Below are 122,983 nucleotides of genomic sequence, written 5' to 3' on the forward strand. Positions count from 1 at the left end.
ATAGAACCGAATTACGAAAGGCGTGTAAAATGTTTATACGACATAATTAAGAAAATAATGGAAGTTCCACTTCGCTATGCTCATACGAACATAAAAAATCTAGTTGATAATTAATGAACAAAGTAAATAGCAACATGGGGTGAGAAATCGCACTGATCAGTTCAAAAAAGCGAAGTAGCTTCTGATATACAAAAGAAATAGTTTTGAGACACGAAGTTTATTTTTAAATTGCCTTTTATGTAACCGTCTTTAGCATGGTATACCGTGAGCTTTTAGTAGCTCATCTTGTGTTACATTTGTAAGATTGTTTTTGATATAGATGCTCTACGCGTGCCTTCAAATTGTAAGAAGATTAATCTGCACAAATGACTGAAATTGTGTTTTATTTTTTTCCACAGTACATCAATGAATATGATAGAACAGATCAGGAGAAAATAACGAAATACATATGTAGGACTCTAAAGTACGATGGTACTCTAAAAGTACGATGTTCGCGCTAAAGTGCGATGGTGTCAGACGCTAAAGTGCGATGGTTGTTTGTTTTTTATATTCAATCAGATGACACGCTAAAGTGCGATGGTATGACACGCTAAAGTGCGATGGTATGACACGCTAAAGTGCGATGGTATGACACGCTAAAGTGCGATGGTATGACACGCTAAAGTGCGGTGGTATATGACACGTTAAAGGACGTTGGTTTACACGCCAAAGTGCGATGGTTTAACAGGAATGGTGTTCAGGCAATGTCTTTTGATTTTTGCTGTGTTAATATTAGTTTTTGTATATTGTTTATAAATTATGCCGTTGTTTTTCTCTTTTGAATAGTTGTACACGAGTTATTGTGTGGTTTATATAACCAGCTATTCGACTATAGCCGATACTCAACGCCTTGGGTAATAAGTTATTAAGTGCGCACTTCAGCAACACGTACCAATTGTTTTGCAATGGTTGTTCTGATAACCTGAAGTCATAAAACTACTATTTATCTGCTGAGTTAGCCATATGCAATCACAGGCACTTGTCTCAGGAATTTTATAAAAGTATATAGGAAAACAATTCTGAAACATATGCCAGTGTATACAATGTATTGATTACTTTATCCAAGCGATGGTGTATAGTTATTTCATTTATATATAAATGTACCAGATATTTTTATTTTTTAATGTAGAATATTTGTTTGCTACCAGGACAGTATCATTTTGGTAAATCAAACTTTAAATTCATAGATTTGTTATTCTTCCGAATGACAGAACCCTGCTTGACAGTATACCGACAAAACATTATAAACTGTTTCATTCCCTTACTGTTTCGTTCCTCGATGTATGAATCTGTTCAATCGGCATCTCAAGATATTGTGTCTATCTCCTAAAGCTTTTCTTTTTTATGCTTTTGAATGTCAAGTCTCTCAACAGCTCTTGCTTTACAGCGCTCTGGACATTTTCAGGTAAAAATTCACGTTCTTCACTCATGATAAGAATACGTGTCGAATCTGATCAGTGATTTTCTTCCTCGACGAAGTTAAGGCGCGAAAACTGAATAACTCTAAGCGTGTAAAATATCAATACGGTAAAATTCAGAAATGCATTTAAGTAGTTTCTTGAACTTGATATAAAGAACCTGAGAACTTGGTATAACCTTTTGAAATTTACCATATGAAATAATCCATTAATGCTCATTAATTAGTTCTGACTGATTGTAAAATGCTCTGGATGTTTGAGATAAATACGTGCGTTCGCTTCGTTTTTTTTTGTTTTTTTTAAGTTATTTTTGTTTGACACTACACTTCTACACCTCGAAGCATTTTTTAATTAGATGACTGTTCCTTGGAAAAAATATGATAAAGATTTGTTTGCTGTAGTTCATTGAAAATCCTCTTCTGTAAATGCTATACATTACTTATAGAACGGTGGTTAAATGGTTAAAACTAAATGTTCTCCATTACAACATGGATGGACGTTTATCAACAGGTATTCCTATTGGAACACATAGCGACACTTTTATAGTTCCTGTATTGCTATAGAACATAGATCTTAAACAAAGTAAATAAAGATTCTATGTTGTTCCAAATTTAGAAATACTCACCGTTACCTTGATGATGTTTTTACTCTAAATAATCTAGAATTATCTACAAAGAATTATCCTGCCAAAATTTACCATTGGGAACTTGTTTTAAATAAATGTAAAATTAACAGATATGTATGCTCTTTTCTAGATCTGGATTTTGGGTTTTCAACGCGAAATTCAAACTCAAAACAAAAAATTTAGACAAAAGAGAAGATTATTTTGTTCTATATTGCTTATTTTCCATTTTTTTACTATAATTTTCCTTCGCCTTTCCTTACGGTATGTTTTTTTCCCAATCTCATTTTCTATGATCGTGTTTGTTATGGCGTTTTAGATTAGAATAAGGTTATCTATGTTTAATTTGTAAATTAAGGTAATTCGTTACAATTTTTACTGAACAAAAACATCTAAAACAAACATTTGGTTTAAAAGTTTGACATAACCTGTTGAATTCTAATTCAAACAAGAGCATACAGAGATTCTTATTGAGTAGTCTGTATATTTTGTTTTTGATCAATTAAAAATAAATATGTATTGGTACACTTTAATGAATACGTATGGTATAAACTGCAAATATTCAGACGGTGATGTATGTTTTTTGTCGTTAGTTCAATTGGTTCTGTGCTTCGTGTCGATTAGATGAGTCAAACAGTTTTCTATTGATTTTTACAGTTTTTTCTTACAATCTGATGGTACACCACTGTCAGAGGCAATAAAGGTTGAGCGTTCTCAAACGTTTTTAACCCCGCCACATTCTTTATATGCATGTTCTAAGTCAAGTGTCTGAAATCAGTGGTTTTCGATGGTTTTTATTTGTCATATTTTTCGTTTCATGTGTTGTGTTACTAGTATTAATCAGGTTGTTCTATCTTCGTTTTAATTATTAATCATTTTGTCTTATTGGTGCCTTTTATAACCTAAATATACAGTAGGAGGGTTGTCTATTGTGAAAGATCACACGGTGACATACAATAGTAGTAGCTTGAAACCTCTTCTTTTATAGACTAATTTACCTCAGAACTCATTGGCAATCTTTTCTTGCCTCATTAAATTAAATGAAAACCACGTCCGATTTAATTTGAATGACACTGATAGATTTGTAACAGATCCAATATATTATTTTATAAAATCTTTCATTTTCTCTCAATAAAGGTATTGATATCGAACACTTTCTTCAGTTGGAAGCATTCGAATGATTTTTCTTTGGGAATATTATAAGATCATTTTTTTCAGTTTTGCTTATCACAAATCTTCATGTAGTTAAGTTTTTTTTAATGGAAGTTTCTTTGAAATAAATAAAAGTACATATATAAGGCAATCAATACATTTAAAAAACATATTGTTCATCGATGAGCGTGTCAAAAAAAATCTATTTTAACTGCGTCACGTGGTACAATTTTTATATTATTTTTTTAAAAATATTTTTTTCAATTAATAATATATACCCTATAACATCCTTGTCTAAGAATAGGATCTTGAGGGTAAACTTTTTTTTCTAATAGACACAATACTATTTTCAACCTGATCTGCTGATCAAAGAAATCAATACGAGAGAGGTATGGCCAATTTCTCCTGAATTTGATCTAAAAGTTTGTATTAAAGGACGTCTACAACCAGAACAAATTGTTTGTTTCGCAAAACAGCACACATCTCTACTTTCATCAAAATGTGGGTTTGGTTAAGAATGTCCTTATTATTATTTTTTGATAAATTTAGGGGAAATTAACTCTTCGAGTTTTCCTTGGAGGACGACCACTTGATTGTCTTGGGGGCAGGGCGGTTTTATCACACGGACTATTAATTTTCAACTGTTTCTTTATCCTTCACACGGCAGTGCCATTATATTTTTTTTTCAATTTCGCAAAAAACTGTTTGTGTGCGGCAGAATATTCATTTTCTTTATGCCCTTTGCATGATAAATAAATCTGTCAGCATATTCGTTACCAAAGTACCACTGCCCATACCCGACTTCCCACCTAAAATTCAAGTGGTCGCCCCCTTACCTCTCTTAACCTATATTCTATTTGATTTATACAATAGGTGATAAAACATGTCCAGACTGCACTGTAAAGAAAAGCGTAAACATATTCAACGGCAATCAAGTGTTATGGATTATCTAAAAAGTTAAATGAAAACAGAACATGATGCAACGGTTTCCGTATTGTCTTTCACCATGATGATATAATATAGATCACATCAACTATATCCTTATGATGTCTCTTGTGCAGATTCAAATTACTGGAGGTAAACGTGAAAGATGGTGATCCATTACTATCCAAACTTTTTCATGGTAGAGCTTACAGGAATTGCAAATAGTCTTTTTGCAGTTGTTACACCAATAAACTGCCCCATTGCGTTCAATACACAACTGACATAAAACATTTTTCGGAAAAGTAGGAAATTTCAGTTTGCGATCAGTGTATTCCTTCGTTACTATCTTCATTGCCTAAAAAAATAATAAATAACACATTTAGAATTATCAAGGCTGACAATTTCGAATAAAAAGAACTCGTATAAGCACATATATTATCCAAATTCACTGTAACATATACACTGCCAAACTATGTTTGTTATATAGATTTAATTGTAGTGACAACTTTTGTTTGTTCTATTTGATTCAAGAACGTAAATATTAAATTTGAAATGATATGGACCTAAAAAGAATTTAAGAAATTGCATTGTTTTTCTTAAAAATATAGACCAACACTGACTGTATTTTTCTTTTATTGAAAGATAGATATTTCCTCATCTGCGTCATCTAGGGTTATAATAAAGTTCATAATATATTACAGCTTGAATGTTGAATACCTTGAAAATCAGTTGTTTTTGTGCAATAAAATGATAATACCTATTATGCAGTCATATAAATGCATCTTTTCTTTTTCGTCTTTCTGATATATTATATATATATATTATATTCGGATAACATAGTATTGTACTGAACTAACACCGCATATTGAAAATACGTATTGTATACCTCTTTGGAAAAATGTACGCCTTACAATTTGGTACACACAATTAAAAAGGAATTTTTGAACCCATGTTGCGTTGACATCGTGACAAGTTTGTCTACACCATATTTTGACCCTTCTCTAACTTAACCTTGATATTCCGAATTAGCCAAAAGAGACCGTTCAGCACATTGAAACGGATTTTGGGACGTTTTTGATACATGTTTGTGTGACTGTTTCCCATATGATCCGTACACGTACTACGAATACCTTTCAGGGTCCTCTCAAACTATATTTGAATTCGAAACACAAATATCCGTGATAACTTATTCCACAGATCACGGGTTAAAATGTGTTATATCAATTTTACTACGAAACAATATATTTCATGACAACGATATTTTAGATTTGTGACAACGTATAAAATCCGCTTTTCCTAAAATTCAAACCGTTTGAATGACCTTAATGGACAAAATGAACTAAAAGACACAAGAGAAGCGTATAAATCAGAGCTGTAGAAGTTCTTAACGATGATATTTTAAAACAAAGCCATTACTGATCACTTAGTATTAGTAAGAACAACTATTGAAACCCAAGACCGCTTTAGCACTATGTATACAGCAACAAGCATGAAATAGACTTACCTTACCAATACTGTGCTCTTTAAAATCCACAGTTTTGAACTGGCGGAGAATTACAAAATTCCTAATATTATACACTTGTCTGTTTCGGTTTTTAATGGGAATTTCCTGTTAATAGTATGACATATATCTAAATATAGTATCATACATTATAGATTATAATGTGCATTGCAAAATTCTAAATATAAATCTATATTGGTAAATTCCCACGCAAATTTTCATTAATAGGCAATATAAATAGCAAAAGTTTAAAAATATACCAAAAAAATCCAATTCCGGTATATATCAATTGGATTGCATTTTCATAGTTAATCCGAAAGTCAGATAGAAAGGTAAGTTATACTTATAATCGTTGAAATATGATTCGAAATATTGAAAACAATAATTTACTTTAATAACAAATCAACAATTAAAATCACTGTTGTTGCATTAGATGCTTCTATCTATAGGCATCTTATTTTTCTTTATTAATAATATAGGGTTATTGCACTAAATACTGAGAGATTTTGTCCCTAATTTTATTATATACAAATATAGGACATATTTATAAGCATCCTCTATGGTTATAGATATGATCAATTCCAGCTGCAGTTTTTATGCCTGCTATGAGGTAAAGCTCATTTTCGCCATCAATTTTTTTTTTAATATTTCTTTTGTTTGCATGCAAATATCTTGCCCGACAAGGGCCCATGATTGGTTTAATAAAATAATGTCTAATGTCTATCATTTTACTCGGAACTTCTCTAGTGGATGGGGTTTAAATGGTTTTATTTGATCCAACGCAACATAACCATTTCATGAAAAGAAATGAATATATATAGCTGGTCTTTAATAAACTAAAATGATTTTTCTTCACCAATAGAATTTTAATTATTTTATGGGAAATCACATGAACTGATTTCACACAATATTTAAATATCGAGGTTTACATATCGAGGTGAAATTGAATATCACCTGAGATAGGTTTGAATTTAAATACACGTGAAGAAGATGTGAGACCAAAATGACACAGACAACTATAGGTCACCGTGCGGCTATCAACAATGAGCAAAGCCCATTTCGCATAGTCAGTTATAAACTGACAATTGTATAAAATAATTCATACGAGAAAACTAACAGCCTTATCTATGTACAAAGAAATATAACGAAAACCAAATGTGTAACACATCAACAAACGACAACCAATGAATTACAGGCTCCTGACTTGAAACAGACACATACATACAGACTGTGGCGGGGTTAAACATGTAAGCGGGATCCCAACAACCCCCTCGTATTAACCCCTGAAAGCGTGAAATTGTTCTCAAAAGAACATGCACTAAATTCTATCTATGTCTGTGTGTACATTTCTAATTTCAATTTTTATTTCTCAGTGGTTACTAAAAAGAAAATCAACAACTTTTTACTGATTAAAACGTGGCAATGGCTTCTAGGAAACATTTGACGAAGACAAAATTCTCAAAACAATAATGTATGCGCTTCTAATTTCGCTTCAAGACATTCGTGCGACGTCCAAATTCTGAGATGTTTGATTGTCTGAGGAAAATCAGGTATTATTTTTTCTATTCAAAAAGCAGTACAGGAAGCATAAAAGACAATGAAATTAATATAAGTCATAATTTGATGGGAAAAAAATAAACACAAGATGTGTTGTGTCTTTTAAGTCCGTCAGTTTATGTAAATTATCACGTTTTAGTAACTGTGTATGGAATGAATGGAGAAGTTAAATGCGTTTTGTCATATAACGTCTTTTATAAAGGCACAGTGTATAGACCCGAATAGTAATCAGGAATTTACCGTCAATATTGGGTTGAAGAAATGGGCTTCATGTATTAAAAAGCATGCCATACATTGCGATACGTGTAAAGAACAGGGACCAGCTATAGGTTATTGTAGGGACTGCAAAGGATTCATCGATGAATCGTGTTATCATTATCATCAAACAATAAATACCTGGCTTAACCATGACATTGCCAGGTTTGGAAACACGTTTAGAATTAGCGATTTTATGCCAAGATTTGTATGTAAAGGTCACACCAGACTTGCCGAATCGTATTGTGTTAATTGCAAATATATAGTTTGCCAGAAGTACATCAAACATCACCAAAAAAAAAACCATTGTCTGAATTCGTTACAATATCTATGTTTGGTGATAGAAGCCTTCCATTGTTCGAAGAGTATAGCTAAGGATTTGATCAAGCAGATTCCCAAAAATAGTGCTACAGAAAGTCTGAAAACGTATCTATGTACAATCATCCGTTTGGTTGACGTAACGCTTGGAATTGTTCCTGAATCTTCAAGGATCCCAGAATTGACAAAAGTTCATAGAATAATAGAACGAAACACCGGTTCCTCTAACAGAACTTACGCAGAATGTAAAGATGTTTTGGGGAAGTTACTGGAGCTGAATGAAGATCTTCTGAAAAACTCACAATATTCACTTTCACCAGAAACAGTAAATGAACGACAAGAAATTTTTGAGAAAATAAAAGGAGATGAATACCAAGGAGAAGGTAAGATTTCAATTCTTGCGTGATGTATATCAGCCATTTTGAGTATCTTTTTCATCACGCGCGTCTTGACTTTTAAGGCTTTAGGTACAAATGGCCCAAAATTAAACTTTGTTTGATTTTAACCAAAAAAATGGTCTAAATTTAATTCCAAAACTGATCTTTGTTTCATTTTGTAAGGACATGAATAAATGGCGTTATTTGGCTATGTTTTAAATATTTGTTTTAGGGCTTGATTCTTAAAATTGGTCCAATAGGGGTCTTAATTCAAACTTTGTTTGATTTGATAAAAAAAAAAAAGATTATTACTGGTGTTCTTGAATGTTTAACAAGCAAACAGTATTTTAACTGGTTCACATTAAAATCCAAAGGCTCCAAAATAAGTTTGATTTAAAAAAAAAAAGGGGGGGGATTCTGTTGTTAGAATTTAAGGATTTAATAATTGTTTTACATAGTTTTCATGTTGGTTCTAATGAGGGTCCAAATTGAAACTTTGTTTGATTTTAACAAAAATTAAATAGATAGGATTCTTTGATGTGCTGAATTTAATCATGTTTTAAGATTTGGATTTATGGTCCTCATATTAAATTGGTTGTCACAGGGGTTCAGAGGGTCCCAAAATAAACTTTGTTAGATTGCATTCTTGTGTTTGAAATGCTGATTCAAAACCATATATTTATGATTCGGAGAAGGAACCATAATTGGTCATGTTGGTAATGGTCAAATTTTAAAGTAAGTTCTTACACCACATTTGTCGTCCTGAATATCCATGAAATATTTGCCACTGGACGTTAAGCAACCAACAATCAATACACCACATTTATTCTGGGTCAGAAACTATGGTCCATCAAATATCAAATCCGAATCTAATTAAGAGATGTATTGCATAACTAATCGAAATTTTAAGTTACGTTATAGTTAGAAATAAGGTACAACATAAAATCTAATCTTCGAGAAAAAATTATGTATAGAGATCGTTTGAAATGAACTTCTCATTATAAACTCATCATAGATACCAGGATTGAAATTTCATATACTGTAAATTGAGAAATTATTGCGTGCTTTATTACAGCGATTTTGATAATTTAGACTTAAATGCAATTTTAATTTTACAATTTTGAGGAAAATCCTGATTAATTCATAGAAAATGCTTCAAATTGCGTTTACAACTTTCGTCTTTAAAAGACTCATCAGTGACGCTTGAATCAAACAATGTTGAAAAGGCAAAATAAAGAACGAAGTTGAAGAGAATTGAGGACCAAACATTCCTAAAAGTTTTGCCAAATACACCTAAGGTAATCTATTCCTGAATAAGAAAAGACTTAGTATTTCAAAAATTCTAAATTTTGTCAACAGTAAATTTATAATTATGAACATATCAATGATAAATTAAGTCAACACAGAAGTGCTGACTACTTGGCTGGTGATACCCTTGGGGAAATAAATTTACACCAGCAGTGGCATCGACTCAGTGGGTGTTAATAAACTCATCATAGATACCAGGATTTAAATTTCATATTTACGCCAGACGTGCGTTTCGTCTTTAAAAGACTCATCAGTGACGCTCGTATCAAAATATGTTGAATAAGCCAAATAAAGTACGAAGTTGAAGAGCCTTGAGGACCAAAAATTCCTAAAAGTTTTTGCAAATACAGCTAAGGTTATCTTTTCCTGAAGTAGAAAAGCCTTAGTGTTTCAAAAATTAAAAATTTTGTTAACAGTTAATTTATAATGATAACTCAATTCAACACAGAAGTGCTGACTACTGGGCTGATGATACCCTCGGGGAAATAAATCTCTACCAGCAGTGGCATCGACCCAGTGGTTGTAAATAAGCTCACCATAGATAACAGGATTGAAATTTCATATATACATATTTATAAGATATTTTGAATGATATTCACCATCGTTATAATCTAACCATAGAAATCGAATAGGAAAAAGAATGAAGGTAAGTTTGTATTGACATTCACCTACACGTAACAATTTTTTTATTCTATTAATTAACCAAATAGACACATTTTCACATTTGAATTAGTACAATTATCAAACTTTGTTTAATTTTAACAATAAAATGACTATGTGGCGTACTTTGAAATGCTGAATCCAACCATGTATTTAGATTTTGAATTACAGGCTCCGTTTTCAAATTTTGATTCGAGCGTCACTGATAAGTTTTTGTAGACGAAACGAGCGTTTGGCGTAAATATAAAAAAATCCTGGTATTTATGATGAGTTTATTCATGATAAGGTCAACAAGGGTCCTTACTTAAAATTTTGTTTGATTTCATCAAAATTTGTTTTTCGTGTGGTTCTTTTATATGCTGATACTAATAATGTACTAAGATTTTAGATATTTGACCATAAAAGGAAAATGTCCAATTTCAATTGTTTTAGTTCTTTTACCACATTCATTTTGTGTTAGTAATCAGATGGCAATGAAACTTTCGTATGGCGATTGCAATCAATGTCACTAAAAATCTTCATTGCACATGTACCTTAGTTTATTATTATCTTTACAATGTCACTTAAATCTTACTGGTAAAATTAGTTTATTCTTATCTTTACTGTCAGAAGTCATTATTATTCATTTAACTGTACATTTTTTTTCAGCTTGTGCAGGACCAACTTACAAAGTTACTTTTCTAGAAGCTGAAAACATTGAAGATGATTGGAATTCGTTTTCCACTACAGACAGCTCAATGTAGGTATTTTACAAATCTAAATGTACAATGTAGTATATAAAGTAAATGATACTGATTTCAGTGGTCATGTCGTATGTATCCGGAATAAACTTGATCAGGTATGATTGATGAGATAAAGATGTCATTTTTATGAGAGAGAAAAAAACTGAATTAGAAATCCCTCGTAAAAAAAAGAAAAGCGGATCGAGAAATTAATACTTTTAAAACTATGAGTCTGGAGAGAAAATGTTTAAATGGATAAAATAGATAAAGTGAAATAACAAATATAACGTAAATGTTTGTTCTGACCTTTCCGTGTATAACGCGATACAAATATAAACTTTATCTTCCACTTTCCCAACAATCTCTTTCCGCACTGTGCCTCTGGTATCTTTCGATCGTCCCTCTTTAATTGCCCTCTCCCTTTATAAACCAAGTTCTTGTATTAAATAATCATGATTTCTGAAATATTCTGATAATTTTCGTGCGCATAATTAATTATATACTAGAGTAGAGGGATTATATACAAAATGTCCGAAAGGTGTATCCAAATTATCGTGGTGAGAATTTCTCACTGGCATGTTAGTTTTTATTTGTTGTTCATGATTAATCGATTAATTGGGGTTGGGTTGTGTAGAAAAAACTTCACTAAAATATCAAGCGATTAATCATTCTTTTTAAACGACCACAATTTTTTTTTACGTTGCATATTGCTATGATGTCGTCGTCGTCGGTGTTGTCTGCGTCGGCGTCGTCCGAAGACTTTGGTTTCCAGATAATAACTTTAGGTTGAGTGAATGGATCTCTTAAGTTCTGCATTTTGTCGGAAGGTTCAATATCACTAAATGAAGGTGGGGATTGATTTTGGGAGTAATGGTACTATGGCAGCAACCATTTGATTTTCTGGGGGGGAAGAACAATCTTTTTTTTTAGCAACAAACCGAAAACAATTTTTTTCTTTCAATTTTAGCATTACATATAGTGGCAGCTGAGGGTGAAACAAACATTTTTTTACTTTCTCAGGGTCCAAAACAAATTATTTTTTTCACCAAAACCTGGAAACAAACTTTTTTTCCAAAAAAAACCATAGCCCCCCCCCCCAGAAAATCAAATGGTTGCTGCCTAACAGTTCAGATATTAAGGATAAAAAAGGGGTCAAAAACATGCATTTTTTACTTGCTGGACAATAAATTGGGTGTAAATAGATCTTTCTCAAATTTTACCACAAGGTTCTAAATCACAAAGGGAAGGCTCGGATTTATTTAGAGGTAATAGCCACAAACGTTCAGGAATAAGTAGACAAAAAGTTACCAAAAACAAGGATTTTCCATATTTCCAGACAATATCTTGTGTTAAAGTGTATGGAACTCTCTCTTAAATTTTACTGCAAGTGCCATACCACTTAGGGAAGGCTGGGATTGAGTTTTGGGGTACGTACGTAAAGAAGGGTAAAAAATGGATTTATTTTCTTAAAATTTTTCAATTTGAAATTGATTCTTTCTTATTTTTATATAAAAGCAAATAATACTGATATGGACAGGAGATACACACAAAACACGATGTGTAAATTATATGAAGTATTGCGCAAAAGCAAAGTATTGCGAAACAACAGTAAATCTTCAATTGCTTAACATTGCGCTATTACACATTACTGCACTATAGCACAATACTGCGCAATAGCAAGAAATATCCAATTGCACAGTATTGCCCAATTACAAGAAATCTTCAATTGAAAATTACAACAAATATTTTAACCCATTTCAAATTTTTAAGATCTTTTACTATATTCATTTTGTGTCAGAAACCTATATTATGTAAAACATTTTCATCTAATCCAAATTCAAACAGTATCAAGCTTGAATATTGTGTCCAAACTTGCATCAACTATTCAGGGTTTGATCTTTTCGTATCAGGCTTTGCTCGTCAAAGCATTTATTTTTCTATTTCAACAGAAAACTGGAACAAAATCCAATTGTTTTTGGTTCCCTTCAACATGTTCAAAGCACAGAATTCGGACCTTATATGATGGATCACACTAGTTTATCATCAGGAGATCTGTTTCCAAGCCAAATACAGGAGGTATGTTAGTTGAATATTGACTTAAATTTTACTGTTTTACAATTCCCATATAAATGGTTTGATACTCCTTTTTCGTATTCATGAGTTTTATTTTCTGTTGATGTTAAATCGAATGGATGAACTCTGTAGCTATATGATACAGGCTTACGTGAAGAGTAGATGGACGGGTCATAAACTATGTTTAGCGAAAATCAGACTAAACGTTATTTGACTATTGTTGAGGGGATTTAAATTACTATAACTGATAATATTCATAAAAAGATTTTTTTTTTAAAGTACTGTCAAATGGCAATGGTAAAAAGGCGACTAAAAAGATAGGCCTTTTCAATAGTTATCATAAATAAATGTTTTAACGACAGCACAAAAATGCGCTCGTTTAATATGGGAATCACGTCGTCATCGGATGCAGCGCGTTGGCGTCAGCGTCGTACGAAGACATACTGTTTCCGAACAAGATATTTAGTATAAGTAAATAGACATCTATGGTCGGGTTGTTGTCTCTTTGACACATTCCCCATTTCCATTCTCAATTTTATCTATGATATTTAACACAAGGTTTTTAAACCACAAAAGGGATTGATTTTTGGAATTATGGTCACAACAGTTTTGGAATTAGGGGATAAAAAGGGGCCCAAAATAAGAATGTTCTAGTTTCTAGACAAGTACTGAAAGAACAGTGTATGGATCTTTTTGAAATTGTACCACAAATTTTCAAACCACAAAGGGTTGGTAAGGATTGGCTATGGTGGGTTATGGCTCAAACAGTTTAGAGTTAGATTTAGAGGCAAAAAGATGAAAAACAAGGGTTTCCTGGTTATATTTGAATTATCCCCCCTTACATTGCTTTTAAGTTAAGGTAATTTGTCTGCTAGTACTGATATGAATTATTTTTTAGTTGTTTCTAACAACATAAAATACTGTGAAGGAAGTATATATATAGAGAATAATACATGGCAAAATCCGTATCATATGTCGTATCATCCCGAGACATCAATATCAGCCCAAGGGCCTTTATTTCGTGACGTCACATACAATATGAAAACTCGACGTTCGTGACGTCACATACCAAACAATGACGTCATTCAAAAAATTTACCTATTTTGAGGAAAATTTTTCTTAAGCAAAAAAAAAACCAAAACTGATTTATGTAAAAAAAAAAAAAAAAAAAAAAAAAAGTAGGGGTGTGATAAAGGGTATGCGATAAAGGGTAGGGGTGTGATAAAGGGTATAAGATAAAGGGTGCGCATCAAAGTTGCGCGATATGGATTAAACAGCAGGCTATTTATCACATATGCAAAACTACTGTATTTACTACTAAACATATGATAAAATATAATAATAGTGTTTATCATATATTTAGTACAAAATACAGCAATTTTGTATATCTAATAAAGGTTTTTTTTCCAGTCTGTATCACCTAACCTGTATCGCATACCCCGTATCGCATAGCTAAACCCGTATCGCATACCCCGTATCGCATAGCAAAATCCGTATCGCATAGCAAAATCCGTATCGCATACCTGGCGTGACGTCATAATTAAAATGACGTCAACGTTTGACCTATGACGTCCAGTTGCTGCATTTTCAGGCTTAGGGAAAAAATTATTTCTATTAAAAAAAACGTCCTATCATTTCAACTAAAATCGATTTTTTTTCCAAATAATTATTACCCAGCAACTTGACGAGAGATTTGTATTTAAAATAGTACAATAAGATGTAGAAATATCTGAAGTTTTATTGTTTATTTGGTCATAATTTTCGTGAAATTTGTTTCTGCACAAATGCATTTTTTTTAAATTTTAATTTGGTTTTAAAAAATATATGATAAACAGAATAATACATGGCAAAATCCGTATCACACGCCGTATCACCTTCGAGCAATATCAGCCCTCGGGCCTAAAGGCCCTCGTGCTGATATTGGTATCTCGGGATGATACGGCATATGATACGGATATTGCCATGTATTATTCTCTATATATCAAAAGGTTCAGTGGTAATATATGTGTTTATTTGTGATTAATATCATTTATTTGGAGCTTTTTTGTATTAAGAGTTACCTCCCTTACAATGGTTTTGCTATAAACAAATGTTGTATTGTCTTGAGGTGATTAGCTGACAATTTATTTCAAAAAGTAACCATTAAATGCTGATGAAGGTATATTAAATAAAGGCAACAATAGTATACCGCTGTTCGAAATTCATAAATCTATTGAGGAAAAACAAATCCGGGTTACAAACTAAATCTGAGGGAAACACATCAAATAGAAAAAAAAAGAAAAGCGAAACAACAGAAACAATTGTAGCACACAGAAACGAATATTAATTTTAGTTATGATTATGTCATTTTCTATTTCAAGACTTTTATGATGTTATTAGATCGGTTATTATGGTTGCAAACTCCATTGGAAATTTGAATGAGAGCATGACCATATCTTGAGGGAAATAAAAAATTGGGAGTAAAAAATTGGGGGGGGGGGGGGGGGACAAATATTTTCCTCAAGATTTTAGAAATTAGAATAAAATTTCTTCAATTTTTTTTATTTTTTTTTTTTTGCCAAAAAAGATGGGAGAATTTGCAACAGCATAGTGTATTGCACAAAAGCAAAAAAATTGAATATAAGTTAATATCATATTTCCCAATCTAAGTTCTTTGACTACAGTTAGTTTGTGTCAGAAACCTATTATGTGTCAGATATTTAATTACAATTCAAATTCAGACCTCTATCAAGCGCGAATATTGTGTCTTAAATTTGTATGATCGTGACATTTTGTCCCTTTCTGCTGAAGAACCAGCAATCAAGAAATCGTTTTGTATAGCAATATATCGATACATGGAGAAGCTATCTGTTGAAAAATGCTGTAAAAGAGGGACGAAAGATACCAGAGGGACAGTCAAACTCGAAAATAAACTGACAAAGCCATGGCTAAAAATGAAAAGGACAAATAGACAAACAATAGTACACATGACACAACATAGAAAACTAAAGAATAAACAACACGAACTCCACCTAAAACTAGGAGTGATCTCAGGTGCTCCGGAAGGGTAACCAGATCCTGCTTCAAATGTGGCACCCGTCGGCTGCTTATGAGATAACAAATCCGGTAAATAGTCTAATTCGGAAGGTCACATTTATGAGAGGGAAGGGGATTGTAGTTACGACGTAAGGAACATATCCGATATCAATTGTGAAACGGTTATACCATAACAGTCAACCAACTCGTGAGGGCGTCCGTAAAATTTACGAAGAGATGATTTCAACTTCATCATTTGGAACTCTTGATTTAATACCTTCCTTGTGAGCAACATCCCTCTATTAGTACGGCGGCTTTGTGAAAAATTGTGCACATCCTGCTACAAGCATGAAATTTGGCATAGACCTTCCTAAACTATTTCTCTTTCATTTCAGATAGGAAGGCATTTGAAAAAAATGTCTCACTGACGGTAAAATTCAAAATGGGGGACATCATACTTAAATTAGCCCAATATCGAAGGCTAGTATGTGAAAAGGTGTTATTATCATGCTACTATCATAATATTTGGTACAAACCTTTGTGTTGTACTACTTTTGGATATATGATATAGATAAGATGTCTTCAAAAACCCTACTTCCGGTAAAATCCAACATGGCGGATATAGTACTAGAATAAGCTTATTTTTAGGGAGTGAAATTGAAATGTGTTTCAAAGTATTGCTACTATCATTATATTGTGCAGGAACCTTTCTTTGGTGCTTCTCATGGATACAATGTATAAGACATATGTCTTTAAAACCCTCACTTCCGGTGATTTCCAATATGGTGGACATAAAAATATTGACAATTTTTCATTTTGATATTTAACTTTTTTCAAAATATAAATAAAATGGGTTTTTTTAGCTGGTCATTAAACTTTTGGCAAGTCATCCTCAAAACCACTAATTCTATTCTGCTTTATATGTTTAAATACAAAATAAACATTCCGGTAAAAGAAACCAACAATATGGCGTAAATTACAAAGATGAGTCCATATCTTTGATGTAGAGTTTTGGATAGATTGATTAAGACAAAATAAAATCACTAAAGTTCTTAAACATCTTTAGAATGACTTATTTATGGCCGAAAATACATGTTTATTCACAATCGGAAATTTTATTTTCCAAATTTACAGAGTTCGTGGTATTGTTTCGTATATGTATAATGTACAAGCTCCTATAAGAGATTTCCAATAAAATGACATTACTCGACATAACCGACCTATCTGACCGTATCTCGGCCTATTGCAGTGAAGGTCGACGGAGGGGACCATAAACTGTATGAAGTTTTGACTCGTTGAATACACATACTTTGTTGGAATAAATATTATCTAAAAACTAGCACAGTTTATTATTTTTATTTGTTTTACATATTTTGTTATTAAATTTGCAGTGATTTCATCGAAAGCAACCTTAAAGGGAATAATTTGTTCAGTTTGAGGTAATCAAACACACCGATCATTACTTTGTCATTTCAATTGACCCATATATTTATCTCTTAAACTGTGAATTCTTATAGCTCATAAATCAAAATTAAGTTTGAATAAATAAAAATAATGAAATATGAAGCGTGATCATATTCACATTTTTTAAGTTATAAGATTGAGAAAAGAGTTTCAAACACGTCGGAATGTAAAAGGTGTACACGACTTGCCTCTTCTTCTTTTTAGCATAATTCTATAATCATTTCAAGCTACTTTGGTAAAAGAAAAATCAGATCACTGATGCATCTGTGTCACCTTTCCGTATAATTTTAACAAATGAATTTATGAGGACGCATCTATAGAACAATTATGATTACACTTTACTGAATCAGATAATTCTAATAATATATATTGTCTTTAATTATTATGATGCATGGATTCTAGGAAGAGTCCGTACAAACGTAGGTGTAATATAACGTCAATGTTCTTAAATTATTATTTTTTTTCTAAAATAGTTGGCGTTTAATATAAACTGTCTCTTTGATCGCAACTTCTCGACAGTAACCTCTCAAAGATATCAAGGGAATAGAAATATGGTCACCATTGGTCTTGTTCCGTTTAGCAGTTTAACCAATGCCAAAGTTGGAAGTCCGTTAGATGTGCGGGTTGAACATGTACGCAGTCCCGTCCGGTCAGAATACGGAAGTTGAATCCGATGCCTCTTTTATATATAATGTCACGCTCTCTACACGTTAATGATGCATAAAATAATTGCCACTGGACGTTAAGCAACCAACTGTCGACTAACTTGAATTTTATTTCTGGTGATGCAAATGATTTGAATCCTGGCAGATAAAGTCCCACCTTTGTTTAAACAATGGCAAAAACATACTGCCTATGAAAATTCAGATTTGTGGAATTCTATCATTAAAATATATTTTTAGTGCGCATTTAATCAAAATATTTTAATTACACTTCTGGTGAAAGGCCTAATTCTCAGTATTCGATCAGGTATTAGAATTAAGATAGGTTCCTGATCGACAAAATTATATGTATGACCTCCTCTAAAATGTTGGGTTGTTTTTTTTACAAATATGGCGATACTAAGTTTAAGATCTACTATGTCTCTTAACTTTATAAATTTAATTTTTGTCAGCATGTATGGATGATACATGTACAGTAATAACATGGAGAACTATATTAAGTCTTGCTATATTAAATAGGGTAGAAGAGTACTCCATAAAAAGTAGGAATGCTGTGTGTCTTCAAAACTTTGCTCACCAAAAGTAAGTTCGTTTAAAAAAAAAACCCGCAGCTATGACTCCTTGTTCGGATCAGTTGTTTGCAATTTACACTTTGTATGTTACTTAAATAAATATCCGTATCTAGCTTATCCATTTTATGATGCATCTTGGATTCGCATCCGATAACAAAATCTTATTATGTTATGTTGTTTAATGTTACTTCCCTTACATGTGCACATTTCCGTTAATATAATGATTATTTACACATTAAATTGAATTCGGTAACCCCTCTTAGTTCTTTATCAATAAAATGTAAAATATAAAAATAAATAATTCTCTTAATTAGTTCACATCAAGAGATATTAAAAAATATTCCCTGAAAATAAATTTTGTATTTGGACTCCGATAGCATATACGTTAAAAAAATACATATAACAATCCATAATCGAATACACCTTAATTCTTAAAAAAACTAACATATAGCGCGATTTCTTTTTCAATGCATTGTATAATAAATGAAAAATACTTTTGTTTATAATGTAAATGGAAGCGATAGTTATATGAATTTTCAACCTTTATAAGGATAGATTCTGAAAAAAATCTGCTTTCGATATTTCCGAAATTGTCAGAAACATATCCTTTTAAATATTTTCCCCGAAACAAATGTAATAAAAAGATCGGTACGCTATAAAGAAAGACAGAACATGTATAATTGGGCGTCCATCTGCAAAGTATATTGAAAAATAATTTTAATAATCAAAACCAAGAAAGTTAACTTATAATAGGTACGGGATATGTTTGTTACGTGATTTTATGTCAGAAAAATAAAATTGGGAATCCGGAAAACCACGTGATCAATAAAAATGCAATATTTCTATCATGTTTCGTCATAATGAAAAAAATATCATATGAACGATTATGCAAGTGTGGGATTATTTAAGTCTTGGAATACTTTTTTTAAACTTAAGAGACGTATTCAATCAAATTTGATGGTTGGCAATAACCCGTCCCATTACGTCCGTACGTCGAGTTAAGTGCGTATGTCGTTTTATTGGAAATCTCTGATAAGATGAAGAGGCCTCACAAAGAGTTGTCCAAAAGAGTTCCCATGGATCATATTTCCCCCTTCGCCATTCATAAGAGATGGACTAGTTAGCATAGGAACCAATACCAAACTTGTTACTCATTCGTACCCGCCATGGTATATTGCACGTTTTACTTGCTGAAAAAGACTAGTCCGACTCGTGGGAATAGCCTCAATAAGTATTTCCTCTTCCAAAAACACATTTTTCTTGCTTCGTTAACCCCATCTGATAAGTTTGTTCGATCTTACAACAAAACCACGTATCGTTCTATCAATAACATTGTCAAATCCATGTCTAGTGATATTGGCTGATCAATCATAATTTTAAATGATAGAGTCACATCTTTAAACACCATCCATATCACCAACGCAGTTCCGTTTCCAGCAAACGTGTAATCTCTCAATGCCTAGTGTATTTGAAAGGTCATGGATAGATATATATCTGAAGCTTTTCCCACTTCCAAATGCAAGCCAAAGTTTGTCTGCCCCTATGTGAAACAGCAATGAGAGCAACATAAGTATCGACTGTTCGAGTTATGACTCAGTTATGTCTGTGTTTCACTGCATCAGACACATGCATCTTGATTCAAGTGTCAGCCTCTTCATGTGAACATGATGCTAAGCTTGAGACATCACCATGTGGTGGATAACATAGAACATCCTGAGCAATTGTTGCCACAACTACCTTTTCCTTAAAATTTATTGAGCAAGCTGTTGCGAATGAAAACTTAAAAGTTCTTTCTTATTGTCGTAATCTTGTTTTGACTCTGGATTCGTCTGTGTATTCCCTTTCCCCTAAATGTAGCTCTTGCTTCTTATAACAAATGCTCATGATATTCTATCTTACTTACCGCGAGATGAATTTCAAGTTTATCAAAATATTGACATTATGAGACGACAATAGAATCATGGTGCATGTGTCTGATGCAATGAAACACGAACTTGCACGAGTTATGATTCGAATAGTCGTTACTGTTTCGCTAACAAATGCTCATGATATTCTATCTTACTTACCTCGAGATGAATTTCAAGTTTATCCCAATATTGACATTATGAGACGACAATAGAATCATGGTGCATGTGTCTGATGCAATGAAACACGAACTTGCACGAGTCATGATTCGAATAGTCGTTACTGTTTTGCTATTCCGTGACAGGGGTAGACGAACTATGGATTGTGTTTGGGAGGGCAAAAAGCTTTGGATAAATATATATCGATGACCTTTCAAATGCACCTGGCAATGAGTGATTACACACACTTATTGTGATCCATGTCTTTACCAGTTGATATATGGTTCTCTGATTGCTTGAAAAGGAAAAAAAGACTGCGCGGGAGACATTGATGGCAGTTGAAGATGTGACTTTGGCATAATGAATGATGATTGATCAGCCTAAATCACCGAGGTTTAACTGGAATCTCACACAAACTTATCAGAAGGGGTAAACACGGGTAACGAATCAAGAAAATAACTATTTGCGCAAAAGGGAAGACTAATTGAGGGTATTCTCTCTACTTGGTCTATTTTTTTCCAGCATGTAACACGTGCAATATAATAAAGGCAGGTGTTTAGGGGGACGAGCTTGGAACTGACTCTTATGCAATCCAGTTCAGGCGCTAATGGATGGCGAAGGGACAAAGAGGATAACTTTTGAATAACTCTTTCTGAGGCCTCATTATTTTGTCAGAAGCTTGTACATTTTGGATGTACTTGGGAATGCGGTTCAATGCTAAAAAATGCTACATCCTAAGCATCAGAAACAAAAGCCATAAAAACTACAGTTTAAATGGACACATACTACAACAAGTCAAGCATAACCCGTACCTAAGCCTATAAGTTTCGGAAGACCTCAAATGGACCATCCACATATTAAACGTGGCAAAGAAAGCAAATTCAACACTAGGCTTTCAAAGTAGAAACATGAAATACTGCCCACAAGATTGCAAAGAAACAGCTTACATCTCAGAATAAAATTAGTGGTTTTGAGGATAACTAGAAGCCAATATTTTAATGACAAGCAAAAAAAAAGAACAAACAAAAAACATTTTCTTTACATTTTGAAAAAAAGTTAAATATTGAAATAGAAAATTGATATTTCTATGTCCGCCATTCTGGATATTACTGGAAGTAAGGTTTTTAAAGAGATATGTCTTATACATTGTATCCGTTAGAAGCACAAAAGAAAGGTTCCTGTCCAATGTAATGATAGTACCAATACATTAAAACACATTTCAATTACCCTCCCTAAAAATAAGCTTATTCTAGTACTATATCCGCCATGTTGGATTTTACCGGAAGTAGGGTTTTGAAGACATCTTATCTATATCATATATTCAAAAGTAGTATATAACAAAGGGTGGTACCAAATATTATGTTAGTAGCATGATAATAACACCTTTTCACATACTAGCGTTCGATATAGGACTGATTTAAGTATGGTGTCCGCCATTTTGGATTTTACCGGAAGTGAGACATTTTTTTCAAATGCCTCCCTATCTGAAATAAAATAGTAATAGTTGAGGAAGGTCTATGCCAAATTTCATGCTTGTAGCAGTATGTGCACAATTTGTCTGAAACATGCTTGTAACCGCCGGACTATATCAAGAAAATCAGGATAGGAAATGCAAGCACGGGAATATCGTATCAATTGGGAGATATATACACCGTATGCAGGTGCTGCTGGAATGTTGCTACTTTGAAATGGAAAGTTCACAATTGGAAAGCTGAAATCATCTCTTTTGTCGTAAAGTTTTGATTTCAATCGACTCTCATTGTCAATTTCTGGATGAAAGTCAAGATAGCCTAAGCATCTACTTTTGCTCATTTGAATTGAAAGCGATTTTCAAATCAATTAATATTTGGCCTTTTTAATCTTTTCATTCTGGCGTTTTTTGTAGACTTTTTGTGTGGCGCAAATACAAAATTCAAATCTCAGTATCTATAATGAGTAAATTAAAGATGTTATAAATGTAATTCTGCTAAATGCCTTCTATTGTAAAATCATTTTGAAACCAATCATCGATACATGGCGAAAATATGTTTACCGTAAACTCATTCTGATTTTGTGCTGTTTCCTTCAATTGGCCACCTCCGTACTCATTTCAAATATATTGGTTAGGTTATTCAATACCATTTCCTGTTCAAGAAGATATATCATTTGCTGAAACTTTTGTGTCTCCATCTTTCATTAATGAGGACAAAGTTTGTTTCCAGGTGCTCTGTCTCAGTTCAATAGCTGCTTGTTATGACTATATCACTCCAGATCATTCCCTCCGAAAGAAAAAAGTAAAACACACTCAAACTATTCTAAAAGTATTGCATTTCTTATCAAAATGAATTTTTAAAATGTTAAGTCGTATTTTGTTTTTCAATTCGTCACTCATATCCTACTTTCTGTGATTGTCCATCAACCCGTATTTATTTATTTCAGCCAGATGAAGAAACCGCCGAGAAACAATTAGAAGGAGATATCACTGTCTTGCAAACTGCGACTCAGTCATTATACTTCCAAGACTTACACCCTGTGTAAATCCAGGTCAAAATAAAGCAATAAGGCTTAAAGCAATTTTTAAAGATTTTAGAGCGAAGGACTGAATTTGCCATGCAGTATTTCCTTTTGATGTGATGTATCAAATTGACTTTGGTATAGTATTTGATTTTTTAACATATCATAAAAACTTACCATTATAGAAAATGATGCCAGATCATGAATCTAGTAATACAAATGAATGTGGTAACATAGACTCTAACAATCCAGACTTAAAATTGATGTTGCTTTTAAGCAATACGTTACACACGTTAAGAGTTTGTCTTCGGCAAGGGTATTTCCAATAATCTTGTACAATAATACGTTTTGTCAACATATAGAATGAATGAACGAATGAATTAAACCGCAAATGTAAATGTTTTTAATATTCGACAACTATGTATCGCATACCAGACAAATGCTAAAATTGCTATGTTTTCTAGAGGAAGCGGTTGTCATCGTCTAAATAAATGCGAACACTACAAATACTATGCATTTGTAGCGAGAGAAATTCCAGTGTAGAAACATTCATGTGCATGCGGAGTAATTGAATACACAGACTCACAGACTGCGTTTGTAGTCAGTGATTAAAAGTGAATACATATCTTCGCCGAACAGCATGTTTTAAGAAATCCGTTTTCTTTTGAAATGCTATACTAAGTACATAAATGTTGTACGGTAATGTTCTATGTATTCCAAAACAATTATAACATTAAAGGACACACCGTTTTATCACGGTGCTAAGTCGCCACGTTGTTCTCGAAAGGGAGAATGAGACTTGTCATCGACATCACCACAATATTAGAGCGAAACTTTTGTGAAAGTCTGTGAAAGAACTGATATTCATATTCTTAACACGAGATCGCTTGACAGATGATGATGGAAGATGTTAACGACCTTGACTGACTATACAATCCTTGCACGGTCGGCTAGCTTGACAGAAAGTTTTATCACAACCATGTTGTTGGGTGTTATTCAGGCCAATAACATACAGGCCCAAAAGATATACTTTCTGCCATTTCAGTATTTAATCGACTCAACGCTATGTTACGCTGTGCTCACTTGCCAACACAGATCATATTGGGACTTGAAGATGTTATTTCAGATGCAATATATCAACGTGCCGTAAAGCCGATATGATATAGCTATAGTGTTATTTTATTCTATAAAGGAAACTAAAAGTATTTATGTAAAAGAGGTTTTATTTAAATATGTGGAAAACCACTAAACTGAGAAAAATATGCTTTTCAAATTGTTGTTTAAGTTGATTCTACCTATAGAAATACGAATTTTGGCTTTCTACTTATAGACAGACTGGTTAATACATGAATCGGAATCACCCATACTTGATTGTTCAAGACACTATAAATGTGATGGACAATGTTTATCTTATTTTAAAATAGTTTTTGACTTTTTCATTCTAGAACTTTATAATCAATAGTTTTTTTACTTTTTATTACATAACTTTATTAATAGTTTTTTTTACTTTTTATTCTAGAACTTAGTTAATAGTTTTTGACTTGTCATTCTGTGCGTTTTCTTCCAATTGTAAGCAATGTCAAGTGATATCGACAGCAGAAGATATACTCTCAACACTTTAAGCATAGAAGTTTTTATACGTCCTCAAAATTTACTATCTTTTAACCTATAATGTTATGAAGTCGTCGAAGACATTTGATTTCCAGACAAGAACTTTGGAATAAGTATATCAATCTCTATAAGATTGTTCTATAAGGTTCAATACCAGAAAAGAAAAGTTGGGATTCATTTAGAAATTGTATGTGAATAAGGGGTTAAAATCGGCGTTTTCCTGGTTTCAGAAGGAGTACTTGTGTATAAGTGTAAGGATCTCTATGAAAATGTACCATTGATTTTTGAGGCCGACACTGTTTATGAATTCGTAGCTAAAAAGGGACAAACAAACTAGGATTTTCTGGTCTACGTACAATAATTTAAGTGTAAGATTATAGATCTCTATGAAATTGTACTACAAGATTCCATATCAAGAAAGACAGGTTGGGATTGATTTTGGAGGTTACGGGTCTAACCGTTTAGGAAAGGGACCAGAAACCATAATTTTCTTATATTGTGTATAAATTGCTTATTTCTTCATGGTTTAGTTTAAAGTCTTGAATTCTAAGGGTTCTTTTATGTACTGAATGTTACAGTGTTATATCTATTATTTTCGGCCCTTTTTTCAAATTAGTCTAAATTAAGGTCAGGCTGGTTTAACATTAAACTAGGTTTGATTCTAACAAGCATTGAATTCTTGTGATTCTTTTATATGCTGAATCTATACTTGTATTCAGATTTATATTTTTGTTTTCAATCGGGGTCCAAATTAAACTTTGTTTGATTAAAACAAAAACAATTATTAAGGGTTCTTTGATGCGTTGAATCTAATCGTGAATTAAAATTTTGGACTATGGGTTTCTTTATTAAATGGATCTACATTAAGTTCCAAAGGATTCATCTTCAATGTGTAGAATCTAACCGTGTATATAATTTTTGATTCTAAAGCCTGTTTTTAAACCGGTTCACAACAAAATAAAATCTTTGTTTGATTTAGAAAAAATAAAATTCTTTGGGTTCTTTGATTTGTGGAATCTAACCGTGCATTTAGATTTTTCAATTTGGGACCTGTGCTCAAAAAGGTCAACGTTACAGTTCAATGAATCAAAAATTGAACTTTTTTGTGTTGGTAAATTGCTTTCTTTACGACATACACGATTACAACATTTGACTTTTATGAGTTCCGTGATATGTAGCATCTAACCATATAACTAGATTTGCTGTAATGAACCATTATTGGTTAATGTTGCTCCAAATCGGGGTTTAAAATTGAATTTTCAAAAACACTTTCAAATTGAATATATGGGGTTCTTACATATGCTGAATCTAACCGTGTACTTATATTTTGGATTTTGGACCCCGTTATCGAATTGGTTCACGGGATCAAAATTAACATATTTTACTTTCATTAAAAATTGACTTCTATTGGTTCTTTGATATGCGGATCCTAAGAATGTATTTAGATGAGGGACATTGGATCAAAATAGGTAAGTGTCCAATATTAAAATGCTAAATTCTTAGACCGCATTCATTCTGTGTCAGAAACTATGCTATAAAAAATTAAATCAGAATGCAAATTCAGAGCTGAAAGATTGTCAGAATTTGCTAGTAAGATCATAACTAAATTCAACATGAAAGGAAATACAGCATCACTTCATCTCTCTGTCTCTATATTTGTTTTTATTCATCTTTAAATAACGATAGTCATTGCACCTTCGTAATAATGTTTCATTTACAGGTGAAATGAATGGTTTTATCAAGGTATTGTCAAAAACCTACTGAATTTTCAGTAGTTTGACGATTAAGGCATAGACTATTTCGATATGTTGAACATGGATTGAATTAATGGCTGCAGAAGCTTCTGGCGAACTGTGATCAGTCTAAATGGGACGATAAAGGAAACCGATACCGTTTTGACTGTGCTTTTTAACGAAAATTTTACTGCAAGTTATTTTTCACTTAATCAAAGCATCAAAAAGAATAAGGATTGTCATGATTTTAGATGAAGAAAATAAAACAGTATTTTTTCTGCATATTCAAATAAAAAAATCTATTGGTGATTTTTGATACAAGTAAGAACAATTAATCGTCTTACGTAAAGTATTAGACAAATTTTATTTAAACTTTTAAGAGGTTTTACGCGTTAAAAAAATGTACAAATGCAAATGATACATGAAGTGCGAATAGGAAATGGTGTACTGTCCTAATCTTGTTTATTGTGTTTTAACAGTAATATAAAAAAAAGTATCTGTATTTATCTAAAAGATGCACATGATTTGCCCTTGAATTCTGCAATTTGATAGTTCAACTCGAATCGTTCAACATGTAGCTATCATGTACTTAGTTAGGAATATAAGCGCTAAATCTACTTAATTCTTAATAATCAGTCATATTTTTATTTTGTTTTGTTTCATTTAATTGCACTGTTCAATTCTGATTATTATAATTATTGTTGTATTGATTGCTGAAATGTGAAATGTTTTATATCTTATGTTACATAATTTTATTTTTATATTTTTCATAATATTTGCCATATAACGGGAATAACTCATGAAATGTACCTTTTATACATATGTTATAAATTTACCTACTTTGTTTTGTATCACGAAACCGAGTCCCTATACCCCATTCTTTCTGACAGCTAATAATGAGCTATATATTTTTTTCTCTAATTCTTCGTCATTTTATCCCTTTCTGCACCCATTGTATAAAAAAGATTTAATCAACGTGTGATTCGTTTGATCTCAGTACTTCATTGGTTAAAATCCGATTATGACGTCGAATATTCTTGCTTTCCTCTGAATTTCATATTGTGACGGCATGAAAAAAGGCGACCATGTCTGATGAAGTCACATAGAAAGAACACATCTTTTTGCAGATCAGTCGACAAGAAGGAATAAGTTTGCCTGTGTCGAATGCTTTTCTATGTACACACAGGATATATATAGTTGTTTGCATCACGGTAAGTTATTCAAGAAGAGTATTGAACATAAGCGAAAAAGGTAAACGATCAACATGTTTATATAACCAGAATATTTTGTTAATTTGTAGTTATAAAAGACTGCTGTGGACATTTCCAAAAGCATCAGTAAGTGTTTTTGACCTGTATTACCATAATTCTGGTAAATGAAATCAATTAAAGATTCATATTTGGAGTTAAATTAGATAACATTTGTATATTTGTGCATTTTAGTCTAATAATAAAGTTTATATATATCAATAACATGTTTTATTTTACCTAGTATACACTAGAATCCTTACAGAATACTCAATATGAATGAAGAAATGAAGCAGAAAACAATAAAAAATCTTTAAATAAAACCCTACTCTCAAAATCACAACAAAACATGATCCTCACTTTTTTTATGAGTCCTATAGTACTTAGGGTTTATAGTTTATTTATTGCTATGTGTTGAGTTATGTTTTAGGGTTACGACAACTACGGTCAATTTAAAACACTCACAAACTCAAACGGACGTGGATTTAAAGAAAAAATACAGATTAATCTACCGCTTCGAAAAATTCGCCAAACCTAAAATGTATAATAAGGTTTAAATGGTCCCAGCAAGACAACTGAATGGGAAACACTTCAAACAAGAAACCAAACGCACTGATTTATGCTAAAGCAAAAAAATTGAAAAACGGATATAGCAAAAAAAAGTAAAATCACAAAAAATACTCAACTCCGAGGAAAATTCAAAGGCAAGAATTGATATTTGGTCTGGAACTGTCAACTGTATAAAGTTCAGTAGTAAAAAGTAAAATCACAAAAATACTGAACTCTGAGGAAGATTCAGAACAAAAAGTCCATAATCAAATGGCAAAATCAAAAACTCAAACACATCAAACGAATGGATAACAACTGTCATATTCCTGACTTGGTTTAGGCATTTTCTTATGTAGCAAATGGTGATTTGAACCTGGTTTTAAAGCTAGCTAAACCTCTGACAATTACTGACAACCAATGATTCACAAGATTCTGCCTTAATTATGACAAACACATATAAATAATGAGTCGGATTGATTAATTTATTGAGTGGTCAACCATCCTCCTAACCCGGGACACAAGTGCGTTGACGCCTGAGCTAAAAGCCAATAAAAGAAGTACTAGTAACTGTTATAGGAAAAGGCCCGATTTATTTGATTGACAAAAAGAAAAAATATAACATAAAAAAGACGCACAGACTGATCTACGAGTGCTTGCAGTTACTGATCGCTAGTTCATAGCCAATTCCAACTAATAGTAAGGTGAACTATGTTCTCCTTAAAACTAAAGTATTACCGGAATTATACAAATTCAAAAAAACGTTAAAAACAGTCTCAGAAAAGGATGACATATATAAGTACATGTATATGGTTTCCACCTGTTGTAGGACCATAATTTGTATTACTGTGTTGTAATGTGCAATACTAATAAGGTTATGTTTTAAATCATCAAAAACAAAATTAATGTCAGTGACCAACGAAAATAACATAGAATCTTCGGTGCAATTATCTAGAAAATCTGACTTAATCATCCAGAATGTAAATCGAATCGGTGTTTAATATTTTTACAAATAAAATTGAGAATGGAAATGGGGAATGTGTCAAAGAGACAACAACCCGACCATAGAAAAGACAACAGCAGAAGGTCACCAACAGTTCTTCGATGCAGCGAGAAATTCCTGCACCCGGAGACGTCCTTCAGCTGGCCCATAAACAAATATATATATACTAGTTCAGTGAAAATGAACGCCATACTAAACTGCAGATAGTAAATGTCTTATTTCAAGCTTCAGTTGATGATAGGCCTCCTATAAAAACTGAGCAAACGGTAGTTGTAACATTTACAATCAAACTACACGGCTTTTAGCTCACCTGAAACAAAAGGGCCAAGTGAGCTTTTCTCATCACTTGGCGTCCGTCGTCTGTTCCAAAAATGTTCTCCTCTGAAACTATTGGACTAAATTAAACCAAATTTGGCCTAAATCATCCTTTATGTATCCGGTAAAAGAAATGTACCTGGTGACCCTGCTTATCAGCAAAGGTGGCCACCATGGCTAAAATAGAACATGGGGTTAAATGCAGTTTATGCTTATATCTTTGAAACTAACGCATTTAAAGCATATATGACATGAAATAAAAATGGTCATCATGTCAAGATCTATCTGTCCTGTGTTTTTCACACGCATCAGACAACCTGTTGATGGATTGCCCTGTATTTGTAATTTAAAGGAAATTTTGCCGTTTTGGGTTAAATTATTATATTGAATATCATGATGTACGTAATTTTTTGTAATCTTTAAGTAAAGCAAGATCTACAATTAATTCATCATCACCAAAACAGAGAATTTTGTCATGAACTATATTCTTGTCTTTGATGTTGTAGAGTTTCCTCTGTTTAATATGCACTGCAGCACATAGACAAAGGTCAGCGACATAGTGCACAATTTTTAACATTCTTAGTTTCAGTTACAATCCCTGTTTCTGCTACTGATTGGTAAAGAACATGTTAAAGCAACTGCTATTGGACAAGTAGTCAGCATTTTTGTGTTGACAAGAAATATCATTGATATGTTTATTTTCTGTAAAAGTATTGTTAATTAAAGGTTGAATTATTCGAGTACTTAAGTTTGTCTACCCCCAGAAAAAGATTGCCTTAGTCGTTATTTACACAAATGTTAAGAGTTTTCGGTTTAAAAACTCTTCAACTTCGTATTTTATTCAGCCAGCCTTCTTTCTGTTTCTTTATTCAAGCTGAGGCCATTGACAAGTCTTAATTAGCTCATCATACATACCAGAATTTAAATTTTGTATTTGTCCTAGACGCGTCCGTCTACAACAGAGTCATCAGTGACGCTCGAATCAAAAGAAAAGTTAAAAGGGCCAAATAAAGTACAGGGTTGACGAGCATTGAGGACCAAAAATTCCTAAAAGTTTTGTCAAATACAGCTATGGTAATCTATTCCTGAGGTAGAAAATCCTCAGTATTTCAAAAATACAAAGTGTTGTTAACAGTTAATTTATAAGTATGACCATACCAACGATAATTCATGTCAATGCAGAAGTGTGGACTACTTGGATGGTAATATCCTCAGGGAATTAAAACTCCACCAGCAGTGGGATTAACCAAGTGGATGTAAATAAAATAATCATAGATACCAGGATTCCACTTTTATATTTGCGCCAGACGCGCGTTCAGTCTACAAAAGACTCATCAGTGATGCTCGAATAAATTAATAATTAAAAAGGCCAATTAAGTACGAGGTTGAAGAGCATTGAGGACCCAAAATTTCAAAAAAAGTTTTGCCAAATACAGCTATGGTAATCTATTCCTGAGGTAGAAAATCCTCAGTATTTCAAAAATTCATAGTTTTGTAAACAGTTAATTTATAAGTATGACCATACCAATGATAATTCATGTCAACACAGAATTGCTGACTACTGGGCTGGAGATACCCTCTGTGAATTAAAACTACATCAGCAATGGCATCGATCCAGTGGATGTAAATAAACTAATCATAGATACCAGGATTTTATATTTTATATTTGCGTCAGACACACGTTTCGCTCGAATAAAAAAAATGCCCTAAAAAAAGTGGAAAATGCCAAATTAAGTACGAAATTGAAGAGCATTGAGGACCCAAAATGCCTAATAGTTTAGAAGAAACGCGCACGTTATTGCATATGAAACAAATAATAAATCTGGTATATTTAATGAGTTTTGATGACGAATAGATCGATTCAAAAGGATAATTATTGTTGGTTATGTTTTATTTGTTTAAAGTAACTTCAAGTTCCCTTTTGGTACATTAACACAATATAATAAGGGAATAATAGTAGAATTCTCAATTATCTAAAGCAAACCCGTCATCAAGGAATCAAATTTGTCAATATAATTGGTTTTTATCCTGTCCCAAGTCAGGAGCCTATAGTTAACTGGTTGTCTTTTTTTCTTCTCTTTTTTCAAGTGTTGCTTCTCTGTCGTATTTAGGTATTCCAACACTTTCTATAGTCATATATTCGGTCAAAATAAGAAGAAGGGAAAAAACATACCTCTCCTCCCGCCTTTTGTAGTTCAATAGTCATTACCTAAACATATTACATCTGAACTTACTTTGTTTTAGACAAAAACTATATGTAGGACATAGTCTTGGTATAAACCTGGCATTTAAGGTAGCGCTTTCCTCATATTAAAATATGAATCAGATATGTTCTATGTCAGTCAGTCTGATTTCAGTAATCAGGGACCGTTCTTTTCTTTGTGTCAGGGTGTAATTTAGGATTCTTTAAGTCGATATGAAAATGTGTTCGTGTCTACAGTCAAATGTATAAGATTGTCAGCTGAGGGGCAGCGACAAATATACTCAGTAGATTTACTATTTTTGCTGGTATGACTCCCACTCTGCTCCTGTCGATTTTTAGCAGTGTAACTTACATTTCCTGTGTGTGTTTTGGGGCTTATTTCTAATAAAGCCATAAAAAAGACAATTTTAGTTTTGAAATCAGTATTGAAAAACCCTGCATATCACACATATTATAATGTAGTATTATTTTATCATTAAAATCAAATTGGGTTACCGGTATAAAACTAGGGTTCTCGATACTGTGTCATGATTGTTTGCCGGAATATAACCATGATTGCACCGTCGTAGATGGAAATTATAGACCACATGACACTTCCTGTAATAAAAAAGACATTTCGAAGCAAAACAGGAGTCTGAAAACACTGGAACACTTAAAATAAGTAAGGAGTTCGACAATTTATGATTAAAATATCTTATACACGCGTCAAATGTACCAGATGTATCAAGTTAGGAGTCCTCTTTGTCCATGCTTTTTGCTTCTTTTTTCATTTTGCAACAGTTAATTACTCACTACAGTGACTACACTGTCACTTTACACTTGCTATATAATTTTAGCTCTTTAGGTTAGACCTTAGGGTTCATTTATGTGTATGGTTAGGACTTAGCATATCTCTATATGAGTTGGTACCCCTGAAGTGAAAGAAGACACGGTGCTGCCTGTCAGGAATTTTCTGGTGAGCTCTTGGAGATTAAATACTTTATTCCAAATTTCATTTGACTTGTATAGTGTTGACTATAGTGTCAGCTATTAACAGGTGCTCTAATTGAAGTGTATTCTGACTTCAAATGGCACCATCATGTCTGAAAAAGTCTTAATTTTTGGAGTAGTCTTGGACTATTGTTTATTGTATCTACATGTACATGTACATTGATTTGCAACAAAATTGTCTGCATAGTTTTGGCTTCACTTTCAAATACATGCAATCAGTCAGACAGTAAAGATATTAATATGGATATACTATCAATATCAATATTGCTTGATTGACTCTTAAATTCAAGAAAGGCTTTGGAATAGTCCTTCCAGTTAAAATGAGGGGCCTCAGTGGCCGAGTGGTCTAAGTAGTTACTACTGTAATCACTTGCCAGTCAACACTAAGGTTGTGAATTTGAACCCCGCTTGTGCAGGTGCACTCAACTCCAATCTTAATTGACTAGGATTGTCAGTTTTCCAATGGAAGGTCCTGGTTTTCTCCAGGCACTCTGGCTTCCTCCACCAATAAAAACTGGCCGTCTTGAAATAGCCTAAATGAGGTGCTTAAAAGACTCACCACTTAAAGTGGCGTTAAAACACTAAAAATCAAAAATCAAATCCAGTTAAAATGTTAAGTGTTGCATAGTGCTTTATCAAATACTGGTGAGTATTCCTGTCATGTTGCAATTGGAGTGCTCAGTAGAATGTGAGAATCTTCAACACCAAAAAATGGATAAGTGTTTTTTTTTCAGTCAGTTAAAAATTTTCCAAATGTCAGTATATTATGCACTGTAATCATGATTTAGTGACCAAACCTATAAATTAATGAAAAAAATGGCTAAATTAAAACCCCAGCATGTTAGCAGTATAACTTATGTATCTGCTCAATGGAATTTAACTTTAGTCTTGCTTCTGTTTTGACTCTTATGAAATTTTTGGTACAACACATGTTGACAGTAAATTAAAAAAAGATAACTGTGTAAGTGCACCACTTCAGAAGTAGTCCTACATGTAGGCTCTGATGTCCAGTAGCCTATTCACAGGACGGTTATGTGAAGACAAACAGAAATACATACTGATAATCATGATAATAATTAAGTTCTATATTAAAAGGGGGTACCGTATAATGATGATCATATAGGACCATTATGACTGACATAGATTTTATGGACACCTGATTTATTCAGAAAATGTCACAAGCATTGACAGGTAGTACACTACAATAAGTTAAATCAACACAAGGAAATGTAATATAAAACATACATGTATATATAAATTTTAAGCTGTAAGATAGAATATAGTTGATATTACTAATGATTTTTTTCTTCATTTATTTTAGGTATAAAGAATCATGTTTGATTGGGACTGGCGAGAGACATTAGTTGACATTTTAAAGTATGCTGCAAAAAATCCTTGGGACTTTGTGTTCTATGTTCTGCTGTGTTTGTCTCCATTGTTTTTGATAAGTGCAATTTTAGCCTACAATCTTGCAAAACAGATAGAGGCAAAAGAGAAAGAACAAAAAAGGAAAGCCAGAAGAGATAAAAATATTGCAAAGGCTAAAAAGAAATCTGAAAAGGCAGATTAAGACTAACTGTTATTTTATCAGGGACATTTTATATCATTGCTTCATTTTATATTGTACATTTTGTATGTATATTTATATTATCAATAAATTATCATGATTTTGTTCACAAAGTGATTGATATCTCTTGTATAGTCAAATGAATTAGAAGATTTTATTCAATGCACATAACCACAAAAATTCACATTCAAATGCGGGTGCTTTAACTTTCTATAAAAATCTGCTTGTTATAAAATACATTATGTTTAGCTCACCCTGCTCAAAGGGCTTTGTGAACTTTTCTCATCATTTGGTGTCCATTGTTGTCATCCATTAACTTTTACAAAAAAAAATTCTGAAACTACAGGGCCATTACCATCATTGGGATATCTAGTTTATATAAATTGTGTTCAGGGACCATACCTGTCAATCAAAATGGCTAATATAGTTAAAAATAGAACATAGGCCTTAGGGGGTAAAATGCAAGTTTATTCTTTTATCCTGGAAGTTGTCTGCTATAAATTAAGCAAATCTGACAGGGAGGTTAATGTATTGTTTACAATGTTGAGCTGTACCTATTGTTCTTTAATCAAAACCATCATACAACTCCTTATTGCAGTTATTGTCCTTTCACAACCAATTTTGGTTGAGTCTGCATCTTCTGCTGCAGATGGTAATGGTGTTTACTAACTACTTAGAATGAAATTCAAAACAGTGTGGCTGTCGCCATTGATTGACACATTAAATTCATCCATTGACTGGGACAATTTACGTGAACGTTTGTCAGTAACGACCACTGTTCACGACGTACCTACGATAGACATTTAAACTGTGGGGTCACCAAAGGTTTCTTAACGCCTTTAATTATAAAATAATTCGAAAAAATAATCAGGAATTACCTTTATGCTTTGATTTATATAATTGATATAAATCAAAACATCGAGTTATTTCTGATTAATTTTTTAAAACTTTATTAAGGTGTTGACAACCTTTGGTGCAGGCCTGGGGCCATTACATTGCAATGTAATGCATTACATTACAATTACTTTGTGATTCTTCCATTACAATTACAATTACATTTTTTATACGACCGCAAAATTTGAAAAATTTTTCGTCGTATATTGCTATCACATTGGCGTCGTCGTCGTCGTCCGAATACTTTTAGTTTTCGCACTCTAACTTTAGTAAAAGTGAATGGAAATCTATGAAATTTTAACACAAGGTTTATGACCACAAAAGGAAGGTTGGTATTGATTTTGAGAGTTTTGGTCCCAACATTTTAGGAATTAGGTGCCAAAAAGGGCCCAAATAAGCATTTTCTTGGTTTTCGCACTATAACTTTAGTTTAAGTTAATAGAAATCTATGAAATTTTGACACAAGGTTTATGACCACAAAAGAACGGTTGGGATTGATTTTGGGAGTTTTGGTTTCAACAGTTTAGGAATTGGGGGCCAAAAAAGGGCCCAAATAAGCACTATTCTTGGTTTAGCACAATAACTTTAGTTTAAGTAAATAGAAATCAATGAAATTTAAACACAATGTTAATGACTACAAAAGGAAGGTTGGTATTGATTTTGGGAGTTTAGGTCCCAACAGTTTAGGAATTAGGGGCCAAAAAGGGACCCAAATAAGCATTTTTCTTGGTTTTCGCACCATAACGTTAGTATGAGTAAATAGAAATCTATGAAATTTAAACACAAGGTTTATGACCATAAAAGGAAGGTTGGTATTGATTTTGGGAGTGTTGGTCCCAACAGAATAAGGGGCCCAAAGGGTCCAAAATTAAACTTTGTTTGATTTCATCCAAATTGAATAATTGGGGTTCTTTGATATGCCGAATCTAACTGTTATGACTGTGTATGTAGATTCTTAACTTTTGGTCCCGTTTTCAAATTGGTCTACATTAAGGTCCAAAGGGTCCAAAATTAAACTTAGTTTGATTTTGACAAAAAATGAATCAGTTAGGTTCTTTGATATGCTGAATCTAAAAATGTACTTAGATTCTTGATTATTGGCCCAGTTTTCAAGTTGGTCCAAATCGGGGTCCAAAATTAAACTTTGTTTGATTTCATCAAAAATTGAATAAATGGGGTTCTTTGATATACCAAATCTAACTGTGTATGTAGATTCTTCATTTTTGGTCCTGTTTTCAAATTGGTCTACACTAAAGTCCAAAGGGTCCAAAATTAAACTTAGTCTGATTTTAACAAAAATTGAAATCTTGGGGTTCTTTGATATGCTGAATCCAAAAATGTACTTAGATTTTTTATTATGGGCCCAGTTTTCAAGTTGGTCCAAATCAGGATCTAAAATTATTATATTAAGTATTGTGCAAAAGCAAGTCTTTTCAATTGCACAGTATTGCGCAATGGCAAGAAATATCTAATTGCACAATATTGTGAAATAGCAAATTTTTTTTTAATTAGAGTTATCTTTCTTTGTCCAGAATAGTAAGCAAGAAATATCTAATTGCAAAATATTGTGCAATAGCAAGATTTGTTTTTAATTGGAGTTATCTTTCTTTGTCCAGAATCAACTTAAATCTTTGTTATATACAATATACAATGTATATTCACTTTTTACTACCAACTGATAAATTAAAATAATCTTTACCATTCAGTGATAACAAGCAGTTTTTTTACATCTTAATATTTTATGATGTATTTAAATGAGTAGTTATTGTTGCAAACTCCATTAGAAATTTTAATTGAGATTAGTTTTGGAATAAGGGAAAGGGGGATGTGATTAAAAAATTTGGGTTCAATTTTTCTCATTTGAAATTTCATAAATAAAAAAGAAAATTTCTTCAAACATTTTTTTGAGAGGATTAATATTCAACAGCATAGTGAATTGCTCTAAGAGAAAACAAAAATTTTAAGTTCATTAGAACACATTCATTCTGTGTCAGACACCTATGCTGTGTCAACTATTTAATCACAATCCAAATTTAGTGCTGAATCCAGCTTGAATGTTGTGTCCATACTTGCCCCAACCGTTCAGGGTTCAACCTCTGCGGTCGTATAAAGCTACGCCCTGCGGAGCATCTGGTTCTCACATGTAATGCATTACATTACAATTACTTTGCCTATGTAATGCATTACATTACACATTACTTTTTCAATATAAAAACTAAAATCATTTCAAAAAACAGATTTTTATAAGAAATTGATAAATAATACAGGGGTATATGAAGATATATATACAGTGTTAGTGACATAGACTTCAAATACTGGTTAATCAATATGTCCATTGAACTTTATTATCATAAGAGATTCAAAAGTGATGTCATTAAGAGAACAGCGAGCAGTTCTGTACACCTTTCTGGCAATACCAAATAGCCTTTCTACAGCAGCTGATGTGTGTGAAATGGCTAAATACTTGATAGCTGTATTAGCCAAAGAAGAAAGGCGATAGCTGTATTAGCCAAAGAAGAAAGGCACACTGAATTTGACTTCCATCACAGTGCATTGATTGAAATTTCTTCACATGGCTCAGACAAGTAGATGTCAACATCATGTACTGCACCATACCTGTGTCTATACTCTTTGATGGAGTAGTAGGAGGCATGAAACTGGAAAAGTCACTTTTAAGATTCTTAGGTGGTGGTAAAAAATAAATAAATTATCATATAATTTTGTTTCTTACATTGATCACTTAATCATTAAGACATCATTAAGGGATTTCAAAGGAATATGATAAATGTGTCATTAAGGGATTATCTTTTGAAATGCTTAAGGGCTCTGTGAGGACAAACATAAGTTGAGAAGATTTGATTGCAATAAAAACATTTTGATATTAATTAGGTGAAATAACAACACAGACAGGACCCAAACCACAGCTTGGTTTAAAAATGTTGTTTGACACATTCAATCTTTCACTGAAATACATGTAAGGTGTGTATAGAATTATGAAAATTTCATCTCCATATTTTTTCCATTCATCTAAATATTTTTGTTTGATAAATTTTTATAAGATTTTTCATTGAACACCAAACCACCAAACACCAAAATATTCCTAATATTGTTTTAAACAAATATCAGAAACCAAAATCAATACTTGATAATTTTTACCATTTTATATTTATTACCTTAATGTGTGTTTTAAAGATTGATGTAATTTATTTTTTACAGTAATTAACTGTGACAAAAAATTTATTCCATACTTTCTTTTGTTTTTGTTAATATTTTATTTTTATTTTACAATATTCTTCAATTTTATGTATTTTACCAATTTGTAATGAAAAGTAATGTACTGTAATGGAGGCATTACATCAATTTTTAACTAAAGTAATCATTACATTACATGTAGTTGTAATGCAGAAAATGTGCATTACAAGTTACTTTGCATTACATCCAAAAAATGTAATATTACAGTGCATTACAATTACAAATTACCATTACCCCAGGCCTGCTTTGGTGACCCCATAGTTTAAGTGTCTTTAAAAAGTACATAGTGAGCAGTGGTCGTTACATACAAACGTTCACCTAAATTGTCCCAGCCAATGAATGAATTTAATGTGTCAATCAATGGCCACAGCCACACTGTTTTGAATTTCATTCTTAAAGCTTCATAATTAAGAAGGTGCAAAACCTGGATGCTTCATACTTTAAGTTATAAATGCCTTATTTGTAATTTGTGCATGTCCCAAGTCAGGAGCCTCTGGCCTTTGTTAGTCTTGTATCATTTTAATTTTAGTTTCTTGTGTACAATTTGGAAATTAGTATGGCGTTCATTATCACTGGACTAGTATATATTTGTTTAGGGGCCAGCTGAAGGACGCCTCCGGGTGCGGGAATTTCTCGCTACATTGAAGACCTGTTGGTGACCCTCTGCTGTTGTTTTTTATTTGGTCGGGTTGTTGTCTCTTTGACACATTCCCCATTTCCATTCTCAATTTTATAAATGCCTTATGTTATAAAGTTTCTGTGTCATATTTCCATTGTTCTTGACCTCATTTTCGTGATTCAGTGCACGTGACTATTTGAAAAAAAGTTAATATTTTTTCTAATGTTATTTTCTCTATAATTATCAGTAATAGGAACCTATACTTAGTATGGTGAATTTTTTATAAGAAGATGTGGCATGAGTTCCAATGAGATAACCTCTCCATCCAAGTCACAATTTAAAAAGTAAACCATTATAGATCAAAGTAAGGCCTTCAACACAGAGCCTTGGCTCACACCAAACAGCTAGCTATAAAGAGCCCCAAAAATGACTAGTGTAAAACTATTCAAACAGGAAAACCAAAAGTCAAATCTGTATAAAATGAGCAACACCCATGAACAACAAACAACAAAAACTGAACATCAGGTTTGCCTACCTTGTGAGGTCCTCTTGTCTGTCAGACAGTTTTTATCTGACCTCGATCTCAATTCATGGATCAGTGAACAAGGTTAAGTTTTTTTGGGCAAGTCCATATCTCAGATACTGTATGCAAAAGAGCGACTATATTTGGTGTATGGAATGATTGTAAAGTGCACATGTCCAACTGGCAGGCAGCAGGTGTCATCTGACCGTGACCTCATTTTCATGGTTCAGTGGTGACAGTGAAGCTTTTATGTTTTTTCTTCTTTCTAAAAGTATATGCAATAGGTCAAATATATTTGGTGTACGGATATCTTTTACAATGAACATGTCAGTTTGGCCAGTTTCATTTGTCCTTGATCTAATTTTCATTGCTCAGTGTTAAGTTTTTAAGTTTTGGTCTGTTTTTCTTAAATTATAAGCAATAAATGAATTTATTTGGTGTATGAAATGATTGTAAGGTGTATATGACTGTCTGGCAAGTATCATATAACCTCAACCTTATTTTCATGGATCATTAGACAATTTTAAGTTTTCATGGTAAAGTTTGTTTCATAGATACCAGCATTATTTGTCAAAGACCGAATTATTTTAATATTTCATTTACTGTTATCTGTTTTTGTCCATTTTAATTCCTTGTTATCTGTTATGAGCCAAATCAATTTGCTGTTTTGCTGTTATTCAAATGAACCATGCCAGATAGAAATGTACACCTTACAAACAATATATGTATTAAATATAGTTGACATTCATATCAACTATATTTAATACATATATTGTTTGTAAGGTGTACATTTCTATCTGGCATGGTTCATTTGAACTAATGACCTCATTTTCATGGTTCATTGATAAATGTTAAGTTTTCCTGGTTGTGTTCTTTACTAAGAAACTAAATGCAATAGGTGAACTATATTTGGTGTATGGAATGATTGTATGGTGTACAAGTATTTCCGGTTAGGGTTGTAGTTTAGCTTTATATTTAATATTATCAACATTAAATCAATGAGGGGGGCAAGGGGGGTCCCAATAACAGCAAAACATCAAATTGATTTGGCTCATAACAGATAACAAGGAATTAAAATGGACAAAAACAGATAACAGTAAAACCACTCCCCTCATCAATGGTCAGTAAAGTAGCAGATACATTTCAGTATGTGCACTCTTATACGATCTTATACCAATTTAGGCAGCAACCATTTGATTTTCGGGGGGGGGGGGGGGGGGGGGGGGGGGGGGGGGGGCTATGGTTTTTATGGAAAAAAAAGTTTGTTTTCAGTTTTTGGAGAAAAAAATAATTTGTTTTTGATTCTGAGAAAAAAAAATTGTTTGTTTCACCCTCAGCTGCCACTATATGTAATGCTAAAATTGAAAGAAAAAAAATTGTTTTCGACTTGTCGCGAAAAAAAAAGTTTGTACAGAAAAAAAAAAACCATAGCCCCCCCCCCCCCCCCCAGAAAATCAAATGGTTGCTGCCTTATTAGATTTTTGTCTAATATCTTATAAACAATTATACATGTAGATACATGTAAATAGAAACTTATATACACAAAAATTATCAGGACGACATGTATCTACAAAGAATGGTTGATATCATCAGACAAATTCTTATAGGAGTAATTGCCCTTTCATGACAGTTTTTGCCTAATATGTTCAAAATTATAATTATGAGATAGAAACTTAAAAAGAAAAAAACTAAAGGTCAAAGTCATCAGCTGACCCCTTATTATAGTAATTGCTCTTTAATGGTGATTTTAAGTGCGTTTTTTTTTCCTGTTATTTTTTATAAATTCATACCTAGTAGATAGAACTTTTAACAAGAATGTGTCCCCAGTACATGGATGCCCCGCTCACACTATCATTTTCTATGTTCAGTGGAGCGTGAAATTGGGGTCAAAACTCTTATTTGGCATTAAAATTAGAAAGATCATATCATAAGGAACATGTGTACTAAGTTTCAAAAACTACCTTGACCAAAAACTTTACAACCACAACACTTTCTATTACAAAAAAGATAGTACATTTTCAATAGAATGTACTGTGCCGAGCACACATCTATTCAAAATATATTGTATGGAAATTTATATGAACTGCTGAAAACATTATGATACCAAATCAACATGGAATTTATTAAAAATTTCAAGCAAATTCCATAATTGAAAATAATTCATTATAGACTTTTTTATACTCTATATGAAAAGGACATGGTTCACTTATGACACAAAATCGCCTAAGTAATCAACTTTAACATAGAACACTAAAAAGGTCACACTTTGGTACGCAAATGGGTCTATTTCAAAAGACTTAAAGCTAAATAAATCAGTTCTTTTCATGAAAGTACATAATATTCTCCAAAGTAAGCCCAATTAAGACATTTTGTCAAAATATTATGATTTTGTGCAATTTTCAGACCTAAAATCTTTAGAAACACCGCCTACGATTCAAAATGTGATGTAATCAAAAGAATTCAATTTTGATATAATTCATTAATATAAAACTTTTTGGATCGTGGATGGTGACCAAAGTTAATTATGCCATTTTTTTATTTTTTAACAAAATAAAGTTCATTCAAGGCAGTGGCGTAGCTTGCATGTATGCTCAGATGCTCAAGCATCCACATCATTTTGATAAACAAAAATAGCAGCAGTTTAACTCAGAAGTGTCCAAATGTAACAAGGCTGAGGATATGGGGATAACGTCCACTCATTTTCGAAGCATCATGTCCGGTCTTTCATTTAGGATAATTTAGTTTATGTAAACAAGATAGTTGAATCGCAATATAGTGTTTCAAGTTAGCTTTTGTTCGTAAATAAAGTCATTGGCTAAGGCAAGCAGAGAGGACTGATACGCAGACCCGTGGACATGTTTCATCTGAAATTGAACCTATTGGAGAGATGGCTTCTCATTTGACTATAGCAACTAACAACTAAAACACCATATCCTGATATCGTTTCTTGCGATATGGTAAACGACGTGATAAAAAAATCAATTTGTAATAGATCGTGATAAGTCCTAGGCTTATGAAATCTCGTTTCTATCTGGGTTCAAATACTAATTTTATTTTCAACAACGATCAAATGTTCCCCGCCATGCACAATTACGTGTCATATTTTATCTATCAAAGGGCAAGGAACAAGTGAATCACTTTTTTCTTTATCTTTTTTATTTTCAATATCTTAAGAGAAATAAATGCATCACAGGAAATGAAATGGGATTTTCATCACAATTTATATTTCAAAGGGTTATAACTGGTTGAAAATATTTGATTACGACTTATTTTCCAAATTGTCAAAGACATTGCTTATTATATGAGTTTCACTTAATCTGACAAGAATTGTACACATGAGAGTGCTACAATGTAACAAGACCGGACGATCGGATGCCCGGTATTTTTATGTCTCCTGCAACGCGTTTAGCTCAGTAATCGAAAATCAAAAACCCAAGGTTGTACACTCAAATTCCTGGAAAGAGAAAGCACTTCAGTTACTATATTCCGAAGTTCCTAAATTATACAGAAGTGCCGCTGTAATGGGGTCCGTTTTTGATATGTCAAATATGAAATTGGGTGGGAAACTTTACATCAAATGTTTATGAATTGAATGATGGTAGTTTTGAGGAAACAATAAAATTTGGTTAACAATAAAAATATATGAACTGGTGCCCGTGGGTATTTTGAATTTAAACAAAAATCTAACTAGTGTCGGAATCTGGAGAATTACATGTGCTTAAATAAAAAATAGTTTTCTGCATAAAAAGGTCCAAAATAATTTTCACATCCACATCATTTCAATCCTGGCTACGCCACTGCGAAGGGGTCATATTTTATAAGAAGTGCCAAAAAAGATGTTTGTCTTAAAAGAGGGGGTAGGAGGGGTCCTGATTCAGAAATCCCGGGCTTAAAAACACCCGATCCCGGAGTCCCCATAAAGGTCCTATCCATCCTCTAGTTTTAGTACAAGTATTACTATGTGAAATTTGTAATACTGCGGATTCATTTATTTTCCTGGGTACCAATTTCATGGATTAAAGAAAACTAACATGTTGGTCGATATTTAATTTCGTGGTTTTGCGGAAGTCTGCATACAAGCGTATAGGAAATTTGACATTCATTGCACATTTAATTTTGTGGTTCACCTAACCATGAAATCAACGAAAATTGGTATCCAACGAGTAATAATGAATCTACAGTATATGGCCCGATTAAAAAAATATCAAAAATTTAGGGCCAATTTCAACCCTTCCTCAACCTTCTCCTTTCCATCCTTGGTGAATGAGAAGACATGAATTCAAGGTTATTTGAAAATTGTTTACAATGCTGCTGCTGCCACTGAAAATATTTATACCAAAAACTACCAAACATAATGAAAACTATATTCTCTCAAGATATTTGCAGAAACAAAATATACCATTAATGCTTCAAAAATCACATTATGTGCACATAAAAAGAGGTGCGAATCTTCAATTTTTCTAGTAAGCTTTAGTGTTTTTGAGTTGAAAACAATAGGAGCACATATATTATCAAGAATGCTGCTAAAAATACCTTAAATGTTTGCCATCAGGAAATTCCTGACATTTACAATTGTGTACAAAATCAAGGGTTCACATTCATATGTATACAAAATCAAGGGTTCATATTCATTTGTATATAAAATAAAGGTACTTTGCTGTGGAATGTATGAAGGTTAAAACATATTCCTTTTATTTAAAACCATGTTAAACAATTGTTTAAGATTCTATGGCAAAATATTTGATAATCAGAATGATATAAAGATTGTTTAACAGAAGCTTGGTCAGCAATTATAAACAGTTTTATTCTTAATCATATGTACATCATAACTAAAACAAGAGAATGCATTTAGTCTAATCATATTTGTCCTTCGTCATCTCTTCATACGTCCTGGCTGGGTGTCATATTCTTCATAAACAGGAAACTTATCTGGAAGAAGATAGGTTTATATTATTTAATTCTGAAATGTAGAATAGTTGTATTGGTTTTATTTCATTGATGTTCAAATCACATCTCTATTTATTGCCAACTCTTTCAAGCTTTTATTTTAAAACTTTCATAAACAGAGTGATCTCTACTTAAAAACAAGAATGTGTCCATAGTACACGGATGCCCCACTCCCACTATCATTTTCTATGTTCAGTGGACCGTGAAATTGGGGTCAAAACTTTAATTTGGAATTCAAATTAGAAAGATCATATCATAGGGAACATGTGTACTAAGTTTCAAGTTGATGTAACTTTAACTTCATAAAAACTACCTTGACCAAAAACTTTAACCTGAACTTTGCACTATCATTTTCTATGTTCAGTGGACCATGAAATTGGGGTCAAAACTATAATTTGGCATTAAAATTAGAAAGTTCATATCATGGGGAACATGTGTATTAAGTTTCAAGATGATTGGACTTCAGCTTCATCAAAAACTACCTCGACCAAAAACCTTAACAGGACGGACGAACGGAGGCACAGACCAGAAAACATAATGCCCCTCTACTACTGTAGGTGGGGCATTAAAATACTCTTTCTTCTGACAAAAATTTTATTTTTTCATGAGCTCGGACTATATTAATTCTTGCATCACAATGACAATATATGGGACACATTGATGCATCATCATTTTAACTGTTATCCAAACAAATATTTGTACACAGCTGAAATCAAATAAATTACTTATGATAAAATGATTTATAAGTTTACATAGGAAAAACATTCAATTTTTATCTTTAAGTCTGCAACTTTTTCAATTTCTTTCTTAGAACTTGGAGACATTGGCAAATAATTAATTTGGCATCCATGGGACCTTAACTTTGTCTTGACTTGGCCAATATTTCAAATACACTGAGTGTTACTAATCAGAGATTTGGAAATTAGTATGGCGTTCATTATCACTGGACTAGTATATATTTGTTTAGGGGCTAGCTGAAGGACGCCTCCGGGTGCGGGAATTTCTCGCTACATTGAAGACCTGTTGGTGACCCTCTGCTGTTGTTTTTTATTTGGGCGGGTTGTTGTCTCTTTGACACATTCCCCATTTCCATTCTCAATTTTATTAAAACACATTTATCAAACATGAATTTTACCAGGACTGAAAATTGTTTCGACTAATCTGAGTTTACTACATAAACCAATATTTAGACTGCAATATATAGCAGTAATCAATCTGTCTATTCCTTTTATTGTTTGATATTGTTTCAATCAATTCCAATTGTTTGTGCCAATTGGGAATGGTAACAAATATTGTATATGTATTGAACTAGATTTAAGATGGAAGAATCTAACAATCATTTCATTTAGAAGAAATGTTTGAGTTTTTCAAAGAATTTATCAAGAGAGTGTTGTTTAAGTTATAATAAAGATAAACTAATAAAATTTGAATATTTGTTGTTTTGTATGAAGATTATTTTCTTTCATGAATTATCAAATGGAAGTGCTTGACCAATTTGGATAAAATGAGAGGATTCAATTAATTTGTTGAAATCTTCATCTTGGATGATCGCAGAAAAATAGGGTACATTTTAAGCTATTCATCACTACAATGTCAGTTTTAAAATGTTGGACATCCTTTTCTCCAATCTATAAGCCAAACGCAAATGAGGCAAAAATAAAAAGTTGACAACAGATTTCACTATAGTATATATGTTCCAGACCATATGAATATTTGTATACTCGTACGGTCCGACCGTATGAGTATACGCCAATGGTCCAGTACGAGATAACAATTTATCACAATCTTTATTTTTAGTTTTATAAATTGTTATCATTACAATTACTTTTAGATGGATAAAATGAACAATTGAACAATTGACATTAAATATTTGTTTAATTGTACATCTGAATACTATTTGGTACTCTCGCTTAAGGTGACACTTACTACCACAATTAATGATATATTTTTTACATTTACATGTTTGCAGTTCATTCATGTTCCTTTGCATTTGCATTTTTTTGTAAAGTTTCTAATATTCTAAAATTGTCGTCCCACATCATGTTAACTTTCGATATCATAAATTTCTATGATCAAAATGTAATTAATGTATTACTGATCGACATACTAAATACAAGATATTAATAGATTTAAAGAGCGTGAATTTTTTTATTAGTTAAAATAAAGCTTTTATTCCAATTACAATTGAACTTTTCCATATTAATTTGAGAGTTAAGTTATGTTTATCTGTACATGAACTTTACATACATTTGTAACTTATAAACTTAGGCAACTTCTTAAGGTAGCACAATACAAAGATTTGTTCACTCCCAATCGGACAACTTTAAATTGATGTAATTCATTTAATCCTGCTTTATATATTATAAATGAGGTACCAAAAGAAAGAAGAAAGATTCATCTTTCAAATTGTGATAATTTCATTATGACATAATTATTACATAATTAATTATTATGTAATAAGTTGCTATATTGTGATGTCCACACTTGAATGAATTTAGCGTCTTTGTTCTTCATACCATCCCAAAATATTTAATAGATTCTGGTACAACACAGCTTGACCTCCAAAACTGTGTCTCAGATTTCCAAAAACATCAATAGAACAAATTTTATACCCAATTAAATTTAGTGGTCTCTTATGAATTATTGTTGCAAATTTCATTGTATATTTATGAGAGAATGAAATACAATAGGAAAAATCTGAGACACAGTTTTGGAGGTCAAACTGTGTTGTGCAAGAATCTATAAAATATTTTGGGATGCTATGAATAACAAAGAAGCTAAATTCATTCAAGTATGGACATCACAATATGGCAACTAATTACATAACAATTAATTATGTAATAATTATGTCATAATGAAATTATCACAATTTGGAAGATTAATCCTTCTTCTTTCTTTTGGTACCTCATTTATAAAATTTAAAGAAAGATGAGTGGAATTACATCAGTTTAAAGATGTCTGGTTGGGAATGAAAAATCTTTGTATTGTGCTACCTTAATGATATTAATCAGACCGTACGCGTACGGCCCGACCATATGAGTATTTTGAAAAAGTACGCATACAGTCCAGACCGTACGCGTACGATCCAAATACTCATGCCGTCCGGAACATATATACATATGTATAAATAAATTCATTTAAATTTGCCTATTCCAAAAGAATCTTACTTGATTTTCCTTGTATTGACTTTGTTACACCATCCCCTTCTGGATTTTCTGATTCCTGAAAAGAAATACACTTGTAATGACTATGAATTATGAATTTCCATCAATCCATTCATTGCACTGCTTGCAGTATATCTAAATATATTAAAATCTATTACGGTGAGGTAATAAGTCAATTAAATAGCAATTCAAACTAAAAAAAACAAAAAAAGCAGTTGACGTTGTGAATGTTTACAGTTGTTAAGCTGAAATTTAATGTAAGTTTGAAATTTTCTATTGATATGTATTTCAATCTAAGAAAAATGTATAGAAAATAGTACTAGCGGTAAGCAGTAGAATAGACTAATTGATTACCTTTTGCAATTGATCTTTCCTTTCAATTTCTTTAGCTCTGTGTTGGGTTCTCATCATCAGTACATAATTTCTATCAATTTCCTTTTAAATAATCAAAAGGTAAAAATTAAGCTAATATCATATCGAATGTTTAAAACAAAAATAAACATCTAAATATGATGTAATGGAATGCAGACTATATAGATAGTTGAACTTTCTGATTAAATTCATTTAGAATGAATTTTAATAATCTTTAGATAATATTCATAGATCATGTAGATTGTAACACCAAGAACTTATTATGATGATGTCATGAAAAGACATGTTTATTAATTCCTACATACTGATCTATAAGCATCAGCTTCATGAGACTGTCACAGTACCAATAAGTCAAGATTTAATCAAGTATAGATCTTTAATATTATCATGATTATATTCATTTGAGGATTTTTTTTTAATTTTCCAACATTATCAATCTAGAAGTGACAGCTAGTGTTGAAATCACTATGCCTTATTTAAAAAAAATGGATAAACAGTCATCTTTTAATGACTTCTATTAAGGAGGCTCGAGAGTATAAAAAATTTCTGAAAAAAATAAACATTTATTTTTCATTACAAATTTTATTTATTACCTTTAGTAGTTGTTACTTTATTATATGGTACAAAAATAATTAAAAAAAATCAATTTGTGTTGGCCCCAGATGAATTTTAAAATGTAGATATTATTGAAAACGCTCCAAATTATCTCCCTTTGGTACAAAAATGCCATTTTTTGGCATTAGAATTGAAATATCTTTTTTAACTCATCAGTGACCTATATTTTTTTATTATTTTTTTTAATTAAGCTGTACTAAAACTAATCTATTGTAAAATTTGAGCAATTTCTGTAATAAAGTTCTTTTTTTATTTCGATATAACCTCTATTTCTTTTATAAGTTCAACAGAAAAAAGGTACTTTTACAAAAATATATGCTTCTTTTGAAGGCAGATTGGGAGCCTAAATGAACGGTGACCCCATTTTTTTATTTTACTTTTCTATTAAGTATAAGATAAAGTTAATTTATAGAAAAATATAGCGATATCCTATATAAAATAAAAAATCGATTTAGACCCGAGAGCCCCCTTAAGTAGGTAATATTTTTACTGTTCAGTGTTGTATAAATATATTTTCAATAGTTAGTACAAAAAGACAATGAGATCTTGATATATTTACCTCTTGTGTTGGTGGCTCTTTTCGTGTAAACCGTAGCCATGCTATAAAAAAAATGTTTATGCTCTTAAATAACAAATAGATTTTGAACAGAGTACATTTTAATTGATTTTTAGCCTATTTTATACAAACATGTATAATCCCTACAACATCAAATAAATCAATTACAAACATGACAAACGGAATAGGAATGATAACTAGGATCAATCACTATGGCAAAAAGTATTTATATAAGTATATTCATATACATGTTGTCTTGTACATGTACTGAAGAGACATTTATTGTCGAAATCCGGATCTGGTGTACAAAAAAAATAAAAAAATATTTACACCTTATGTTTGCGGCATAACATCGTGGCCACAAGTTAATTGTTTTCTGTTTAGTATTAAATTTATATTAAGATCCATTTTGTTACATCTTGTGATCAATTTTATTTGGCAATCGCCAATGGCAGTCAGCAGGGTTAAAGAACATCAGTTGTTCGACCTGTTAGTCAATTGCGTTTTGTTTAAATATACTTTTTCACTTTTTTGGTCTTTGGAAAATGTTGTTTGTGCTGTATTTAGACCCTTCTACAACGAAATTTGTTTTACATGCACACGTATAAAAATTGCGGTTTTTATCCAACGCAATCATAGGTTTGAACGTTGTTTTCAATTTAGACTCGTTTATATTATTCGATGTAAAACCCATTCAGTAATGGAGTTTCCTATTTGGTTTCATTTCAATAAAGCCAATATTTTTTTTAAAGCAGCAAAGATGACAGTCCTTTTTTTCCCTACCCTCTCTTGCAATTAATCTGGCACAGCTCTTATTGCAACAGTATATAAAATATAGAAATAGAGTAACCTATTAGTATGAAATGTATGTGTTTACAATGTTTTATATTAGAATATCTGTAGCAATGGAGCATAATTTAGATAAAAAAAAGTCATTCATGATTTTTATGAATGCCATCTTCTTTTCTTAAATACTTCATATATTACATGTCCATTCTGTAGGGATATCAGAAAGGGTATCATCTGCTCCAACTTTCTCTTTTGCCTCCACCCATCTTCTTCCTCTCCCTAACTTTGCTTTGTCTGCAAGAGAAAAGTAAAATAAAGACTCAGACTTAACATATATATATATATACACAGTTTAAGTATTCATCCAGCAAGATCACAAAATTGTTCCTCCCTATCCTGGATATCTGTCTATCGTGAGAATAAAAGGGATATAACCATGCTAAAAGAAGTTGTACATTTAAAACTACAATCATTTTTATTCTTTTTACCACTATGTTAACCAGGTGCTCAACAGGGCGCAGCTTTATACGACCGCAGAGGTCAATCACTGAACAGTTGGGGCAGGTATGGACAAAACATTTAAGCGTGATACAGCTCTGAATTTGGATTGTGATCAAATTTTTGACATTATATGGGTTTTTTACACAAAACAAATGTCAAGATTTTACAAATCAATTAAAGATTTCTTCTTCAAACTTATTTAAATCTAAAATTAAATAGTTGACACAGCATAGGTTTCTGACACAGAATGAATGTGGTCTAATGAACTTAAAATTTTTTTTGCCTTTGAGCAATTCACTATGCTGTTGAATATTAATCCTGTCAAAAAAATGTTTGAAATAATTTTCTTTTTATTTATGAAATCTGAAATGAGAACAAGTATGGACACAACTTTTAAGCTAAAAATATTTTAGATAAGATAAGGAAAAAAAAACTTCATCAGCAACATTTTATATTGGCAAATTTCCAATGAAGTTATTTACATAAAGTTATTGGCAAATAAAAATAGAAAATGACATCATAGTCATGTCTGGCAAATTTCCAACATATATTATCAACTACTATTCTATACAAAGAAAGATAACTCCAATTGATAATTAATTGCTATTGCACAATATTGTGCAATTAGATATTTCTTGCTATTGTGCAATACTTGTGCAAATGAAAATTTCTTGCTATTGCACAATACTTGATATGGAATCCTGATTTGGACCAACTTGAAAACTGGGCCCATAATCAAAAATCAAAGTACATGTTTAGATAAAGCATATCAAATAAGCCCAATAATTTAATTTTTGTTAAAATCAAACTTAGTTTAATTTTGGACCCTTTGGACCTTAATGTAGACCAATTTGAAAACTGGAACAAAAATTAAGAATCTACATACACAGTTAGATTTGGCATATCAAAGAACCCATTTATTCAATTTTTGATGAAATCAAACAAAGTTTAATTTTTGACCCCCATTTGGACCAACTTGAAAACTAGGCCAATAATTAAAAATCTAAGTACATTTTTAATTCAGCATATCAAAGAACCCCAAGAATTCAATTTTTGTTAAAATCAAACTAAGTTTAATTTTGGACCCTTTGGACCTTAATGTAGACCAATTTAAAAACGGGACCAAAAATTAAGAATCTACATACATAGTTAGATTCAGCATATCAAAGAACCCCAATTATTCAATTTTTGATGAAATCACACAAAGTTCAATTTTGGACCCTCTGGGCCCCTTATTCCTAAACTGTTGGGACCAAAACTCCCAAAATCAAACCCAACCTTCCTTTTATGGTCATACAATGTATACCTTGTGTTTAAATTTCATAGATTTAGATTTCTATTTACTTATACTAAAGTTATGGTGCAAAAACCAAAAATAATGCTTATTTGGGCCCCTTTTTGGCCCCTAATTCATAAACTGTTGTGACTTCAACTCCAAAAATCAATCCCAACCTTCCTTTTGTGGTCATAAACCTTGTGTTTCAAATTTCATAGATTTCTATTTACTTATACTAAAGTTACAGTGCGAAAACCAAATGTCTTCGGACGACGACGACGACTACGACGACGACGACACAGATGCCAACGTGATACCAATATACGACCAACAAATTTTCAATTTTTGCGGTCGTATAAAAATAAATGAACTGGGAAATCATTGTAAATCCTTTTCATGATTTACAGTTCGTACATCATTGTTTTTATTAATTCCAAGCTGACTAGATGATTGCTTTTTATCAGTTTTCAAACAATAAACTATATCCAACAATATGTACTAATTATTTATGCCTATAAAGATATTAAACTATCAGAATAAAGTGTTTAAATCATACTAGTTTAGCCCTGAAATCAGCAGAATTTACATCGTAACCAAGAACCTAATTGTTACCATGGGAACCAGATGGATAATGGTCCAAAATATAACAAAAATATGAATGATATAACTTATTACACTCAACAACTGAGAATGAGCCAAATCTAAAATCCCTCATGTGCCACTGCCTGCTTGATTCTTACAGATACCAGTACTCAGAGAGAGAGGCCGTTACGAACAAAAAATTGATGAGCATGGAAAAAATATTACACTGCCAAGATCAGAGAGAACATGCCAGTTTTGTTCAATGAACTCTGTTGAAGACGAAGAATATTTTTTATTTAAATGTACCCTTTATAATAAGGAAAGAAAAACCTTTCTGGATGAACTCTTTACAAAATACCCATATTTATCCCAAATACATGTATCTGATAGTAATCTGCTTATTTGGTTCATGCCAAACGATAGCCTTCATTTTAACTCTAAATTATGTGAATTGCTATCCTCATTTTCACATTGAGAAACTAAATATTTGTTTGACTGAAACTTATTTATAAATAGTCTTCACCAGTTCATTGTCACATTATACTTGAATTGGTTTTTTTTCTTTTCTGGGCAGTAAGAGTTGTCCTTCATTCCATATATACAATGTAGGCAACTGACTCTCCTCATAAAAAAAATAAAAATACATTTTTATCTATCTGTATTTTTATCTGTATTTTATTTTTCATTTACATGTTGTACTGTTAAATCAAGCATCCTTAATCAGAACGATAGTTGCATGTGTGAGTGGGAGAGAAAGGCTTTTTATTTGTACTTTATGTGATTACATGCTTGTTATGAGCCCTATGATTAGGAAATAAAGTATCTTTATCTTTATCTTAGTACTTAATTATTAATCCATCAAAAGACAAGTCTCACATCAATTAGTGAGAAATTTGATGTCTTTGAATAACAAAGGATCATAAAAAAGCCATCAACTTTTAAATATTTTCATATGTTTTCATAAATTATAAATTTCAAGAATATAAACCATTTAAATATCTGAATAAGTTTATCCAACTTCAACATGTTCAATGCCCTGAATATTAATATTTTTTCAGTAGGGCAAACAAACTCTACGGGCGAAGGAACTCAGGGCGAACGGACCCAGGGCAAACATTTTATTACGGCGAACGGACCTGATACCCTGCCATATTAATAGGTGGCAAACTTGACAAAATAACATGAATATGAAAGAAAAAAATCAGGGGCAATAACTCAAAAACAAAATAAAGAAAAATATAAAAACATATAAAAATAAAAACAATTGTTAACGGTCTTTCTCCTCCGAAACTTGATTGATTGATTGATGGATTGATTGATTTATTACACACGTGAGATAGGGTTGTTTGAAACAAGCAAACACGAAACAAATAAGATATTGGACCCGTATTAAACACAAGAGACCAAAACATGCATGTAATGGTTGGTTGGTTGGTTAAACACATGGGGCCGAGCCACTAGGACAACACGAAAAGGGAATTGAGAGTCTAGTGCCAGTGTTTAAACACGCGAGACCTAGCCGCTAGGAATATACGCTAAAAAAGGAATTGAGAGCCTAGTGACTGTGTTTAAACACGTGAGACCTAGCCTCTAGGAATACACGAAAAAGAAATTGAGAGCCTTATGGCTGTGTTTAAACACGTTAGACCTAGCCTCTAGGAATGCGTGAAAAAGGAATTGAGAGCCTTATGAACGTACCCCGCATTTAAACATGTGAGACCAAGCCTGTAGGAATACACAAAAAAGAAATTGATAGCCTAGTGGCCCTGTTTAAACATGTGAGACCTAGCCTCTAGGAATACGCAAAAAAGGAATTGAGAGCCTACATGTAAGTGGCCGTGTTAAAACATGCTAGACCTAGCTTTTGGGAATACACAAAAGGAATTGATAGCCTTATGGCCGTGTTTAAACATGTGCGACCAAGCCTCCAGGAATATGCGAAAAAGGAATTGAGAGCCTAGTGGCCGTGTTTAAACATGTGAGACCTAGCCTCTAGGTATAAGCGAAAATGGAATTGACAGCCTAGTTCCCGTGTTTAAACACTTGAGACTTATCCTCTAGGAATACGCGAAAAAGGAATTTTTCTGAGTAAAAGCAGTTTGAAGTAAATTCAACTTTGCTTTGGCGCAAACCGACTCATCATCTTGAAGATATAGCAAGCACTTTGTTAAAATAATGTCGTAATCTTTTACGCTTGCGAAGGAGTAGGGGACACAAGAAAAACAGTGTTTGGGGAGATAACTCTTATACTGTAAAAAGTTTCAAAAGCGCGATAATTGTTTTATGTCATATGCGAAAAATCTAAGCTACATCGTGAGAAACCACAATACTACACAAGAACAAAATGTGGCGGAAGAAAAAAAAATCTCAGAACAAAATCTAAAGGTCTTTCAACGGAAAAGTGGAAAGACCTAATAATATGTTTTTTTAACAATGTTTTATCGTTATTCCCAAAATAAATCATTTTCTGGACACCCAACTCTTTCAGTATCATGAGTATGACTCATATTCAAGTTAAATTCAAGTTAAATCCTAAAAGGTCATCACATTCGTCTTCAACTTCAAGTCACTTACTCTCGTCTCTGAAAAAAAAATACCAAAGTGACATTTCTCAAAAAAACATAGTTAAAGATATCATAAGTATTTTTCCAAGGGCCAAGACTTGTCAAGTGCCTGTGGAGGTCATGCATAATGACCAAAATGATCATCTTTTCACTTTTGACTGTTTCAATTTTAAAGAGAGAAAAAAAGACCTGCAGGCAATTCGAAGTATTTGTTTCCAAGATGATCTTCTCCTTTCGAACTGGTTACTTGTGTAGGATTTTTACGCCAAGACTGTCGCACTAAATTAAATATTCGTGCTGTTATGCCTGTACTTTTTGACATGTTTGCGATGTCTTTACGGATTTTGTCCGTACTTGTTTCAACTGTTACAAATTTTGGGATAACCAATAACCAGAAAACCTGGCAGACGACATAACCCACTGAAAGAACTTTAGAAATCAACTCACTAGAAGAAAAAACCTCCCTAAAATTCAGGGCTTGTACACTTTTCCTGATAGAGAGGAGTGATTCAAACTAAAGACGGTCACTTTTTCTATTAGAAAGAAAGGAGAATTATATTTAAAAATATGAAAATATATTGACCATAAACAGATAAAAGATCTGACATAAAAGTATAAAGGCAAAGACTCAGGGCAAAGATAACTTTTTTTTGACAAAATTTGGTATGAACTATATAATAAGTTTTTAAGTCATTTTAAGAAATAAGAAATATTTCACAAGTAAAATTGTACATTACAATTGAAATACAATGAACATTAGAACAACAGTGGCAGATCCAGAACTTTTTATAACTTGGCCATAAGAGGGGGGCTGCTAGTGCCTCAGTAGTGGTAGTGCTACGTTAGTCATGCTTCAGTGATTCTCTATATAATCAACCAGATTTTACACACAAAAGGGGTGGACCTGGATCTGCCTATGGAACAAGGACTAATTATATAATAACTAACTTCTAATATATCAAAGTCCTTCAAATAGAATAAAAGTAATATTGTACATTATTATAAAAGTCAAATTTTTCTAAGGTAGCTAATTTTCAGTGTTGTTACAGGATCTTACAGGGCACAGCACTTTGACGACTTAGCTTGAAGAAGTCCTTCCTTAGCTCAACCGCTTATATGACTGACCAATTATCTACCATTCAAGGGAAGCAATCTCCTCATAAATGTACAGCATCTTGGACAGAAGTCCAAATAGTTATAATGACATCTTGAAATATAAAAAGAAGATGTGGTATGATTGCCATTGAGACAACTCTTCCCAACAGACCAAATGACACAGAAATTAACAAATATAGTCACTGTGTGTACTGCCATTAACAAAGCCCATACAGCATAGTCAGCTATAAAAGGCCCTGAAATTAGAGATCACACATCAAATGTAAAACAATTCAAACAAGAAAACTAACAGCCTGATTTATGTGCAAAACAAATGAATGAAAAACAAACATGTGTTACAAAAATATTTTTTATTGGCTTTGACACCTTCCTATTTGGACAGCATCTGACTATTAAGTGATACAGATATTCATAACTACTATAGATGGGAAAAGCACTTTATGTATATGGTGAATATTGCATATATATTTTAGATAACAATAACCTCTTGAAGTTAAACTTTATAAAAATCTTTGAGGTTGCACATATATTATTTAATTTATTTAAAAAGACGGATTCTATAAAAGTTGTTCATAAAATAATAAGAAAATTTTTCTAGTGGAGGACTCTGAGGATAGTTATTTTTAGTTAATGTTGCCTCTTATTTGAACAAATGCAGTATGCAATAGAATATATATGTTTTGCTGATTTATAGGTATACATATATACATGATAAAAAATTGGTTTGAACTATTTATGGTTTACATGTCTAATCAATTAACATTCTTTTTGGTATTTATTTTTTTAGAGGAAAAGAGATGAAGATAAGCCATGGTTAAATATCTTGGTTTAGATTATTTGAAATTGGTAAATTTATTTACAAGCATCAGTTCTTCCCATCCAAACAATAAAATTTTAAGCAACAACAGAATTGGAAAGGGTCTATGTATCTATCATCATTTGTTAACATCCCCTTAGTTAAAGGCTTGCTGACATTTTTAGCTCACCTGGCCTAAAAGGCCAAGTGAGCTTTTCTCATCACTTGGCGTCCGGCGTCCGGCGGCGTCCGGCGTCGTCCGTCGTCGTCGTTAACTTTTACAAAAATCTTCTCCTCTGAAACTACTGGGCCAAATTAAAACCAAACTTGGCCACAATCATCATTGGAGTATCTAGTTTAAAAAATGTGTCCGGTGACCCGGCCAACCATCCAAGATGGCCGCCATGGCTAAAAATAGAACATAGGGGTAAAATGCAGTTTTTGGCTTATAATTCAAAAACTAAAGCATTTAGAGCAAATCTGACGGGGTAGAATTGTTGAACAGGTGAAGATCTATTTGCCCTGAAATGTTCAGATGAATCGGATAACCAGTTGTTGGGTTGCTGCCCCTGAATTAGTAATTTTTAGGAAATTTTGCTGTTTTTGGTTATTATCTTGAATATTATTATAGATAGAGATAAACAGTAAACAGCAATAATGTTCAGCAAAGTAAGATTTACAAATAAGTCAACATGACTGAAATGGTCAGTTGACCCCTTTAGGAGTTAATTCCCATTATAGTCAATTTTTAACCATTTTTCGTAAATCTTAGTAATATTTTACAAAAATCTTCTCCTTTGAAACTACTGGGCCAAATTAATTTAAACTTGGCCACAATGATCTTTTGGGTTAGTAGTTTGAAAAATGTGTCTGGTGACCAGGCCATCAAACCAAGATGGCCGCCATGGCTAAAAATAGAACATGGGGTAAAATGCAGTTTTTGGCTTATAACTCAAAACCCAAAGCATTTAGAGCAAATCTGACATGGGGGTAAAATTGTTTATTAGTTCCAGATCTATCTGCCCTGAAATTTTCAGATGAATCGGACAACCCGTTGTTGGGTTGCTGGCCCTGAATTAGTAATTTTAAGGAAATTTTGCTGTTTTTGGTTATTATCTTGAATATTATTATAGATAGAGATAAACTATAAAAACCAATAATGTTCACCAAAGTAAGATTTACAAATAAGTCAGCATGACTGAAATGGTCAGTTGACCCCTTTAGGAGTTATTGCCCTTTAATAGTCAATTTTTAACCATTTTTCATAAATCTTAGTAATCTTTTACAAAAATCTTCTTCTCTGAAACTACTTGGCCAAATTAATCCAAACTTGGCCACAGTCTTCTTTTGGGTTAGTAGTTTGAAAAATGTGTCTGGTGACCTGGCCATCAAACCAAGATGGCCGCCATGGCTAAAAATAGAACATGGGGTAAAATGCAGTTTTTGGCTTATAACTCAAAACCCAAAGCATTTAGAGCAAATCTGACATGGGGTAAAATTGTTTATCAGGTCAACATTTATCTGCTCTGAAATTTTTAGATGAATCAGACAACCCTTGGTGGGTAGCTGACCCTGAATTGTTAGTTTTAAGGAAATTTTGCTGTTTTTGGTCATTATCTTGAATATTATTATTGATAGAGATAAACTGTAAACAACAATAATGTTCAGCAAAGTAAGATTTTCAAATAAGTCAACATGACCGAAATGGTTAATTGACCCCCGTAGGAGTTATTGTTCTTTATAGTCAATTTTTAACAATTTTCATAAAATTTGTAAATTTTTACTAACATTTTCCACTGAAACTAATGGGCCAAGTTCATTATAGATAGAGATAATTTTAAGCAGCAAGAATGTTCAGTAAACTAAGATGAACAAACACATCACCATCACCAAAACACAATTTTGTTATGAATCCATCTGCTTCCTTTAATATTCACATAGACCAAGGTGAGTGACACGGGCTCTTTAGAGCCTCTAGTTTTTATCAAAATCAATATTTTACTTGTATACTACTCAGATCAAAATGCTCCAGTTAAGTCTAAGGATAATGTGTATTTTTAACCGGATTTTTGTGACAAAAATGTCGGTTATTGATTTGGGGATGTACGGCGGGCGGGCGGTCGGGCGGGCGGTCGGTCGGTCGGGCGGGCGGGCGGGAATCAAATGTTGTCCGTGCATTAACTCATGAACCGTTCAACCAAAGCTTTTAAAATTTTAATATGTTGTTACTGACAACTAAATGAAGGTCAATTTCAATAATGGCGATTTTGACTTTTACAGTTCAGGAGTTATGGTTCTTGAAAGATTGAAAAATGGAGTTTCCAGTCGTGTCCCTGCATTTACGCATGAACTGTTCTACCTAAGCTTTCCAAATTTTAATATGTTGTTACTGATGACAAAATGGAGATCAAGTCCAATAATGTCAATTTTGACTTTTACCGTTCAGGAGTTATGGTTCTTGAAAGATTGAAAAATGGAGTTTCCAGTCGTGTCCGTGCATTTACGCATGAACTGTTTTACCTAAGCTTCCCAAATTTTAATATGTTGTTACTGATGACAAAATGGAGGTCAAGTTTAATAATGACGATTTTGACTTTTACCGTTCAGGAGTTTATGTTCTTGAAAGATTGAAAAATGGTGTTTCCAGTCGTGTTCGTGCATTTACGCATGAACTGTTTTACCAAAGCTTCCCAAATTTTAATATGTTGTTACTGATGACAAAATGGAGGTCAAGTTTAATAATGACGATTTTGACTTTTACCGTTCAGGAGTTATGGTTCTTGAAAGATTGAAAAATGGTGTTTCCAGTCGTGTTCGTGCATTTACGCATGAACTGTTTTACCAAAGCTTCCCAAATTTTAATATGTTGTTACTGATGACAAAATAGAGGTCAAGTTCAATAATGACGATTTTGACTTTTACCGTTCAGGAGTTATGGTTCTTGAAAGATTGAAAAATGGTGTTTCCAGTCGTGTCCGTGCATTTTCTCATTTTCTCATTTTCTCATGATTTGGGGATGTACGGCGGGCGGGCGGTAGGTCGGGCGGGCGGTCGGTCGGGCGGTCGGGCGGGCGGGAATCAAATGTTGTCCGTGCTTTAACTCATGAACCGTTCAACCAAAGCTTTTAAAATTTTAATATGTTGTTACTGACAACTAAATGAAGGTCAAGTTCAATAATGGCGATTTTGACTTTTACCGTTCAGGAGTTATGGTTCTTGAAAGATTGAAAAATGGAGTTTCCAGTCGTGTCCCTGCATTTACGCATGAACTGTTCTACCTAAGCTTTCCAAATTTTAATATGTTGTTACTGATGACAAAATGGAGATCAAGTCCAATAATGGCAATTTTGACTTTTACCGTTCAGGAGTTATGGTTCTTGAAAGATTGAAAAATGGAGTTTCCAGTCGTGTCCGTGCATTTACGCATGAACTGTTTTACCTAAGCTTCCCAAATTTTAATATGTTGTTACTGATGACAAAATGGAGGTCAAGTTTAATAACGACGATTTTGACTTTTACCGTTCAGGAGTTATGGTTCTTGAAAGATTGAAAAATGGTGTTTCCAGTCGTGTTCGTGCATTTACGCATGAACTGTTTTACCAAAGCTTCCCAAATTTTAATATGTTGTTACTGATGACAAAATGGAGGTCAAGTTTAATAATGACGATTTTGACTTTTACCGTTCAGGAGTTATGGTTCTTGAAAGATTGAAAAATGGTGTTTCCAGTCGTGTTCGTGCATTTACGCATGAACTGTTTTACCAAAGCTTCCCAAATTTTAATATGTTGTTACTGATGACAAAATAGAGGTCAAGTTCAATAATGACGATTTTGACTTTTACCGTTCAGGAGTTATGGTTCTTGAAAGATTGAAAAATGGTGTTTCCAGTCGTGTCCGTGCATTTTCTCATGACCCATTCAACCAAAGCTTTTGAAATTTTTATATGTTGTTACTGATGGCAAATTAGAGGTCAAGTTCAATAATGAAGATTTTGACTTTTACCGTTCAGGAGTTATGGTTCTTGAAAGATTGTGAAATGGCGTTTCCATTCACGTTGTTGCATTTACTCATGAACCATTCAATCTAAGCTTTTCAAATTTTAAGATGTTGATACTGATGACAAAATGGAGCTCAAATTTGATATTGACGATTTTCACTTTCACCATTCATCAGTAATGGTTCTTGTGATATTGCCAGGACACAAATAAATATTAATAAATCCGGTTTGCTGTCGTTGTGACAGCCTCTTGTTAATACTAGTTTTAAGTAAAACTGGTGGTCTTATACATATTATTTTATATTACAGTAAACTAATATATATAATATATATTTACATATATATTTACATGTACACTCAAATCCTCCAACTCAAATCATACTTGGCACATAATGGACACCAGTAATTTTTCTTATGGACGTGTGTTAATACTATGCATAATTACCATTAATATGTTGTATTATTCATTTATTTGTCATTACTCTTTTCCAAAGTTTTGTGCGCATAATCAAAGCATGATATATCTATTTACACATTTAACTTTATCCATTGCCTAGAACACTGTATATTTGTAAGTTGTAACCCTATATAATCATGTTGAGATTATATCTTCCAAGGAAACAAATATCAAGTAAAGTCCAAAGAAACAGACGATGAATATCTTCAGGTCAATATATAAACGTTTATTCTATGTATGTTAATAAACTTCTTAAACAGCCACATGTATATATATTTGAAGAAAGTAACAGATATTTTTTGATTTTTTAATAGGCTGTTAATCGTAAACAAGAGTTCCTCAATAAGGCTCTTATAGCTGTACCAGAACATCTAGAAGTAATAGATCTATATACTCATAAAGGCAGTTTTGATGATGAAAGATACAGGAACCCATGGAAAAGGGGTAATTTTATGTTATGTTTATTTTTAGATAATAAAACAAAGAAGAGAGGTCAAATTCAGAATTGTTGTAGAATAAATACTCCTTGTTTTTCATGGCTGAAAAAATAAATAAATCAATCTGCTGGAAAAGTTTATTCAATAAATAGACATTTTAAGTTAATCTTATAATAAAGGATGAGGTGCAACAGTGAGGTGCAATTGCTGCACAAGCATGACCAAACGTTTTACTAACGTTTGGCTATTATTTAAGACCAGTAATGGGAGATAACTCTAAAGAATTAAGACCACTGCTATAGAATTTTCATTTATTTTCAAATTGAGCAAAGAAATTTACAATTATACAGGCAGTAATGAAAGTTAATGTAAAACATGCTAATGGGAAAGTTTCTGTTTTGATGGTCCAAAGGAAAACCCTGATACACGTCTCAATCAATTTCTTATCAAGTATTGTTGCTTTTAAAAAATGCCTGATTATGAAAATTGATGAACTAACATTGACTTGAGACCACATTTATCTGAGTAACAAAGATTATTTCAGACTGAAAATAATAAAAAAAAAAGTTTGCTTTCATCCATCAGAGTGGGTGAATTATCAGTTTTAACATGTTTAAACTCATATATTTCAATCAGGCTTTCAAAATAAGATTCATATTTTTTTCCAAAATAATTTTATTGAATTTTTTTTATCTTAATTGTATGAGAATAACTTTTGTGTTAACAAGTAAATATGAAAGAAGTGAAATAATTCATTGAAATTATTGAAGAATAATGAATTTTTATTTCTTGACTGCAATTTGGAACTGGTATAATGCTTTAATTCCAGTTTTTTGTGAAGTCCAAATATGATATGATAAATAATTTGATACATGAACTTGATTTTAAATTTCAGCTTCTTATGATAGAAAATTTTTGAGTGAAGAAAGAAGCATAGGCTCTTGTTTTGAGGCTGCAGTACCTGAAATTGATATTGGAAAAGCTGTTGAAAAGTTTGATAGGTATTTATAAAAGTTTCACAACACTAGTCATACAGGGGAAAATAGAAACAGGGAAGGCTTTAGCTCTTAGGTTATGAAAGGTGTGCAAGAACATGCCACTAAGCCTCACACTACTTTTTAGCCATTATTCGAAAGCAGTAATGCATCTCATAATTGTTTACTTTAATTCTTACTATTTCATTAAGTGTAAAAACATTTGCATTTATACCATTTTCAGGCTCTTAAAATTCATACTGGAACATTCTTTGCACCTCCCTTTTCGTCGCATGAATACATGGGAAAACCTTTTTGGAACTGATTGAAAACGTCTACTGAAACTCCGGTAATTTCAAATTTTGTATGATCATTTGTGGTATTTTCATCAACTCCATCATAAAGTAAAAGTCAAAAATGTATGTAAATGATTCTAAAACACTTCACAAGTATTAGAATAAGTATATATCACGAATAAATACTTGGGGAAAGTCCGTGTTTGGTATGAACTGGAAGTTCTTATAACACATGTTCCATACAGAAGAAAAGAGAAACTAATGCAACATTTGTTTAATCGGTCTTATCTAAGTATAAGTAATAACATCAATATTTGTTTAATTTTAAACCAAGAAATTTTTTATTAAACTGCAATAAACATTTATTTTTTAAATGCAAACATTGTATTAAACAATTGTTATAAAAATTAAAATAACAAAAAAAAAAAAAAACTCCTTGGAAAATTCAAAACAGAAAGTCTGTAATCAAATGGCAAAATCAAAAGCAAAACACATCTGACAAATAAATGGATAACAACTGTCAAATTCCTGACTTGGTACAGGCATTATGTAGAAAATGGTGGATTAAAGTAGGTTTATAGCTAGCTAAACCTATCACTAAGTATATGTATTACTATATAAGATTCCAATCTTCCACCTTATCTCACTTAATTTATTACTGTTAATACTAGTGATACTGAGGATGAAGATCTGGGATATTTCAATTTGGAAGATTTTGTTCCAAGCTTAGAATCTGATGACTATGATATCAATTCAAATAAAAATGATACAAAGTGTGATGCAGAGGGTTCCAGCAAGCATGACAAGAAAAGCAAAAATCTTTTCAATGAAGTACATCAAAAGGTTAACTTGCATGATGGTTTGTATATAATCTAGTATGCATTTATAAATCTTATCACATTCTAATATGTAACTGACTGAAAAATATAGATCTTTAATGTATAGGGTAAAGGACAATAAGGCAGCTACCCTTCAATTTAAAGCAGTTAACAATGGATTTCATTATTGCAACTTCTGTGATTGTGTTTCACTCCACATATAATTAGTACATTAAAAAAACTCAGACCCAATTGTAATTTGTTACTTGAAATCAAACTATGCAACTAATATCAGACATCCAGAGTCTACTCCTTCATACTTGTAGTGCTATTGCAAAAAGCAACCAATGACAAAATTCTATTGGATTTAGATTTTTCTGTCCTTATCTCTTATGAAGAAGTGGAGTTTATCAGCTTGAGTTCATTTAAATATTATAGGATATGAATGATGGCATAGTCATTTTTATAATTGACAAACTCTGAAGTGAAAATCCTTTTATAAGATGTAAGAAGTTCAATAATTGTTGTAAATACTTTTAACTATACTTGCATTTTATGAACTATTTTAAAAAGTAAATTAATCAAAAATCTGTGCTTGATATTTATTTGAAAATCTATTGCAGATTCATCATTGAAATTAGAAGAAACTTTGACAGAAGATGTATTTGTACTGTTGAAGAGTAATCTACCTTCATTAAAATGTCTGATTGGTAGACTACATCAAAATCAGGTTAAAGATCCCCTTTCAAGAAAAGATGCTTGTAATCTTCAAACTAATGACAATTTAAGGTAAATGGCAGGATAGATTAGTTTAGATTAAATCCCAGAAATGATTTTAAGGAGTTCAGGAATCACAATGATGTTTGTCTTGATTTCTTATCTTTTTAAATAGAATTCTGTTTTCAAAGATTTTTTAGAATTTCCTTCCTATTTTACATTTTTCTGTAACTTCATTTTGCTGTTTATCACGCCTGTGGTCTTGTAGAGTGCTTACATTTCTTTAACAAGATTGTGGGTTTGAATCAATGCATTATATAACAAAACCATTTAGCAGTAAGATCAAAGAGTGGTTATCCTCAAATCTGTTAAAAAAAACCTCAAGAGGTATTAGTGTTTCAATTCTTTAAATTCATTTGATTTCTTTTAAATCAGGCTATGTACACCTATAACCACAAAGAAAAATATTGCTGATTATTTGCAAGAGGAATTTGTCAAAGTTGCAGTGGCTATAGATGATGAAGTGAGTATAGATAAGCTTTTATAACATATATTAGGTTGTTTTGTGTTTTGATCATGGTCTGGACCTTAAAAAGTGGCTATTAAATCTGTGCCATGTTCATTGTTTACACTCCAATTGTACAATTTATTTTTACATTACACATTGACATATTACTCAGTTTCTGTACAAAGGCAAGAATTGATATTTGGTCTGGAACTGTCAACTGTATAATGTTCAGTAGTAAAAAGTAAAATCACAAAAATACTGAACTCTGAAGAAGATTCAGAACAGAAAGTCCCTAATCAAATGGCAAAATCAAACCACAAACACATCAAACTAATGGATAAAAACTGTCATATTCCTGACTTGGTACAGGCATTTTCAATTGTAGAAAATGGTGGTTTGAACCTTGTTTTACAACTAGCTAAACCTCTCACTTGTTACTCACTTGTATGACAGATGCATCAAATTCCATTATATTGAAAACAATGTATAAGCAATTTTAAGCCAAATTCGTGATAGCCTCCTGTTGGTAGATTTATAAGAACAAGTTGGGAATACTCACATGCAATTTCCTCTTATTTCCACATCTACTCTGTATTTATTGAAAACTTTAATACATGTATATATATTTGTGAAATTCCCAGCTCATATATAAAGTTTTCATTAAATTTCGTCAAGGAAAGTTATCAATGTATATTTAGTGATCAAGAGCTAACAGAACATCTTGTTACGTAAAATATGTCAATAATAAAAATATTTAGTTATTGCCTTTCATTTTGAGGTTCTCAACACAGTCAATATATTTTTGGGGAAAGACGGCTTCAAGCCGTCAATCCCCTATGGGGTTGACCAGAGTGACACTCCCTCACATCATTCATTTTGTTTTTATACATGTTATAGTGTGGGAAAACCCCCAACAAATCTTACTTAGATTGAAGAGAAGGAGACCCAGAAATGAATAGTTTGACTTTAAACACTTTTTTACACATTTCCCTTCTGTTTCTCACGAAATTATCGTATCTTGAACTCTCCTTTACACTATTTACGTTTATTTAACAATCCGGAAAAATTAGTATGACGAGATATTCTAAATATATCCAACCTACATTGTATTTTATAGTGACGTCATTCTTGGAAGAAGCAGGGATATCCTTCACCAGTTCACTGGTTATTTAAATCATTCTTAGAGATCGTGCACTAATCACAAATTTGTATTTGTTAAATCTAAACATAATATTGTTTACTGTAGATGATTTAAACATCAACATGCAATACTTTAGGTCAACAACTTTCAAAATAAACAAAGATCGTGGGGTTACATGACACAGGGGAAAGAAACGATTTTATTACTTTTTTCGGGTCTCACTAATTAGAGACAAGAAGCGTCAAAAAGCGACAAGAAGCGTCAAGAAGACCATTTAGCGACAAGAAAAACATATTCTTCTTGTCGCTTCTTGTTGCTAAAATTCTTGTTGTTGTTAATTAGTGAGACCACTTGTTTCTGTAAAAATTCTGAGAATCTTCCTCCAATTCAGGAGCACCTCAATTGATGAGTAATTATCCACTAAAATAAAAGTTAAAGTATTTAAACACTTCAAATGTGACATTTCATTGGATTAGTAGTCTTCTATTAAAACTAAATTTTGTGTACCTACATAATCATTGTAATGGTAAAAAAAAAAAAAAAATTTGCATTTTTATAGTTTTAACATATTTATATTTACAAATATTTCAAAATTATGATTTGGAAACAAGCTTCACACAGTTTACATCACTCATATTGTTTTTTTTTATTAGTACCTGTTTCCCTGTGATGAGAGTTGTAACTAAGAACTTTAACAATGGAAATTTAAAACTGAATAGATTTTTCAGTCCACACTTTCTAAAGAAAAAACTTTAAAATCCAAGAGTACTGTCACAAAAAATGGAAAATGGCCCTAGCCTGCAGTTCAGTGGTACACAATCAAGATTTCAAAAAATATTGTAGTTGTTGTGAAATGACAGAATTCAGTTGAGTTTTAGATAATTAGCTATCAACTTTAATCAAATGTTTAGATTTAGAAGATGAAGATCACTTCCATTGGTCCAAATTGAATCCTAAACTAAGGAAATGAAATTACATAAACAACAATTGATTTCAATATTGTCAACCTTTCTACATGTTCTAGCGGTTCTCTTTTTCATTCTTCATATGTAAACTATCAAAAGATACCCCCCCCCCCCCCTTTCCAAAAAACATAATAAAATAGAAACAAGGGCCGTCTTTCCCCTCAGAGCTAATCGGCTCTTTGATTGTTGATTATTTCTGATACATGATATAAATCATATATTATGTTTTAAAATGTTAGAAAAGCAATCAAATAAACAGTTCACTTTTTTCAGATGCTTCTTGAGGAAGCTTTGTCACCATTTTCTTCACCTAAAGAGGAGAAAACATCAGATGAAGTTACACTGTTGAAAGACCTTAATGAAATTTCACATAATGATCTGGGTAATGTAGCATTTAATAATCTCAATATTTATTATTCCATTTTTGTACATTCTTCAATAATATATCATATGTAAGAAAACATTTCAGAGTTTACAGTATATGAATGCAAATGCCAGACTACCATGCTCCATGTATACTTTAATGTGTTTTGTTTATTTTAGAAACTGGTGAAATATCTTTTCCAGCTGCATCCTTAGATATAAATATGTGTGGAGAAAAACTACAGAAAGAAAAAAATGCTGAAATAAATAAGGAAGATAATTTTTTGAATATGAATAAGATTGGTGAGTTTTAGCGCATCAAATTATTAGTATACTTACGACTGTTCCACTAAATTATGCATGATACCCAGGAAAGGCAACTTGAATTTGCCACTACGAATTGCCATGACATATTATGTTGTACTAATTTAAAATGTAAGTAGGTATATAAAATAGCTACTATTAGTTATATATATTTTCAAAGTGCTTTCCCTTGATACTCTTGTTACTTATGAAAACCTACGAAAAGACCTGATATTAAAAAGGGTTATTTCTATCATTTTAATGTTTTCTCATTGGCAACTTTATCACATCTTCTCATTTTTAGGTAAATAACTTAAATATTTTTCATCCCCTGTTTTAACAGGCTTCAAATTGATGTGTTGAAATATTTTGGCTTTTATGCCTATTTGTTACAGTCTTGTCTATTATTTTATTTAGCCAATGCTGCACTCATAGGTAAGATAAAATAAAATTGTATTTTTCTTTTAATAGCAAATACAGTACTTTTTAATTAGATGTTATGAAGGAAAAATGCATCAGAGATATGTATTAAAGTTTGAAATCTATCACCAGTACTACTTTTCATTTTAAGGAGATACAGAAGACGATTTTGAACAGAAAGCACTGTTGGATAGTCCACTCATTATAAACAAATTTACCATAGAGTCTGACAATTTACAGATACAATCAGTACTCCGTACATTACCTAAACTTCAGGTTCATGAAAGTGATACAAATGGGTATGTATTTCAAAATTTCAATTGTTTTCTACTGTTTATGAATGTAAGTGGTGATTCACTTCATTTGATATGCTTTCGACAGCAAAATTTGGGAAGCAAAATACAAAATAAAATATATGAGCTTCAAAGCCAGCTTGTAGAGACTGACCTTTGTTTGTTGATATAGACAGGGGTCCTATGTATATTATTCTTATTTGATTTGCAATCTACAAATACTTAAATATGATTGGTCCTTTAGTAATCATATTTTGTTTACACTTCGATAGACCATGTTGCTTTCCCTACTATTGTTAGCTTTGTAAATACTCTTTCAATTTCACCGTAATATGTGCATGCAGTCATAGAATTTTTTATGCCCCACCTACGATAGTAGAGGGGCATTATGTTTTCTGGTCTGTGGGTCCGTTCGTCCGTTCGTTCGTCCGTTCAGGTTAAAGTTTTTGTTAAAAGTTTTTGGTCAAGGTAGTATTTGGTGAAGTTGAAGTCACATCAACTTGAAACTTAGTACACATGTTCCCTATGATATAGTCTTTCTAATTTTATTTCCAAATTAAAGTTTTGACCCCAATTTCAGGGTCCACTGAACATGGAAAATGATAGTGCGAGTGGGGCATCCGTGTACTATGGACACATTCTTGTTTTAATTGATCATCAAATCATAAAGTTATTTTGCTTTACTTAGATATCTCCTTGTTTTACTGAATTTTTAGGTTCCTTAAACCAGCTGAGATTGATGTAATCAAAGGAAGAATATGGCAGAAAGAGAAATACTTCAGTGATGTTTTATCCATGAGAATTGCAGGTAAATTATTTTCATAGAATATTATACCTTTTAATTGGACACTTCCTTGTTTTACATGGACTAAAAATTGCTCTTTTTTTTAAATAGGAATTCCTATCAAACCTAGGATGTGTTATTATACATTGGATACAATTATCCACACTAAAATGTATAGGCTTTTGTTGAAATGAAAGATTTTGGCAGAAATGCTAAAAACATTTACTTCCAACATAGCTAGAACAATCTTTTGATCTAATTTTGAACTTCAAAGATAGTGTATGGCAACTCATTTTTAACTTTTTCTTTTAGAAATTTGAGATACTTGGACATTTTTATTAGGAAAAACATTATATAGACTCCAAACGGAAAATAAAACTAATACATGAAATGATTGCATATAATTGCTTGAATCCACTTCATTTGAACTTTTGTGGATAGTTGTCATCATCATTTATACTACATCTCCTTATCTGTATATAAACTAAGTTAAATAATTTATATTTTCATAGAAAATATTGCATTATTGTGTTTTTAGTTCAGTTGCTTTTCTCAGTTTCAGTTTCATATTGGAAAAATGATTGTGCAAATTTTATAAATGATAAAATTGCAGAGGTAATTTTTTTATAGTTTTTTGTTATATTTTCTTTATAGAACCAGAGATCAAAGTTTCTCTAGTTTCCCACATATCTCTTCAAACAGTCATACAACAACAAAACTTAGTGAAAGAGGATCATATTGGTGATGCTGAACTGTCACTTAGCTGGGATCCAGTTGGAAGCACTGTTGGAAACATAAAGGAACCATGTAGCACAACCGAAAAAAATGATTTAACAGTGAAAGAAAATATTAGTTCTGATGTTTACCAAATGAATTTTGACAAATTACAGTACTCAAATATGCATTGTATGTATGTTTTGTATTCTAAACTTACATAGAATTAAAATTACATTTTTAAACTTACATAAATGTTGTTTCAAGATATGCATCCAATAACTATCAACCTAGTGGAGTGTCATAATGGAACATGCCCTAACATTTAACAATTACAAATCTTTGATGGTAGTATTGGAGATATGTTTGGTAATAATGAGCATCTTTAAGATCTTTTCAAAATACTTTTTGTAATTTGTAGAAGGCTTCAAAAATTATTCAATCAAATTTTTGGTAAATTTGAGGATTATGGATCCAAATAGGGGTCATGTTTTTTGTTGGCAAATAAGCTATCTAAAAGTTGTAAATTACAGATTCCCAACTACAATTATAACTTATGTGTGAGGAACAGATTAGGTAATTTTAGTAATTGAGAGTTACTTTTAAAGCTTCAAAGGAATCATGAATTACTATATAATTTGTTGAACTGACTTCCATAATACAAGGGGAGATTATGATGAGATGAATGTGTTAACATTGCATTTGAACTTGATTTCAATTTCAATATATTTTAGGTGAGAAAGATGATGTCATTGTATTGTCCAATACCAACACCATATCAGATATGAAAAGTAGGTACAATCATTAAGAATAATTTTCCAAGTTAAAAACTGTGTTATAAGATCAAAAAGCTTGTGCTTAGTTAAAGTAGTACATAATACTTTATCCTGGTAACATGGGTTATCTTTTTTTTTTGTAAGAAGGGGAGATAATTTACTATTTTCTACCTTTCCCCAAGGAATAAAAAAAATTACATTTACTTGCATTTTATACCCATTACAAAAAAGTTTCAGAGGGTATAACGTTTTTGTGGATGTTGTATATCTATATATGAGAATGATTTTAAGTTGTATGTATTTAATTGATGTACCAAATTCACATCGAAAAAATATAACTTTTTCACATTACAGATAATAGGTTTTAAGACACTTGATTGATTGTCCAAATGTTTTTTATGTGTAAATGAGACTCAATATCTTGAAAAATTTGTTTTCCAGTTTAGTGTTTTCTTATATTCAAGATTATGAAGTGTTGTTTATTTTAGATAATAAAGAAGCCCAATTAGAATCTGTAGAAAATCTACCGATGATTGTTTCTTCCATTGAAACTGTGAAAGAAGGTAAGCATTTGCTGTTTTTCCTCACCTGATAAAACCTTTCTGTAAATTTCTTGTAAGAATCAAGTTCTTTTGACCTTGCAAGGTATTGAAACTGAGAAAATACTCATGTGGGCCTCATTTTAATATTTAGTAAAGTTACCTTAATAGAGCTTATGATTTCAACAGGATGTCACATGTGTGCAAAATATTTGGGCCCAGCAACTACTGTGACAGGCACAGTACTGAGTACACACTTTTCACATATCATAAGGAGCAAGTTGTAGTCTTTTAATGATTTTTTTTTTTATTATTTGGAAAACAACAAATGAAAAAAAAATATTATACCTAAACTGGAGTCATTAGTAAAATTCTCATATTTGATGTATTTGAATATGTTATCCTGTTTTCACTGGTTACAAATCTTCAGGAGTTATATATGGTCCTTTAACACTGAATTCATATCTTTCTATTATGAGATATTTAGTCAGCAGCTTGACATGACTTTTAATGTATGAGTGCATCTTGATCTGTCATTAATCTACTTTATTTGCGGCAACTTTTGAATTTTTAACCTGATTTTTGTGACAAAAATGTCAGTTATTGATTTGGGGATGTACTGCGGGCGGTCGGGCGGCAATCAAATGTTGTCCGTGCATTAACTCATGAACCGTTCAGCCAAAGCTTTTAAAATTTTAATATGTTGTTACTGACAACTAAATGAAGGTCAAGTTCAATAATGGCGATTTTGACTTTTACCGTTCAGGAGTTATGGTTCTTGAAAGATTGAAAAATGGAGTTTTCAGTCATGTCCGTGCATTTACGCATGAACTGTTCGACCAAAGCTCCCCAAATTTTAATATGTTGTTACTGATGACAAAATGGAGGTCAAGTTCAATAATGACAATTTTGACCTTTACCGTTCAGGAGTTATGGTTCTTGAAAGATTGAAAAATGGAGTTTCCAGTTGTGTCCGTGCATTTACGCATGAACTGTTCTACCAAAGCTTCCCAAATTTTAATATGTTGTAACTAATGACGAAATAGAGGTCAAGTTAAATAATGACGATTTTGACTTTTTCCATTCAGGAGTTATGGTTCTTGAAAGATTGAAAAATGGTGTTTCCAGTCGTGTATGTGCATTTTCTCATTAACCATTCAACCAAAGCTTTTGAAATTTTTATATGTTGTTACTGATGACAAAATAGAGGTCAAGTTCAATAATGACGATTTTGACTTTTACCGTTCAGGCGTTATGGTTCTTGAAAGATTGTAAAATGGCGTTTCCATTCACGTTGTTGCATTTACTCATGAACCATTCAATCTAAGCTTTTCAAATTTTTATATGTTGATACTGATGACAAAATGGAGGTCAAATTTGATATTGACGATTTTCACTTTATCCATTCATCAGTAATGGTTCTTGTGATATTGCCAGGACACAAATAAATATTAATAAATCCGGTTTGCTGTCGTTGTGACAGCCTCTTGTTCACTTTAATCCAATACAAGGGAACACATTAACTTCATATTTTGTCAGGAGCTCAGCAGTGATGACTTGTAATGTGAATGCATTTTCAGATCTGTAAGACACATAATTTTTTGAAACTTTGAATTACAGGCTGAGCAAGATAACACATGTATTCTCTTTATAAAATATTAATGTTATCTTATGATTATAAAGAGGACCAATTGTCTGGAGCTTTTTTTCAATCTTAATTATTTAAAAAAAAAATATAATATTCTTGAAATAATGGAGTGCTTATAACTTGTTAGAAATTAATATTTAAATCTTATTCACAAGAGATTTTTGTTTTTGACACAGTGACGCAAAAAGTAGTCTCTGCAAATGAGGAAGACTTTGGTTTCAGTCAAATGGATGATTTCTTCACTCTACGTATTGGAGCAAAGCCACAGCCACAGAAAAATGCTATCATTTCAACCAGGACCAAAGCAGGTATTTCAAAGAAGAAAAAAGTAGAAAATATTGAGGAAAAAAAAATATTTGGAGATTTTGCAAGTGCTATAATGTATGTATAATTTATATTGTCTGCATCTGGTCTGATACAGATTTATTTGACTTATAATTCATGTAGTATCACATAATTTTAGGATTCAGGATAGTAATTTACAATTTTAATTTTTGTTAATCTTATGTTGTGGGAATAACTTCATGATTGGTATGCATTAAATTCAAGATCGATTTGACTATTTCTAGCAGGATTTTAGCACAACTGAAAATTGTAAGCTTGTATTTTAATCAAACATATTCATGATAAAAAACAATCTTTATTAAATTTGGGTTATGCTTTTAGATGCTTTAAAATCCAAACCTGAAAGTGAATATATGGATAAGAAAAGAGCAGCAAATAACAACAAGATATGGTCTGATATTATAACTGTTCAACTGGGAGGTATTATAACTCAACTTGTTACATTCTGGTTGGTATTTTCGTTGTTTTTACTTATTTACTTATTTGTTTTATAATTAATTTATTGTCTGATAATTTAATTTTTGTTTCAATTGAATTCATGTTGATTTACTTCTTTTTCCTTTCTTTGCTACATTGGAAACTTTTGTGATTTTGATATCCCTCAGCTCTTAAATGCACAGTGTGAGCTTTTACTATCATTTACTGTAATTATCTACCATTCTTGTTTTTTTATCCTGGGTGTCTGTAAAGGTTTTACAATCTACTCCAATTTTACAAAATTAAACTAAACTTAGCAGATATATCATATTTTATATAAATTCTTTAAAAAAAAAATTGACAGATATGTCACTTAAATAAAGATAGTTCTTCCTCTGAGTTTACAATGCTAGATAAACTTAATGCAAAAAAAAAAAAGAGCTACATTTAGAGAAATCATTTCCTATTAAGGATTTGATTCAGTAAAATCTGTTTAGGTGAATGAATTTTAAATGACATTTTTTCAGGTAAATTTGAAAATATAGTTAGTGCTATTGATGAAAAGATCTGCTACCTACTGTCATCATTGAAGACGGCTGGTGATGATTTACAAAACCAAGATTCATCATCCTTAAAAACAGATTATACAAGATTTTTATTGAAGCAAAAGGAGAAACAGATGGCAGATTTAAAGGACACAGGTACATGTATTGTGAAAGGATAATTTATGGTTGCATTTTTGTTGAACTAAGTTTCAAGAATTTACAGGGATCTCCATGGATGAAAATTGAACGATGGAGGAACTTTCACCATTACAAACCGTGTATACGCTGTACAGTGTAGCGCGATCCGAAGTATTTTATCCCTCCATACAAGGAATAGTGAACATGCTAAATCACTGCTTATTTAAATTATATTTATTTGAATTTTCATTATAGAATTAGAAGTATCAATATTTTCATTTATTGCCGTTTTTAACCATTCAAATGCCAAGTCATTATGGTCCCCCCTTAGTCGAGAATGACCAAAAGCTGTCATGAAGGTCCCCATTAAGATTTCTTGTATTTTTGGTAATTGTTATGTGGGTTAAAAATCATATGATGTGGAGCTTATTTTTCATGGACACTGTCAAATTCAGAACCCATTACCGGTGTGGCTGATTTGCAGCAACAAGAAAACGATTCGTACGGGTTATGTAAAAGGTTAAAGAGATTTGTAAAGCAAACATTGACAAATGAAAAGGTTTTTAATGACTTTATCAGGCAAATTGATGCTGTGCAACATGCATCTTTCAAGTCTGAATAGAAACCGGAAACGCGGATGTATCAATTTAATTGTAATATACGAAATGAATTCGGAATTACGATACGATATTCATTTTACAGGAAATATTTAAGTTTTTACTTTTAAACTTTTAAAGTAATTCTAAATTATGGTTACAGCAGTACTCGAGTTATTTGCAATGAAATAATATTTACTGTTTTGCGTCTTATTTTGTACTTCTTAAAAAAGGGGGATGTGGATTGCGTAAGTCAAAATAAAGCATGTGTTCGACTTGTTTAACTGTTTTCTTTGTAACTGGATTATTAATTTATCTATTTAATCTTAATTGTCATAATCATTTGCTGAAACTTAGTTGATTAATTCGACAAATGGATCGTCTTTCCTCAGATAGTATTCTCCTGTCTGGTTTGTTGATCTACCTGTACAAGCTCAGGTACAAGTGATTAGCGATCTTAATCCGGATATCCCTCAGGCGTTAGAACTGTATTGGATTATAACATAAAAAGCCTAAGGGTTATGCAATTACATGCATTTGATTATAATTGATTAAAAAAAAAAATGGCGTCGGGCTGCAAAAAACGATGAAGTTTTGAACGATGGCGGAAGACAATTTAACGATGGCGCAAGACAATTTAACGATGGCGCAAGTCATTTGACGATGGCGCAATTCTCCTGTCTGGTTTGTTGATCTACCTGTACAAGCTCAGGTACAAGTGATTAGCGATCTTAATCCGGATATCCCTCAGGCGTTAGAACTGTATTGGATTATAACATAAAAAGCCTAAGGGTTATGCAATTACATGCATTTGATTATAATTGATAAAAAAAAAAATGGCGTCGGGCTGCAAAAAACGATGAAGTTTTGAACGATGGCGGAAGACAATTTAACGATGGCGCAAGACAATTTAACGATGGCGCAAGTCATTTGACAATGGCGCAAGACATTTGAACGATGGCGGGGCGCCATCATTAAACAGGCCATGGAGATCCCTGATTTATATAACTTTTATACTTCTTTATTATATCAAAAATGCTCATTATCTTTAACACATGATAAATAAAAGATGTCTACAAGGTATATAATGATATCTTATTTTGCTGTTGGTATAGTGGTTTCATAAAACAAATGATGGGATAAATTACATCACATTAGCCATTAGGATATATAAACCTGTCTGGATTTCATTTAATTTCTTAGTTTTTTGTAATGATATTAGTTGGCAGATATTTATTTTACAACATTTATTTTAGACTAATCAACACAACATGATGCACACACAAAACGACTAAAATAAAAGCACTTAAACAAATTTATGAAGAAATTATCTATGATATCTGCTGTTCCTTTTAATTTTATACTAAAAAAAATTATCTTAAGATTATTACAATGTCTCATATAGTAAATAAATATGATTTTAGAACCTATCAAAGAGACCTACAGAACAACTGTTTGCTTGCATGCTTTGTGTGGAGCCAGAGATGTTTTAATACATTACTGTTTAGAGTCAGCAATAGCTCACCTACAAGCTGCTGAGGATAAGTACAAGTCATATTTGACAGGTATGTGTAGTTCTGACAGCTTGAAAATTGTAACGATGGGGCTATCTTTACTAATGGATATTTAGTGCAAATTATATTTAAGTAGAAACATTTGAAGTGACAGATCGTCCCTTAGAATAAAAGAAAAATAGTATTTTGTTTTTTAGTTAATTCTTTTTTTCCAAATACTTGAAGATGTGCAAAATATTTGATTGCTAATAAAAAATAATTATCTTTCATAAAGGAACAATGAAATGTATTGAAAAAAAGTCCAGAACTATTTATCTAGCTGTTTTAAATGGTCATTCAGACATCCACAACTCCTTTCGTCATTTTTAATGACAGGAAAATTACGTCATTTATCTTCTTTACACTATTCTTCATACAATTAACCTTTCAAAATATATTCATATTCTTATTTTCTTACAGGTGGAATAGAAGACATCAGACAGAAATTATTCCAACTGAGTTGTAATTTTCAACAAAATAACATCTATCATCCCAAAGTTATTGCAACATGTAAAGAAGTAGAAAAATGTTTCCAGTTCAGAAATAATAGTGAGAAAAAGGTATAAAAAAACTTATAAACTTCAAAGAAAAAAAAATAATTTTATGAATTATCCATTCACAAAATTGACAAAATGAAACAGGTATGAATAAAAAAAATGTAACAATTGCCATGAAAATTTGGAATTAAAGTCTTACTCATAGAATAAATTAAGGGAGGACTTTATTTAAAGTCATATGAAACGAGTGACTGGTAAAAAATAATGTTATTCCAATTCTTGAACCAATGCATACAAGCATCATAAACTTAGTCTTCTGTGCACGATAGCATAAATTTCATATAATAGTCAATTTTTTTTCAATCGGTCAGTGTTGTTGTGAAAATATGGCAGGTAATTAAAGTTTGTGTTTTGAAGCAAAAGTTTAATGATTGTCACCTGTTTGTCAACAATCAACAAAAAAGCAGGGATATTGAGCACGTGTTCATCATGTACAATCAGATAATAGTTTATTTTAAGGACATCCATGCATATTGCGATCACCAGATTTTTAAGAGATGGGTCACACTGAGGTCACTTTGCATACGGAAAATATGTAGGGGAATTGCTTCCTAGAAGCAATTAAAATAAAGTAAACTTCTCCTAAATATGAACAAATTTAAGAATTTTCTTCAGAAAAAAGTATATGTACATAAGTTTTATAATGAAAACTATCCATTGAGTTATAAAAAAACCATATGCATTATTTTTTTAATTTGAGGTTTCTTATGTCAAACTTTAAACATTGTTATTTTATTTTGCAGTTTTAGATCTAATATGTCAAAAAAACAAAAAAAAAATTATAGGAACAATACTGAAAATTGTGCCAGATATCAACTTCTTATGTTTAAATCAGTGTATTTATTGAACAGATTGAAAATATAATATTGATATTGAACAAATACAACATCACATGCAGTTTTTAGCTCACCTGGCCCGAAGGGCCAAGTGAGCTTTTCCCATCACTTGGCGTCCGTCGTCCGTCGTCCGTCGTCCGTCGTCCGTCGTCGTCGTCGTCGTCGTCCGTCGTCGTTAACTTTTACAAAAATCTTCTCCTCTGAAACTACTGGGCCAAATTAAACCAAACTTGGCCACAATCATCATTGGGGTATCTAGTTTAAAAAATGTGTGGCTTGACCCCGCCAACCAACCAAGATGGCCGCCATGGCTAAAAATAGACCATAGGGGTAAAATGCAGTTTTTGGCTTATAACTCAAAAACCAAAGCATTTAGAGCAAATCTGACATGAGGTAAAATTGTCTATCAGGTCAAGATCTATCTGCCCTCAAATTTTCAGATGAATCCGACAACCCGTTGTTGGGTTGCTGCCCCTGAATTGGTAATTTTAGGGAATTTTTGCTGTTTTTGGTTATTATCTTGAATATTATTATAGATAGAGATAAACTGTAAACAGCAATAATGTTCAGCAAAGTAAGATTTACAAATAAGTCAACATGACCGAAATGGTCAGTTGACCCCTTTAGGAGTTATTGCCCTTTATAGTCAATTTTTAACCATTTTTCGTAAATCTTAGTAATCTTTTACAAAAATCTTCTCCTCTGAAACTACTGGGCCAAATTAAACCAAACTTGGCCACAATCATCATTGGGATATCTAGTTTAAAAAATGTGTGGCGTGACCCGGCCAACCAACCAAGATGGCCGCCACAGCTAAAAATAGAACATAGGGGTAAAATTCAGTTTTTGGCTTATAACTCAAAAACCAAAGCATTTAGAGCAAATCTGACACTGGGTAAAATTGTTTATCAGGTCAAGTTCTATCTGCCCTGAAATTTTCAGATGAATCAGACAACCTGTTGTTTGGTTGCTGCCCCTGAATCGGTTATTTTAAGGAAATTTTGCTGTTTTTGGTTATTATCTTGAATATTATTATAGATAGAGATAAACTGTAAACAGCAATAATGTTCAGCAAAGTAAGATTTACAAATAAGTCAACATGACCGAAATGGTCAGTTGACCCCTTTAGGAGTTATTGCCCTTTATAGTCAATTTTTAACCATTTTTCGTAAATCTTAGTAATCTTTTACAAAAATCTTCTCCTCTGAAACTACTGGGCCAAACTAATCCAAACTTGGCCACAATCATCATTGGGATATCTAGTTTAAAAAATGTGTGGCGTGACCCGGCCAACCAACCAAGATGGACGCCATGGCTAAAAATAGAACATAGGGGTAAAATGCAGTTTTCGGCTTATAACTCAAAAACCAAAGCATTTAGAGCAAATCTGACATGGGGTAAAATTGTCTATCAGGTCAAGATCTATCTGCCCTCAAATTTTCAGATGAATCCGACAACCCGTTGTTGGGTTGCTGCCCCTGAATCGGTAATTTTAGGGAATTTTTGCTGTTTTTGGTTATTATCTTGAATATTATTATAGATAGAGATAAACTATAAACAGCAATAATGTTCAGCAAAGTAAGATTTACAAATAAGTCAACATGACCGAAATGGTCAGTTGACCCCTTTAGGAGTTATTGCCCTTTATAGTCAATTTTTAACCATTTTTCGTAAATCTTAGTAATCTTTTACAAAAATCTTCTCCTCTGAAACTACTGGGCCAAATTAAACCAAACTTGGCCACAATCATCATTGGGATATGTAGTTTAAAAAATGTGTGGCGTGACCCGGCCAACCAACCAAGATGGCCGCCACGGCTAAAAATAAAACATAGGGGTAAAATTCAGTTTTTGGCATATAACTCGAAAACCAAAGCATTTAAAGTAAATCTGACATGAAGTAAAATTGTTTATCAGGTCAACATCTATCTGCCCTGAAATTGTCAGATGAATCAGACAACCTGTTGTTGGGTTGCTGCCCCTGAATTGGTAATTTTAAGGAAATTTTGCTGTTTTTGGTTATTATCTTGAATATTTTTATAGATAGAGGTAAACTGTAAAAAGCAATAAATGTCGGCAAAGTAAGATCTACAAATAAGTCAACATGACCGAAATGGTCAGTTGACCCCTTTAGGAGTTATTGCCCTTTATAGTCAATTTTTAACCATTTTTCGTAAATCTTAGTTATCTTTTACAAAAATCTTCTCCTCTGAAACTACTGGGCCAAGTTCATTATAGATAGAGATAATTCGTAAATTAAAGTAATCTTTTACAAAAATCTTCTCCTCTGAAACTACTGGGCCAAACTAATCCAAACTTGGCCACAATCATCTTTGGGGTATGTAGTTTAAAAAATGTGTGGCATGACTTGGTCAACCAACTAAGATGGCCTCCACGGCTAAAAATAGAACATAGGGGTAAAATGCAGTTTTTGGCTTATAACTATGAAACCAAAGCATTTAGAGCAAATCTGACAAGAAGTTAAATTGTTAATCAAGTCAATATCTACCTGCCCTGAATTTTTCAGATGAATTGGACAACTGGTTGTTGGGTTGCTGCCCTCCAAAAGGTAATTTTTAAAGAAATTTTGCCGTTTTTGGTTATCTTGAATACTATTATAGATAGCGATAAACTGTAAACAGCAATAATGTTCAGCAAAGTAAGATCTAGAAATAAGTCAACATGACCTAAATGGTCAATTGACCCCTTAAGGAGTTATTGCCCTTTATAGTCAATTTTTAACAATTTTCATTAATTTGGTAAATTTATGTAAATTTTTACCAAATATAGTTCTCTGTTACTAATGGGCAAAGTTCATTATAGATAATATTGTAAGAAGAAAAATCGTTCAGTAAAGTAAGAACTTCAAACACATCACCATCACCAAAATACAATTTTGTCATGAATCCATTTGTGTCCTTTGTTTAATATATGCACATAGACCAAGGTGAGCGACACAGGCTCTTTAGAGCCTCTAGTTTTAATTGATAGTGATTTGGCACAACTTTTTGGAATTTTGGATCCTCAATGCTCTTTATAAATATTTTGATATGAGCGTCACTGATGAGTCTTATGAAGACGAAACGCGCGTCTGGCGTACTAAATTATAATCCTGGTACCTTTGATAACTATGATACATGTATTTTCACCTACTAAGCAGATATTTTATTTCTTCAACTAAATTAATCAATGAGTGATGGATTTCTCACAGAAAAAAAAATAAAGGTCCCAGTGAATTAACTCCACAGATCAATAGCAATTGTATATATTCGATGGGACAAGTGGACTTACAAAAAATCAAATCAACATGTAAACTCTTTTAGAGTGATTCTGTTCAAAAGTTTCATTTCTTTTGCAACAATATGTATATAGATTCTAGATAATGCAACAACAGAGCATTATAGTGAGACGGTTTTTGTTAAAGATAAAAAAAAATGAAATACTGTTTATTTTCAGGTTTTGATTGTTGTGAAAAGAAAGATCCCTAGTTTTCTGAAGGTGCTTGAGAAAGTGATCTGTCACTGTTCTTTGGTTAAGTTAAAGATTCAAGAAGAATCACAGAATAAGAACATTGTAGCCAGGTATGATAACCAAGTTTCTAAGATTGCACCAAGCACGGGGGGGGGGGGGGGGGGGGAACTTCCTATTATTGGGTATACCGGGATGTGCCAAAAATATGGGTCATAATTTTGCGAGATTTTATATATTTTTTTAATGACATCCTATATTAAAATACATTTATGTTTGATAACTGTATATTGATTTTGGGTATATATAACGATAAAATATATGTGCACCAGGCGATGTCCCCCCCTGTGGCACCAAGCTTGTGAAGCTATGCATAACTGAGGTCAAATCTTTCAATAGAAATTTGAATAAAGTTAGAAACATTTATCCTCATCTTGTATTCTTACTATTTACACATTACATGTTTCAATTGCACTGCCATATTGTATGACCTTACACCTTCAACAATTTCAATATGTGACTCTGAGTTCAAATAACCATCGATCTCAATGCAATACACATAATTATAATTCAAACACCTCAACTGAAAATTTATGTAATATTTATTATCAGGAGGCAATAAATTGAACATTAAAGTTTGTTTGTTATCAGTTACAATTAGGCTAACTAGACTTTGAAATCATTGGTGACTTGCTGGTTTTTGTAAAAAAAAAAATATTCATTACATTGATAAGGCTTATTTTGAAGTAGTCTATTTTTATCCTAAATGATGCAGCCTCACTCAAATCCTCAATGTTATTTTATGTGTTTTAGTCAAAGACTTTTTAACTTATCAACAAACTCAACAAAGAAAAGTTATTACATTTCACATAAACAAAGTGTATCAAAAACTCTTTTGTCTGTGTATGATAAAATGTATAAAGGTATTTTAATTATCTTTTTATTTCAGCCTTGAAGAGTGTAACTGTATGATAATACCCAGTAACCTGCTAGATAAAGAATTTCCTTGGTCTATGATAAACCTTGTTATTGAATATGAATATGACAAGCAGGCAACTCTCTTAACAATTTGTGAAACACAAAACATTAAACTAGTTTCTTTCAAGATCAAACTTAGTTCCTCTGAGAGCAGTTCTCAACAAGGTACAGTAATCCTATATAATTTTGTTGAATTGCATGACTGTCAGCTTATGTTTTGTTATCAGAAGCAAGTTTGGTATGATATTTATACGACCGCAAAATTTGAAAAAATTTTCGTCGTATATTGCTATCACGTTGGCGTCGTCGTCGTCGTCGACGTCATCTGAATACTTTTAGTTTTCGCACTCTAACTTTAGTAAAAGTGAATGAAAATCTATGAAATTTTAACACAAGGTTTATGACCACAAAAGGAAGGTTGGTATTGATTTTGGGAGTTTTGGTCCCAACATTTTAGGAATTAGGGGCCAAAAAGGGCCCAAATTAGCATTTTCTTGGTTTTCGCACTATAACTTTAGTTTAAGTTAATAGAAATCTATGAAATTTTGACACAAGGTTTATGACCACAAAAGAACGGTTGGGATTGATTTTGGGAGTTTTGGTTTCAACAGTTCAGGAATAAGGGGCCAAAAAAGGGCCCAAATAAGCATTATTCTTGGTTTTCGCACAATAACTTTAGTTTAAGTAAATAGAAATCAATGAAATTTAAACACAATGTTAATGACTACAAAAGGAAGGTTGGTATTGATTTTGGGAGTTTAGGTCCCAACAGTTTAGGAATTAGGGGCCAAAAAGGGACCCAACTAAGCATTTTTCTTGGTTTTCGCACCATAACGTTAGTATAAGTAAATAGAAATCTATGAAATTTAAACACAAGGTTTATGACCATAAAAGGAAGGTTGGTATTGATTTTGGGAGTTTTGGTCCCAACATAATAAGGGGCCCAAAGGGTCCAAAATTAAACTTTGTTTGATTTCATCAAAATTGAATAATTGGGGTTCTTTGATATGCCGAATCTAACTGTCATGACTGTGTATGTAGATTCTTAACTTTTGGTCCCGTTTTCAAATTGGTCTACATTAAGGTCCAAGGGTCCAAAATTAAACTTAGTTTGATTTTGACAAAAAATGAATCAGTTAGGTTCTTTGATATGCTGAATCTAAAAATGTACTTAGATTCTTGATTATTGGCCCAGTTTTCAAGTTGGTCCAAATCGGGGTCCAAAATTAAACTTTGTTTGATTTCATCAAAAATTGAATAAATGGGGTTCTTTGATATACCAAATCTAACTGTGTATGTAGATTCTTCATTTTTGGTCCTGTTTTCAAATGGTCTACACTAAAGTCCATAGGGTCCAAAATTAAACTTAGTCTGATTTTAACAAAAATTGAAATCTTGGGGTTCTTTGATATGCTGAATCCAAAAATGTACTTAGATTTTTTATTATGGGCCCAGTTTTCAAGCTGGTCCAAATCAGGATCTAAAATTATTATATTAAGTATTGTGCAATAACAAGTCTTTTCAATTGCACAGTATTGCACAATGGCAAGAAATATCTAATTGCACAATATTGTGAAATAGCAAATTTTTTTTCAATTAGAGTTATCTTTCTTTGTCCAGAATAGTAAGCAAGAAATATCTAATTGCAAAATATTGTGCAATAGCAAGATTTTTTTTTAATTGGAGTTATCTTTCTTTGTCCAGAATGAACTTAAATCTTTGTTATATACAATATACAATGTATATTCACTTTTTACTACCAACAGATAAATTAAAATAATCTTTACCATTCAGTGATAACAAGCAGTTTTTTTACATCTTAATATTTTATGATGTATTTAAATGAGTAGTTATTGTTGCAAACTCCATTAGAAATTTTAATTGAGATTAGTTTTGGAATAAGGGAAAGGGGAATGTGATTAAAAAAATTGGGTTCAATTTTTCTCCTTTGAAATTTCATAAATAAAAAAGAAAATTTCTTCAAACATTTTTTTGAGAGGATTAATATTCAACAGCATAGTGAATTGCTCTAAGAGAAAATAAAAATTTTAAGTTCATTAGAACACATTCATTCTGTGTCAGAAACCTATGCTGTGTCAACTATTTAATCACAATCCAAATTTAGAGCTGAATCCAGCTTGAATGTTGTGTCCATACTTGCCCCAACTGTTCAGGGTTCAACCTCTGCGGTCGTATAAAGCTACGCCCTGCGGAGCATCTGGTTTTAACTTGGATCCGAAAGGGTTCGTAAGAAATACTTTAAATACAGTTTTATAATAAAACGAATTGTTTTCTTTTCTACAAAGAAGCTCAGAAATTATCATGCATTAACTTTTTGGGATGGACCACAGATATTCTTTTATTTAGTTTGAATATATAGGTTAGCGGCAATAAGTGAAATTAGGCATTAAGCTAACGCCTAGACTGTAAGTCTATTGCCTAAATGATGTTAGGCATTAGTCTTAAATCCTTAAAAATATGTGCAGGCATTAAGCTTAATGCCTAAAATATAAATGCGAGTAAATAAAAGACTTTTTTTCATTTAAATAAAAATAAATTTGTCACATAATAACATTTTGAGAACTAGGGTCTGTTTATCGAATCTGTCTAAGATTGGTCCTATAAGATATTCTTAGGACAGAAATTATGATAAAGTATAGGACCAACTTACGGCATGTCTCAGCATGCATGCACATCGAAGCTATCTGAGCTAGCTTTATCTTTGAGGATTATCTTAGCTAAGATGTCCTAACCGCTGTCCTAAGTATTGGTGTAAAAGAAAATAGTAAATGAAAAAAAAATGAAATAGTGTATCAAATTTAACCAACAACTTTAATTTTAATTTTAATAATAAGAAAATTAATTTTAAATTAAATGTAATGAATAATTTTGATATTATATTTGTACATTTAAACTCTTTGAAGCAAAACATAAATAAAAAAAATATAACTATGTTTTATATTAGAGTTGAACAAACTAATTGTAAATAGTTAAAATCAAATATATAATTGGTTAAAATCATTATATGCTTTGAGGGAGCTAAATTTGAAGTGTCACGGTTTCATACTTAAAAGTTCAAAAGCAAATCTTGTGCATTTTCATATAAATACTGAGTACTTTAACTATTTTATTTTATTACTGCGATTAACATACATTTGAATATGAGTGAAAGAAAAAAAATCGAATTTTACTGATGCCAAAATTACAGGGCCCAGTTTTATCCTAAATATAGTAAGAAGAATTGGTATGATTGCCTATTAGACAACTCTCCACAAGAGATTGGAAATAAAATCACTAATAAAATATGTTATTTATATCAAAATGCATCAAACAATAATTAAAAAATATGAAAACTTGATAGAAATTTTTGTTAAAATCATTTTGTGATCACAAGATGTGGAACTTTTAACAAAGAAAGTTAACTTATCCAATAAAAAAATTGGAAAATGGTGTGAGCAAAAAATCATATCTTAATTTTGTCTACTTTTGACCAGTTCAAACCAACCTAACCAAGGGAAGTGTACAAATTTTCAAATAAATATTGTAATTATTCTATAGAATCTCCCCCTTTTTTTTAATTGGGTACAATCACTTTTTAATTTTTTTTTTATATTTTGTAATACCACGAAAACATTAAAAAAGTATGAGTTAAATCTGTTTTTTAAATGCTAAAATTACTAAATAAACTTACTAAATTGAAGATCTGTCAAATTAATTTATGTTTATACATGTAATATTAGAAATATTGTTAAGAAACGACTTTATATCAAGATTAAATCACCAAATATGCATAAATTCCAGAGTTTACTTATTGCCTAAAATTATGTTCGGCAATAGGTTGAAAAATCATCATCAAATTTCAGGAAATAAGATTAATGCTGGAAATTTCAGGCAATAACTTAATGCCTAGGTGTTAGCTTATTGCCTAGGATTTAAGCTAAATGCCTAATTTCACCTATTGCTGCTAACATATATATAAACTGAACATTTTTGAGATCTGAAGCTCTATTTACAATTTGCTTTATTTGAATAAAAAAAAAAAAATATGCTTCAATTTGATATAAAATTAGATTGGATATATCATCACATAGGTTACATCTACATTTGATTTAACTGATCATATTTCTTTTATTTCAGAAGTAAACATTCAGAAAACACTTTTTAGATGTAAGGAATTGCAGCAAACGACAATACTGGGTTCATCCAAACTAACATCTTGTGGAGATATTCTTCCTTTGTTGGAAACAAGGTAACTTAACTAGACCATTTGTCGATAACGTAAGTAAATTATCATTGGGTTTATTTTTTTATGCCCGACCAATATGCGATAGTAGAGGGGCATTATGTTTTCTGGTCTGTGCGTCAGTCCGTCTATTTGTTCGTTCGTCCGTTCATCCCGCTTCAGGTTAAAGTTTTTGGTCAAGGTAGTTTTTGATGAAGTTGAAGTCCAATCAACTTGAAACTTAGTACACATGTGCCCTATGATATGATCTTTCAAATTTTAATGCCAAATTAGAGTTTTTACCCCAAATTCATGGTCCACTGAACAAAGGAAAATGATAAAGGTAGAAAATGAATGTGCGAGTGGGGCATTCATGTACTATGGACACATTCTTGTTTCATATTGAATTATCATTTGGGTATAGTTTTTCAATACTAAAATAAAGTTAAATGTGAACAAACTCAACACAGAAACCAGGATTGAAATTTTGTATTTGCGCCTTTCACCCGTTTCGTCTATAAAAGACTTACCAGTGACACACCAATCAAATAAAAGGTTAAAAAGGCCGAATAAAGTACAAAGTTGAGGAGCATTGAGGACCAAAAATTCCTAAAAGTTTTGCCAAATACAGCTAAGGTAATCTGTTCCTGAGGTATTTTAAAAATTCAAATTTTGGAAACAGTTAATAGCCTCTTATGTACTGGTATTGCTTTTCTGTGTTTTCTGTCACATGTGTACTTTAATACCCAATCTAATTGAATGATTTAATTTTAGTTAATTCATCCCCGTGTATTATCAGTACACTGGATATCGGTACTAACCAAGCGGGCATGATCGATTTTGACCTTACACGGTAACGAAAATATTTGTTTTGCTTTATCAATATTCAATTTACATTTCTCAACATTTGAAATTCCTGCTCCCAAATAATTTTCGTATCGATTTTTTTCTATTCATAAAACAACTTTGATATTCTAATAAGAACAATTTACTTGTACATGCGCAAATAGTTGTGAATGTCAACACCAACTTTCAATTTCGATACAGTTGTTGAGACATTTACATATTTTATCTGAAAGAAACCTAATACAGGGCAAAAGTACCAATCACAAACCTACCTGTGATTACTTATTCCTTGAAACTTTTTGGGTAATAAACAAGTATGAAAATAAAGTTTTTGTGTACGGTGTACAACAACTTAACTATGCACCGTAAATACAGATTTATGTGGTCATCTAAACACCACTCTTCTTCAGGGATAAAATATCGAAAAATAACATAGGTATGACAGATTTCAATGCCAATTATTGAAACAGTTATATTTATTACACACACACATTGACCTTTTATCAGAAAAAGAGTTGCAATGAATATAGAATTATATCGAATGAGAGGCCAACTTCTTTGACAAGTATTTGCACATGCTTTTACAATGTTTTAGTAATCCCTCTTGTTTTGGGAAAATAATGAGACATCTTTAATCATCAAATTAACGACCAAATCATTTCTTAAAACAGCAATTATGTTTAGATTGAAGTACACATCGATATTATGTGAACAAAACAAATATTTTCGTTACCGTGTAAGATCAAAATCGCTCACACCTGCTTGGTTAGTACCTATATCCGCTGTACGATGATACACAGTGTTCGTTCTTTATAAATTAATTATTTGTTTTACAGATACAACCTTATAGTGATAGAAAGAAACTACAGTATGTTTGATGGAACATTATATTTTCCTGATATTGATATAGATGAGAAAGCATGTATTGTGCTTCATTCTCTGGCAGATATGGCAGATGTAAACAACTTGGAACCTTTTGTCAAGAAAATTATCTCCCTTAGTCTTAAATACACAAAATGTTGGATTTTGTTAAACTTGTCAAAATCTGGGAAAAGGTGAGAAGTTTTTGAAATAATTTCTGACATCATTTCTTGAAATGGTCATAACAGTCTTTTATTTAGTTTTATTACAATCTTAAAACATTCCTGACAATCATTAGAACTTATCAAATTTCTAAGTGACAATTCCCAAACCCTCAAACTTCTAGTTCATCATTACAGTGAGTGCTTTAAGCTTTATATTTATATATCAACTGTAACAAATTCAATTATAATGTGAACTGTAAAATGAGAATCCTATATAATGTCTTTACATTTTTGATATTGTTTTGTTTGGAGGCTTTTTATGCCCCACCTAGTAGAGGGGCATTATGTTTTCTGGTCTGAGCGCCACTTACGATAGTAGAGGGGCATTATGTTTTCTGGTCTGTGCGTTTGTTCGTCTGTTCGTCCATCCGTTCGTTTAGCCCGCTTTAGGTTAAAGTTTTTGGTGAAGTTGAAGTCACATCATCTTGAAACTTAGTACACAGGTTCCCTATGATATGATCTTTCTAATTTTAATTCCAAATTAAAGTTTTGATTCCAATTTCACGGTCCACTGAACATGGAAAATGATAGTGGGAGTGGGGCATCCGTGTACTATGGACACATTCTTGTTTATAGTTTATACTTCATAGTATCAAAGTTGCAAGACAATCAATGACAGTCAAATTTGAAGCCAAAAGCAATTGTGGTTGCTAGTTTAAAAATTCTTTGTAAAGATGTTTCCATAAACTATTGGATTCAGCATGTCCATTCCTATTAATTTAGTAAACTAATGTTAAATGATTTTCTGACTAATTTCAGTTACCCTTATGCTGGGAGATGTGTCAGCAATTTGTTTAAGCTGCAAGCAAGTCTTGGAAATTATGTCAGCAAACATGAATCATTTGAAACAAAGGTTTGTTATTATTTATCCCATCTATTGTACTAATTTAGGATTTTTTAAGACGTTTAATATAGTATTTTGAAAATCATATTTGAATATACATAACATGCAGAAAATGACACTATATAAGGAAATATACATGTTAATGCAGAAATGAATAGAATTATGCATAAATTCTATTAAGAATATCAATAATTATTATTATTTGTTGGACTCATTAATTTTCCAGCATTTCATTGATAAAGGTTAACCACAAAATCAACTATTTATAGAAATACAATTTTTCTATAGGCTTCTATGAAGTTTTATGCTAATCTATAGTCTGAATTAACTGAAGTAAACCTTATATACCATTGTAGGTTCTGACCTGTTGTAGTGCAGAAGATATATGCTCAAATATCAGGAAAATTTGTGACATGGAGAGAAAATACTCTGAAGTATGGAACAAAGAGGAATGGACAGATGGCAGTTGGTTGCATGAACATTTTACAAATGTAATTTCTGCTTATTTCAAACTAGTTTCATTTTCATTTTAAAATAATGCTCCATTTATACATACCTAAATTTACATCCGAATTGTAAAATAATCTAGTCTATTGTACTTTTTAATGTTTACCTAGCTAGAGTTATTGCCCTAAGGCCTTGATTAACTTGGAACTTATAAATTTTGATGATCCTAAAAAGGTATAGATGAAATGATGTTTCTCTTGGTTCTATTCATGTATATGTTGTAACTGAACTATTGTTTTTATTTTTGCAGGAAGAAAAGTTTCTGTTGTCTATACCTTGTCTTAACTCAATAAGGTAAGCTTCCTTTGGTTAAAACAGACTCAAACACTGTAACATTTTCTGTAACCTACAAAAAAGTAATGCTGAACTAGCTAAAGCTCACCTCTGGGGGCAGGATTTTCTTGCTGTGTTGCAGACCCATAGGTGGCCTTGGGCAGTTTTCTGCTCATTGGTTGGTAGATATGCAATGGAACAGTCAAAATATATCAATAGATCAGACAATTTATGTATATAGTAAACATTCATTCTGTCTAAAATGAAATTGGCTGAATTGAATCTTCATTAAAATGTTGGATTTCTCACAAATTATGCCACAGATTACAATAGTTGTACTAGTCACCTTTCATATAAATTTATAAACATACCAGATGACACTTTTGCAATTATCGAATATAATTATTACCTATTTACTTTAAAACACATTTTAAAATTGTTATTTTATTTTAAACAACTGCTTTTAAATAGATTGCTGTTCAGTTGTTTATTTTTTTGTGCATTTAATTTCACAATAATTGTTTTACAGTTGCCAGGTTATTCTGAAGAAAATGACTTTGAAAGACTTAATGTCATGTTCAAAAGACAATCTGGTGAAAACTCTACCTATGTTTCCACAGAGGATAATAGAAGTGAGTTTACATTGCTTAGATATCTTTGGAAAAAAAGAACACTACCTTACATAAAGTATTTTTAGAGTATCGTGTAAAAATTTCTTTTAAAATAATGTTTGAATTATATAATTTTGTCGTAAGTTCATAGTTTTAAGTTATTATGAAATCACGTGTGTTTAATGGAATATACAACCATTGTTTATAAAAGAAGAAATATCAGCCTAGAACCCACATCATTTTTATGTAAAAGATAAATAATCATGTTCTCCTTTTTCAGATGTTATTTTCCATAATACATAGTAAACAGGGACTGAATTCAAAACTGCATAGGGAAACATTACAGTCTAATCAAAATCAAACACTAAACAGAGTATCTGAGGATCATAATCAAAACACTATCATTACTATTGACGAGGATTCAGATGACCAATATATTAATAATACAGAATGTCATCATAAAGAGCCTTTGTCTGCCAATAGCAAGTATTTTGGAAATCCTGAGAATACATTGAAACCACCAGTTATAAGAACACAAAATCGCTCTGACCAAGAAAATATTGGCAATTTAAAATCAAATATACCAATCGATGCAAGAAGGAATTCTGTAACTTATAACCTTGATATAAGAGGGAACCATAATTCCTCTCATTTACAACCGGAACCAGTTTTTAAGACTAAAATTAGAATGCAATTAAATGGTTCTAACGAGGAAGAATCTGGTACATATGAAATGCATCCATATGGATTTGAAAGCCATCGATTTCAGTTTCCTAGTGGAGATCAGGATACACAGGGTACAGAGGACTCTCTATCACAGTCATCAGTAAAATTAAACGAATATCAGAAGGCGGAAATTGAAGGAAATGAACATTGGCTCAAAAGATTTGAATTGGAGAAATCTGATTATCCAGATGAAAGTATTTTGCCAAAAAACAGAAGTCATCCTCAACTTTTTGTTGCTGAGCCTATAGATGACTATATTGACTTAACATATGCAAGATCAAATGCTGAACGACAAAGAATAGCTTCACCAGAAACTGCTGAACTTAAATATGGAAGACAAAATGTTATAGGGAGAAACAAAGTAAAGCAAACACGAAATGACCAGTATGGTAGAAGTATTGTATGTCCATACATACAGCCTGTAACGCCAAGTAGGAGATGTGCTTTAAAACACATCAACACAGCTAGTAATGATGAGAAAAATCTTAATATGTATTCTCAAAGTGATATTCCTCATTCTGCATTAAGTCAGAATAAAGGACAAAGAGAGAGTATTCAATCTGTTAAATATAACCAAAACAGACATGCAGATTCAGAAGAGAGGATATCAATTACGGAAAATTGTCAAGATGAAATTTCTGAAAAGAATTCTGGGACAAGAAATTTTACTGTTGACTTAACAGAAACTACAAGAAAAATTCTGAAACAAGCATACCAATCTCCAAGATTTGGTGTTTGTCAAACAAGACCCTTATCACAGAGAATAAGTGTTGGTTTAGCACAGCCGCTGAGAAGGGAAACAAATACTAATCCCTCAATTGGTGAGTTATTTTATAAGATTTCATATTCAACTTTAGGATAAGTTAAACAAAAACCACTCTGACAATAATCAAGAAAAATATTTCTATAGTCTGTGGTTTAATTGGATTGTTAGTAAATTTCGTTGATTTCGATCTATTGGGAAACCAAGAATTTAAATGTTCAATTAAGTTTAGATGTCGATAAGCTTTAATTGAAACTTTGTAAAATCACCATAAAATATCCATAAAGATACATTTTCCCCAATCCATGAAAAATTGGTACCCACGAAAATAATTGAATCTGCAGTAGGAGAGTGTTTTCTGTAAAATGCTTAGTACATGGGCATATTTATTTACACTATTTCAGTTTATTAACAAAACAAACATGCTTTCCTGTATCCTTCTTGAACATAACATGGGAAAATGAAATATTTTGAACTAGGACATTTCTTGGAAGTGACAATTATTATCCTTTACAAAGTGATTAAAGTTTGTGTTCTCACTGTCACTTGTTTTTCCCTACATTTAAAAAAACACAGATAATATAAGTAAGATGATTCTGATGTTCTACTAAATAAATAAACTTTTCAATGATGACTGGGTCTATGTAATAAAACTTTCCAACAGGCTTATAGAATATACATATTGTGAAGAATGCATATGTGTGAAACTTTCTTTTGAGTTTTATTCTGATATACCTGATACTGAGATGGTGATTATAATTAGTGTTTCATCTAGATTTACTTTTCAATTTTTTGTAGAGGAAGAAAGAAGAACCAAACAATCTGAAAGGATGATTCCAGTTTCTACACAAAGTAATAAGGACAGGGAATATGAAAGCAGCCATAGACCAATCAAATCATTTAGCAATCCAAACTTTTCACTAGTAAGACCAAATAACCAGAAAAGATGTAAATCAGAGGAAAGGTTGCAAAGAGGTATAGATCAAGATTTGGTTGATGGTTCTTCAGTAGATGTTTCCTATAACAGTCGTGAGATAGTCAGACCTATTGAAACTTTAAGGAATAATGATAACAACAGGACAGGATGGATGTCAAGAGGAGAAAAGGGAAATTCAAAGTTTGATCGTTGTGTTGAACCTCTCGAAGTGAATCATCAACAGAAAAATATAAATACCAACAGACTGACTCCACAAAACATTGATCATTCTCTTAGACATGCTGAAGTTGATAATCAATGGATAAACATGAAAAGTGGTAGGCAGACTCCACAAAACTTTGATCGCTCTCTTAGACCTGTCCAACTTGATAATCAAAAGATAAACATGAATAACAGTAGAAAGACTCCACAAAAGTTTGATCATTCTCTTAGACCTGTCAAAGTTGATAATCAAAAGACAAACATGAATAGCAACAGACAGACTCCACAAAAGTTTAATCGTTCTCATGGACCTGTTGAAGTTGATAATCAATGGACAAACATGAATAGCAACAGACAGACTCCACAAAAGTTTGATCGTTCTCATGGATCTGTTGAAGTTGATAATCAATGGACAAACATGAATAACAGCAGACAGACTCCACAAGAGTTTGAATATTCTGCTAGACATGTTGAAGTGGATAGTCAATTAAATAGCGGCAGACAGACTCCACAAAATTTTTATCATGATGATGAGTATTGTGAAATGAACAATCTTATCCATCAGTCTCCTTTAGATAGAATGACAAGAGATATTACACATAGAGCACCAAATACACAAAGAGAGTGGGAAAACTATGACTCTCCACCAATGGATCTGGAATACCTAGATGATGTAAACAGGGCTGAGGTATTATTTTTTCTCACATATTCATAAACATAAGTATCAAATGGCAAATATTCTATTAAAGTACAGTCAACAACACAAAGTTTAAAAAGTGCATCTCGTTTCTCGCTTTTTATATAGACTAGACAGTTGGTTTTCCTGTTTGAATGGTTTTACACTAGTAATTTTGGAGACCTTTATGGCTTGTTGCTCAGTGTGAGCCAAAGCTCCGTGTTGAAGGCCGTACATTGACCTATAATGGTTTACGGTACTGTTATAAATTGTTATTTGGATGTAGAGTTGTCTCATTGGCACTCACACCACATCTTCCTATATCTATAAATCTTAAATCAAAGTATTATCATAAATGTTATGCTTGTAAACATTTTTATAACAGTATTTGGCATTCAAGCTACATCAGTTTACAGTTTTATGTATAATTGTCTGCATAGACAGAGTTTGGGGTGATTTATAAGGAAGCCGGGGCGGATCTAGTAATTTTTAAAGTTCCAACTAAAGGCATTGATCATCAAAAAAAAATAAGGTTGCTAAAATTACAAATTCTTAACTATTGGAATGACACAATTTTTCTTTATATAACCAAACTCTTTTTTAAGAGGTAGGAATGGGTCAATCCAATATGTTACATCTTTACTTCTTTTCAGGTATCAAATGAAGACAAGGAAAATTACAATAATTTTAGTTGTGATCAAAGAAAAGGTATGTTTATACATAGAGGACCTAATTCCTCCTGATATGTGAGGGGCCTCAGTGTCCAAGTGGTCTTAGTAGTTCAACTTCTGTTATCCTAGCCAGTCAACACTGAGGTTGTGAGTTTGAACCTGGCACTTCCTATATACAAGGTGATATGAAGTGCTGGAATAGGTCACCTTTTCAAGCTTGAAAATATGTGAATAGGCCAGGAAAACTATCCAAAGTTGATGATGAGGTCAATAAAGTTCCATAACCTCTTTGTCTTTCATCTTTCTTGGTGTTCCTGTCTGTTTTTTTATCAACCATTTTTTCTCTTTTGACACTTTGGTATTCTACTCTTACATTACACACCACATGAAACACAAACAATTATATTGGAAAGGTTGCATTTTTACCTAGGCAATATATGAAAAGGTATACATGTATAAAATCTAAATTATATGAAAAGGATTGGATGACAGAACCCCAGCGGCACCCCCTATCAATTAAGTATTGAAGTAGCCCTACCCCTGATATTTAACCAGCTGTTCGTAACTTACAGGTTATATGATAACTGGTTAAAAAAAAATTTAAATCTTCAAATTTTCTCTATTGAGACAAAAGAGATAGGACTATTAGTTATCAATCTTTTTGATACAGTAATTTTATTTACCAGCTTATTTTTTCAATGCATTTTTATAAATCTGTATTTTATTTTCAGTTATGACCAACAGATTAATTCTAACAAATAATGGATCAACTCCAAATAAAAAGAGGAAACTAGCTTATACCAAACAGCATGGAGTAAGAGGTGGACAAACCAAACTTATCTTTAAATAACAATTTTTACATATACTGTTGTGTATTCCTATATCATATATATATCTACATAAATAACTGTTAGATTCTTAATAAGATTTTATTTGTTCTTTGTTGAGAAATTAAATAAAAATTATTTATATTGGTTGCAAATGTCTAATTTTTTTATGCAATGATTGTACATAGTGGAAATTTTTTCACATACTATCTATTTTAACTTTTTCATCAGAGGACCTTGATGCTTTATTTTCTGAAGTTTTTGTTTGGTATTATGTTCCATTGTCCTTAAATTCATTTTCATGATTCAGTGAAAAAAGCTGGGTTTTTTTTACCAGAAGATTTTTTTCACCCAAGCAATAGATCAAATTTTTGATGAACAAAATGATTTTTGAGGTTGTACATACCCATCTTATGGTTCTTCTGACCTGAACTTCAATTTCATGGTTTATTAAATGTTTTTTACCTGTCTGTCTGTCAGTCCTGTTTCTTGTCATCGCAACTCCTCTCAAACCACACAACAGAATTCCACGAATCATTTTTAGGTAATATGGGCATAATATGTAGATGTGCATATCAACAGGAAATAATGATTCATTTTTTTTTTCTAGGATTTGCACCCCTTTGAACTTAGTTGCTTTAATGTACAACTGAAACAGTTTGTCATTGCAACTCCTCTGGAACCACACAACAGAATTTCAGGAAATCTTTTTAGATAATATGGACATAATATGTAGATGTGCATATCAACAGGAAATAATGATTCATTTTTTTTTCTAGGATTTGCACCCCTTTGAACTTATTTGCTTTAATGTACAACTGCAACAGTTTGTCATCTCAACTCCTCTGAAACCACACAACAGAATTTCATGAAGCTTTGTAGATAATAAGGACATACTATGTAGATATGCATATCAACAGGAAATAACAATTCAAATTTTTTCCAGGAGTTGCGCCCCTTTGAACTTATTTGCTTTAATGTACAACTGCAACAATTTGTCATCGCATCTCCTCTGAAACCACACTACAGAATTTCACGAAACCTTTTAGATAATAAGGACATAATATGTAGATGTGCATATTGACAGGAAATTATGATTCATTTTTTTTATAGGAGTTGCACCCCTTTGAACTTATTTGCTTTGATGTACAACTGCAACAGTTCATCATCTCAACTTCTCTGAAACCATACAACAGAATTTCGTGAAACTTTGTAGATAATAAGGACATACTACGTAGATGTGCATATCAACAGGAAATTACGATTCAAATTTTTTTCTAGGAGTTGAGCTCCTTTGAACTTATTTGCTTCAATGTACTTCTGCAACAGTTTGTCATCGCAACTCCTATGAAACCACACAACAGAATACCATGTAGATGTGCATATTGACAGGAAATTATGATTCAATTTTTTTTTCTTATACATTTTTTTTTCTTACACTTTTTTCATTTCTCCAATGACAATGTGGGAACGGCGGGTATGAACGTGCTCACTAAGGTTCTTTAATTGGTCAATGTGATGTTTTGTGGTTAGGTCTGTTTTCAGATACTTTAAGCCAAAGGTCAAGCACAATCGGTGTACAGAATGATTACAAGGTTCACATGATCATCTTACATGCTTCACCTGACCCTTACCTTATTTTCATCGATCATCAATAATGTTAATTTATTGTGATACCTGTAATTAAGGTGGTACCTAACACTACAGGGAGATAACTCTGTAATATCAGATAAACGTTTTAATTACGTTGCGTTGTGAAGGCAATATATAGCTTCTCAATGATCAAAATTAGTGTTTGTCAAACTGCTATATAACCAGTGTAATTTTTCTGATAAAACGCTTGGTTCAAATTTTTTCAATTTTTCATATTTTTGTTAAAGGGTCAAAGTAAATACTTTGTAAAAATTTTATGAAAATTAAACGAGTCAAATTAATTTTAGTGAAAGTGTTGGGTACCACCTTAAGCCTTTATTTTAGACAATTTAGTTTGTACACTCTTGTTAAGGTATGAAAATACATATTCTTAATCTTTTCTGCTTATCTTGTTCAATGGTCATAGTCAGCTATTGCCATAAGTTTGTTTTTGTTGTTTTTTAAAACAGTAGTAAAAACTTAAACATCACTGTAAAGTCTACCAAGAAATAAACATTCAAAACAGAAACACTGAACAGAACCCAATAACAGATTCTGGGCTGGGATGAACACATACAGAATGGCAGGGATACACATGTTTGTGAGCACTCAACCTGGGACAACATTAGACCAAAGTTTCACCAAACAGTAAATAAATTGAAAAGGATTCAACTCAAGATCTGCAAAAAATCCCTTACACTATATACAAAATGAAAAAGACACCAAAATAGCACACTAAAAGAACTTTGAAATTACTGCAAGAGTTTATAATAAATCGGGAATGTGTCCATGGGACACAGATGATGACCCTGCTAGCATAATGTTATAAAGCAACAGAACTCAAGAACTGTAAAAGTAACACTTCCCAAATTTGGACTTGATCTGACTTTTGTGGTAATGAGCATTGTGTATACATTTCATAACCTTAACTTGAAGCAAAATTAAGTTACAGACATTTGTAAAGAGGCATAACATAGAACAGTAAATATGATGCATCCAAAATTCAAACCATCTATGAATAGTGATTATGAGCATTGTATATAAGTTTCATAACATTTTTGGTTGAGGCAAACTAAAGTTTTGAAAACAGAAACCAATTTTGGGACGTAGTGACATACATACTGACATATGGTAAAACTTAATATATTAAAGAAGGAGCCAAAGGAAAATAATCCTCTAAAAGAGGAAAATAGACTTGTGTTGTTATTTTTAGTATGAAGTTTCCATTGTTAGAGATGCCAAATTAAGAATTTAATGGCAAGACTCCAGAAATCTGTTGTCTTTAATAAAACATTCACTTTTAAATAAAATTCATTATGCAGGTGATTGTCGATGCTTCCAAAAAGAGTAAAGATTCTTGTAAGAATCTACCTGTTTAATTTTTCTATTGGATCAATTTAAAAATAAATGAAGAATGTTTCCCTGGGCCATATTTTTCCATTTACAAAGGGACAGGTCTTTACAACTGAACACAAATTAGCAGTTGACATGTGTTTGGTGGTTGTGAGTATTGTGTATGTAAGTTTCATAACATTTGGTTGAGGCAAAAAATCAGGAACAGCAAATTAGTTATTATTCAAAATTTATAAAGGGACATAATTTGGGAACGGTGACAGTGATGTAAAACTAAATTCCTCCTTCATCTAAGTTTAGTGGTAAGATTATTGGGTATAGATTCATAACATTTGGTGGAGGCAAAATAAAGTTAGAATATGGAAACTTTCTAAATTTGCCAACTTTTCCATTTATAAAGGGACATAACTCAGAGTACAAATTCAACCTTAATTTGTGTTAGGTGGGATGTACAGACGGACAGAAGCACAAGAGTTAAACTTAAAACTGCCTCCACCACTGCAGGGGCGAAAAAAAACTTCTGTGGTAAAAAAAATAACTATATAATAACTGTCTTCAAATGACATATCAGTAAACAAAAATAAATGAAGATATGGTTTTAATCAGAGTTTACCAACACATTGAAATGTAGATACTGAATGATTTAAGTTTCTCAGAATAAAAAGGACATACAACTACCCTTTGCAGCTGATTCACAATAAGGTATCTAATGACAAATTAAAATAACAAAATAAATAATGCTTGAAATAAAAATTTTAATTTAAGATATTTTAACAATTTGTATCAACAATAAATTCAAAATAAATATATCCTTCATCTTTTTTTCTTTTTTTTTTGTTTCCTGTGAAATGGGTTCATTTTCTGCACAGCAAACATTTTAAAATGTACTCTTTGTATGGATTTGTCCATTATATATTTATGCCATTGCATATACATCACAATAGATGACTTTCTTTATGTGTCTTTACATTTTAAATATTGTAAGTAATATCATGAATTTGATGATTTTTCTGCTGGAGGCTTTTCTATGACTTCATCTATTAATCCAAATTCTTTAGCTTCTATTGGGCTCATATACTTGTCTCTTTCTAATAAATTTTCTGCAAAGAAAAAATACACAAAACAATGACACACAAATTATACAATACCCGTTTAATAGTCAATATAGTATGATAATAATGTATTGGTTGTTTTCATAGATTTAATGACTCCATTTACTTGTCATACCTATTGGCTAGACAGTAAGGGAGAAATCTCAACAAGAGCCCTGCATGCACTTTTTTATGGAAGGCAAACAAACAAATTACTTGTACTTATGTAAACAAAGCATACATGTATGTTTATGCTTTATGTTTCTCAATGCACTTCTAAGAATATTGAATTGATTTCTACAGCTGTTTGGTAAAATTTCTTCCTATTTGAACCTTTTGTTTTTATCAAAATAATTGCAATTGAACAAGATTTTGAAAGAACTGCAAATAGTGGAGAGGAACACTATAAACAATCAAGCAGTGGCGGATGCAGGAATTTTCGAAAGGGGGGTGCTAGCCCAGGGCAAAGGGGGGTGCAGGGGGGGGTGCAAAACATATGTCCCGATTCAAATGCATTGATCGGCCAAAATAAAGGGGGGGTGCAGACCCCCGGAACCCCCCCTCTGGATCCGCCACTGATCAAGTCACTGTAATAAAATATTATGATATCAATTGAGAAATTAGGGCTTAATGTATGTATGATAAATCAAGAAGTAACATGAAAAATAAAAGGGGAATGTGTCCATAGTACACAGATGATGCGCCAGCAGCATATTAGATTATGAAGAGACATAACTCAACAACGATAAAAGTGACACAACCCAAATTTGAACTTAATCTGTGTTTTGTGGTAATAAGCATTGTGTATAAGTTTCATAACATTTGCTTGAGGCCATCTTCGCTAGCCAAGGGTTACGATCCACTCCCGCTCTCTTCACCCTTGGCGGATTGAGATAAAATTTCTGAGACACAAGGTAAGGATTTTTATTGGTTGCGGTAGAAACTCGCTGCATCCAATCAAAAAGCGCCTATACCATGATCACGCGTAGATGAAGAAAGTGTTTGTAAACAATTGCCACGTGTTTATTGTGCAACAAGTCTTTACATCAATAAACATACGACTATATTTAGTGATAACTTGAATGTTTTTTAATCAACTAATAGAAGTCCCTGTGTACGTTTCATGCACAAATGCATGAATGTTGACGCATATTTTCGTTTCCGGCTTTACCAAGTGTGTAAAATCTAGACGCTACTGTGTTTTTACCTCTAAATTGAAGAGTTCAAGTGCTACCATTGGTCAAGAATAATGTATTCGGAATGGGCGTGACTTTATTTATCGATAGATGGCGCTACATTGATATCACAAATGTTAGCTCAATCTGCCAAGGGTGAAGAGAGCAGGAGTGGATCGTAACCCTTGGCTAGCGAAGATGGCTTGAGGCAAACTTAAGTTAAAGAACAAAAATAAAAAAATCAGCAATTTTTCCAATTACCATGACTTTTGCTACCTGCCTATATAACAATTCCTACCTATTTCACTGAGTGGTCTCTTGGTATGTCTTACATACAGGTCATTAACCTGTCTCTTCATTTTCAGCATCTCTTCTGCTTTAATCTGAATATCAGTTACTGAACCCTGAAAAAACAAACAATAAAATATCATAATATGAAACATCACTCGCCTAGACAATTGCTGAATCTACCACCATCTTAATTGATAATCAATTATGTTCTTCTATATATTTTTGTAATGGGGCTGCTGACTCCTTCACATTTATATATTCATAATAATCCTCTAAAAGTCAATCACCACTGTTTATATTAATGTTTTAAATAATATGTTTGTGGGATCTTTAAGTTTAATTTCAATAATATTTTATTTCAAAAGTGCAAAAATTACAATCATACAATAGAAATACAGGGATTTAGAAACAAGAAGAACTTAAATAAATCTCTCTCCCTTAAAAAATTACAACATTAGGAACATAGTGTAAAGAAAACCACTATAATATAATTTTCATTTCATAACATGTTTATTCTGTGGTTTGCCCATTAATAGTCAGTTTGATCGAAAAATGTGATCAATTCATTTTTAATAGTCCATTTGCCAATTACCGATTTGATTCTGTTATTACACACTTTTTAAACAAATTACTTCCCTTTGTCAATCTTAGACTGGTTCCATACTGGACAAACTTGGCTTTTGGCAATGCAAAGCATGATGAATTCAAAGTGATGTATCGGCAGTTTAACTACAGGTAATTTTTCATGAAAAATAATTTCAGATATCAAAAGTATTTAGCTTAACAACAAATTAATGTAATTATAAGATTTGAAAACCTTAAAGATTACTCACATTACGCACAGGTAAATTTGCTGTTTCTGCTAGCTCTCCATTGTAAATAATAATTAATGTCCCTCACAAGGGAGACAACTAAAAAAGGGATCTTTAATTACAGGATCAATAGCGGGAATTGGCAAATAGCCTATTGTGGTCTCACTTGTAATTGAAAGGACCGGATTTAAAATTGACCTTGTACATTTATTAATTACTGATGTACAATTAGACCTACCCCTGCAGATCCGCTAGGCTGATGGATCATAATTCTAGAGTTAGGTAATGCACGCCTCATTCCCTCTGTACCAGCAGTAAGTAATAATGATGCTGCACTACAGGCCTGTCCTATGCACCATGTTGAAATAGGGGTATCAATGTATTGCATTGTGTCATATATAGCCAATCCTGCAGTCACCACACCACCTAGGGACATATTTAGAAATTATTATATGACAGTGTACATGTATTACAAATATTTTTCAAAATGCACAATACAACAAAGACTTTGAAAAATTGTTATCGATTATTTTATATAATAATATGATCATACCAAAATTATTCATATTAATCTCCTTGTAGAGAAAAACACACAAGCAATATTAGTTTATATAATAATACATGAAAGGGAAATTTAAATACATAAGATTATACATAAAATGTAATAAATAAGATGGGACCAAGGATTTAAGTTATCTGCAAGACAAATCATAGAATTCCTACAAAATCAAGAGGCTTAGGAGCCAGAATTGATCATCTAGAATTATTTTCTAGCAGTTTGATATTTATTTTAACCTTTTCTATAATCATTTTTTCTACCTATCATGATTTTCAATGTACATGTATTAGCTATTTAGACTAATGGTCTATTTGTAGAAGTGGTGTTCATGTCTGATTAGTGGGGGAAAAACACAACCTTTATATTAAATACCCTTTAGATCACAGGTTTCAGGAGAGCATTGTTTTAATTGCTTTACATCTGGATCTCAAGTTATGGCAATAACTCACATGACCCACATGGCCAAATAAGCTAAATAAAATGCTTAATACATTTATTTCTTGAATTCCTATATTGATGAAGAGATTACAAATTACATTACTGTCAAAATTCAAGCAAGTGAAACTAACCTGGACTATTTATATACAGATTTATAGGATCTCGCCAGCTTTCTGACTGAAGATAGAGCAACTGAGCTATCACAATACTGGACATCTGATCATCGATCTGTAAAAAATAAATATATATCATATGTATATGTTTTAATATTATTAAAGAAGCATTTTCATATAGCTACATGTAAGACCCATGTAAATGGTTTGTGTTTAGTGTTAAAAATACTAAAGTATTTTGAAACTTTATAAAAAAAAAACATTTCATTCTTAGCAAACAGAGAAATAAGTGGTAAAATTTACAGTCTTTATTATAGAAATATAGACCCATTCAACATGTTCAAAAGCTGACCCCTAACCCCACACACATACATTTCTAAAAAAAAAGTAAAATATACAACCTTCTTAAATATCTTATTTCGACTATTCTACAGGTGTTTTTTTTTAAGTTTTATTACAACAGAAATTAAAATATCTTCAAAAGAATTTTAATTTCTTTTCTGTGATTAATTTTCACAAATATTTAAAGGTTTTATATATCATGTAAATGCTAATATAATTAAATAAATGTCCTAGAGTAGAATTAAAGGGGTACTAAAGTAATTTTCCTGATGATGAAAAATTCTAATATCATATATAACATAGAATATACGTACCTGTCCATTTATACATATGATTCTCTCTAATAGTAAGCGTGAAAATATATCCATGACTCTTTCTCTATCAGTTGATTTCCCCCCTATCACTGAAGGTACCACTATTGTATATGGGCGACATGGTGATTTATGTAGCAGCCTTTTGATGCAGTGCCCATGCTTGAACAATCGCTGGAAAAAAAATGAACAACTTGAAATATTTAACACCAATTAAGCAATTGCAATACGATCATGACGATAAATATTTGATTTTAAAATATGTTACACAATTTCTCAGATATCTCTTTATATCAATGGGGTTGCCTTGCATAAAAAAAGAGACACAAATAATTTTTTATCTCTGTAACAAATATTTAAGAAAATGTATCATACTATGCATCATATTTAAAGAAAACATGTTTACATACATCTATCCTGATTAAAGATAAATAAACCATGAAAACATTTGGATTCAATCTCATCTCATCATGCACAATTACTTAATGCCTTAAGCTAAGCTTCATCCAATTTGGGTACAGATCAATTTATAGTTGCTTGGTGTCCAGTGGCAATTATTTCATGCATAATCAAGATGAAATTATCAAGATTATAACAAAAAGTGGGTGTTGTATAATGGTTGGATGCCTGGGATGAAAGATGGGAAATTTGAACTTCCAATGAAACAAAAGACGTGTTGGATATCATTGGAGATATATTCGCCGTACAACAAGGCATCTCGCTACATTGAAGACCTATTGATGACCTTCTGCTGTTGTTTTTTTCTATGGTCGGGTTGTTGTCTCTTTGACACATTCTCCATTTCCATTCTCAATTTTATCTATGAACCCCTGAAAGAATTGTTGCATTAGGATACTTTAAAGTGAAGAGAGATTTATACTTGATCTCTTTACATGAGGAATTAGCTTAAACGTCTCAAGTCGGATAGAACATGACTGCAAATGCATGCATCCCACTTTGGCAAGGTTTTATAATCACAGTTCTGGAAATCTCCAAATTCAGTAACCTTAATTAATTCAGTAACAGTTTCCGAAGATTCCGAATTCATTATCTGAACCATTAATGAATTCGGTAACTTCAGTGTTTATTTGGTTTTGGCATTTATAAATAAAAAATGGCATGCTGGGAACAATTTCAGACAGAACTACAAACATGTGTAGACAAATTTCTAGAATTCTGCCTGGTAAAATTATAATCTATCTACAGGCATGACAGGTTGATTAAAAACCAATGTCAAATGTTCCAAAATCCTTATCATTTTCTTATTTATTTATAAATGCCAAAACCTAAAAAAATCTTAAGTTACTGAATTAGTTTAATAAACCAGAGATGCAAACAGTTTTTTTTTTTCCTGTCAGACAATGGGGCCTACAGGGTACCAAGTTTTGCCAGACCCATATTTTCACTCAAATACAAATTTTATCGGCCATGACATATTTCCTGAACTTATCAACTATGCTTAATAGACCTCCTTCCTAGAGAGCGAATTTCTAAAACAAAAAACATGACGGAAATACGGAGAATTGTTCGGGGCGAGATGGACAAGGTACGAAAGACTATTACTGGGCGGAAATACTGGTTCCCAGAGTTCGCAAATGCGGGGGAACAGGACATTTACTTTTATTAAAGATGATCGCAATTTTATAAACAAAATACTCTGCCGGGGCCGACGGGGATTTCAGTTTTGGCGGACCCAAGCGGACTTAAATATTGCCGGCCATCAGTTCCTGCACAGCTACGAGTTTTGCCGGACCTGCATAAATTCTGCCCCTTAGGTCCGACGATTAGTTGCATCTCTGTAGTTAACGGTTCAGTTAATGAGATTGGTAACCAAATTCAGAGATTTCCAGAACTGATCAGAGGAAGACCAATGCAAGGTTACAAGATTTCTACACATCAGTTACCTTTGCCCTTGGGGTTTTGTGATTTTAATTTTAGTCAATTGTGACGAAGGAAAGATACATTGGTATAGGAGATATGCTGTCATTACAGAGTCAATTTTGTTACCCAGCAAGTTGCAGTCTCTGGACTTTGGGATAATTCTGGGGTGAATGTTCTAAAAGGGCATGCCTTCAGCTTCTAAAAGAGGACACAGCTGATATCCACTAAATAATGAGTAAATTATTCACTATTCAGGTCGTATAGAGTAAGATCAGACTAAGATTGGACAGGTTTAAAGTCAATTTCATCTGCCATAAAGATATTTGCAAATAATTGAACAATAATCCCTCCACCCTTTGACCTAAAAAAGTAATTAAACCTCGCAGTGTCGTAAGAGCATCATTTTGAGCGTTGCCGTTGCACAACTACGTTCTTCAACCGGAAATGCTCGCTTGTAATTCTACTTCTTGCGAAAGGCGAGTAAGACACAAACACCTGCAACTCTCCTCATTTCGTCAATACTACATGAAATTTACTATGAAATGACAACATGATCAGAAGAAACACATTTATTTTAGAACAGTAAGTAATTGAACAATTTCATTAAATATGTAAATGGTAAAAATCAATCTATGGAGGGTAAACAAGATCGTCAGATGCACGTTGCTAGGGAAGCATTTTTGAACATGGATTGTAGAAAAGCTAAGTAAAGCCAATAGACAACTTGTCTGTTAATTCGTGGAAGGTAGGTTTATTTCAATTTCTCATTTAAGTCTTCCAAATTAATTACAGACCAGTAGTTTAATGATATTTCTTAGGAAAGGAAAGGAGACCTACATTTTGTACCTTATGGTACTGGGTGGAAGATATATACACATAAAAGCGAATCCGGGTCGGTTTGCACCAAAACATGTTCGCGCCCATTCCCATTTGCACCCTTTGAATAGAAGGACGTTTTGTGTTAAATAATTTTGTAATCGAGTTTTAAATTAGGCAGTGTCTACGTGTACCCATATGGGGGTATGAATAGTCAGATTGCCATTCGTTGGATATGCGTAACCACATCCGGTTTTATAATAAATGCCATCAGATCGCGACATTCAGAACTACTCGGCCTTTCTGGTTGCACGTGTAAAACAAGTGAAGAGTATGAAAAATTATATTTTCAAATTGTATTTAGATTAGATTAGATAATAATACATAATAAACATTACAAATTAAATGCACACTGATGGCAAATGAAACTGCACAGTCCCTGTAAAAGAAAAACATGATAAAAATTAATACTTTTATAAAATGTAAATGCCAATATAAAGAATTAAATTTTACTGAATTTGAAAAATACCCATATGAGATTTAAAAATAATCTTTTAGTTAAATGTAAAACAGAAACTGAAATTTTAAAATATCTTAAACTACTAAAATTAAAGCTTGAATGTCTTTATAAAAATTAAAGAAGCAAGTAATAATGTCAAATTAAACCAATTTTTGCCCATCTTTAGTCACGCCAAGTTTAAAGTGGAAAGGACATTCCATTTGAAAAGTACTAAAAGTAGACATATCCATTATATCATTAACGGTTTACAATAGAAAAACTTGAAGTATTCGACATAAAAAAATAAACTTGACTAATGAATGAAATGCGGCAAATTCGATTTAAAACTAAAAATTTAAAACAAATCTTTTTTCCTGTCGAGTTTATTTGGAATATTTTGCCACTGTGAATACAGGAAAAATTTAATCAGTTTAACTTTAATTCCTCTCTAATTTTGGTGTAGTTTTAAACAATTTATTCACTAATTGCAACAAATTCTGTATATCTATTTCATTCCCGATCCGATGCCATTTTATTACAAAACCAGATCTGGGTACGCATAGCCTACGAACAGCAATTTTACTATTCGTACGTGCAGACACTGCCTTTAAATTAATCTTAGTCATGTTTTGGTTAGTGAACTTTATTATTGCTATAATTATGTTTTCATTGTTTCAAAATTCTGACATTTTGTTTTTTGTTAAATAAATCTGAGTCATTAAAAAAAACTCAACATTGGTACATTTATGAAGATCTTCTCAAATCTTTGGTATGATGCAATCTAGGCACTTGTTCAAGATTTTTGGCTTCACTAGGACATTCTCATTTTTAAAAACCAATAATGGAATAATATTTTGAAAACAAATCAATGACATAATTTAGTTTCATGATAATGAATAGGATCCCATGAAAAAGGCATTTTTCACCTTTAATATTTTGTATTGTATAATGTAAATCCAAAATTAGAGAAACTGGTGTCAAATACATATATCATTCATCAGATGATTACGGCATGCCTTTTTATTATAATTACCATTGAATTAAGGAAATAAAGGTTTCATGTTGTTATAGACCCAAATAAATCCTGCACACAAGTTGATACAGTCTCTTAAAATACTTACACAGGAATACTTACATGTACAAGGGATAAAAGTGATCTATAAGTATAATTGACTGGCATTAAATTTACATCAAGAATAACAGAAATGATGGACGATGTCTTTGACGGTACACTTAAGAACATTACATGTATAAGATAATTATAAAACATTTCAAAATAGTCATAGTACATGTTATAAACATTATTGTTGCTACATGGAGACAACTTTTATTAAAATGATTTCTTGCTTCCCAACTTTAGGCCCAAGACCACAATTAATGACCCCGCTTTTCGTTGTCCACGAATATAGTTCCTTTTAATTAGAGTGTATTTTTCCTTAATTTTTTTTCTTTCCTTTCCTCACTCATTCCTTAAATCTTTTTGGGTGGAAATGAAAGAAGAGAGGTCAAATAAATTTTTGGAGGTTGTATTTTAACTGATTTTGATATGGAATGAGTGATTAGGTCAAGTGCAAAAAGGTGATATTTACAGTTTTCGGAACATCTCTTGACTTGTCAATAGGGGTATGGATGTGTATTGGCTAAATTTGTAAAAGTGATTGCTTCAATCTTTCTGAATTTTGGATATATATTTGGACTAGGACAATACATTACACACACAAAAAATTGGACAAAAGTGCATGGTGCAATTTTTTTAATGATGCAAAAGGTTATAAAGAACTGATAGAGGAATTAATTGTGGTCTGTGGCCTTTAGATAGAAACATATATATAGCAAGGGGGATAACTCAAAGTTGTACATTCATACTATTAAAATTATGTATACATGTATAAATGAACCTATAGCTACTTGAGGAAAAGATATAATGTAATACCTTTTTTTCATTTTAAATTTTGAAAAAGATCATTTTAATGATAAAAGTGATTTAGCATTTAAAGCACCTTTTGTAACTTAACAAGGTGGTAAACACATTTTTATCTCTGTAACTTCCACTAAGATGTAACAATAAAAATAAAGAACAATTTGAAATTTGTTTGTCATCTGAGTATTTCAAAATCTTTGTAATATATTTGTAAGATAATAAATAATATTAACACAAACTTACCTCATAATGTTCCATCCTATTTATTTTTCATAACGACAATTGTCGATAGTTTCAGAATCAACTGTAACTTTTTAAATTGCCATGGAACTGTTCAGGAAAGGCCTTGGAGCCAGTCTTCCTGCACCAAAGTTCTTATGATTTTCTAGTTGTATGAAGGAGCAGAATTAATGTTATGCTATAAATAATCATGAAAATGATTATTATACATGTACAATTTTACAAACACAAAAATGTACATGTATGACAGCATCAAATTACTTTCCAGTATGTTATTTTGTTAAATAAGTTTGATTTTAAGAATAAGCTAGATTATTTTTGAAAATTCACTGGAGCTGTTTTTTATTGTTAGAATACAATGTAGTTGTCAATGTTATATATACTATGTTAACTTATTCAGGTAACAAACTTTTTTCCAGGTTAGCTTTTTAACAGTACTAATCATATCACATAGAAAGGAGGTAAATTTTGTTTGCTGTGCATTTTTTTAGTTCAGAGTTAAAATTCATAAAGCATCTCAATGCAATATAGAATATCCCTCAAATTCTAAAATAGTTATCTCAAATTGGTAGTTAGAAATTTAGTTCAGGGAGTTCCGTATTGAGATCTTTTGTGAAACCACACCAGCTGATTTTCTTAATTTATTTTTGATGAATTATAATAACTTTTATTCTTTTCTTATTTATTTCCCTTATCATTTCTAAAATTTGTTATCCATATTTTCACCTGTCGATCATGAACTGCATTTTTTGGGTGTGATTTTGACACAAATCTCCCTGGTTTAAATCAAATGCATTGCGTTTTAATAATTATCACAGGGATGAACATTTTCTTTTGACTGAGTTTACCCTATCTGAATCTCATTTTAGGGGTTTTAATCAATTTTAAATTCAATTACTTTACTTTGTCAATTGGTCAAATTCACAGTTACTTTGATAAAAGGTTGACTTACTATAGTTAAAATTCAGAATCATTGCAAGGTTCTTCTGATTTTTTCACTACACTTTGAATTTATATATATCGTATTTGAAGATATGCAAATCATAAAAAAACAAATAGAAAACATAAAAAATGTATAGGAGTTGTAACAAGCTTGTTATGACCAATAAAAATATTAATGCTGAATAAAGTTGGCTTTATTGAAATGTCTCCTGTCAGACTAAACATTGTCAGATAAATTCTTTTGTTTGGAAGTGAATATAATATGGTTCCTTCCTAAATTCAAACTGATCAATTAACTTTGGCTTGCAAAGATATGTGCCACTTTTTTCTCACTAATGGTGATGTAAGCATATATTTTAAAATGAACACATGGTCCAAGTTTGCACTGAATTTAATTGTAGCTTCAGTTTAATTACTTTTATTGTACACATACATTGTGTTTCTAACTTTTAGACCAAAGAAAAGTGAAACCATATTAACACCTGATAAGATATCCTTTTTATAATTTTTGTGGATTTTTTTTTCAACTTTTTTCTCATAAATATACAGTATGTATATATATATAGGAATGGCATATTTGAAAGTAAGACAGGCACAAGTCACATTTTCATATAATATGAATACATAATTTTTTGTGAATACAAATACATATTAAGGCATTATTGCAATATAATTACTTCCTTGAAAATAATACAAATGTGACGTAACATTGAACAGAAAAAAACATCTGTGAAAATGGGATATTTAAAACTACTTGAAATATTGTTACTAAATGGTTTCTTTATATGCACATTATGACAAAAATATAAAAATAAGGTCACTTTGAAAATGTGGAAAATGGTTGTTATGAACAGCATTGTTTCAGTAAATTATTATACTTGCCTCCAGAAATAATTTGTTTCCAATTTTGCTGAATAAATTATACAATTCATTATATTTTAGGCCTAAAGTAGAGGAACCAGTAGTCATGTCAGGAAAAGATAGGCAGAACATTATGAGGCTTAGGATCAACAGGATCGCCATAGTCCAGGAGCTGAGGGTCGAGTACATTCTTAACTACCTCAAAGATTGTGGTGTCATTAATGAAGATGACCAAAGAAAAATTGACATGGGCACAACACCCTCAGATAAAGCTCGAAGACTAGTTGATTTACTTCCATCAAAAACTCACATTCAAGATTGGTATCAGAGCTTCAGAGAAGCATTACTGAACCCTGAAGGGGGTCCAGAGGTAAAGAAAAGATGTAAAGCTATGGTTGAATTCCTTGATAACACAGTCATACATAGACCAACATCCCAGAACTCACGTTTCAGTGGATCAGACGCCTCTTCTATGAAACTACCACATTACGAACCATTACCAATGATTCATGACAAGGAACCAAGAAAGAGCATTCCACAAAATGTCTTGAATTTAGAAAGTGAGAGACACAAAGGGACTGTCATGGCTGCCAAAGAAGACTATAAAGCAGAGAAAGGAGTACGAGATGTAGTACCAGAGAGAGAGGATAAAATGATTCCATGGAGTAGTGATCAGATGGACTCCATGACTCTAGTGAAAGGATTCTTCCAACAATGGGTCACCACACCAGATAACTTTAGATCCTTAATACAGGTAAGATGTTATTACATTTGTAACAGTACAGTTACATGCATGATACATTACAAGTGGGAATCTCTCATTAAAACTAAGATTTTGTTTCTCCTTTCTTGAAAGGCAGTAATTAAGGTGATAGTTTATTCTTATCCAGCTTTGATGGATCACAATTTGAAATAAAAAATCTTAATTTTGATAGAGATACAGAAAGGTCTTTCGTTGACCATAAATATATCGGAAATCTTTGTACATACATTTTTGTAGATATATAAAGATGTGGTATGAGTGCCAATGAGAAAAGTCTCCATCCAAGTCACACTTTGCAAAAGAAGACCATTAAAGGTCTTCAATACAGAGCTTTGACTCTTACTGAACAGCAAGATATTAAAGGCCCAAAAAATGAACAGGAAACAAAAGGTCTAATCTATATAAAAAGTGAGAAACGAGGAACACTTTTAAGAACCGCATCAAAACAACAACTATTAAACATAAGGTTCCTGACTTAGGACAGGTGCAAAAAAATGCAGCGGGTTTAAACATATCTTTAGCAATAGCTATGTATACAATTAACAAAATAATAAATATTTTACAGGTACCAGAAGATCATTTCAAAAGGCTGCAGGAGTCATCTGCTTTAGAAGATAAAGAACAGCTTGCCGCAGAAACCAAAACCTTAGAAAAAATGAGAAAATTAGAACTTGTTACAGTAATGGCTAGGAGAAAACTTCTTCCTGAAGGTTTTGAACTGTGTATGTGTGATGTTGTTCATGAAGTTCTCTTTGATAAGGACAATTACCATTATTACTTTAAATATTTAAAAAATTTAGAACTTTCTGATGTGAATTTAATGGTAGATGTTGTTAGTTCCTTTGCTTCTATTATGAATAACATGGAGCCAACCAAGGGAGGAGTAAACATGGAACAAGCTGTGAAGTTAGGATTTAATCTGATAGATTTTGTAGCTGAGTATGGTTATTTTACTCAGGCTGAGGTCATTATGACAGTACTGTTGATGGTTCTTAACAAATCACAAAACATGGACACATGGATGGCAAAATATAAAGGTTTAGTTAAACTGATGCATTTCCGCAATATGAACTATGATTTTCAGGGAGTTCAGATGGCCTACAATTTATCCAATGAATTAATGTGGAAAATTGATATGATGTCATTTGGTCAGGATCTAGTTGATAAAGGAGAATACTTTATTGAGTTGAGCACTTTAATGTTGGAATATGGCTCAGCAAACGCTTCATTTGGTTACATACAAAAGGCAATGAAGGTATATATAATTTAATATGTAAGAAAATATTTTACAAAGTAAGGAAATAGTATAATGACAGTTTATCTCATAGGTTAAAATCTTATCAAGTTTGTGTAAAGATAGAAAATGTTACTGTAAAAAAGATTTTTTTTTTAAAACAGGAAAGGGGAGATAACTCAAATAATTACTGTGATAGAAATCAGAAAATTTCTTGGGAATCATTCTATAAAATAGTTCACTTTCACTTCTGTTTTATTTTATAATCACTTAGGAATTCAGTGAAGAGGTAACATAGATGGATATCCAGCAGTTTTGTTATTTTTATTTTTACTTTTGCATGATATTATATATAGTTGAATATGGTTCTGCCTACAACTTTTGTTTTGGATACAACACATTTAAATTAAAAAAAACACAATATATATATGATTTCAAAAATAATTATTTTAAGTTAAAAAGTTGGCACATTTTATAACTTGTTAATTGCCATATTGATTTTTTTGGTCCAATTTTTACCTGCTTTTCTTTGAGTTTACATTGTATTCATTATTGCATTGCATGTGCTAGTTTAGACACCAGCTCCCATTTGACCAGGTGTATTAAGTATATTTATATATATAAGAGGTATATAATATCTATAATAGATGATATATGTATTTATCATATATTTAGTACAAAATACAGCTATTTTGTATATGTAATAAAGGTTCGTTTTTCCAGTCTGTATCCCTACCCTGTATCGCATACCCCGTATCGCATAGCTAAACCCGTATCGCATACCCCGTATCGCATGGTAAAACCCGTATCGCATACCTTTTTTTTTTTTTTACATGAAGTCAGTTTTTTTGTTGTTTTTTTTGGCTTAAGAAAAAATTTCCTCAAAATATTTTTTTTAATGACGTCATTGTTTTGTATGTAACGTCACGAACGTCAAGTTTTCATATTGTATGTGACGTCACGAACATCAAGTTTTCACAACATATTTTTGGGCACACTAAGTGCAACCATAAAAAATACAAAACACTCAAATAAATACAATAATAAACAAAATATTTTTAAAACAACAGATTGTTAGGTAACCCAGGTGCTTCGTATAATTAACTGAGCAGTTATTTTAAGGCTTTGAAACAAGACAAAAGCAGGACTGATGGTAACCCAGTGCTATGGATCAGAAAACAGTTCATAAAATATAATACTCTTCTGTTGAAATATATGATAAAGCGTATAATACATGGCAAAATCCGTATCACATGCCGTATCACCCTCGACCAATATCATCCCTCGGGCCTAAAGGCCCTTGGGCTGATATTGATGTCTCGGGATGATACGACATATGATACGGATTTTGCCATGTATTATTCTCTATGCAATACATATATTTTTGTCCCATTTTCTTTAATAATATATATAACTGTGCATGATTGCTCCGTCATTGAGGGAACATCACTTAATATAAAAACCTATGCACTAGATTCTGTAAGACTATTTGACCAGATGCATAATCAATACGTTAGACAAGAATATACAAAAAACGTCATCAATGGCTCCATGTATTTTCGCATGATACTGAATAGAAGAAACAGAACTTTACATTGGATCATTTGATTAAATAAGAAAATTGAAAATTTGAAAAATGTTTAATAAAGTAGATTCCATTCACAAAAGCTGTAACCCAAAAGTGAAAGAAATACATTTTGTGCCTCACAATTAATATATTTGAATATAGACTAACAAAAAAAAAGTATATTTAACAATAAGATTCTATTACATTCATTATCTAGGAAGTGAAAACTGAGGATCCAGCCAACATTGTCCATGCATTGTGTCAAGCTGTTATGGTTTACTCTGCCAAATGGAGCATTAAACGTGCAGAAACTCTAGCTGTGGAAGCAGTGCAACAGGCAAAGTAAGTCAATATCTAAGTTTTGCTGAAATATTTAAGTAAATGAATGTAAATACTTTCTGTTTAAGAAATAATTTAAGTCACTTGAATTATAGTTTCAAGTGAAATTAAAGTTTAAACGCTAAAAAAGTATATTACACTTTAATGGAAATATTTTAAACTGTTGAAATATGTTAAGTACTTTATATAGATCTAAAAAAAATGTATTTATGGCAGTCCATGATTTAGTGGACATTTTACATTGGTAGCACACTTAATTTTAGAGAAACTGTTAAAAAATTAAGTAACATATGGTACAAAATGTATAACCAACAAAAATTTGGCAGAAAATGTTTTGTGGTGTAAAATTTCTTGTTTGTCTAATTTTATATATTATGAACTTACCCTGAAGTAAAATCAAAACATCATTATTAAAATTATAGTTTTTGCATTATATATTAAAGACATGTCTATCATATCTTAAAATTTGTTTATTTGATTTTTAATTTCTAGTATATCTTTACAGGGAACACTTTGGCTGTAGACATCCACTGTACATCAAAGCCTTACTTCACTTTTGTCATTTCTCAAGTGAATTTAAACAAGACCAACCAGGTGTAGATGTGGCTAAGGTAAGTGAAATAATGTTAATTGCAGAAATATTTATACCCTAAAACTTGCACTATGGCAAAAATGTTGTAATGGCAATAGTTCTTTAAATGAAAATCCTTACATTTTTACATAAACAAACATTTGTTGTCAATAATTAAAATATTAGTTATGAAGAGGCTTTTTGAATATATTTTACATTACTTTGGAAAAATTTCAAACAAATAAAGTATAACAAAGAAAATATTGAACAGAGAAATGTATCTGTAAGACTGTGCATGTACTAAATGTGTTCCTTACCATTCTTACCAACAAGTATGTACATAAGTCTGAGAGAAAGCAGATTGTAAAATGATTCAAATTTATTTGTTTTGTAGCATACATTGGACACAGCAAAGATAGTCTATGGTTGTGAGACAATCCAGCTTGCTCTAGCCCACAGATCACTAGCTAAAGCATTACTTGTAGTACAGAAGTTTGACAACATGGATTACCATTACCATGCTACAGAAGCTCTGAGGATGGCGAGAGGTCTACTGCCAGACAAACATCCAATGTTACACCTCTTTTTACACACATCAGGTAAATAATGCAAATTATCAATGTAAAAGATTTAGCTATGTGAATCTCTGAGTGAATTCTACCGGTATATGACTATGTCTGGTGTTTCGCCAAAACTTAATATATAGAATAACCCAACATAAATTGTTATTAAAATGGAATTAAAGATGACATAAAAATAAATAAAACTCTACCAAAACACATTATCAAAGTAACAAACCAATTAATTGGGCAGTGACTGCTTATTCAAATCAATATACTGTCATTTCAATTTGACTGTTTTGATATCACAGTTACATTATAACATGAAATATCTGTTGTAAAGAAAATTTGGTTGTAGTAGAGTTTATAGTGATTGTTTCATCCCACAAATAGGTCAGCATGGTGAAATTTGTAGAAAATGGTAGAAGAAAGACTAGAAATGTCATCATGCAATGTACTTACTTAAACAGATCTACTGCTTCTGTCGTCCTGAATATGCATGAAATATTTGCCAATGGATCTGGGGGTTAAGCTGAAATTAATCAATCAAACTGCTACCTGTTAATGAAAAGATATTTTCAAGATGCTTCTGGAAATAGGACCTTGTGAATGGTTTTACACTAGTCATTTTGGGGCCCTTGATATCTTGCTGATCTGTGTGAGCATAGGCTCTGTGTTGAAAACCGTACTTTGATCATGATGGTTTACTTTTATAAATTGTGACTTGGATGGAGAGTTATCTCATTGGCACTCATACCACATCTTCTTATAAATTTATATTATGATATATGTTGTTTCAAAAGAGTTTAAAACATTATTGTATTATATTTATAGCTTCAGCATTACAATGGAAAGCTCTTCATTCTTCTAAAGACCTACAGAATTCAACATTACGACTAGCAGAAACACAGGCCATTGATGCTTTAGAAATTGTGGCTATCCATTACTCAGAAATTAGTTTATGTACAGCTAGAATGTGTGTGCTGCTGGGTCAAATTAAATCAAAAATGGACATGTATGTACATTTTTATCTTTCCTTAAATTTAAATTGACACATGTTTTGTTAATGACATGCACCATGAGATTGATTTTGTTTCAATTAAATATCAACTTGAATAAAATTGCTACTTGAAAAAGTCTTTTGGCCTATCAATATTGTTAAAGGCATATCCTCTTGGAAAACTATTGTACATTTTGCCAAAAGATGAAAATAGTGGAATTTTTAAAGAAACAGTCCAATCTAATCAAGTTTACATATTTATCATGAAGAGATTTATGCTTAAACTTTGTTATAATTAATATTTCTTTCTATAAAGTTTATAATCCATTTCATGTTCTAAAGTGCAAATAGTTTCCCCTATTTTTCTTTATAATTGGGAATGTTTGTATTCTATGAGATAATTTTGATACAAAAGATATAAGACATAAGGAACATCAATGCAACTAAATGTTGTTGTTTTTTTACCAACAGGGTAGAAGAGGCTGATGAACTATTACATAGAGCTATCATCTACATGAAGCTTTGTCAACCAGAGAACAGCAATTATCTCCTCTTGGCAATGGCTACACTAGCAACATTACACAAAATCTTCAATAAACCAAAGGAAGCTGTTAATTTGTTCAGTCATGTTGTTACACATGTTGGTAAGTAATGTACCCAGCAGTATTTTAAGCATGTTATAACATGCATCCCTGTTAGTTTGTTTTTATGTAAAAGTCTAGATTTAGTTGAGGTTTATCAAACATATAGTTTGAAATACTCAATTACTTTAAAAAAAAAAAATAACGTGAGACCAAATTTGGAGTTTAAGTGTACTAGATACAAATGAACAATCTTTTCACATATAAAGTGATTATAAAACAAAATATACACAGAACAATAACTTTTCCAAATGCAGGAGTTCATTTTGCTCCTCAATATTTGTTTCAATTTCATCTTCACTAATTACACTTGTGCTTATCTTGTGTAGTCAGTGGTAACTTACGTTCATAGCACTGGGTGTTTTTTTTAAGAGTTTGTCTGGACTAGGATCAAAAGTATTTACTTTCTTTACTGTCACAACTCTATCATGTAGTCTATTCCAAACTTCTGCCACTCAGTTTGTGAAGTAATTTTTCTTAATATCAAGTCTGGTTCAATTTTTTACCAATTTCATTGAGTTTCCTATTGTTGGGATCTTTGTGTGATGCATAAATAAGTTTTCTGCTACTCTTTCAGTTTGGTATTATACTTCTGTTGTTTCCTTGTAGGTCTCTATCATGTCACCTCTAAACCTTTGAAATTTTAATGTAACAATTTTCAGAGCTTTCTATTTATAAAGGTATTAAATTCATTGTGATTAGGCCAAAAAATAAAGATAGTTCTATTTACTGATGCATAAATTGATGAATGATTAACTTTGCCATTTTAGATTCATCTGGTGTATACCTGAAGTGGGTCCATGTTTGTTATGATCACCTGATCAACACACTACAGTCCCTGAATCAGAATAAAGAGGCTGATGAGTTCCAGATTCAGCTGTCACAATGGCTACGAGACAATCCTGTTTACGACAAACAGATCACAATGGAAGATCTGACCGCCAAACCAGAACCTTTCTCAAAATTCTTAGATAACTTCAATGTTTGGGAAAAACGTACCAAAAAAGTTTTGGACTTTGCTAAGAGAGTGGTGGCAGCTGGAGAAGACAAGTCATAGTTTGATTTGTATTTTCAGCTTTAATGGTTATGTTGACTGTGTATAACTTCTGTGTTCCTCTATGTGATGATCTGTGAAAATGATATTTTATTGTATATTTTGACATCCTGTCCATCATTTGTGTCAAACTTCTTGAAAAATATGATATTTTTGGTTTATATTTGTATGATACTATATGTATTTATAATAACAAAAATATTTCTACTATAATTTAAATTGATTGTGAACCAAATTATTCTGAATTGAACATTTAATGTTTTCTACCTATAAACAAATTTTAAACAATCATAATTTCTACTGATATTTCTATAAGAAAAATTAGCATAATATTTTTAATTCATTATTTTTTTTATATGCATGCAATTTTACAAGACTTTATCATTGATAATTTTCTTTTTCACTCAAATTATAGTTCCATCTATCGAGGTAACTTTAGTATGAGATGATGATACAATATATATGTGAAAACTATGGGGGAAAAAAATCGATTTTTATGCCCCACCTACGATAGTAGAGGGGCATTATGTTTTCTGGTCTGTGCCTCCGTTCGTCCGTCCGCTTCAGGTTAAAGTTTTTGGTCAAGGTAGTTTTTGAAGAAGTTGAAGTCAAGTCCAATCAACTTGAAACTTAGTACACTTGTTCCCCATGATATGATCTTTCTAATTTTAATGCCAAATTATAGTTTTGACCCTAATTTCATGGTCCACTGAACATAGAAAATGATAGTGCGAAGTTCAGGTTAAAGTTTTTGGTCAAGGTAGTTTTTGATGAAGTTAAAGTTACATCAACTTGAAACTTAGTACACATGTTCCCTATGATATGATCTTTCTAATTTTAATTCCAAATTAAAGTTTTGACCCCAATTTCACGGTCCACTGAACATAGAAAATGATAGTGGGAGTGGGGCATTCGTGTACTATGGACACATTCTTGTTTTTCTTCAAAGTTTATTTGAATTACAAACATGATTAAAAAAAAAAATTAACTCCCATTTATTTAAAAATACTATGAGCATGATTTATACTGGGAGTGTAGTCTCTGAAATTGATAAAGTCATGGTTTTTTTCTTTTTTTTTTCTTTATTACTTCATTTCCATTACTTGGTCATAATAAAATTTAACAAACATTGATGACTGAAATATTTTGTAGATATTCTATTGGTATAAGATGCCAGTACTGACTTTAAGAAGTAGTATTAGTGGAAAGCATTCTGTGATATACATATATGATCATATATAATCAATACTTATTTTTATTCTATGATATTTATAAAGAATTATTGTCAGTTTGTTGGTATTGTTAAGGTTTTTGTTTTTATTTTTACTTACTGATATTTTGATTTTCAGCAAAGTTGTAAATATGATTTAATTACTGTTTATATATTGATGCACAGTATTGATAATAACCAGTTACATTGTTCAAATTTGTCTTCATATTGGTATTGTTATAGTTGATTAAGTCTTATAATACCAGTAATAGGTTGGTCAAAAATGGACATTCACTGTAATAAGCTTTATACTGCCAAATATTAAGGATATCAATATAAAGGTCAGATTATGCATCACTGTATTATATTTTTGCACATATGAAATATATATGTACTTTAAATGTATTTTGTTAATTTCACATTCAGGACTTATAATGAATGCTTTACTGTGGTATTCTTTCCCTGTACCAGTGATCGTGTTAACGGAAAACAGCCTTTCAAGTTATGTTGGTTTTTAACAGTAAAAGTATAGGTAAATTGGAAAATCATGCACAGTGGAATATTCTTGTACAAATGTACCTACATTTAGCTAAAATTGTATTACTTTAAACACACTATCATTGAAAATGTAACTGTGTTTCTTTTAATTTACTAAAATAAAGGTAAAGAAATACATTGATTTGATGCTTTTTGAGTAAGTTAATGGAATGAAAATAATTTTTAAAGAATTAAATGAGATATTGGTTGGAAGTGCAGTATAAATCTCATACGATGAACGAATAGTATAATAGCTAATATAAGCCAAAGGAATCCTTCTTTTCATGATGTTCTCCATCTTCACATGGACTTAATGGTCCTCAAAAATAAACCACAAGAGCTTACAACTTGTGACAAGGTCAAATGGTTATAGGGTCATCAAAAGGAATAATCTGATACATTATACTTTAATTATTACAGTTAACATAGGATAAGGTGTTCATTCCAGTTCCTGTTAATTTACTCCAGTGCAATAATTTTAATTCATGGAAATCATTGAAAATTTAAAAATATATCTCCCTCTTGCAAAACTCTTCATTCCTCTATCTGGATTTAATTATATAATCCTAGGTCTTTTTTGGTTGATCAGCTCTTTAACATTTGTATAAGTCTTGTTTTTCTGTCATTTTGGCCTCCCACACAACACTGTAGAGACATTTTTGAAATGCACATCAGGTGTAGTAAAATGGGTATCATTAATTCATACTTGACAAACATTAATGTGATACATTTTACTCTCCACTTTGAATCCAAATATGAAATTTTCCTGTTACAATGCCAATAAGCTATGGTCCTATGAATGAACAAAAAACATGACCATATAGCTAGTAGGGACAGATCATTATATGCATTGTCAAATGATAATAACATACCAAAAGGACTCTCTCAAAGACATTTTTATGAGATTTGATGGTCAACGTATACACAATACAAGTATGTCTTTATTAACAATTTAAAAGATACACAGACCATCTATAATAATTGCATGTGACTGTCATAAGATAGCTAATGTAGCTTTCTAAAAATGTTCAAAATCATAACTGATGATTCATTCCTAATATATAATGTGTTGTTAGCTTCTAATTAATAACTTGACATATAGTAATGATGTTACAATTGATATGCTTACCACTTCATACAAAAAAAAATGGATTTTGTCAACTTTTCAAAAACACTTGATATGTATAGAAAAATTAATATATCATGGACAGCAGGTAATCATAAGGACAAACTTAGATTCCAAGGACCTAGTTTTCATGCTGATTGAACATGGCTTAGTTTTATATCTAAAACCTATTATATTTGAACCTATAAGAAAGATCATTGTATATAAACCTGTGCAATGGTGCATTTAAAAAAATATGTAATGGGTAGTATTTAGATATTAGCAATAGCAGGTAACTTAGTCAAAGTTGAAAAAGTTTGAAGTCTGTGTTATTCACATCTACAGAGCACAATAAAATCAAAGTGTGTGTATATACAAACTTTTAGTAATCCAGGCAAATTTATAGTTCAACTCTAATGTATCTGAAGTATCATGTTAATTTTTCAACCATACATATAGAAATAAGGAGATGTGGTATGATTGCCATGCAATGCCACAACTATCAACCTTAGTCTAAATGACCTTGGTTTAAGCAACTATTGGTTACCTTAAATCATTAAACAATGAGCAAACTCCTTACTGCATATGTATTGTCAGCTATAAAAGGTTCTATAATTATGATATATCACAAAAGCATGAGAAAGTTCCCTCGTCCCGTGGCTTATCCCTACAACCAGAAGTCCATTACCAGATGATGTATTCAAGCTGTATAATATTATTTATATAAGTTGGGTATTTTCCAAGGATATTCTGTTATCAGTCATAAACAGGTATTACAGCTATTACATTTTACAAATATGGAATCATGGGTACAAATTACTACCACAAAACATAAAATTGTTATTGGTTATTCATAAGAGAGGCCAACGATACCAAAAGGACATTCAAATGACAAAAGAGAAAAATACCATAAGTCAAACATCAGGACTCAAAACAAAACATTGAAACTAAAAACTGAGCAACACAAACCCCACCAAAAACTAGGGGGATTTCAGGTGCTTTGACAAGTCTCCCTAATTTATTTTTATTCAAATATCACTCCATATGTGAAAATGAATAAAGACAACAGAGGTTCAAGTTCTTGTCAATTTTTCAAATATTTCATATATGTTTTTAATCTAACATGCTATAATCAATGATAATTTAAAATAAGTTTATATATGCGCTAATATCAAAAGTAAAAATAGCTGAAAGGTGTTGGCAAAGTTATATCCATGATGATTTAATTATATATAAACTTGTCATTTAGAAATATTGTGACTTCCTGTTGTTTTTAGTATATTTAATTACCTCCTCATTAATATCCATGGGTGCACTTCTACGTGAGGTCTGTTGGACATAAGCTGTATGTGAGTCATCATTGCAACTGTTCCTCTAG

General features: G+C 31.8%; 5 protein-coding genes and 1 long non-coding RNA gene across 9 annotated transcripts; 3 read left to right on the top strand and 3 right to left on the bottom strand.

Moving 5' to 3' along the window:
- Positions 1 to 3,319: 3,319 nt before the first annotated feature.
- On the bottom strand, positions 3,320 to 5,772 carry LOC139527195 (uncharacterized). The gene is made up of 2 exons (XR_011665293.1): positions 5,660 to 5,772; positions 3,320 to 4,510 (listed from the first exon to the last, which is right to left on the bottom strand). It is a non-coding gene; the product is annotated as an uncharacterized lncRNA (long non-coding RNA).
- Positions 5,773 to 5,960: 188 nt separating this feature from the next.
- On the top strand, positions 5,961 to 27,696 carry LOC139527161 (uncharacterized). The gene is made up of 5 exons (XM_071322460.1): positions 5,961 to 5,988; positions 7,030 to 8,169; positions 10,780 to 10,870; positions 12,803 to 12,929; positions 23,121 to 27,696. The coding sequence occupies exons 2-5, from the start codon at positions 7,371 to 7,373 to the stop codon at positions 23,217 to 23,219; spliced, it is 1,116 nt and encodes a 371-aa protein (XP_071178561.1). The 5' UTR covers positions 5,961 to 5,988; positions 7,030 to 7,370; the 3' UTR covers positions 23,220 to 27,696.
- Positions 27,697 to 44,481: 16,785 nt separating this feature from the next.
- LOC139527194 (NADH dehydrogenase [ubiquinone] 1 alpha subcomplex assembly factor 2-like) lies at positions 44,482 to 55,434 on the bottom strand. The gene is made up of 6 exons (XM_071322507.1): positions 55,254 to 55,434; positions 50,340 to 50,435; positions 49,356 to 49,396; positions 48,164 to 48,244; positions 47,813 to 47,867; positions 44,482 to 44,627 (listed from the first exon to the last, which is right to left on the bottom strand). The coding sequence occupies exons 1-6, from the start codon at positions 55,384 to 55,386 to the stop codon at positions 44,572 to 44,574; spliced, it is 462 nt and encodes a 153-aa protein (XP_071178608.1). The 5' UTR covers positions 55,387 to 55,434; the 3' UTR covers positions 44,482 to 44,571.
- A 274-nt stretch (positions 55,435 to 55,708) lies between these two features.
- LOC139526939 (uncharacterized) lies at positions 55,709 to 95,896 on the top strand. The gene is made up of 31 exons (XM_071322125.1): positions 55,709 to 55,727; positions 56,968 to 57,026; positions 61,745 to 61,874; positions 62,763 to 62,868; positions 63,803 to 63,996; positions 64,579 to 64,744; positions 65,108 to 65,195; positions 67,560 to 67,668; positions 67,830 to 67,952; positions 68,524 to 68,671; positions 69,382 to 69,473; positions 70,104 to 70,355; positions 70,898 to 70,954; positions 71,428 to 71,502; positions 73,303 to 73,434; positions 73,793 to 73,891; positions 74,416 to 74,589; positions 76,592 to 76,732; positions 77,141 to 77,280; positions 81,569 to 81,693; positions 82,530 to 82,723; positions 86,696 to 86,807; positions 88,463 to 88,681; positions 89,471 to 89,564; positions 89,912 to 90,046; positions 90,313 to 90,356; positions 90,865 to 90,967; positions 91,227 to 92,493; positions 93,234 to 94,261; positions 94,903 to 94,957; positions 95,652 to 95,896. Exons 2-31 carry the CDS (start codon positions 56,991 to 56,993, stop codon positions 95,768 to 95,770), a joined length of 5,757 nt encoding a protein of 1,918 aa, XP_071178226.1. The 5' UTR covers positions 55,709 to 55,727; positions 56,968 to 56,990; the 3' UTR covers positions 95,771 to 95,896.
- A 3,573-nt stretch (positions 95,897 to 99,469) lies between these two features.
- On the bottom strand, positions 99,470 to 106,234 carry LOC139527183 (ATP-dependent Clp protease proteolytic subunit-like). Its single transcript, XM_071322496.1, has 6 exons — positions 106,125 to 106,234; positions 103,868 to 104,038; positions 103,230 to 103,326; positions 102,340 to 102,527; positions 101,297 to 101,402; positions 99,470 to 99,832 (listed from the first exon to the last, which is right to left on the bottom strand). Exons 1-6 carry the CDS (start codon positions 106,146 to 106,148, stop codon positions 99,723 to 99,725), a joined length of 696 nt encoding a protein of 231 aa, XP_071178597.1. The 5' UTR covers positions 106,149 to 106,234; the 3' UTR covers positions 99,470 to 99,722.
- Positions 106,196 to 118,952, top strand: LOC139527073 (amyloid protein-binding protein 2-like). 4 transcript variants are annotated; one of them, XM_071322353.1, is made up of 11 exons: positions 106,221 to 106,327; positions 109,641 to 109,682; positions 111,106 to 111,778; positions 112,353 to 113,042; positions 113,296 to 113,310; positions 114,806 to 114,930; positions 115,433 to 115,538; positions 115,893 to 116,097; positions 116,893 to 117,073; positions 117,530 to 117,702; positions 118,470 to 118,952. In XM_071322353.1, exons 3-11 carry the CDS (start codon positions 111,131 to 111,133, stop codon positions 118,754 to 118,756), a joined length of 2,430 nt encoding a protein of 809 aa, XP_071178454.1. In that variant the 5' UTR covers positions 106,221 to 106,327; positions 109,641 to 109,682; positions 111,106 to 111,130; the 3' UTR covers positions 118,757 to 118,952. The 4 variants fall into 4 exon arrangements, with proteins under 4 accessions (XP_071178437.1, XP_071178446.1, XP_071178454.1 ...); XM_071322336.1 differs by lacking the exon at positions 109,641 to 109,682 and having other exon boundaries at positions 106,196 to 106,327; XM_071322361.1 differs by lacking the exons at positions 106,221 to 106,327; positions 109,641 to 109,682 and adding an exon at positions 106,385 to 106,490.
- The last annotated feature ends 4,031 nt before the right edge of the window (positions 118,953 to 122,983 follow it).

This window comes from Mytilus edulis, chromosome 1, assembly GCF_963676685.1.
Source record: "Mytilus edulis chromosome 1, xbMytEdul2.2, whole genome shotgun sequence".
Lineage (NCBI taxonomy): Eukaryota > Metazoa > Mollusca > Bivalvia > Mytilida > Mytilidae > Mytilus > Mytilus edulis.

What these genes read in the sequence shown, in the direction of transcription:
- LOC139527161 (XM_071322460.1), top strand. Translation starts at nt 7,371, where the DNA reads ATGGAGAAGTTAAATGCGTTTTGTCATATAACGTCTTTTATAAAGGCA. An exon ending in AGATGAATACCAAGGAGAAG is followed by an intron (nt 8,170 to 10,779) that starts GTAAGATTTCAA and finishes ATTTTTTTTCAG; the next exon opens with CTTGTGCAGGACCAACTTAC. An exon ending in TCCACTACAGACAGCTCAAT is followed by an intron (nt 10,871 to 12,802) that starts GTAGGTATTTTA and finishes CTATTTCAACAG; the next exon opens with AAAACTGGAACAAAATCCAA.
- LOC139527194 (XM_071322507.1), bottom strand. Translation starts at nt 55,386, where the DNA reads ATGTCAAAAAGTACAGGCATAACAGCACGAATATTTAATTTAGTGCGA. An exon ending in TATCCCTACAGAATGGACAT is followed by an intron (nt 49,397 to 50,339) that starts GTAATATATGAA and finishes TTTTTTTTATAG; the next exon opens with CATGGCTACGGTTTACACGA. An exon ending in GTCAATACAAGGAAAATCAA is followed by an intron (nt 44,628 to 47,812) that starts GTAAGATTCTTT and finishes ATCTTCTTCCAG; the next exon opens with ATAAGTTTCCTGTTTATGAA.
- LOC139526939 (XM_071322125.1), top strand. Translation starts at nt 56,991, where the DNA reads ATGGTTAAATATCTTGGTTTAGATTATTTGAAATTG. An exon ending in ACAGTACTCAAATATGCATT is followed by an intron (nt 70,356 to 70,897) that starts GTATGTATGTTT and finishes AATATATTTTAG; the next exon opens with GTGAGAAAGATGATGTCATT. An exon ending in AAATACTAATCCCTCAATTG is followed by an intron (nt 92,494 to 93,233) that starts GTGAGTTATTTT and finishes AATTTTTTGTAG; the next exon opens with AGGAAGAAAGAAGAACCAAA.
- LOC139527183 (XM_071322496.1), bottom strand. Translation starts at nt 106,148, where the DNA reads ATGATGCTCTTACGACACTGCGAG. An exon ending in TCATATGTATAAATGGACAG is followed by an intron (nt 103,327 to 103,867) that starts GTACGTATATTC and finishes TATTTTTTACAG; the next exon opens with ATCGATGATCAGATGTCCAG. An exon ending in GAGACCACTCAGTGAAATAG is followed by an intron (nt 99,833 to 101,296) that starts GTAGGAATTGTT and finishes TTTTCTTTGCAG; the next exon opens with AAAATTTATTAGAAAGAGAC.
- LOC139527073 (XM_071322336.1), top strand. Translation starts at nt 106,296, where the DNA reads ATGATCAGAAGAAACACATTTATTTTAGAACA. An exon ending in AACACATTTATTTTAGAACA is followed by an intron (nt 106,328 to 111,105) that starts GTAAGTAATTGA and finishes ATTATATTTTAG; the next exon opens with GCCTAAAGTAGAGGAACCAG. An exon ending in CAGGTGTAGATGTGGCTAAG is followed by an intron (nt 115,539 to 115,892) that starts GTAAGTGAAATA and finishes TTTGTTTTGTAG; the next exon opens with CATACATTGGACACAGCAAA.